General features: G+C 45.1%; 2 protein-coding genes and 5 pseudogenes across 3 annotated transcripts; 1 reads left to right on the top strand and 6 right to left on the bottom strand.

The window, feature by feature from the left end:
• Positions 1–2,270: 2,270 nt before the first annotated feature.
• LOC125507361 (monooxygenase 2-like) lies at positions 2,271–6,419 on the bottom strand (annotated as a pseudogene). Its single transcript, XR_015603518.1, has 4 exons — positions 3,667–6,419; positions 3,505–3,570; positions 3,248–3,430; positions 2,271–3,139 (listed from the first exon to the last, which is right to left on the bottom strand). The product of XR_015603518.1 is annotated as a monooxygenase 2-like (transcript).
• Positions 6,420–11,503: 5,084 nt separating this feature from the next.
• Positions 11,504–13,044, bottom strand: LOC125505961 (BTB/POZ and MATH domain-containing protein 2 pseudogene; annotated as a pseudogene).
• Positions 13,045–30,858: 17,814 nt separating this feature from the next.
• On the bottom strand, positions 30,859–32,191 carry LOC125507362 (BTB/POZ and MATH domain-containing protein 1-like; annotated as a pseudogene).
• Positions 32,192–34,999: 2,808 nt separating this feature from the next.
• On the top strand, positions 35,000–35,551 carry LOC147972883 (uncharacterized). Its single transcript, XM_087524488.1, has one exon. The coding sequence runs from the start codon at positions 35,000–35,002 to the stop codon at positions 35,549–35,551; it is 552 nt and encodes a 183-aa protein (XP_087380614.1).
• Positions 35,552–35,984: 433 nt separating this feature from the next.
• On the bottom strand, positions 35,985–74,112 carry LOC125507363 (BTB/POZ and MATH domain-containing protein 1 pseudogene; annotated as a pseudogene).
• A 2,104-nt stretch (positions 74,113–76,216) lies between these two features.
• On the bottom strand, positions 76,217–77,209 carry LOC125507364 (BTB/POZ and MATH domain-containing protein 1 pseudogene; annotated as a pseudogene).
• A 12,900-nt stretch (positions 77,210–90,109) lies between these two features.
• On the bottom strand, positions 90,110–90,961 carry LOC147972884 (uncharacterized). The gene is made up of 2 exons (XM_087523824.1): positions 90,528–90,961; positions 90,110–90,437 (listed from the first exon to the last, which is right to left on the bottom strand). Exons 1-2 carry the CDS (start codon positions 90,959–90,961, stop codon positions 90,110–90,112), a joined length of 762 nt encoding a protein of 253 aa, XP_087379950.1.
• Positions 90,962–108,750: the final 17,789 nt, after the last annotated feature.

The following is a 108,750-nucleotide window of genomic DNA, read 5'->3' on the forward strand; positions in this document are numbered from 1 at the left end:
AAAACATCAAACCCCTGACAAAAGGATCCAGAGCAAGGCCTAGACCTCGGAGGAAGTGGGAGACGAACACGACATTCTCGTTGGGTTCGGGGGTGGGAACGGCCTGCCCTCGAGGAGGCAGCCGATGCAAAATCTCGGCGGTCAGATATCTGGCCTCCCTCAACTTTTTGATGTCCTCTTCCGTGACGGAGGAAGGCACCCATTGGCATTGAAAGCTAGATCCGAACATGACTGAAGGTTCGGAGCACCTGACCTGAACTTTGGGCGTTTTGAGCTCGAGGTGGGGGAAGGATTTGATTGAGCACGGTAGGGAAAAATAAAAGCCTTGTCCCCTTTATAAAGAGGGTGAATATCAAGCGTCCTCTCCGTGTCCGTTTGGACTTGCCTATAATCTAGGAGTCCTAGAAGCGGTTGGGTTACCCACGCCCGTATTGATGAGAATCCCGGAATAAGGGGACACGATCTCTGCTTTAACAAGACGTGCCAAGGAAACCGCCTCGTATAACGCGCTGAGATGGGACAGTAAAACGGTTCGAATAAAAGCTTGGCCGTGGTGTGATGTCACACTACGGAGTGCGTCAGCAGATTAGATTTGTGTAAATATTATTCTCTCTATGGCAATATGTGGAAACTTATTTTGCAAAGCCGGACACTATCTTTGTGTTCAAAATCTTCTACGAAGTACTTGGAGGAGGAACCCGCCTTGCAATGCCGAAGACAATCTGCGCGCCGGACTCGTCGTCATTGAAGCTTGGTTCAGGGGCTACTGAGGGAGTCCTGGATTAGGAGGTGTTCGGATAGCCGAACTATACCTTCAGCCGGACTCCTGGACTATGAAGATACAAGATTGAAGACTTCGTCCCGTGTCCGGAAGGGACTTTCCTTGGCGTGGAAGGCAAACTTGGCGATACGGATATACAGATCTCCTACCATTGTAACCGACTCTATGTAACTCTAACCCTATTCGGTGTCTATATAAATCGGAGGGTTTTAGTCCGTAGGACAACATACACATCAACAATCATACCATAGGCTAGCTTCTAGGGTTTAGCCTCTCTGATCTCGGGTAGATCAACTCTTGTAATACCCATACCATCAATATTAATCAAGCAGGACGTAGGGTTTTACCTCCATCGAGAGGGCCCGAACCTGGGTAAAATTTCGTGTCCCTTGCCTCCTGTTACCATCCGGCCTAGACTCACAGTTCGAGACCCCCTACCCGAGATCCGCCGGTTTTGACACCGACACATGGAGTCTAGGAGTAGTTGCGGTGCTCATGGCGTATCTCAAGTCCAATGTACATGGAGGTTCGACGCATGGATGAATTCAAGGTGGTGAAAAATATTCGTCAAGATGGAGTTTGTTAGAATTGTGTCGGATATTATTGTACAAGGTAGGTTACAGTTGGACTTGGTTTTGGACTGTGTGTAAATATGGTGGAAGTTATGTCCTAATAAGACACTTGTATCCTAGGCCTCTCATATATATCGGGGGTAGACACGTGATGTAACCTATGCCAACATAATAGCACAGGCACGTAGGGGGAGTCGGCGGCGTGTGCCGGCGCTTGGGCGGCCGGTGTGCGGTATTATAGCGGTGTCATAGGGAGAAGCGCCCATAGTCAGGCCCCGAAATGTAGCCATATCGGTGAATCTCATTAACAAGTCTCGGTGTCGTGCTCATGTGATTGCTTGATCCTCGGATGATCAACGGTGGTCCTCGGATTTATTCTAACATATCTGATTGGTTTCAAGGCCTCATGGAATTCATTCGTTTCCATTTTTCACTCTTTCACGCATCAAACCTCACACACATACACACACAAAACATCACCACCACACCGTGGAATGGAATGTGCAAATGCAGAGGGATAGTACTCCACATGTGGTTACGGGTTACTCCCAATGACTGATTATAGGATCCTCCCAATAATGTTTGGGAGTTTTTATACATAGAAAGTTTTTTGCCTTTTTCACCGACAGTGCATTTTCTGGTATTTTTTCACGAAAACTCACATGGGAGTAGATTGAACATCTAGGTTTGATATTTCAAAATTCCAGAATTTTTTAATTTTCCATTTTTGTTCTTCGAATATAATATTTATATAGGGGTTGGAGCACCCAAGTGGGTCCAATCCTCTTTTATATAGGGATAGTATAAATATAAGACAAGAATTTTGGGACGGAAGGAGTATTTAAGAATGGAGGGAGTAGTAGAAATATTTACTTATATTTTAGGAAGGATGGATAATTTATTTATGAAAACAATAATGAGAATCAAACAGACCGCAGTAACAATCAATTCGAAGGCTGCAGTGGCTTAGCAGATGATTAAACACGATGTCACTCGAAGTGGTTCTTGCCCTTCTCCTTGGACTGCGGTGGCACCAGATCGCCGCAATCATACCACAAGGTATCGGCGAGCTTGGGGAAGATGAACCTGTAAAAGATCAAGTCACGGAACAGCTTGACAAGGTACCCCCGCAGGCCCTCCTGCGCGTTCATCCCGCCCTGCTGGACCCAGCCCGACAGGTAGGCTGCGGCGACCAGCCAGGCGGCCCGGCCTCGGCGCTCCGACACGTAGGCCGCCACGGTGCCACCCCCTCCGCCGGCGTAGCCGCCCGCGACAGGGCGCGCGCGAGCACCACCGCGTCCTCCAGCGCCGAGCATCCGCCCTGCGCCAGGTCCGACGTCATGGGGTGGAACGGGTCGCCGGCCACCGTGGCCGACCCGCGGGCGGCTGGGCCCGTCAAGATGGACCAAGGCGACCGGTAGAGCAACGGAGCCCACGAGACGCTCTTGTGGTCCGAGTGGCGCACCACGTTCAGGTGCTCCGCCGGCATGTGCCTCCCCAGGTTGTCGGTGACCTCCCGCAGGATCTTGGCCGGGTCCGCGCCGGCTTCTTCCTCCGCCGCGGCGACGGTGTTGTTGACGAGGAACCAGTAGACTTCCGTGCCGCTGATGGGCACCATGCTGGCCCTCAGGCCCGCCGAGAGGAACTGCCGGAGCTCTTTCTTCATGCCGTAGCCGTCCGGGTAGACGGCGAGGCCGCGGACGGCGGACCGGCCGCATGTCACCGGCTCCGACAGGCCTAGCCACCGCGCCACCACCGAGTGCACCCCGTCGCACCCGATCAGCACCTGATGGATATGGATTGGACGACGTTTACAAGACAAGACGACTTAGGCTATGAGTAATACGTGCAGATGTGCGCGCGGCTACAATTAATTGTGGCTTTGGTCGATTACCTTGGCTCGGATCACTGTGCCGTCGTCTAGCCGTAGAACGGAGGTCTCCGGCGAACCCGCCTCGGCTGTCTTCTGTCGATGGAGACGAGCGTGGAGGAGAAGCGGATGGTGCCCGGCGGGAGCTCATCCGCGAGCGCTTCTAGCAGCGCCTTTCGATCCGCCGGCCTCGCCTTGATTTCACCGCTTCATTTGTTCATCAGTTTATCAGCCAAATTGATCAGCCTATGCTATCGACTCAACAGGTGTCACCAACAGACCTGTTTTTGCGTCCAGCGAAGCGAAACACCTGAGTCGCTCCATTCTCAATATTGATCAGCTGAAATCTGCATGCAGCAAGAGAATCCATTCCAAGTAATTTTGTTTTTCTCCTGTTGATGTATGCTGTACTACGAACAAGGAAGGCAAAGCTGACGACGCACGTTTCATAGGCGTGGTAGCGGGACATGAGCTTGTGCGCCACGCCCAGCGCGCGTAGCGCGAACCAGCCGCTGGGGAAGATGGTGAGCGCGGCGCCTGTGGTGCGCAGCTCAGCGTGCCGCTTCAGGACCAGAACGCCGCCGCGCACGCCGGCCCGGTGCAGAGCCAGCGCGGTCGCCTGCCCTACGATCCCGGCGCCGACGATGACCACCTCCGCCTCCACCGCCGATGACATCGCCACCTCACCTCGCGTCACTGACTACTACCTCGTGGGCGTTGCTCAATTATATGGTGAGGACGGACGGACACCAAAGGTCTCGTTAGACATCGGTAAAAAGCGTGCCAGATCTAGCACTACTCCATCCGTTCCTTTTTAGTTCGCATATTAGATTTGTTTGAAGTCAAGATTCGTAAAATTTGATCAATTTTATAGAAAAAAATATCAACATTTACAATATGAAATCAGTACTAGTAGATGCATCATGACTTAAAGTTTCATGTTATATAACTTTATCATGATAGATGTTGATATTTTTTCATATAAATATGGTCAAATTTTGTAAAGTTTGACTTCAGACAATTCTTATATGCAGGATAAAAAGGACCGAAGGGAGTATGATCCGACGAAAATTTTTATTTATCCTGCCGGGTGTTGGGGGATTGAACATGAATGCTGGTATGCTCGTCGGGTCCAGAAACTAAACGTAGTGGCCGATCGAGGGGGTGAGTGTCACTGGTGCCGTGCTAAACACTCGCCCTTATGAATGCACGCACATATACCAATACGTCTATGAACATCTTCGAGAGATTGAGCCGGCACATCATTTTAAGATTGACAAAGTTGTCAGAGACGTCTCCGTAGTTGACGGGAACGTCTCTTCCCACTAGACACACATCGCTAAAAGGTCTGAATAAATTCAGAAAATTCAAGCACTGATTTTGAAATCTAGAACTTGAACACATTATGGTGCTATATATATTGTCCACCATTACACCATCTGCTACTGTGCTTCGAATTATTGTTGTTTGTCCTTCTTTTTGTATGGGTGCGCCTGCTTCGAATTATTGTTGTTTGTCCTTCTTCCTGTATGGGTGCGCCTATTAAACACGTAATTTTTGGCAATCACATTATATAATCAATGGAGATGATTAACAGCATGGTGAATAATACAGCCAATGATCGGCTACAAAGAGTTGTCATATCATATCATTTAGAGCCAAGCTCATAGCCGGCATATACAATACTCCCTTCGTTTCACTTTACAAATCCTGCGCGTATACCTAATTTGCCAATTTTATCACCTTAATATAAACTATATAACATAAAAATTATAATATTTTAAAATAGAACATTTGAAGTTTATATTGATATATTTTTTGTAATATATGACTTGTATTAGGTTAATCAAATTGACAACCTAAGAGTACGCGCACGCCTTGGAAACTGAGAGTGAGAGGGAGTAGTAAATTTTAAATGTGTACTACTTTATTAATGGTTGACCCACCGTACATCCTCACAAAGTGTGTTGAGTCTTGTGTTGCAGCTGACTACTAAGGCTGGTCATAGTGGGGAGTAACTTATACTAGTGTCGTGCATATGACACTAGTCTAAGTTACTACCTTCATAATGCAAAGTAATATACTAATAGTGTCATATGTAGCTTCATTTAATGGCTTGTAGACTCATCTTGTGTCAGGAAGCGCTATGTTACAGTAACATATTATATTATCACTTTTCATTAACTACATGCCACGTAAGCAAAAAATTCTCGAAGTGCGCTATGTTACTACTTAAGTTACTCTTACTATAACTAGCCTAACGAAAAGCCCGCTTCTCTTCTCTCTCCTCTTACTAAGTAAAGATATAATATTCCTTATAGCATGCGTATGTCACCTTAGTGTACTTGCTCTAACAGGTTAGTTGGTATATGCATTATGGGAATTGAAGACTACAATAAGCAGGCTATAAGGGCATCTCCAGCCGGCCCCTCAGGATGCCCCCCACGAGCACTTTTGGGACGCCGGCGCTTAATTTTTCTCCCAGCCGGGACCCCAAGAGCTCAAATAGCACCGGATTTGGCCGAAGTTACGCCCGGCTGTCCCCATCCAAACCCAAAAAGTCGGGAGGCACTTGGGGGCGCCGGCGCTCCTTTTTGCATGCAAAACCCCCGCATGTCGGCCTCTCTACTCACTCGCTCTCCTCTTTTTCCTGCTAGGCCCACCCGTGCATGTGGGAATCTTTCCCTCGCCCACCCCCGCCTTCTCCGTCCCGCCCCGCCAAGCTCGCCGCCCCGCCTGCTCCGCCCGCGCGCTCGCCTCCGCCCTCGCAGCCTACCCCGCCGGCTCGCGCTCGCGCCCTCCTCTGCTCCGCCAGGTCGCCTCCCCCGCCTCGCTCTGGCTCGCGCTTGCCCCCTCCACCAGGTCGCCTCCCCCGCCGTGCTCTGGCTCGCGCTCTCGCGACTGTGTTGCTTGCTTCGGGTGGAAGGCTTTGCTTGGACTGTGTGGCGCCGCGGCATGGGCGGGCGCCCGACTCCGCCCCCGCGGCATGCCGGAGCCGCGGCAGCTCGTCCGCCGGCGTGTGGCCGTGGCATGGCCGGGCCGAAGCTCGCTGCGTGTGGCCATGGCGTGTGGGCGGGCGGGCGGGCGGGCACGGCACTGCCTGGGCGGACGGGCGCGGCTGTGGGCTCGATCGTCCTCGCCCTCGTCGTCGGGAGAGCAACAAGGAGGAGGACGACCAGTGGACGCTCTTCATCGATCTGCCGGTGCTGGAGGCCGCCACCGCCGGCTTCGGTCCCGTCTACAAGGCAAGCGACCAGCAACCTCCTCCTCCTCCTTGTTGCTCACGCTGTCGTCCTCGCGCGGTGCCTCGGTGACGCCGTCATCGGGAAGGAGCAGGAGACAGTGGAGAACGCTATGATGAGGTAGGGCGCAGCCGTGGCCTGGACGGCGCGGCGCGGGCGGGACGCGTCTACTACGCCCGCCGGCCACCGTGTCCTGGGCGCCCGCCCCGTCCCCGTGCAGCCCGCTGACGGGGCGCGTCGAGGCGGCAAGCAGCGGGCGCGGCCTGGACGGGCGCGGCCGTGGTCAAGATGCTCGATGAAATGCTGTTGCCTCCGTGGGAGCCCAGCGCTGCTCGTGCTCATGTCCGTGTGGTCTTCCGCCAGGCCTCCGTCGACGCTCGCGCTCCTCCGCTGGCTGGAGGTCGTCGACGCCGCCGCGGTCAAGGTGCTCGATGAAACGACGCTCCGATTGTGGGAGTCCAGCGCTGCTCGTGGGAAGGCAACGAGTGGAAATGGTTTGGCCCCCAAGGTCTAAGTTCTCGCCGGCAGCCCCCTCCTGGGGGCAAACGGCTGAAGATGCCCTAAGGAATTAGGTCACTGATAGGCGCCGGCGGACCGGCCCAATTTTCGGCCGGTCGCCTAGCGGCCGCCCGATAGCCCGTGTGTGAGCCGTTCGATCCCTCGTAACATCTGGCTCACGAAATAGAAAAGGAGAAGGAAAAAAAACCTCGCACGCATAGCGCATCGCTGGCCACTCCTCCCCGTACTCCGCCGCTGTCGTCTCCTCCCGCGCTGGCGTCGTCGCCTCCGCACGAGCAGATCTGGGCCTCCAGGTGTTGTCGCGGCACTTTGCCGGTTCCAGCATCTGTCGTTGTGGTTCCATCATCTTCCAACCACGATTGCAACACCCATCTTTTGGTCACCGCCGGCGGTTGTAACTTCCAACGTATGGCTTGTAGCAAAAATAATTATTGGTTCCAGCAAAAAACAAATGTAGCAAAAACGCATGGCTGCTGCCGTCCGTCGTGGCCTCAACACCATCTTCGCCTGTGCAGCAAAATCAAAATCAGGTTCCAGCAAAAATCAAAATGGTTGCAGCCAAAAAATTAATGTAGCAAAAATCATGGCCGCGGCACACCACCATCCTCCCAATATGCAGCAAACTCCAAAGTTGCTTCCAGCAAAAATCAAAAACGGTTCCAGCAAAAAATAAAATATGCCACGGCCGTTCCTGTGCTTTTGCTCGCACCTTCGTCGGCTCGTCACGCCACCGTCCACAGCATCCCCTGGGCTGGTTCCGGCATCTGTATGAGCCGGTTCTAGCATCGCCCGCGCTGGTTGCAGCTTCGGCCCCCGACGGTCGCAGCCGGCCGCCCATGCCGCCATGCCGGTGGCAGCTCGCCGGCGAGTCGGTTGTAGCAATCCACGCGCCTGTTCCAGCACCCCTCACGCCCCCCTGGTTGCAACTTCTCCTCGCCTGCCAGCCTCATCTCGATCCGATCTAGATGCAAAAAAGGGTGGCGCATGGGGAGCGGAGGTGATCTCTTCGGCTTGATCTGGGCGAGGAGCCGTTCCCGGCCCAAGTACTTGAGCTTGGGGATGAGAAAGCAAGTGATTGAGTGGACGCCCAACTGTTTCTGTATGGAATAAGATCGAGAGGGGTGGGGAGTGGTGGTGGGCCTGCACTTGCCACGTGGCCACGTGGGCACCTACGTGTCGTTTGATCAGGTGAGATCGTGCGAGTCGCACGCGACCGGCCGAGGCGTTCCGCCGGCCTGCCGGTAGTAAACGTTTCCCAAGGAATTATGGGCATTGGAGACATAAAGAATCATCAACAATAATCTGTAAGAGGAAGTACAATTGGAGAAATTGGTACATGCTTCTCTTCTCGCTCTTCCAGCTAATTAAAGATATAATATTTTATTTTTTATAGCCTACTTATGTCATCTTATTGTACTTGTTCTAACAGGTTAGTTAGTATATATGCATTATGGACATTGCAAACATAAAGAATCATCAGCAATAATATGTAAGAGGAAGAAACTACAATACATTCCTCGATTCTAGAATAACAGATGATGGTATGAAATATTTTCTTTAATCATATGTATGTTATTTGTATTTCAGCAAATTCTATCATTAGCACCAACTGTTCTCCTTACTTGCACTACTAGGAAAAGGCTAATTAGTGGTGCATCTATTTTTTCCATTAATGGCGCACTATAGGTGCGCCACTAGTAACAAATAGTTATTATCAAAAAAAATTAAATATTTTTTCAGAATTTTTTTCAAAAAGAATTTTATTTTTTTCTTAATCTCAGGTCACTATGGCTTAATCTCGGGTCAATATGCTTAATCTCAAGTCAAATCACACTTCGTGGTCAAACTTCTCAAAAGGTCACCCATCCTCACACTATTCCAGGCCGAGCATGCTTAACTTCACAATTCTATCCAACCCCAGCACCAGCTCACTTAACAGGCACTTGTTGATATATCAATCATATTAAACCTTGTTGATGTCTAGGACTTTGTTCATGTTCATGAGTGTGATGAAATTTTGAAAAAAAAAATTCAAACTTCCCGGTCATATTACGTATCATATTTGGAAACTCTCTCAAAAAAATCCAATTTTTTTCCTGTTACTAGTGGCGCACCTAGCAAATGGTGAGGTGCGCCACTAGTAAGTTTGATTTTTTTTCCATTTTCCCCCCTCTAGATCTCAAAAGCCCCGTATCTTTCGTTCTGTTAGGTTTTTGGGGATTCTAAAAATCTTGAACGGGGTTCCCTCCTCCTCGGCAACGGGCTCGCCGGCCTCCCCGACAGGTCCCTTACCGGCCTCCTCGGCAGTAGCCTTGCCGGGCTCCCCGGCAGGCCCCTTGGCGGCGTCCTCGGCAGCACCCTTGACGGCCTCTTCAGCGGCGGTCTTCTCGACCTCCGCCGCGGCGGTCTTCTCGACCTCCGCCGCGGCGGTCTTGGCGACATCCTCGATAATGGTGTCCAGGTCCTCCGGGTCTGCCGGGAGAGGATCTAGGTATCGGAAGGGGGATGACTTTTCGAGTAGATGATTTTTCATATAAAAAACTTTTTAATCCGAGTTCGTATGCAAAAGTTATGCCTATTTTACTAAATTCCAGAGAGATTTTGCAAATAAAGTCGAAATTCATATTTGTAAATTTTTCCAACAACTAGACCACATATCACATGGAAAACTTTTTTTCTTTCATTTTTTGACATTTCCATCATTTCCTTTTATTTTTTCTAAAACTGAAAAGGCGCTCCACGGGGGGGGGGGGGGGGGGGGGGGGGAGGGGGGGGAAAGAAAGTGATGGCGCACCACCTAACAATGCGCCATTAGTAACCCTGGTTACTAATGGCGCACCTGTTACATGGTGCGCCATTACTAGTTTTTGCAAAAAAATAAAAAAAATTGTTAGTAGTGGCGCACCGTGGTTGTGGTGCGCCATTACTAGTTTTGAAAAAAAAGTAAAAAAAATTTTGTTAGTAGTGGCCATATTAGCTATAGCCCTTTTCCTAGTAGTGTGGGGTTGTGCCTCAATAGTCGATATTGAAGAGTGCTCTAACTCCTTTGGGCCTTACCTTTAAGATAACAAATGGGGGAACACCCAAGATAATTTTAAAGATGGGAGGTGGTCTTCACCATGATCAGTTGGTAAAATATTCGGGTGTGCTTTTACACTTATTGGAAAATATTTGTCATTTGCTCAAATTTGTATAATGACATGTCTGCCCCCCTTCATGTAATGGTGGCTGTTCACTTACTACTTCTTAGATCATTGGTCTTAGTCTCACCACCAGAAGCGAAGGCGCGTTTTGATGCCCGTTGGCTCAGTGGCGTTTTTAGCTTCAGTATTTTTTTCACCAGCATCTGTTAGCGGAATGTGAGATCTCCTTATTTAAAGTTAAGGTATTTGGCTGGCCAGGACGGGAATTGAACTTATGAACAAAACCAAATGAGATTACGAAGTAAACTTTTATATTTAAAAGAACAATAGTTTATAACAATTGAAAATTAATAAATGGTCCATTCTTCATTTACTTTCCTTTAAGTCCAACAATACAATACACAAAGTATATCGAATTAAAGAATATCACGGTTCGCAAAGATCACCAAGCTTATCACATCGACATTTTTTTCCTCAGAATCATGGTACTCGCATTTTTTGTTACTTGTACAATATAAACAATAAAGCAAATAATTGAGAAGCAAGAGGGCACATGTTGGTCAAAAAATTCGGATGCCCCTGGTGTCTTCAATGGAATACTTTCAGCGGCAGACTTCAGAGCATTATCACGGGTAAAAATACCGATCTCAGAAGAAAAGCTTGATGTGTGAAAGCATTCTCTGATGCACAAAGATGCTTTATAACAAACCAAACAAGATGATTTGGTATGGATGAAAAAGGGGGTATAAATTTGAACCCATTTTCCATCTGAAAGGCAATGAATCATGTCTCCTTGAGGTTATGATGGACAAACTTAACTTCGGTCCTCTTTTATCATCCAGAGCAAGTTGCTTGAATGTTCTGTATACTTGCAATTAACTTTGTAAAAAGATCTAAAAAATAACCATACCTCAATACGGAATTTCTGTTTAGCTTAAGAGGAGAATGCTTAAGGTCGAAACTATTGTTCTTTTGCAGAGCATTAATTTGCTGAAATCAAAGTATTGATTTGAGACAGATAATGAATAATAAGAGACAGAGCACTTCACCATCACAAAACCTTGTGGTTTGCTTCCAAACAAGCAGGTCATTGGCCAGTCTGATCAGCCAATGACCTTCCGACATATATGTACTAAACATACTGGTCATGCACTAATTTTGGCGCTACAGATTCATACCGAATTACAAAGATAACATATATCTTTCCTTCAGACTTTCCTACAGAGTCATAGCGAGTTACTGGTCATGCAAAAAAAAAAAATCTTTCCTTCAGACTTTGATGCTACACAAGCCAGTCATCTTGCTAATGACGGGTGCTCCAAATGATCATATAAGCAAACCTATGCAAGTTTAGTACCGGGAGAAATCAAGCCCATACAAAACCTGGGGGTAAGGTTGAGCATAGTTAAGATGTGAGATTGTCTTGAGTTTACATACAAAACAAAAATGTATAGATCTGCCGTTATATCTAAAACACCGTCCCTTAGTCATGATCTTTTGTTTGGGGTGAGATTCTGCATATAAGGACGATTGGATGCAGCCCCAAGATATCATATCCCTGGCCAGCAAAAAGAAGCCAAGAACCCAAGTACAGAGAGAATTGGGTACAAGACGACGCATCTTTGGGTCAGCAACAGGAACCCAAGTACAAGACTACATATAAAACTACTAATACTAGGTCTTTAGTAACTTTCTGGACGGATCATTGCAAGTGACATGCATGACTGAAACTTAATGTTCATGCCCTAGATTTTCTTTTCCCGAGTGAAGTAGGAGCGACCTGGCACATGAGGAGATCCTTCATTACACCGGGGCAGCTCTTGGTTAAATACTCGAAACCTTCAGACTTCATGGCCGCTTCCAGATTCGTCGTCAAGCTGAGGAAAACCAAGCATGCCGCCTTAAGCTCAGGGCAGTTGTGCTGCTCCGTCAATGCCAAGATAGTCGCCACCGAGTTTGTATCTATACGGTTGCACAACTTATCTTCACAAATCAGCTTCAGCCTCTCCAAATCATACCTGTCTGCTGCAACAAGCAGATGCTGAGCCATGGCAGATTCCTCCTGTTGATCCATAGCAGGCAATGCATCCGTGTAGATGAATGCAAGCAGAGCCTTGAACACCTCTGCCTCAATGTCATCTATACATATGGCATTGGTGGTGGCGCTCTCCTTCATCGGCCCAAACAACTCTGCTCTGAAGACTGGAGACCGTGCCGCGAGCACCAATCTGTGAGCCAAGAATGTCTCCCCTCCGACTCGGAATTCGACATCCACGCCTGCCTTGCTCGACAGCAGATCCCCGAAGTGCCGGTGCATGTCAGACGGTGGCACCACGATGGATGGTGTCTCCTGCGCGTGGAACTCGCTCATGATAGTGACATCGACCTTGACAATGAAGGAATCGTCCTTGAGATGCTCTGATTTCTCCAATTCTCCCCTTTCCATGAAGTCGAGTCCACAAGAATTAGCCACAGAAAAGTCGCTGGTCGCGGTAGTAGCAGTATGCAGCGGCACCGGCTTCCCATATTTGTCCATTAAGCTGAACTTGGCTTGTGCCTTCACGGTCTCGGCGATAGCGTCGTCCAAGCAAAGAAATAAGCATATGAAATCGGTGTACTCGGACTCGTCCCCGTTGGGATAGTAACTCACATGCCATGTGCGGCCTCCCACCTGGAACGGGCAAGAGTCGATCCACTTGCCATTGGGAACTTCCTTGGTGCGCGAGTAGCCGTCGATCTTGAGCAGATGGTAGCCGCACACGACGCCGGCGACGATGGAGGAAGCAGATCCGGAGGGGACGCCTCCGCCGGCAACACGCGAGGAGGTAGACATTGTGTACGGTGGGTGTAGGTTGGGCCGATCGCTGGTGGGAAGCGGCGGCGGTGCCTCGGGGAGGGGGTGGCGGCGAGGGTTTGGGTGGTGTATCGGCGAAGCCAGGGAAAAAGCAAGGCCTGTATTGTCGCTAAAAGCAAGGCCTGTAGCTGATCGCGAGTTTTTTTTCCTGTACTCTTTTTTGAGAATTTCCTGTACTCTTGTTTATCGGTTTTTTTGGCTATAGTATCGGTTTTCCTCAGGTTTTCTTTGGTTTTCCTTTTTCTTTTGGAAAACATTTGACGCCAGGGCGCCGGCCGAACCTTGGGCCGGTCGCGAGCCACGCTGGCGCCCCGTGCCTGCCCAAGCCACGCCCCGCCTATGTTTTGTTGGGACCCATGTGGACCATCCCTCCTTCCTTATCTTTTCCTCAACTGCCGTCTTCATGCCCTACATCCAGACACATCCCTTCCCGCGCGGCCGTATTTCTTCTTCCTTTCCCCCATGCTGCTGCCGGCCGGCGCCCGCTGTTGGCCGTGTGCTTCGCTGAGCCAGGGGGGCTGATCGAGTGCTGCCGGCCGGCGGCCACTGCTAGTTGCGCCATCGATGGGACGCGGTGGTCGCAAATGCTGCATCCGGTGCGGGGAATGCTAGAACCGGGGAAAAAATGCTACAACCCGTGCATACATGAGCTACGAGCGGCATTTTATTTTGCTGGAACTAGTCAAGTGTCGGCTGTGGAAAAAGCTTCAAGCCGGCATGGGAGAAAAGCTTCCACTCGGGAGAAAATTCTTCAACTGTTTTGAAAAAAGCTTCGATCAGCTGTGGAAAAGCTTCATCCAGCTAGAGGAAAAGCTTCAAGTGGCATGAGGAAAAATCGTCCACTATGGGAAAAAAGCTTCAATGATGGAAAAAAGTTTCAACCAGCGGGAGGAAAAGTTTCAAGCGGCAATGACGAAAAAGCTTCCACATGTGAAAAAAGCTTCAACTAGGGGAACGCCAATGGTATGAGCGGACAACGGCGAGAGCTGCGTATGGCAGCACGGTCGTGCTGCGACGGACGCGCTACGGAGACAACAAGGCTAGGTGCTGCAACGTGAGAGGCGTCGGCCGTCTTTGCGTTGTTTTCACTACAAGGAGCGACAACGTCCTGTTGGAGCCGGGCGACAACCGACGATGAGGCGAAGGCAGCCAACTGCGATCTACATGGGGGTGAGCCACGACCTGTTGCGAGGTCTGTAGCCGGCGGGGACAAGCGATGGTGCAGGAACTACTCGCAGAGAGGGAGGATATTTGAGGATCTGGCGATGGTGGAAGACGAAGACAACGAGAGACATTGGCCAGCTGGCAAATCAGGTGGTTGATAACGCGCTAATCATGCGGCTGCCGTGCGACCGGCCCAAGTTTGGCCCGGTGCGCCGGCGCCTATTAGTGCCTTTTTCTTTTTTGTTTTCAGTTTTTCTTTCTTTATTTCATCGGTTCTCTCTTATTTTCTTCGGATTCTTTTAACATATATCTAATTTTTCCATACACATTGTACATTTTGCATATACATCAATAATATTTTATATACTTTTCACATTTTAAAAATATATCAGTGATATTATTTTAAATATATGTATTGATGTACTTTTCTTCAAACATATTGTACATTTCTCGCATACATCTAAGACATTTTTTATCTACATTTAACATTTTCAAATACATGATTAATATTTTTTAAATAATTAGTTTAAATATATATTGATTGCACGTTTAAACATATTGTATGATAAGAAAAATATTTTTAAACTATGTAAATATTTTTGTACATTGAATAAACATTTTGTTTGAAACTCATGAACATTTTTCTAAGTGAAACATATTTTCTGAACGGTACAAAACATTTTATTCAATTGCAATAATGTTTATTTTAAATTATTTTAAAAGCCCTTAAATGTCAGGAACATTTTTTTGTAATGCGTAATCATTTTTAATGTCACATTCATTTTTTCAAATGGTATGGTTTTTTTTAAGTATTTTTATACTGCATTTACATTTTTTTTAATATGCGATGAACACTTTTAAAAATGAACTATTTTTGCATAAGATATGTATCTATAATTGTTTTCAAAATATAAAAAAGTAAAAAAACGCATGATGTCAGCATGATGAGGCCACGTGGTTACTGGGCCGGCCTAGTTCTGGCTCCCTGCAGACGCTTGCATCGCAGTTGCTGCGAACAATAATACATAGATGCGCCCGTATTAGTTGGCCCTAAAAAAAATTGGCCCATGCTATTGGCAATTGTTTGGATAGCTGTCAATAATTTGCATCGACCCGTGTAGTTTCTTCCTCGGGTCCGGAAAACATTAGCCAATTTTTTGGCTTTGCGTAAATATTCTTTCTATGTGGGAAAGTCATGATTGGATGCAAACCAAACAACACTGACTTGGCTCTCTCGAAAAGAAAATGACTTGACAAAAATTTGATCATGCCTTTGCTTTGATCGTACCAAAATTTTAGTGGGGTTTTTCGGGGTTTAAACCAAACTTACCCGACTAGACGAAGAAAACTATTGGGCTCTTCAGTGGCCCAATCATCCACGCCCAATGGAGTTCCATATGAAATCCTTAACATTTTTTTAGGGGGAAAAGAGAGCTTATATATTACTCCCTCCGTTCCAAATTACTCGTCGCAGAAATGGATGTATCTAGAACTAAAATACATCTAGATGCATCCATACCCGCGACAAGTAACTCAGAACGGAGGGAGTACTTGTACCCGGAGTAAATTCTTTCAAGATTACATCAGTTATACTAGGTGGCACATTGCCCATCATACAAAAATTGCCATTAGCTCTAGCATAAACAGCAAGTTTATTTGTCGCCACGTTGCTCTCTCTTCCAATCTTTGTTACTCTTCAGGATGGAGAATTCGATGAAGTCCAATGAATTGTTGTAAGCAGCCCACCATCTTGGTCGGATCATAGAATTTGCATTGAGGGCCTCAACAACAGTCGCGCAGTCTATCTCGAACATTGTAGGGACAATATATACTTTTTCAGTGTTCGCATGCCTAAAGCATCACCGGCCCTTCATTCTCTTCAACATCAGTGCAGTCAACAAGGGTCGAGCCTGCACTAAACAAAACATCGCAGTCGTTATTTCTTGCGATGACTTCAGCCGCTGCCAAACCCGAACCAGCAATAAAAGATGCATCTGAATTTACCTTAAAAAAGCCAATAGGGGCCCAGTCGAAACATTGGGCGCATGGGCACCAGCTTCAGGTTGCGCTTAAGAGGGTGTTTGTTTCGAGGGACTTATTGGTTAAGGATTTAAAAAAGTCCCTATAAGTTCCATCTAAACCAAACAGGGGGGACTTATAGGGACTTAAAGTGGGCATTTGGGACTTATGAAATAAGATTATCAAGGAGGGACTTATAGGGACTTATAGTTGTAATATGGTCTTTTAGTCCATGTTAAGTCATAGGAACCAAACATGTAGAGACTTTTTAGGGACTTACGACTTATAAGTTGGGATTAAAAAAAGTCCTATGACTTATGAACCAAATAGGACCTAAGACATTGCATCCAAAGGACTTTTGCCCTTTCATGTCATCAACAGAACTAATGCCTCCCTTAAGACAGTTCCAGTAATTAGACAAGAAAATGACAGATTCGGCAATGGAGGCTATACCTTTATGATGCACTATGTCGTCGCGTAAATACCAAGCTCTCCATAACATCAACAAGATCTTATCTCTGAAGATGCTGTCACATTGGCTAAGTAACATCAGCAGCCAATCAGGTCCTGAGCGAGAAACATTCTTCTTTCGGCAAAGGCCAGACCTCCCAGATGGCTTCTCTTAGAGGTCTAGCTTTGGTACAGCCATACTAGTATGGTGTACATCCTCAGGCTCCCTACCACAAACATTGCAAATGCTATCATGTTCCAAAGTCCTCTTCAACTTGTTTTCTTTTGTTGGTAAAGAATCAGTAGCAGCTCTCCAATCAAAAATTCTAACCTTGTGGGGGATGCGTGCTTTCCATATGAGGTTCCAAAGAGACTCCTTCCCTTGCCGTGGCCAGATGGCCCTGTCTTCCTTGCCAAGTTGATGACATGTGTGTTGGTTTTCAACTGCTCCGAGAGATGAGAAATCATTTTTACGCTTATCATTTTCTCTAGACGTAGTGCTAATACTGTTGCTCATCTTTGTGCAAGAGAGGCACTCAGTTCTGTCTCCAATGCAACTAGGAGTACATACTAGTACAATACTATCACTAGCTATCTGATTGATGTGGTTTAATCAGATATGCTCCCGCCTTATGAATAAAAGTGCCGTTTGGAGGAAGCTTCAAAAGAAATCAGACGAGGATACATCTTACACACGGTGCCTTCGCAGTCTAATTGTGAGAGAGAATGCATTGGTTCACGCGATTTTTCATTTGAATTTGATCGACCTGCTGCTTTGCTCATGTACGTGTCAGGACAAAGGGATGCTCACTGCTGAAAGTTTTCTTCGCATTGCTGATGTGGTTCCAATATTTTTGACGGAACCTCGTCAGAGGGCGGGGAGCTCCCGCATTGCATATAGAAGAAGAGAGTTGGTCCGGTTAATAAGGGAAACTGGACCCAAAAACCATACATGGCATCGGTTAATTAAGGGAAACCGGCAAAGACCACACACACCGGACTAGCACTCAAGGGACGTCGTCCGAGCCAGATACAAGGGTGCCGAGGCCCAAGACCATCGTCAACACAACATACCCGACCAAGACAACCACTGCAACCTCAAGAACATGCCTGCAACTAGATGAGAACTCGCACCTAATGTTTTGAAAAATGAGATCAACCATTGGCCTCCACCAATGCACGAATTGCCTGGATAGCCGTCGGCGCAAGCGGTTTCTTGTACATCCGAAGATACGAGTTCATCTTCTCTTGCACATCCTCCTCGGAAACTTTCTTAGATGTCATCCCTTTCGGCAGTTCCCCATAAGCCTCCGACAACCTATATTCAGCGCGCTTGGCCGTAGGAATATTGCAGTTTTTGTTCTTCTTATCCAAACGTCCACTGCGCCTCTCGAAGCAAGTAGATGCCCCGTCAATCTGCACATGAATCGGTTCTTCGAGCAAGGATCGCGACGCTGCGCAACTGAAACTGCTTAGGAACTCATCCAACAAGGTGGTTGATGGTGCACAAATATCACCAAGTGGCTCCTCGGACCCAGAAGACATCATATTGCTAGTGCCCCCTGAAGCAAGCGTCACCGAAGAGGAGACAAAGGGAGGCACCTCGCCAACCAAACCATCAGGCAAGGCCACCTCAATATATATGCTCCATATCATTGCTTGATGTGACTATCTCAGCAACCTTAGCTTGCTCCTCCTCACCTTGAATTACCATCTCGTGCAGAACTACATCCACCGCGGGAAGAACATCTGCAGGTAGAACCATAGTTGCCAGAACCTCAGACAAGCACCCGGCCACTCCCGCCTCACTGACATCCTTATCATCCGCAACAACAAAGGGCGCCGTCTCCTCATGCTCGCACCAGGGAGGAGACAAACCCAAAGGCGCCAAGGAAGAAGATCCCCCACCGTTCCCCATATTCCCCTCCTCTCGCGCCTCAAGAGACTGATTGAAGGCCGGCAAATCAACAACTTTGCCACTAATAGCCTCCAGCCGCTCCAAGAGGCCCGAGACCTGGGCCGCCCAATCCTGCAGAGCAACGGCCATGTCGCGGAGGGGTTGAATGACCTCCTCCGCACGAGCAGTAACCAAAGCCTGCAACTCGGCACGCAGCGCCTCGGTCTGAGCTGCAAAGAGGGGTTTCAGCAGCCCCAAATCAGCAGCCAAGGTCAACTCGTCGGGGTCAGACAGACCCGAACAGGGGGCACCGGATTTGATACAAGGGGCCCCTTGAACGAGCCCAGTCAGAGCGGCAACAACAGAGGCCCACGAGCGCTTCTGCAACCGCGATGAAGGAGCTGGGGGCGGGTGCTTGAGGAGGCGAGGAGCAGTCGGCGGCAACAGGGCGTTGCGGGGATGACCATGGCTGACAGGGAGGCGGTCCGGACAGCCACGCTCGCGATGCCCAGAGTGGCCGCAACCTAGGCAGGTGACAGGCCCACGACAGTCGGCGACGAATTGGTCCTCCGCCAAGCAGCGGAAGCAAAGCCCATAAGCTCTCCGCCTGAAAGCGAGGGCGCGGTCGGTCTCCTTCTTGCGGGGCGGGGCTGATAGCTTCTCCAACCTCCGGCGATGCTGGCCCCCGACCTCCACCCACGGCTTCTCCGTATAAGCCAGCGATGTGTCAGTCACGGCCAGCGGCGTGAAATTCGGGGGGAGCCGATCTGGAGGTGGTGGCAGCTTGAGCGGAGGGAGGATCCCAGGGCAACCCTCGGCGAGAGAGTCCCCGACTTCATCCTCAACACCGGCAGTCAGCAGCTCTGGATCTGGATCGGCAGGGGAGCTAGGACAGAGGGGAGGGGTGGGGGGGTTGGTGGTTGGGGAAGGATTAGAGGAGGGGATGTGGTTGGTGGTGGGAGAGGAGGCCATGGTCAGGGGTGGAGGACGGGAGGCGAGCTAAGCCGCAGCCGCAGCCGTGGCGGCGGTGGTGGAGTCGCAGCTAGCGTCGCGGGAGCTAGGTCGCGAGGCGAACTTGTGAAGTGTTCTTTTTTTTCTAGATAGAGGGATGAACCATTCGGCGTTTGCCTTGTTAGACGACTCATATACGTGCCGGAAAAAGGATAAAACCGACAAGGAAATACGCGCTATATGTTGCCTTGCTTGTAGCCAAGGTAAGTTACCTAATAACATTTTCGCAATATTTTTGACCTGAAATAAGTGCTCTTTATTAACATGTGTTCGGGTGAAAACTACGATTTCAGTTTCAATGTCTGAACTAAAAAACATTATCAGACCATGCAACAACCAACAAGTAAATGAGGCAACCATCACGTGTTCCTTTTGAACTTCCATTTTTTCTCTGTTTACTGTTCCTTTTCATCATCCTTAATTCCATACTAATGAATTTGGTACAGGAGATGAATCATCCGCAAAGTTGTTGCTCTAGCTCAAAATTTTCACTTGAGAGAAAAGATGATTGCAGTTATTCCAGACCCTTGTGCCGAGCATAAGCAACGATCGAGACGAAAACCAAGGCACAAAATAGCCCTCATACAAGGACCGCCTGCCATATGAGGAACACAAGTTATAGATAAGTGAGATACTAGTAATTCTAACTCATAATCACCCGCTACTATAGCAGGCATGTTATTTAGAAGTGCTTTCATTTACCCATGTTATCAAGAACAATTCCTTTTGGAATTACTATTGTTTAACTTCATGGTAGTGAAATTGGGAGCTGTTTGAGGTCCTTCATGCAGGGGGAAAGCCTTCAAACACAATATATATAGAAAAAAGCAGCCTCGGGTTACAAAATCTGCCCCCAAAAAAGGGTTCATACCCCTTGTATGGAAGTACTTCAGGCTGAACCTCACAGCCTTCATCAGATCACTATATCACATCAGCCACTATTATATCAGGCTAACCGTAGCCATAAGCAATCTGTAAACCTACGAGGCCATGGCCACAAATGTTCGCAGGATTAAGGAACCAACACAACGCTCGCATTGATCGTTACAGTGCAATGAGAAAAACACAGGGCAAAATGTAAAGGGCTACTAGTTGAAAGGCTTATAAGTACTGAAGTGAAGCCATGCTACGAATGGCGATGCGAAGCGGCAAATTATACCTCTCTCTCAATGACATCATGGCGGAGATCAAGGAAGCGATTCAGGAGACGCCCAAGGCCGAAATCATGCCGGATGTGTGGGTCAAGCTCTGGGGAGTGCCGCCCAAGCACCGTCGTGTGGACCGACTTATGGCAGGGACAGTGATGATCGGGCGCCCGATGGAGGTGGACAAGGCGTCGCTGGCGGGGCTGGGTCCCGTGCGGATGCGCTTTGCGTGCCGCTCCCTGGCTAAGCTCAAAGGGTATGTCCAAGTGTGGTTCAACAGTGAGGGCTTCAACATTCGGCTGGAGGCCGAGGCGGGTGGCAGGCAGGGGGGTGCCCCTCCTCCCCCTCCCCCTGCAAACGTGGACAAGGGGCCTGATGACATGGACAAGGACAAGGACAAGGACAAGGACACGAGCATGGGTGATGACTCCATCGACACCGCGACTTGGGACAAGCTGGGCCTCAAGGACAAGACTTCCGAGGCCATGGCCCCGACTTCGGGGGCCGCAAAGGATCTGGAGGAGCGCCAAGTGATCGTGGGCAGCAACGAGACGGGCTTCAATCAATATGGCTCCAACATGTCCCTCGGCCTCGACCTCGACAAGGGCATTTCGTCTTCGTGCGATTCGGAGGGCCGCTCCATGCTCGTCTCCCCGGTGGCTACGGAGGTGGGTGGGCTACCCATGTCTGCGCGCGGTCTTGGCAGCGGCGGGGTGCGGCTCCACAAGAAGACGGCGGGCCGCAAGACTCCCCCGGTGGCGCCGACGAGCCCTCCCTCGGCTCGTGCGGGAACGCCTGTCTCGCACCTGCCGGTGGTGATGGCGTTGGCCTCCCCTGGGGGTCCGGTTGGTGGGCCCTCGCCGGCGGCCCCCCCTCCTCCCTCCGACGCGCTCCGGGCGAAGGTGACCAAGGCGGTGCCCATCTCCACGGCCAAGCGCTCCAAGGCGGTGGTGTCGACCCCGGTGGTGCAGGAGCGGGCAAGTTCGTGGTCAAAGGGCGCCAAGGGAAACCTCCCTGCTCTCCAGCGCGCTCAACTCTTGGTGGGCCATAAGAACATGGAGACCGAAGGTAACCCCCTACCCCGCTTTACGATTTTTGATGATTATTCAGATGAGCGCCTAGGGGGTATTTTAGCGGATAGTGGGGTTGACCTGTCTGATGAGGGGGATGCTCGAGAGCTTTTATCTCTCATCCGCTCTAAGGAGATCGCGCAGGCCGCGCTTGCCCAGGCAGCGGCGGCCCGCGTTGCGCCAGTCCCAGAAGAAGCAGGGGCTTCTCTGGTGCCAGTTGCGCGGCCCGATCGGGTGGACACAGCAGCAGGGGCTGCGCCGTCCCCCTCAGCCCGTGGTCCTGTCAAGACATGGCGTGTGGCCAAAGCGGTTACCGCTCGCGGTATCCGCCTCCGCAATTGCATAATTTAATGCGTTTCATCTTCTGGAACATCCGAGGCTTCGGCCACGTTGGGAGGTGGACCCAGCTAAAAGAGTTCATTCGCGTCAAGGATATCGATGTAGTTGGCTTGCAGGAAACCATCAAGGCTGAATTCTCTCACCGAGACCTGCTAGCCATCGACCCGCTCGAGCGCTTCGCGTGGCAATGGGTACCTGCGGTGGGCCACTCGGGGGGTCTGCTCCTTGGCATCAGCCATGTTTGCTGCGAAGTGGTGGCGTGGGATGCCGGCCGTTTCTTCGTGTCGGCACACGTCCGCCATCGCGCGACACTCTGCGGATGGGAGGTTATCGTGGTTTATGGCCCGGCCGATCACTCGCACTCGCATGAGTTCTTGGGGGAACTGCAGGAGAAGGTAGCGGCCTTGGGTGTGCGTAACTTACCACTGATAGTCGGTGGGGATTTTAACTTAATCCGTTCGGGAGCGGATAAGAACAACGGGATTATTAACTGGACAAGGGTGTCCATGTTCAATAACGCGATAGCATCAATGGCCCTTAGGGAAGCGACCTGCGTGGGCACACGTTACACTTGGACAAACAAGCAGCTTACACCGGTTCGGTCAGTGCTCGACCGAGTTTTTATGTCCGCGGAGTGGGAAATGCTTTTTTCCCATGTGCTCCCTACACGCAGAAACGAGGATCGGGTTGGACCACGTCCCTTTAATCCTCTCCTCGGGGGAGGATCGGTCAAAACGAAGCCCACGGTTTTTCTTTGAAACTGCGTGGTTTGAGCACCCGGAATTTGAGCAACTCTTCCTCTCCAAATGGGAGACTTGTGTTGCCCAGATCGGCCACACGCGAGGGCCCATGGATTTCTGGATTGCCGCAGGGGCGGGGATGCGGGCGGCTCTCAAAGGCTGGGGGGCCAACCAGGGTCGTGAGGATAAGCTGCTCCGAGCGCGCTTGGTCGCGGACCTCGCCCGTATGGATGCTGCTGCGGACTCACAGGTCTTCTCGGAGCAAGACTGGGCTTAGCGATACGCTGTAGAGGCCCAAGTTGAGTCCCTCCTACGTGCTGAGGAGGAGTACTGGCGTAGGCGGGGTGGAATCAAGTGGACGCTCAAGGGGGATGCAAATACAAAATATTTCCATGCCTATGCTAACGGCCGGTGACGTAAGTGCGCCATCCTGAGACTGCAATCTGAGCAGGGGATCCTTTTGCGCCAACAGGATATTGTACGTCACATTTATGACTTCTACATCCAGTTGATGGGCTCTAGGGAGGAGTCCAGGGCTCGGCTGCGGTCGGATGTTTGGGATCCCGCTCTGCGGGTCTCGGACAAGGAGAATGAAGGCTTGGGCCTCGCCTTCCTTCCCCAGGAGATCGACCAGGCGGCCCTTGGGATGAAATCTGACACAGCCCCGGGTCCGGATGGGTGGCCGGTGGCGATGTTCAAAAGGTTTTGGCAAGTACTCAAAGGCCCTATTTTTGAAGTATGTAACGGGTTCATGCGTGGCACAGTAGACATATCTCGCCTTAACTTTGGGGTTCTTTCGCTTATCCCCAAAGTTCAGGGCGCGAACAACATTAGACTTTTTCTCCCAATAGCGCTTATCAATGTCCCGTTTAAAATTTGTTCCAAGGCTTGTTCTACGCGCTTATCTCTGGTGGCTCATCGTATTATTAGTAGGAATCAATCGGCTTTTATTCGTGGTCGCAACATCTTGGAGGGGCCATTGGCCCTCCAAGAGATCGTTCACTCGCTCAAACGCACTCGCCAGCCGGCAATTCTTTTGAAATTAGATTTTGAGAAGGCGTACGATCGAGTGAACTGGGAGTTCCTTCGACAAATCCTTCTGGATCGAGGATTTTCGTCGGTTTGGGTTCACCGTATGATGCAACTGGTCGCGGGAGGCCAAACGACGATAGCGGTGAACGGAGAAGTAGGGAACTTCTTTCGCAACAAGCGTGGGCTGCGTCAAGGGGACCCAGCCTCACCGTTGCTTTTCAACTTTGTGGCGGACGCCTTGGGCGCCATGCTAGACAAAGCTCGCTCGGCTGGCCACATCAGGGGAGTGGTCAGTAACCTGATCCCAGGAGGTGTGTCACACCTGCAGTATGCGAATGACACTCTACTCCTTTTTGAGCCGGACGCACACAGTATTGCAACGGTTAAGGCCATCTTGCTGTGTTTTGAACTCATGTCCGGACTAAAAATTAACTTCCACAAATGTGAAGTGGTGTCCATAGGGATGGACGCGTCCGAAAGTGAGCGGGTTGCCAACTTGCTCAATTGCAAACTTGGAAAGTTTCCGTTTACCTACCTCGGCCTCCCGATCGCAGAGAAGAAATGCTCGATTGCCGATTGGGAACCTCTCAACACTAAGGTGGCGGACCGGGTGTGTCCGTGGAGAGGTCGATTTATGTCTTCAGAGGCAAGACTAATCCTTACTAACTCCAGCCTCTCGTCCCTACCCATGTTTGCCATGGGTATGTTCTTGTTGGCTGATGGGGTCCACACGAAAATGGACACACCGCGGGCACGTTTCTTTTGGGAAGGAGCGGGTCCAAAATGGAAGTACCACATGGTTAAGTGGCAAGCCGTATGTAGACCTAAAGCCCAGGGGGGCTCGGGATCATCAACTCTAAGCTGATGAACATTGCACTTATGTGCAAGTGGATCTGGAAGCTGTCCCAGGGAGGGACCGGCCTTTGGATTGACCTCCTTCGTGCCAAGTACTTCCCGCATGGGAATTTCTTTGAGGCAACACCTCATGGGTCCCCCTTCTGGACCTCCATCCAATCCCTCAAACCATACTTCGCCAGGGGCGCGAGGTTCACGGTTAATAACGGCCGCTCCATATGGTTTTGGCACGACGTTTGGATCGGCCAGCAGCCTCTTTGGTCTGAGTTCACCCTTCTCTATTCCATCGCGGTTGAGCCCAACCAACTGGTCGCTTCGGCTCTTAGTACCTCTCCGCCTCCCATCTACTTCAGAAGGGAACTTTTGGGGCCGGAGCTGCCAGAGTGGGATCGCCTGCGGGCTCTAATAGCGAATGTGCGTTTGTCGGACTCCGCAGACGAGGTCTCTTGGAGACTTTCGGGCTCTGGCAGGTTCACTATCAAGTCCCTGTATAGAGAGTTGTGTCGCGGCCATGCCCCTATGGCAGCCACGGGGCTTTGGAAGGCGCGAATCCCGCTAAAGATTAAGGTCTTTCTATGGCAATTATGCCAAGATCGCCTTCCTACCTCTATCAACATTGCTAAGCACAATGGCCCTGTTTCCGGCCCTTGCGCTTTGTGTGATAACGCGGAAGATGCGGACCACGTGTTCTTCCGGTGTCCTTTGGCGCGCTTTGCTTGGAGCGCGGTCCGTGAGGCCACTGGGGTGGATTGGGATCCACGCTCACGCTCTGAGCTTGTGTCATACCTATCTTCGATCCCGGGCTCTTTACGCCGGATAATGTGGACGTGTGCCTCGGCCATGCTGTTGGCCTTATGGCATATTCGTAACAAGTTTACTATTGAGGGAGTGTTTCCCTCTCACCCCGCTGATGTTATTTTCAAATGTATCTTATTCTTGCAGCAGTGGGCACCGCTGGGAAGACAACATGACTCTGATCTCCATCGACAAGCTATCGCACGTCTCCGCTCTGTGTACTCGGCGTCCCGAGCCACGTCACCTCCGTTTGCTGCTTCATAGGGATGAGCAGCTCTTTTGGTCTTGGTTACCCTTGAGCCTGCGTGCTCGTTAGTCTGGCTGGCTATGCCATGTAATGCTCTCTATTTCGTCGTCTTCGCCATTTTGGCATGCCTTAGAACATGGTTGACTAGCTTCGGTTTCGTTCGTTTATTTGGTTTGTTCCTTTTGTGCACACTGCCTATGTTGAGGGCTTTATTAATTTAAAGCCGGACGTCTCTGACGTCTATGTTCTAAAAAAACGTACTGAAGTGAGTGTTCAGTTGTAGGGTCTTGCTTTGCACATAGCTTGTCAAACTGAAACCTTTAATAATACTCCATGAAAGATATGTCGACCAAACAAAAAAGGACCAACGTACATCACATCCTTGTGAGAACAAGACTACATATAAAACTACCAATGCCAGTATTAGATAGCATGTAGGGGTCTTTAGTAACTTTCTGGATGGATGATTGCAAATGACATCATGATTGAAACCTCATGTTGATGCCTTTGATTTTCTCTTCCCAAGTAAACTAGGAACAACATGGGAAATGAGGAAATCCTTTATAACACCGGGGCAGCTCTCAGTGGCGAAGGCAGGAATAATTTATTGGTGTGGCGGATTTCACGAGGTAAAGACCAATGTACAATATAACTATGTGCCGCTCGTGCTCTGCCTCGCCCGCCCGCGGCCACTGCCATGCCCGGCCCGGCACTTCCAACCTCACACGGTTGCTCTCTGATCGATGCCTTACTTGATCTTCTGGCACTTAGCCGGCTAGGGACGGCAAGTCGGAACCAGGAAAGAATCACACGAAGCTATGCAGGCTCGCGAGTTTGGAGAGTAGCTGTGCGGAGTGCCACATTTAATGGGTATTCAAAGTCTAGAATGAAAATCGAAAACATAAAGGTTCACAAATCGTTCACTGCAAAACATAAACGTTTGTCGGTGTTGAATTAGTGCTCTTTGAAGCTTTCTTCCATTTTTTTTCTAGAATTGCTTATTAGTCTCTCTAGTTACTACTTCCTCCGTCCCAGTGTGAAAAAACGTCTTACATTATAGGACGGAGGAAGTACATAGTAGATTCCTTTTTTAACACAACTTACTTCATAGATCAGAAAAACAAATTCACTGATGATAGATCACAGAACAACTAATCGAATTCCCCTAAAAAAACAACTAATCAAATTTATAAAAAAGAATTGATGTTTACTAGTGTATGGACTGAAAAAATGGACACAAGAAGTACGAAATTTTAGAACCAATACGGCCAGGATCCTGACCTGACGTCATTGCTCCGGCCTCGCCGTTGTTGGCACATAGAGGCATTAAGCTCGTCGCTTTTGGGTCTGCGCCGCGGCTGTGTCACTCGCCACCTAATTCCCTGCAGTGCCACCCGCCGCCGCCGCGTTCGCCGAGCATGGTCGCCGCCGGAATCCCCGTAACCGAGAGCTAGATTCCGTAATTGTGGTTGTGTCTCTGCGTGATTTCCATCAGCGGGCTCGATTTGTAGCGTAACTGGACTACTAGAGGCTGGAGCTGGGCTTTTTTTTTTGGAAAAGGACTGGAGCTGGGCTAACATGCAGCTAGGTGGGCTGCTGGGAGGATAATTGGGCCATGGGCAATTCAACGCGCCTCTGAGAGTGTTCTCCTCCTCCCAACTAACGAAACTGAACTCAGCTCAAATCTTCAGACAAGTATAGTATATATATGTAGTATTTTTGCCAAATTTTAGGTATGGCACCTGCCAAACCTCGCCATATAGCTGGCTCCGCCCCTGGCAGCTCTTGGTTAAATACTCGAAACCTTCAGACTCCATGGCCGCTTCCAGATTCGTCGTCAAGCTGAGGAACACCAAGCATGCTGCCTTGAGCTCATGGCAGTGGCGCTGCTCCGCCAATGCCAAGATAATCGCCACGGAGTTCGTATCGATACGATTGCACAACTTGTCTTCACAAATCAGCTTCAACCTCTCCAAATCATACCTGTCTACTGCAACAAGCAAATGCTGCACCATGGCAGATTCCTCTCGCTGATCCATATCCGGAAGTGCATCCGTGTACATGAAAATAAGCAGAGCCTTGAACACCTCTGCCTCAATGTCATCTACACATTGGAATTTCTTTTATTTTTTTTTTATTATGGCTTATGTTTCTCTTCACTCTACTTAATCAACTTTCTTGTCAAAAAAATTTGGGGAGGGGGGGAGGGGAGGTCGCGAGCTTCCCAAGATTGTTTCCCTAACTACGCGGTGGCCCTTGGCTCGCTACTGTTCCCGACTGATCCACTCGATTCGTTGAGTCCATGTCTCCTCTTATCCATATTAGAAAACCCGCCCGACCAAGCATCACCTGGCTCGCGCGCCCAGCTCCTCCCCATCGGACGAACTTCAACTAGAGAATGGATAGGAATCTCATTCGTCGAATTTTCCTCTCCAACGCATGCAATGGTAAAAGATTTCATTCTTTCTACGGAGCGTTGTGCCATGACTATAGATAACTAGAAATTGCGCCTCAACAGAGCTAACCAACAGATGAAAACGCAAGTACGAAGCGTGAGATCTCACATTAGGTGAGATCTATGAGATCGTTTTTTTAATACATGTTCAAACATTCTCAAGTTATTTGTAGACACACACCAATGTCTGATGTACAAGCTTTTAGTCCCAAATAAGTTAGGGTAGGCTAGAGGTGAAACTCATAAGATCTCGCAACCAACTCATGGTTCTGGCACATGGATAGCAAGTTTCCACGCATCCCTGTCCATAGCTAGCTCTTTGATGATACTCCAATCCTTCAGGTCTCTCTTAACGGACTCCTCCCATGTCAAATTCGGTCTATCCCGCCCTCTCTTGACATTCTCCGCACGCTTTAACCGTTCGCTATGCACTGAAGCTTCTGGAGACCTGCGCTGAATATGCCCAAACCATCTCAGACGATGTTGGACAAACTTCTCTTCAATTAGTGCTACCCCAACTCTATCTCGTATATCATCATTCCGAACTCGATCCTTCCTCGTGTGGCCACACATCCATCTCAACATACGCATCTCCGCCACACCTAACTGTTGAACATATTGCTTTTTAGTCGGCCAACATTCAGCCACATACAACATTGCGGGTCGAACCGCCGTCCTGTAGAACTTGCCTTTTAGCTTTTGTGGCACTCTCTTGTCATAGAGAATGCCAGAAGCTTGGGGTCACTTTATCCATCCGGCTTTGATTCGATGGTTCACATCTTCATCAATACCCCCATCCTCCGGCAGCATTGACCCCAAATACCGAAAGGTGTCCTTCTGGGGTACCACCTGGACAATATCTGATGTACAACGTCAAAAAAAAATTCAGCTCCTAATTCAACTTATATATTAATAGAAACAAAAAAGATAAAATCCGATGTGAATAGTGTTGAAATACTATTCACCAAAAGTTGTCACAATTCATATTCAAAATAGTCTTTTTTGAATCTCTAAATTTACATCAAGTTTTGAGCTGATTTTTTTTGGAGTTGTAGAGATAATCCACATGAATGTTGTCAAATAATTTTAGTTTTTTTGGGAATATCTAAATATGATTTTTAGGTTTTTTATTGACATCATTTTTTAGGGTTGATCTCATGATCTCGACTAAATGTGAGATCTCATAAAAGTCTCTTCACACACCCCTCTCCTTTGTCCCTCTCCCGCAAGATCATGTGCCCCCCCCCCCTCCCCCACCTCTTCCCCTCAAGGGCCCCACTCCCACCATCTTCTTCTCCACGAAAAAGAAGGCAGGGGGTCCATCCCCAACGTCGGTCCTATATCAAATTGAAAATTGAGCAGATGTCAACCCCGGTTCAAGGCAAAGAAAAGGGAAGAAAAAGAGGAGGGGACTTATCAGGCTTCAAAGGAGGGAGGTTAAAAAGGTGACATTCCTCTGTTTCTTCACCTTAACTGCAGAATTTGCCCTTCCACCAATCACGATAATTCAAAATTACCAATCACTATATAAGGCATGTTATGTAAAGTGCTGTAACTTGCCCATTTAAAGACGTATTCATGGTTGTCGTTCCAAGTGTAAGGTATGTTCATACCAAAGACTCCAGCGACCCAATGAGTAAAGTGACAAGCATGCAGTCCGAGTCCCATAACTAAGAATAGCTCTAGCAGCAGGAGGCAAAGGAAATTAAGTTTGGAACCAATCATATTTAAACGACAATGTGAAGTGACCACTGGTAACTATGAACTAATATTACGCGCTCATCTAAAGCAGACAAGTTGTGGAAATCTTTACTCGACATGGAGTGCCCATTAAGCATGTGTTTATTACAATCAAAATGTTATCTAAAATGAACTTCTGCGCAGGTACCGACATTTGGCATGAAAATAGTTAAACTTTTCTACTTTTAGAACTTCTGTTATTTATAAATTGACTGAAACTGGGAGCTATTTGATCCTTAATTCAAGAAGGAATGGCTTGAGATATAAGATAAAACTATTGTTGTATTGGGGGCTACTATTTCACAAAAGACAGCTGCTCGTTGCAAATCTGCAACAAAGAAAAAATGAGATCATAACCTTGTACGAAAATACCTGAGGCCAAACTCCACAACCTTCATAAGATCACTACCTTAGCAACCACTACTGTGTCAGGAGTCATCACCGCAAACTGCACCCATAATTTTTTTTGTTAAACCCGCCAAGGCCAATGTTTTTTCATTGAAACCCAACCTAGCATTTCAACATGTAATGATCTATCAGAACCTGCCAAATAAACAGTGCCCTGTACAGAACAGGGCTGCATGAACAGAGGAAGCAGTGCAATGCCCGCATCGATTGTTACAGAGCACTCAGGAAGACACTGGGCAAAATGTAAAGGGCAACTAGTTGAAAGGCTTACAAGGTCTGAACTGACTGATCACTAATTAGCACACATGGTTCTTGCTTTGTACATAGCTTGTCAAACCATTAATAGTTCTTCACAAAGGATATGACGAGCAAACAAAAAAGGACGAACGTACATCGCATCCTTGTGAGAACAAGACTACACATAAACCTCTAATACTGGATAGCATGCAGATTTGCAGAGTCTGTAGTTACTTTCTGGACTGATGATTGCAAATGGCATCAACCTCATGTTCATGCCTTTGATTTTCTTTTCCCAAGTAAACTAGGAACAACCTGGGACACGAGGAGATCCTTCATAACACCGGGGCAGCTCTTGGTTAAAAGCTCGAAGCCTACAGACTCCATGGCTGCGTCCAGATTCGTCGGTGAGCTAAGGAACACCAAACATGCTGCCTTAAGCTCCTGGCAGTGGTGCTGCTCCGCCAATCACCGGCGGAGCTATTGCAAGGCTCAAAGGGCCATGGCCCGCCCTGAGATGGAGAAAAAACAAGTTTCACATGAAATTTATCACACAATAATGCATTGATTTGCAATTTGTTAGCATTGCTTGCACTATGCAGCCCGCCCAACCTTTTTTGGGTAGCTCCGCCACTGCCGCCAATGCCAAGATAGTCGCCACGGAGCTCATATCGATATGCTTGCACAACTTATCTGAACATATCAGCTTCAGCCGCTCCAAATCAAACCTATCTGCTGCAACAAGCAAATGTTGAGCCATGGCAGATTCTTCTTGTTGGTTCATATCCGGCAACGCATCCGTGTACATGAAAGTAAGCAGAGCATTAAACAATTGTGCCTCCATGTCGTCTATGCGTATGGCCTCACTGGTGGTTCCCTCCTTCATCGGGCCAAAGAATTCTGCTCTGAAGACCGGAGGCCGCGCCGCGAGCACCGACCGGTGAGCGGAGAATGTCTCCCCGGCAACTCGGAATTCGACATCGACGCCAACCTTGCTCAACAGGAGAACCCCTAAGTGCCGGTGCAAGTCAGATGGTGGCACCAGGATGGATGGTGTCTCCTGCGTGTGGAACTCGCTCATGATAGTGACATCGACCTTGATGGTGAAGGAATCGTCCTTGAGATGCTCCGATTTCTCCAATTCCTCCCTTTTGATGTACTTATCGTAACCCCACGTTTTATCACCAAAGGAAAAGTCTCTGATCTCGGTATTTTTGGTATAGGGCGGCACAGGCTTCCCATGTTGGTCGAGTAAGCTGAACATGGCTTGTGGCTTCACGGCCTCAACCTCGCCGAGGGTATTATCGAAGAAGAGATAGATGCCTATGAAATCGGTGTTCTTGGAGTCGGCCCCGTTGGGATAGTAACGAACACGCCATGTGCGGCTGCCCACCCGGAACGGGCAAGAGTCGATCCACTTGCCGTTGGGAACCTCCTTGGTGCGCGAGTAGCCGACGATCTTGAGCAAGTGATAGCCCGCACACGGCGCCGGCGACGATGGAGGAAGCTGATCCGGAGGGGAGGCCGTCGTTGGCGACCTGCGAGATAGTTTGCATGGTGTGCGGCTTGGCCGGTTGCTGGAGGGGAGCGGCGGCGGTGGCGATGGCGGGGGTGTAGGGGAGGGGACGGCGGCGAGGGTTTTGAGCGGTGGATCGGTGAAGCCACGGCGGAGAAAGCAACTGGACTCTTCAGCTCTAACCGTGGCCGAGTTGGTCGTTGTACCCGATCTTCCCGTCCTATTTAATCAAATCAAACTAAATATTTAAAAATCTTAAATAAATAAACAAGATATTGTCTTATCCTATTTATACCCAAATCATATTAATAAATCTTATCAAAACTTTTCTTGCCTTTCTTTACATATACTCAAATCAAATCTTACCAAATCTAGAATGTGATGGGTGTAAGATTTATATCAAACACCATTGTTGTTGAACCTTTAAAATATGCATGCTTTCGTTGTAACGTACGCGCAATTAACTAGTACATGATTTACTTCCTCCTCCCGTCCTCCTCTCCAAGAAAGACTAGAGTTTCTCTGCCTCCCGCCGGCGTTGCCGTCGGTCTGCTTCGTCTCCTATGGCCTTAGGGCCATGGGGACGTGGTGGATCTCAGCCCTTGCGGACGGGAGGGCACCATTTTTAGATGGTGTTTTGAGTTTTGTTAGGGTTCGTGTCCTGCTTAGGAAGGCGAGACGGTGGCAACTCCTGAAGATGGAACAAGGTCCTCCCCGTCTAGCTCCCATTCCGGTGGTGCGTCTAGCATCGTCGGTGGGCGTGTGTAGGTTTGTCTCCGGCGGATCTATCTTTGATGGATCTGGTCAGATTTGGTTGTCCTTCGTCTACATTTGTCTGTTTTCAGATTGGATTCTTCCGGTCTATGCTACACTTCATCAGCGGCGGTTACTGTTCTGGTGTGTTGGTCCTATGGGGCCTTAGCACGACGACTTCCCGACTATCTACTAAAATAAGTTTTGCCCGACTCGGGCAAGGGAGGGGCGATAACGGCGGCGCGCCTTCGGCTTGCTTCAGTACTTGTAGTCGTCGCTAGGTGGTCTACGAATCTGGATGTATTTTTTATTATTTCAGGTGTTCGTTGTACTGTCATGATTGAAGATGAATAGATCAGAAGTTTTCTTCGTTTCATAATTCTTGTCATCATTTTAGTTCAAAATCAACACGATTATTGAACCAAGCGAGTTGACACAGAAACATCTCAGCCATATATCGACCACTCATGAATTGACCAGATTGTCTTAATGTTGTATCACATCAAATTAACATATTTACTAATTAATTTAATCATCTCCACACACCTTAATTAAAATCATTGCACATTAATTACACCTTCATCAGGAAACAAATCGTCTTAAGAAAACAAATCGTCACAACATATATCACATATCATCTCAGAACACCTTAATTACACCTTCATTAGGGAAAAAATCATCCCACCGTATATCACGACATTTAAAAAATACATTAGATAAAAATCACACGCCACACACCTCCCACCATCGTACCTAGTGTCAAATTGGTAATGGGGAACTAACCTCCTTCAGGTTCGATAAGTGGTCCTTTGCTGAATTATTGCCAACTCTTCTCTTCTCACTTTTGCAGGGGATAAGTGCTGCTCAGTATCATCACAATTTCAGGGCTACTGGGATTTAAAGTTGCATCCAAACCTCTCACGCACTGCCATTAATGAGATGGATGGCTTACGGCGATTGCTTGATAACATGCAGACCCCTACCAAGGCTACTGATGATCTACGGCCGTTGCTCGATTTTTCTTACGGTCTGCTTACTTTCAGGGGCATCATTTTGGAGCCGGCAACAATGGTTTGGGATACGATCATTCCTAAGAAATGGCTACTAATGATCTATGGTTGCATGTGGCAGCCGCTGCTCGAATTTTTTACGGTCTGCTTACTTTCAGATAGGGGTGCGGGATGGCGTCCCTCAAAGTCCCGCAAAAACAGCCAACTAGTACACAGCTAGTACAAATTGGTGTGGCACGGTTTTTGCCTCCGATGATGACTCACAGGCATGGAGAGGAATTGAGTTTGGCTTGGAGCTCCTAAAGAAAGGAATAATTTGGAGAGTGAGTAATGGAAAGAAAATTCAAATCCAAGGGACCAGTGGATCCCAAGGAGAGAGGGATTAAAAGTTGCCAACTTCATCTGTAGATCAAGACTGAGATGGGTAAATCAGCTTATTGACCCGGTCTCAAAAGACTGGAACCATGGACTTATCAATCAGTTATTCAATCCCTTCGACGCGTCTGAAATTGTTAAGATAAGAATACCGAAAGGGGAGACCGAGGATTGTGTGGCTTGGCACTATGAGAACTCTGGCAATTTCTCTGTCAAGAGTGCCTACAAGCTTGCGATGGCGATAAAAGGAAGAGGCCCTCAGACTTCCAGCTCCACGGCAAGTGTGGATGACCGAAGCAGTTGGGACCTTATCTGGAAAGCAAAAATCCCTGGAAAAATCAAATTATTCGGATGGAGGGTGGCCACAAACACCCTAGCTACCAAGTCAAACAAGTGTAGACGAACGACTGTCACAAACAACACCTGTGATATATGCGGCAATGCGGAGGAAGATGAGTATCATGCTGTGGTATCGTGCACAAAAAGCAGAGCTCTAAGGCAAGCAATGAGAAATCATTGGAGGCTCCCGAAAGAAAATGTGTTCTGATACACAGGAGAGGATTGGCTCCAAAACCTCCTGAATACATGCGATCCTGACACCCGGAACAAAATCCTAATCATGCTATGGCAAGCATGGTTTCTCAGGGATAATATAATCCATAGTGATGGAAAGGAGACGATTTCGAGATCAGTGGCTTTCCTGCTTAAGTATGAAGAAGAAGTCGGGTCAGTTCAGGAGAAATCAGAGGCCGAAAGGGGCATGTTCTGCATGAATCTGTTTGAACATCACTGCCCAGATCCTCTCAAGCCTGTAGGGAAGCAATGGCGCCCTCCAGGCGAGGGCATGATCAAATTAAATTCTGACGTTTCTGTTGACCCTGCATCGGGTGTGAGTGCGTGCGGTGTAGTTGCTAGAAACGAGCAAGGAGCCACGGTCTTCTCGATGGGATGCAAACTGGGCAAATGTACGACAGTGGAAGAAGCAGAGGGCCTTGCGCTGCTGAGCGGGCTGCAGACTCTGGCAAGATACTATAACGGACCAATACATGTAGAAATCGATTGCATGACCCTGGTGAAGGCGATCAGCCCAGGCGCAGCAAATCAGTCGCACCTATTTCCGATTGTAGCTGACATCAAGACAGAGCTGTGCAAGTTTCGATCTCACCTGATTGAGTGGGTTCAGAGAGAGAAGAATAAACTTGCCCATGGTCTGGCAGCTTTTGCATCTAGGTTCGGCGATCTCTTCAAGTTGGCTGGCGTGCCAGATGAGCTGAGTGATATATTGTGGAAAGATTGTAACCGGACTGATTGATTAGTTTGTGTGATTCTAAAAAAAATAATTGGTGTGGCACATTTCTAGAACTAACTTTTTTAGCTTTGGATAGGAAGCGGGACAGAAATGAACAGAGGATGCAGTGCAATGCTCACATCAATTGTTACAGAGCACTCAGAAAGACACTGGGCAAAATGTAAAGGGCAACTAGTTGAAAGGCTTACAAGTTCTGAACTGACTGATCACAAATTAGCACACATGGTTCTTGCTTTGTACATAGCTTGTCAAACCATTAGTAGCTCTCCACAAAGGATATGACGAACAAACAAAAAAGGACTAACGTACACCGCATCCTTGTGAGAACAAGACTACACGTAAAACTACTAATACTGGATAGCATGCAGACTTGCAGAGTCTGTAGTTACTTTCTGGACTGATGATTGGAAATGGCATCGTGATTGAAACCTCATGTTCATGCCTTTGATTTTCTTTTTCCAAGTAAACTAGGAACAACCTGGGACACAAGGATATCCTTCATAACACCGGGGCAGTTCTTGGTTAAAAACTCAAAACCTTCAGACTTCATGACTGCATCCAGATTCGTCGGTGAGCGGAGGAATGTTAGAATAAATCTGAGGCATACCGTCGATCATCTGAGGACCAAGCAATCACACGAGTACGACACCGAGATTTGTTAACGAGGTTCACCGATATGGCTACATCCTCGGGGCCTGACTATGGGCGCTCCTCCCCATGACACCGCTACAATACTGCACCCGGTCGCCCTGGGCACCGGCACATGCCGCCGGCTTCCCCTGCGTTCCGGTGCTATTATGTTGGCATAAGTTACATCGTGTGTCTACCCCCGCTATATATGAGAGGCCTAGGATACAAGTGTCCTATTAGGACACAACTCCACATCCTATGTAAACACAATACAACTCCTAGTCCAACTGTAACCTACCTTGTACACGATATTCGACATAACTCTAACAAACTCCACCTTGGCGAATATTCTCCACCACCTTGAATTCGTCAATGCGTCAAACTTCCATGTACATTGGACTTGAGCTTATCCCATGAGTACCGCTGCTACTCCAAAGACTCCATGTGACCCCACCTGCAACTTGTAGTCCCTTCTTTTCTTGACCACAGTCGACGCTCGAGCAAAATTAAGTTCCTTGTTACTCTAGGTGCTCCCAACTTCCAGAGTATCAGTCCAACGTCATCACACACTGATCACTGACCTGCGTGAAAGTGAACAACTCACATATTGGGTGTCACACATAAGAGTTACCTGAACTCAACATCACCGCTCCTTTCTTGACCGTCTATCTGAAACTTGAAGGAATTTCACCGTTGCTTGTAGTCATCCCGAGTCAAATTCGCAGTTGTCTCACCACATGTATGACCACCAAAGCCCTGGCCCATCTCCATGTCTGTGCATACCGCACGCCTCGCCGCTATTACCGCGTCGAGCCTCCGCTGTCCCGGTCGAGTCTCAAGGGTCGCGAAACCACACCACTCAACCCCCACTGCAGAGTACCACCGATCATCACCGACCGATGACGAGTTTCACGCTTCCATCAGACCACTGGGCTCCAGTCCGAACTACGTGTCCCTCGCTTTCACCGCTGAATAGGCTTCGACTCTCTGAGCTCTTATGCCGTAGCCCCTCAATCCAGCTCCACCTTCAACATGACTCCATGGTAAATGATCAGTCCACCCCTACGCCTCATCGACTTCAAGCTTCGTGTATACACCACCTTGAATCAATCATGCGCCATAGTCTAGTCGAAGCCGCACAAGCCTCGGGCATGTGCACCATGTGTTTCCACGCCCAAAAGTCGGTCACCATCAGCATCACACCCCTATGTCTTCGTCGCCGATTCCACCACTGTCTTCTGTACCAACCGACATCCAAGTCCATCCGTCAAACTGTCCAGTCCGACCGAGCCGAACTTGCCCGACTACAACCTTCTGCAACTCCTCATAGTCCTCATCGTCTGTCTGGCTTGACATCCCGCAACGCCTTCAAGCATCCCTGTTGTGCCAACAAATTTTCACCCTTGTCTGCCATAACCCAAGGTTTTCAATTCCGTCGAACTTCTCCACCTCAAACCTGGTACCCGATGGCGCCATGGTTCTTTGTATGGCTGACCCTGCGAAAAAATAACCGAGCAGTCTTCCCGTGATCCCTAAGTGCACAAACAGAACCTCCGTGTACTACTAGCGAAATCCAACTAAACTTGGCCTTCACGTGTAACCACTCCAGGCACAACTCCAATACTAGCAATTGCCTTGTCAATGCCTCTCCCGATGGATGCATATCAATGGATATTCCTCTTGCCGATTTGATTTGCTACATCTCTTCGTATCACGTGAGGACTCGGTCCACTTTTTGTCTAAAACAAATCCGTTTTGATTCGATCGGATCTGCACTACAGCCCTTCCGCGCAGCGTGCCTAACGCACAGCTAGCTTCTCCGTGTCTGGGCCGTGTGCACCAGCCAGCCCCGCATGGGCCAGCCCGCACTGTGTGCGCCTGCTCTCCTCGCATGCGCTGCACCTGCCGATCAAGATTCTTCCACCGCGATGCTTCCGATTCGCCGAGATCCCACAGATAACTCGATCGTGGTACAAGATGACTTGCACGGAAAAAACTTATCCTCGTCTGAGCGGTAGCTTCGGCCATGAAGACTGATTCTTTCACACATCGTCTTCACGACGAACTCAACGGTGACCTTCCTCTAAATCAACAATCCACCTCCGTATAATCTAGCTCTAATACCACTTGTTAGAATAAATCTAAGGCATACCGTCAACCATCCGAGGACTAAGCAATCACACGAGCACGACACCGAGATTTGTTAACGAGGTTCACCGATATGTCTACATCCCCGGGGCCTAACTATGGGCTCCTCCCCATGACACCGCTACAATACCGCACCCGGTCGCCCTGGACACCGGCACATGCCGCCGGCTTCCCCTGCGTTCCGGTGCTATTATGTTGGCATAAGTTACATCGTGTGTCTACCCCCGCTATATATGAGAGGTCTAGGACACAAGTGTCCTATTAGGACACAACTCCACATCCTATGTAAACACAATACAACTCCTAGTCCAACTGTAACCTACCTTGTACACAATATTCGACACAACTCTAACAAGGAACACCAAGCATGCTGCCTTAAGCTCATGGCAGTGGTGCTGCTCCGCCAATGCCAAGATGGTCGCCACGGAGCTTGCATCGATATGCTTGCACAATTTATCTGCACAAATCAGCTTCAGCCTCTCCAAATCATACCTGTCTGCTGCAACAAGCAAATGCTGAGCCATGGCAGATTCTTCTCATTGCTTCATTTCTGGCAATATATCAGTGTACATGAAAGTAAGCAGAGCATTAAACACTTGTGCCTCCATGTCATCTATGCGTATGGCCTCAGTGGTGGTTCCCTCCTTCATCGGTCCAGAGAATTCTGCTCTGAAGACCGGAGACCGCGTCGCGAGCACCAACCGGTGAGCCGAAAATGTTTCCCCTCCAACTCTGAAAGTAAGCAGAGAATTCAACTAGAGAAGAGATGAACATGATGGCACAGATAGCACTGGTACAAGAACCACATGCTACATGAGGAACACAAACTGCTACAGTACAATAGTTTATAATATGCGATTATTATACAAAGTGTGTTACTGTCAAGTGTTGTCATTCACCCATTTAAAGACGTGTCCATGGTCGTCATTACAACATAATCCATAAGGTATGTTCATACCAAAGATTCCAGCAACCAATAAGTAAAGTGACAACATACAGACAGTCCGAGAACTAAGAAATGATCCAGCTGCAGGAAGCAAAGGGAAATTAAGTTCTATTCTACCAGAAAGTTGAGCATGTAATGAGCCAGTGAATATTCAAACTACCAAGCGATGTGTTTATTACAATCGCAAGGTTATCGAAAATGAACTTCTCCACAAGTACTGACATCTTGGCAAGTAAACAGTTGAACCCTTTTTACTTTTGGATGTACACTTAATTATCAATTTAATGAAATTTGCAACTATGTGATCTTTAATCCGAAAACAACAACTTCAGATGTATAAGACAGAACAAAACAGCTTCTGGTTACAATTCTGCAACAACAACAAAATGACATCATAAGCTTGTATAATAATACTCGAGACCAAACTTCAAAACATTCCTCAGATCACTACCTTAGCAGCCACTACCATGTCCAAAATCATCATTACAAAGTACAAACTGCAGCCATAAAAACAATTGAAAACCTGACAAGGCCATTGCTTTTTCACTGGATCCCAACCCAGCATTTCAACAAGTCATGGTCTATCTGAACCTGCTAAATAAGAAGTGCCCTACACTGAACAAGGGGTGCATGAACTCAGGAAGCAGCGCAATGCTCACGGCGATTGTGGCACATTGTACATGGCAAATAATTGAAAGGCTTACAAGTTCTAAACTAAATGTTCACTAATTAGCACATACAGTTTTGCTTCGCACATAGCTTGTCGAACCACCATACATCACATCCTTGTGAGATCAAGACTACACATCAAAAGCACTAATGCTAGTATAAGATAGCCTGCAGGGTCTGTAGTCAGTTTCTGGACGGATGGTTGCAAATGACGATATGCAGGACTGTAACCTCTTGTTCATGCCCTAGATTTTCTTTTCCCAAGTATACTAGCAGCAACCTAGGACTTGAGGAGATCCTTAATAACACAAAGACAGCCATTGGTTAAGAACTCAAAACCTTCAGACTCCATGGCCGCACCTAGATTTTTCGGTGAACTGAGGAACACCAAGCATGCCGCCTTAAGCTCATGGCACTGTCGCTGCTCGGCCAATGCCAAGATAGTCGCCACGGAGCTCGTATCGATACGATTGCACATCTTATCTTCACAAATAAGCTTCAGCCTCTCCAGGTTGTACTTGTTTGCCGCAACAAGCAGATGCTGAGCCATGGCATATTCTTCTTCTTGCTTCATATCCGGTAATGCATTCGTGTACATGAAAGTAAGCAGAGCATTGAACACTGGTGCCTCCATGTCATCTATGCGTATGGCCTCAGTGGTGGTTCCCTCCCTCATCTGGCCAAAGAACTCTGCTCTAAAGACAGGAGACCGTGCCGCAAGCACCAATCGGTGTGCCGAGAATGTCTCCCGCCGACTTGGAATTTGACATCGACGCCTGCCTTGCTTGACAGAAGAACCCCTAAGTGCCGGTGCAAATCAAAAGGTGGCACCAGGATAGATGGCGTCTCCTGCGTATGGAACTCGCTCATGATAGTGACATCGACCTTGACCATGAATGAATCGTCCTTGAGATGCTCGGATTCCTCCAATTGAACCCTTTTCATAAATCCGCCAAACCCATGACCTTTATGCACAGAAAATTCCCTGGTGTCGGAAGTACCGGTATATGATGGCACCGGCTTCCCATGTTGGTCAAGTAAGCTCAACATGAATTTTGCCTTCACACACTACTAGGAAAAGGGCTATAGCTGATATGGACATTAATGGCGCACCATGCATGTGGTGCGCCACTGCTATATAGCAGTGGCGCATCAGATACAGGTGCGCCATTAGTGTCCTCGTTACTAATGGCGCACCAGACACACGGTGCGCCATTACTAGCAATTTTTTTTATTTTTCCAAAACTATTAATGGCGCACCAGGGCACAGTGCGCCACTACTAGTTTTAACTAGTAATGGCGCACCACACGCTCGGTGCGCCACTACTGGCAATTTTTTTCTTTTTTTTTCAAAAGTAGTAATGGCACACCTGGGCGAAGTGTGTCATTACTAGCTCAAACTAGTAATGGCGCACCACACCCACGGTGCCCCACTACTGAGAATTATATATTTTTTGCAAAACTAGTAATGGAGCACCCCTGGCAGGTGCGCCATTAGTAACCAGGGTTACTAATGGCGCATTTTTAGGTGGTGCGCCATTAGTAACCTGAGACCAGCTAGATATTTTGGACAGCCACCTACACACTCACTTTTCCCACTTCATTCTCTCCTCCTCCTCCCCCTCCAAGCTTATCTGGGCTGCCTCCTCCTCCTCACCTCATTTGCACCATCGATTCACCCAAATTAAGTGGTTAAATTACCTTTTTTTTGATACGTAAGTAAGAGGAAAGCTTTCTTTATGTTGTAGATCTACTTTTTTCTCCCTCCAACAACGTGCACATGCACTTTTTATGACCTAGCTAGATCTACGTATGTTTGTGGTGTTGCATATATGTTTGTGTTTGCAGGTACCGGTATTCGAAATGCGATAGTTGCCAATATTTTGCCGGAATGTTGATTCATTTCCGTTTCGGCGAAAATTTGGCACTATGCATTCTTTTTGGTCCTATTTTTAGGCAAAGTCATGCCAATTTTTTTCTTGGTTCTAAAATATTGTTTTGCTCTACCCCGCAGGCGACCATGGTCCGCACGATGACCGAAGGCATCGTGAATAGGTTTTTGAGCTCCGCGAAGGCCGAGATGCTTCAAAAGAACAAGACGGAGATAAGATGTCCGTGTCGAAGATGCAAGCTGAAGAGCCTTATTGCGGACCCGGATTCCGGGCAGGTGCGGGACCACCTGCTCTTGCGTGGTTTCATGGATGGCTATCGGTGGCAAGGTGACTATGAAGTCGTCCATGGGGGCCGGGCAAGAAATTTGGAAGGGCAGCAAGACAACCACCGTGGCGAGGGCGGGCGAGAAGACGAAGAATCTCCAGGACATGATCACGACGGTGATGCCGGACATGATGATGAGGAAGATCAAGACGAAGGGCATGATCATGAAGATGAAGATGCTGGAGCAGACGAGATAAAGCCAAGCTGGATCAACTAGAGATAGACGCGGTTACTCCATTTTATGAAGGATGCAGGCCCGAGGATAATCGCCTGAAACTAACGCTCATGGCTCTGGAGATGAAGGTAAAACACAAAATGACCGACGCATGCTTCGACGAGAACATGTCATTCTAGCACGAACGTCTTCCCCAGGGGAACAAGTGCCCAACCAGTTTCGAGGAGGCAAAGAAAATCGTGTGTCCTCTGGATTTACCGCACGTGAAATACCATGTGTGCATGAACAATTGCATCATTTATCGAGACGAGCACGCGGAGTCTACCATATGTCCGGTGTGCGGCGTTACTCGATACAAGAAGAGGAAGAAAGCTCCTCGAAAAGTGGTGTGCTACTTTCCAATCACTCCTCGTCTGCAGCGGTATTTCGCGGACCCTAAGCTAGCAAAGCTCCTGCGTTGGCACGCGGATAGGGAGGAGAAGAAGCGAGAAGATGACGGAAATGATCCGGAGATAAATAAAAAAGACAAGATGCTGAGTCACCCTAAGGATGCGAGCTAGTGGCAAGCGTTGAACTTCGAACACCCAGAATTTGGAGACGATCCAAGGAACATCGTGCTGGGCGCGAGCACCGATGGAGTCAATCCGTTTGGCAGCCATAGAAGCACACATAGCACCTGGCCTGTGTTTGTGTGGATGTAACGCCCACAATGTGGCTATATCTCCCACGTGTCGAAGCACGACTTAGAGGCATAACCGCATTGTAAGCAATGTCTCAAGTGGGGTAATCTTCACACAACCCATGTAATGAATAAGGAATAGAGGTACATAGTTGGCTTACACTCGCCACGTCACACAATAGCATAAATATCATTTCATTCATCCGGATAAAATCAAGGTCTGACTACGGAACCAAAATGAAGAACAACCCCAAATGCAACAAAGTCCCCGATCGCCCCAACTGGGCACCACTACTGATCGTCTGGAAAGGAAAACGTAGTATCTTCCTGAGTCCTCATCGAACTCCCACTTGAGCTTAGTCGAATCACCTGGAGCGGTATCATCGGTCCCTGCATCTGGTTTTAAGTAATCTGTGAGTCACGAGGACTCAACAATCTCACACCCTCGCTATCAAGACTATTTAAGCTTATAGGTAGGGTAAAAGGTATGAGGTGGAGCTGCAACAAGCACTAGCATATATTGTGGCTAACATACGCAAAAGAGAGCGAGAAGAGAAGGCAAAGGCACGGTCGATAAACTATGATCAAGGAGTGATCCTAGATCAACCTACGTCCAAGCATAACACGAGACCGTGTTCTCTTCCCGGACTCCGCTGAAAAGAGACCATCACGGCCACACACTCTGTTGATTCATTTTAATTAAGTTAAGTTTCAGGTTATCTACAACCAGACATTAACAAATTCCCATCTGCCCATAACCGTGGGCATGGCTTTCGAAAGTTTAAATCCCTGCAGGGGTGTCCCAACTTAGCCCATCACAAGCTCTCACGGTCAACGAAGGATATTCCTGCTCCCAAGACCATCCGATTAGATGCGGAATCCCGGTTACAAGACATCTCGACAATGGTAAAACAAATCTAGAAAAGCCACCCGAATGTGTCGACAAATCCCGATAGGAGCTGCACATATCTCGTTCTCAGGGCACACCGGATAAGCAATCCGTACAACTAAAACCAGCCCTTGAGTTTCCCCGAGGTGGCGCTGCAAGGGGCTCTAGTTTGGACCAACACTCAGAGGAGCACTGGCCCAGGGGGTTTAAATAAAGATGACCCTCGGGCTCCGGAAACCCAAGGGAAAAAGAGGCTAGGTGGCAAATGGTAAAGCCAATGTTGGGCATTGCTGGAAGAGTTTTATTCAAGGCGAACTGTCAAGGGGTTCCCATTATAACCCAACCGTGTAAGGAACGCAAAATCAAGGAACATAACACCGGTATGACGGAAACTAGGACGACAAGAGTGGAACAAAACACCAGGCATAAGGCCGAGCCTTCCACCCTTTACCAAGTGTATAGATGCATTAAAATAGACAAGATGTAATAATGATATCCCAACAATAAACATGTTCCAACAAGGAACAAACTCCAATCTTCACCTGCAACTAGCAACGCTATAAGAGGGGCTGAGCAAAGCGGTAACATAGCCAAACAACGGTTTGCTAGGACAAGGTGGGTTAGAGGTTTGACATAGCAATATGGGAGGCATGATAAGCAAGTGGTAGGTATCGTAGCATAGGCATAGCAAAAGAGTGAGCATCTAGCAAGCAAAGATAGAAGTGATTTCGAGGGTATGGTCATCTTGCCTGCAAAGTTCTTCGAGTTGACGTTAGCTTGATCCTCGTAAGCGTACTCAATGGGTTCCTCGATCACGTACTCGTCTCCTGGCTCTACCCAAAGCAAGAACACAAGCAAATGGAGACACAATCAACCACGTGCAATGCACAAGCAACATGATGCAAAACATGGCATGATATGCGAGATGTGATATGCGATGCATATGCATGTTTCAGAAAGGAAAGATTAAACCTGGCCTCAACTTGGAAAACCAAGAGTGCCACTGGAAAGATGAGTTGATTTCGGTCGAAATCGATATAAAGATCACCGGAATCGGATGCACGGTTTGCAAATGGCAAGCAAAACAAATATGGCACCGATCTGCGATTAACAGCACGAGGACATCTAAATGCATCAAGAACAACAAGCTACTGCACTCTAACATAGCAACAAAATACATGGCAGTGATATACTCAAGATGCTTGACAAAAGATGAACACTGAGCTACGGCTAATTCACTCAATAGCATGTTCAAACAAGCATGGCAAAAGTGCAAAAGATATCAGATTATAGACTTAGTGAAAATAACATCAAGTCAGAAATTTAACATCAGGAAGCAATGTTTAGAGAAAGATAGCAACATGCTACAGGAACATATCATGGCAAAGCAAGACATGGCATGAAGCTACTCAAAGCATACAACAAAAGTCCCTTACTGACCGTAAGCCAAAAGGGACCAGAAAATACAATGGCATCCATGTGAACATAGCAATTATCGTTAACAGATTCAGACTTAGTAGAAAACTGGAACATGGCAAAACAGATATTAAGTAGGCATGTTTACGAGCTCGATGGACTCATCACAAGGCATTGCATGATAAACTAAGCATACACCCAGCAAGTAGACATGGCATAGAAGCTAAACATGGCAATAACAACAACAACCTCGGCAATAATGCTTAACACGTAAACATTCTACTAAGAACATTTTATAGCAAAAGTAGAGCTCGATTAACTCAAGCTAGGGTGCTCCATAATTGCAACAAAGACATGGATGGATAGAGCACCACAATATCTACAAAACATCCTTACTGATCATGCTCAAAAGAGGCATGGATCACTCTGTAGCAACAAGAATACATGGCATAAAAATATTATCAGGACAATGACTTGGAATATTTCCAAGTCCCTGAAATCAGCAACATTACGATGGCTACTTTGCATGCTTGTTCTAGTCAACACAGAGATCCCAAAAATACATGGCATACACCCCTGTAAAGATGGCATGGCATACTTCAAAACTCATGTAGGGCTCAAGTTCATAGGAGGCACGCATCAATCATGGCAAAAATGACAAAAGTCCAATCACTGATAAGACTCTAAAACTAATATAAACTAGCACTCTTGCAACAACATTTAGGGCAACAAGATGAGCTCAAATGAACATGATGCAATGAGATGAAATGAAGTACTCGTCGAGACGAACAATTTGATATGCTACACGCCCAAAATGAAGCCACGGATGCAGAGTTATGGCATGATGAAGTATGCAAATAATTACTGAAATGGGGCAAATTAGGTCAACCGTTAGGTTTTCAGATCCAGATCCGGATCGGCACGGATGAAGAGGCTCGCCGGAACAGTAAAAGAGGACGGCGCCGGCCCTCTTCGGCGAGGTAGCTGCGGCGGCCGGCAGGAGGGAGACGGGCGCGGGCGCGGCGTTCGAACGGCGGCGGTGGACGCGCGGGTCGCTGGCGGGAGGAGAGCTCGGCCGGCGCGGGCAGATTGGCGGGTCGGCGGCGAGAGGAGAGCTCGCCGATGGGAGGCGGGCGGCGTTGACTTGGCGGGGGTGCGAGAACCGGGCGGCGGGGCAGGCACGGTGGGGCGCGGCCCGGATCGGCGGCGTGGGAGGGCCCTCCTCGGGCCCGGGCGGGCCGTGGCGCGGGAGGCGTCCGGCGGGCCACATGGCAGCCCCTCAGTGGCTGCGGGCGGCGACGGCGAAACGTCCGGCACGCGGATGAGGAGCGTGGCTAGGGTTTAGGGGTGGATGGGATCCGGAATTTCGGGGGGGGGGGGGAGAGGGACCTTTTTATAGGTAGGAGGAGCTAGGAGGCTCCAAATTGAGCACGGTTCACGGCCACGCGATCATGATCAAACGGCCTAGATGATGGAAGGGGTTTAGGTGGGTTTTGGGCCACTTTGGAGAGGTGTTGGGCTGCAACACACACGAGGTCTTTTCGGTCCCTCGGTTAACCGTTGGAGTATCAAACGAAGTCCAAATGGCACGAAACTTGACAGGCGATCTACCGGTAGTAAACCAAGGCCGCTTGGAAAGTCTCGGTCCAATCCGAAAATGTTTAACACCCGCACACGAAAAGAGGTAGAAAGGGACACCGGAGGACATAGGAGCGCCGGAATGCAAAACGGACAACGGGGAAAATGCTCGGATGCAAGAGACGAACACGTATGCAAATGCGATGCACATGATGACATGATATGAGATGCATGACAAAGACAAAAGCAACACGAAGACAAAAACCCGACAACGAGGAAATATCATAACTTAGTGCCGGAAATGGCAAGGGTTAGAATACAAATATGACAGGTTACAACCGGGGTTTTACAGTGGATGTACAACCTTCCCCCTAGTTGTGCATGAAGAGGAAGTACATTCACATGAGTATGCTAATTGAAGGGCCGAAACAACCAGGGAACGACATCAATCTGTATTTGGGGCTGCTGAAAGAGGAGCTAGACACGCTGTGGAAAACGCCAGCCAATACATGGGACGTCGCAGAGAAAGAATATTTCCCTATGGGAGCCGCACTGCTCACGATGGTGCACGACTATCTCAGTTACGAATATCTCGCGGGGCAGGTGGTCCATGGATTTTCTGGATGCGTCAGGTGCATGGATGACACAACGTATCGCCAGCTAGATAGAGATCCCGGGTCTTCGAAAACCGTGTTCATGGGACATCGAAGGTGGCTTCGTGACGATGACCCATGGAGAAAACGCAAGGATCTGTTCGATGGTGAAACCGAATCCCGAAGATGCCCGTGTACGAGGAGCGGCGAGGAAATAGACGAGCTGTTGAAAAATTGGAAAGATTGCTCACTACCGGGAAAGAAGCAAAAGGCGCCAGAGCCGAGAAAGAAGCGAAAGGCGCCAGAGCCGCTGCTGAAGGTATGGAAAACGATGTCTGTTTTCTAGGACTTGCCGTACTGGAAGATCCACCGTGTGCCTCGTAGCCTTGATGCCATGCATATCACGAAGAACGTGTGCGAGAGTCTGCTTGGTACCCTGCTCAACATACCAGAGAGGACCAAAGATGGGCTGAAAGCAAGGGCAGACTTGAAATCAATGGGCATCAGGGAGGAGCTTCACGCTGATGATGATGATGATGATGATGATGATGATGAGGCGAAGCAGGACACGGAAAGTCGTCGCAAAGGCAAAAAGGCCAAGAAGACCGAAAATGACTACCCTCCCACGTGCTTCACTCTAAGTCAGGAGGAGATCGAGCAGTTTTTCACCTGCCTCGTAGGAGTAAAACTTCCTTACGGTTACGCGGGGAAGATACCTAGACTCAGCGAAGCAGAAGTTCAGCGGGATGAAGTCTCACGACTGTCATGTGCTGATGACGCAGATACTTCCAGTTGCAATCCATGGGATCATGGACACGCACGTCCGTGAAATGCTATTTGGCCTATGCAACTTTTTCGACGTCATCTCTCAGAAGTCGGTTGGCATGAGGCAACTCAGAAGGCTACATGAAGAGATCGTGGTGATACTATGCGAGCTTGAGATGTACTTCCCGCCCGCATTCTTCAATGTTATGGTGCATCTGCTGGTCCATATCATGGAGGATATCATCCAACTCGGGCCGACGTTATTTCACAGCATGATGCCGTTCGAAAGGATGAATTGGTGTCATCAAAGGATATGCTCGCAACATGTCACGTCCAGAGGGAAGCATAGACAGGGGCTTTCTGGCCGAAGAGTGCATCTCCTACTGCACGAATTATCTAGGCATCGAGAACCCCGTTGGTTTGCTCGTCAACAGGCACCTCGGCAGGCTTGCTGGATGGGGTCACCGCGAGGGTCGCCGCGAAATGCATGTCGACTTTGAGGGTCGACTCGCTGACTTTGAAAGAGCAAACTGTTCGGGAACGTAGTAATTTCAAAATTTTCCTACACACACGCAAGATCATGGTGATGCATAGCAACGAGAGGGGAGAGTGTTGTCTACGTATGCTCGTAGACTGAAGGCGGAAGCGTTATCACAACGCGGTTGATGTAGTCGTACGTCTTCACGGTCCGACTGATCCAAGTACCGAACGCACGGCACCTCCGAGTTTAGCACACGTTCCGCTCGATGACGTCCCGCGAACTCCAATCCAGTAGAGCTTCACGGGAGAGTTCCATCAGCACGACGGCGTGGTGACGATGATGATGTTCTACCGTCGCAGGGCTTCGCCTAAGCACCACTACGATATGATCGAGGTGGATTATGGTGGAAGGGGGCACCGCACACGGCTAAGAGATCAAGAGATCAATTGTTGTGTCTATGGGGTGCCCCCTGGCCACGTATATAAAGGAGTGGAGGAGGAGGGGGCCAGCCAAGAGGAGGAGGCGCGCCCAAGGGGGGCAATCCTACTTCAAGTAGGTTTTGCCCCCCTTTCCTATTCCAACTAGGAGAAGGGGCAAGGAGGAGGTGGAGAGAAGGAAGGAGAAGGGGGGCCGCGCCCCCTTCCCTTTCCCAATTCGGATTGGGGCAAGGGGGGCTGCGCGCCACCTCCTGCTGCCTATCCTCTTCCACTACTATGGGCCCATGAGGCCCAATAACCCCCGGGGGGTTCCGGTAACCCCCCGGTACTCCGGTATATATCCGATAACCCCCGGAACCATTCCGGTGTCCGAATATAGTCGTCCAATATATCAATCCTCATGTCTCGACCATTTCGAGACTCCTCGTCATGTCTGTGATCACATCCGGGACTCCGAACATCCTTCGGTACATCAGAACTCATAATATAACCGGCATCGAAACGTTAAGCGTGCGGACCCTACGGGTTCGAGAACTATATAGACATGACCGAGACATGTCTCCGGTCAATAACCAATAGCGGAACCTGGATGCTCATATTGGCTCCCACATATTCTATGAAGATCTTTATCGGCCAGACCGCATAACAACATACGTTGTTCCCTTTGTCATCGGTATGTTACTTGCCCGAGATTCGATCGTTGGTATCTTCATACCTAGTTCAATCTCGTTACCGGCAAGTCTCTTTACTCGTTCCGTAATACATCATTCCGCAACTAACTCATTAGTTGCAATGCTTGCAAGGCTTTAAGTGATGTGCATTACCGAGAGGGCCCAAAGATACCTCTCCGACAATCGGAGTGACAAATCCTAATCTCGAAATACGCCAACCCAACAAGTACCTTTGGAGACACCTGTAGAGCACCTTTATAATCACCCAGTTACGTTGTGACATTTGGTAGCACACAAAGTGTTCCTCCGGTAAACGGGAGTTGCATAATCTCATAGTCACAGGAACATGTATAAGTTATGAAGAAAGCAATAGCAATAAACTAAACGATCAAGTGCTAAGCTAACGGAATGGGTCAAGTCAATCACATCATTATCCTAATGATGTGATCCCGTTAATCAAATGACAACTCATGCCTATGGTTTGGAAACATAACCATCTTCGATCAATGAGCTAGTCAAGTAGAGGCTTACTAGTGACACTTTGTTTGTCTATGTATTCACACATGTATTATGTTTCTGGTTAATACAATTCTAGCATGAATAATAAACATTTATCATAATATAAGGAAATAAATAATAACTTTATTATTGCCTCTAGGGCATATTTCCTTCACAAACCTAGCCGCGCTACAACACATAGATGTGGTCGATCCTTGGGTGGTAGAGCACAAAACCTTTATTCAGAAGACGTACAATGATCGAGGCCAACAGAGGACGGACGGAGATATAATAAAAGAGCACAACTCATGTTTCACGCGTTGGTTCAAGGAGAAGCTTCTGTCGTACCCTTTACATGAGGATTCTTCCGCGGAAGAAAAACTCATATTCGCCTTGTCACAGGGCGCCGAGCACAACCTGATGACCTATGAGGCGTACGATATCAACGACTACACATTCTACACCGAGGACAAGGACATGAAGAGCGATGGTTATCAGAACTCCGGGGTAACGATGGAATCCTACACCGGTAACGACAAGGACAGATACTACGGAAGGATCGAGGAGATCTGGGAGCTGAGCTACGCTGGAGAGAAGGTCCCGATGTTCCGTGTCAGATGGGCCAAGAGCGTCATAAAAGAAGACCGGTATTTCACCACCATGGTTATACCCGAAGCCAAATCCAAGACCGCGGGCGCAAACGTCACCGCGAAAAATGAGCCATGGGTACTGGCTTCCCAAGTGGACCAATGCTTCTACATTACCGACCCGTCAAAGCCCAGTCGTGTTGTCGTGAGGAGAGGCAAAAGGAAGATCATCGGAATGGATGGAGTCGCCAATGAGCAAGTCTTCAACAAGTACGGTGATACGTCTCCGTCGTATCTACTTTTCCAAGCACTTTTGCCCTTGTTTTGGACTCTAACTTGTATGATTTGAATGGAACTAACCGGGACTGACGCTGTTTTCAGCAGAATTGCCATGGTGTTGTTTTATGTGCAGAAAACAAATATTCTCGGAATGACCTGAAACTCCACGGAACATCTTAGAAAAAATAATAAAAAATCCTCGCCAAAGATGAAGACCAGGGGGCCCACACCCTTCTCACGAGGGTGGCCCCCCCTAGGGCGCGCCCCCTACCTCGTGGCCCCCTGTTGCGTCTCCGACTCCAACTCCACCTCCATATACTGAGTTTCGATGAGAAAAAAAATCAGAGAGAAGAAATCATCGCGTTTTACGATACGAAGCCGCCGCCAAGCCCTAAAACCTCTCGGGAGGGCTCATCTGGAGTCCGTTCGGGGCTCCGGAGAGGGGGATTCGTCACCGTCGTCATCATCAACCATCCTCCATCACCAATTTCATGATGCTCACCGCCGTGCGTGAGTAATTCCATTGTAGGCTTGCTGGACGGTGATGGGTTGGATGAGATTTATCATGTAATCGAGTTAGTTTTGTTAGGGTTTGATCCCTAGTATCCATTATGTTCTGAGATTGATGTTGCTATGACTTTGCTATGCTTAATGCTTGTCACTAGGGCCCGAGTTCCATGATTTCAGATCTGAACCTATTATGTTTTCATGAATATATGTGAGTTCTTGATCCTATCTTGCAAGTCTATAGTCACCTACTATGTGTTATGATCCGGCAACCCCGAAGTGACAATAATCGGGACCACTCCCGGTGATGACCATAGTTTGAGGAGTTCATGTATTCACTATGTGCTAATGCTTTGTTCCAGTTCTCTATTAAAAGGGGGCCTTAATATCCCTTAGTTTCCAATAGGACCCCGCTGCCACGGGAGGGTAGGACAAAAGATGTCATGCAAGTTTTTTTCCATAAGCACGTATGACTATATACGAAATACATGCCTACATTACATTGATGAATTGGAGCTAGTTCTGCGTCACCCTATGTTATGACTGTTACATGATGAACCGCATTTGGCATAATTATCCATCACTGATTCGGTGCCTACGAGTTTTCCATATACTGCTTTACGCTTATTTACTTTCCCGCTGCTACTGTTACAATCACTACAAAATACCAAAAACATTACTTTTGCTGTCTTTACTTTTGATGCCGCTACCACCACTATCATATTACTTTGCTACTAAACACTTTGCTGCAGATACTAAGTTTTCAGGTGTGGTTGAATTGACAACTCAGCTGCTTATACTTGAGAATATTCTTTGGCTCCCCTTGTGTCGAATCAATAAATTTGGGTTGAATACTCTACCCTCGAAAGCTGTTGCGATCCCCTATACTTGTGGGTTATCAAGACTAATTTCTGGCGCCGTTGCCGGGGAGCATAGCTCTATTCTTTGAGTCACTTGGGATTTATATCTGCTGGACACTATGAAGAACTTGAGAGATCCAAAAACCAAGATCTATCCCTCAACTACGAGGGGAGGTAAGGAACTGCCATCTAGCTCTGCACTTGATTCACCTTCTGTTATGAGTAACTTTGCGACACCTACATCTGCTTCTGCTATTCGTTCTGATATGTCGCATGTTATTGATGATGCCACTTCTGCTATGCATGATACTTATGATGAAACTGCTTCTATGCCTGATACTACTGTGCCCCTTAGTGAATTTCTTGATGAACAAATTGCTAGGGCTAGAGAAAAAGAAATTATTGAATCTGAATACGATGATGATAGTGATGATGAAAATATGCTTGTTATTCCTGAGGGTTATCTTTTTGATATGGAATCTTCTGCCGCTATTTCTTCTTGCAAAGATAGATATGAGCTTAAGAGGTTATTAATTAAATGGAACAAAGAATCACTTAGAGATAAAATGAGACCTGACCCTGCTTTTGCTACTTCACCTATATGTGTTCCTGATAAGGATTACGAATTCTCTGTTGATCCTGATATAATTACTTTGGTTGAATCTGATCCATTTTATGGCTATGAATCTGAAACTGTTGTGGCACATCTTACTAAGTTAAATGATATAGCTGCCCTGTTTACTAATGATGAGAGATCGCGTTACTTCTATATACTCAAAATATTTCCGTTCTCATTAAAGGGTGATGCTAAGATATGGTTTAATTCTCTTGAACCTGGTTGTGTGCATAGTCCCCAGGATATGATTTATTACTTCTCTGCTAAATATTTCCCTGCTCATAAGAAACAAGCTGCCTTGAGGGAAATATACAACTTTGTGCAAATTAAAGAAGAGAGTCTCCCACAAGCATGGGGGAGGCTTCTCAAGTTACTTAATGTTTTGCCTGATCATCCTCTTAAGAAACCTGAAATACTTGATATCTTTTATAATGGACTAATCGATGCTTCCAGAGATTACCTGCATAGTTGTGCTGGTTCTCTTTTCAGGGAAAGAACACCGGATGAACCTAAAATTCTATTGAATAATATGTTGACAAATGAAAATAATTGGGCACCTCCTGAGCCAGCTCCTGCTCCAATTACTGAGCCTATTCCTAAACCAACTCCGAAGAAGAGAGGTATTCTATTTCTCAGTCCCGAAGATATGCAAGAGGCAAAGAAATCTATGAAAGAAAAAGGTATTAAAGCTGAAGACGTTAAGAATTTACCTCGTATTGAAGAAATACATGGTCTTAATATACCGCCTGTTGAAGAAACATATGATCTTAATTATTTATTTACTGAAGAACCTCCTGATCCCGATATCCCGACATAGGTAGTAAAGGTAAATTCTATCTATAGATTTGATGAAGGTGATATACCTCACTATAAGCCCACGAGGCAATGCTTTGATGAGTTTGATAATTTTATTGTCAAACAAGAAAATTTCAATGCTTATTTTGGTAGACAATTAAAAGAAAATGCTTATATGATTAGACGCTTGGGTGATTATATGGCTGATATTAAAGGTGAACTTAAACTTGTTAGCAAACATGCTTCTATGGTTAGCACTCAAGTAGAACAAGTACTTAAGGCTCAAAAAGAAGTGCTTAATGAAATGAATAGTAAGAAAAATGATTATGCTGTTAGAGTGGCTACTAGAACTGGTAGAATGACTCAGGAACCTTTGTATCCTGAAGGCCACCCTAAGAGAATTGAGCAAGATTCTCAAAGAAATAATATTGATGTTCCTAGTTCTTCTAAAAAGAAGAAGAAGAAAAATGATAGAACTTTGCAAACTTCTAGTGAACCTATTGCTGAACCACGTGATAATCCAAATGATATATCTATGTCTGATGCTGAAACACAATCTGGTAATGAACATGAACCTAGTAAAAATATTAATGATGATGTTCATGATCATGCTCAACCTAGTAATGATAATGATGTAGAAATTGAACCTGCTGTTGATCTTGATAACCCACAATCAAAGAATCAACGTTATGATAAAAGAGACTTTGTTGCTAGGAAACATGGTAAAGAAAGGGAACCTTGGGTTCAGAAACCCATGCCTTTTCCTCCGAAACCATCCAAGAAAAAGGATGATGAGGATTTTGAGCGCTTTGCTGAAATGATTAGGCCTATCTTTTTGTGTATGAGATTAACTGATGTGCTCAAAACAAATCCTTATGCTAAATATATGAAGGATATCATTCCTAATAAAAGAAAGATACCAGAAGCCGAAATTTCCACCATGCTTGCTAATTATACTTTTAAGGGTGGAATACCAAAGAAACTTGGAGACCCCGTAGTACCTACTATACCTTGCTCCATTAAAAGAAATTATATTAAAACTGCTTTATGTGATCTTGGAGCCGGTGTTAGTGTTATGCCTTTCTCTTTATATCGTAGACTTGACTTGAATAAGCTGACACCTACTGAAATATCTTTGCAAATGGCTGATAAATCAACTGCTATACCTGTCGGTATTTGTGAGGATGTGCCTGTTGTGGTTGCGAACGTTACTATTTTAACGGACTTTGTTATACTTGATATTCCGGAGGATGATAGTATGTCCATTATTCTTGGAAGACCTTTTCTTAATACTGCAGGGGCTGTTATTGATTGCAACAAAGGCAATGTCACTTTTCATGTTAATGGTAATGAGCATACGGTACACTTTCCGAGGAAACAACCTCAAGTTCATAGTATCAATTCTATTGGGAAAATTCCATCGATTATATTTGGAGGTTTTGAATTTCCTCTCCCTACTGCCAAGAAGAAATATGATATTCTTATTATTGGGGATGTGCATATCCCCGTTGAGGTAACTTAGTGTTATTCGAAATTTCTCCGGTTTCATGATTATCGGAATAAGTTTGTTAACAAGACTTGATCAACCTTGTTAGTGGATTCTTTTTGATGAGCATGAGATGGATGAAACTAGAAGCACAACCTTCTGTACCCACTTTTACTTTTTGTTATTTATATTAAATAAAGCAAAAATAGCATTTTCAGTTTGTTTCCTGGCTTATCCGTGCAATATAAAAATATCCTGAAAATAGAAGTCCTCAGAATGCCATGCCAATTTAATATGATTTTTTCGGGAATATTTGAGGATTTACTGTGCAAAAATTACCGCGGGAGGAGCTGCCACCTGGTCACGAGGGTGGTGGGCGCCCCCCCTATAGGGCGCCCCCCCCTATCTCATGGGCCCACGGTGGCCCTCCTCCACTTATCCCAGCACCCATCTTCTTCTTCTATCTCACACAAACCCGAGAAACCAACTCAAGCACGAGTTCCAGCCACTTTTGCTGCGATTTTCGATCTCCTTGCTCAAAGCACCTCTCGCAAAACTGCTTGGGGAGATTGTTCCTTGGTATGTGACTCCTCCATTGGTCCAATTAGTTTTTGTTCTAGTGCTTTATTCTTTGCAAATTTGTGCTGCATAGGTGACCATGTTCTTGAGATTGCATGTCAAATTTATATGGTTCCAAGTAGTTCTAATGCTTGATATAGGCTCTAGGTACTTGTAGGAGTAGTTGCTATCAGTTTTATTGAAGTTGGTTCACTTTTATTTTGAAGTTACTAAAAATTCAGAATTTTCCAGAAAATGATGTGGAGATTATTGAGGGGCTCATCGAGCCAAAGCTCGAAGGAAAAGGCACCGAAGCCTAAGTATAATTTGCCGCGCACCGCGGAGATTCGGGCGTGTGAATGGCCTTCTGATGATTTCTTGAGAGCAGCCGGTATCAATGAAGATTTTCATGAATTGACTCACAATGCAGGCCTCACCGCTTTCCTCCACGACCAATGCGATCAGTATCTCTTACTCACAAATACCTTTGTGCAAAACTTTCATTTTCATTCTAGGAACTCACCACCTACGGTGGAGTTTCATTTATATGATGAGCATAAGGAGATGTCACTTTATGATTTCTGTCAGATTTGTTTAGTCCCTTTTGAGGGCAAGACAGAAGAACCACATCATGATGATGTGGCTGGGTTTATTGATAATATCATTGTAGGAGAAACCAGGAAGGTTTCCGACGCACGAATCACTAGCATACATTTTCCTGTTTTGCGTTACTTTGCATTATTTGCTAGTCGTTGTTTAATTGGACGCAGAAATTCTGGAAACCTTAGTATCCCTGATTTAATTATTCTGCTCCAAGGTTTATACAGTGATAACACTTTTAGTTTGAGCGATATTATTGCTAGACGGTTAAATATGAACCGTACTAAGGGCCCCATCTTTGGAGGCAATCTATGCCACACGCCTAGCCGCACATTTTAACATACCTATTAGGCATGTTGAGAAGGAAGAAAAGGTGCTGCCCCGTGTTTATCTAGATCATAAAAGTATGGTGGCACATGATTTTATTGTTAAAAATAGGGCAGGGGAGCTTAAATATCAATTGTTCTTTAATAAACATCATCCCGAGACTATTACCTTGCCTGCTCCTTCTTTGTTTGATTTGACTGCAGGCACGTACCTTGTTCCGTTGACGGCTATTCACGCCTACCGGAACCCTACACCAATCGAGGAGCCAGAACAGGAACCACAAGATGACCCTCCACGACAATCTGTTTATTCTTGGGATCCAGAGATGACTGTCAGCCAGTGGCAGTCAGAGTCTTCTTCTTCATCACAGTATGATCCCAACTATTCTTCCTCATCACAGTACGACCCCAAAAACTATTATTATGGATATCCGCCAGGCCAGCCGTGGCCATAGACCAACTTAGGCCAAAAGCCTAAGCTTGGGGGAGTACGTATTTCTCACCAACATTACATTTATGCTCACACACACTCAATGCTAGATGTCGGTGCTCATACTTTTTCACTGTAATATCCATGCTAGTTTATTTTCTTTTTTCTGTTTTCTTCTTGTGTGTTTGTTAAACCTTAAGAAAAACCAAAAAAATTAGTAGTAGTTTATTTTTCTGCTGTAGTAGTAATAATTAAAAAGAAAACCCAAAAATATTTCTCGTTCTTCTTTTGTTTGTTGGGAGCTTTCTCGTGTAAATAGTTTTATTTCTTTTCTTTTCTTTGGGGGTCAGTAGGAGAAGACCATAATTAAATTGTTGAAGTGGCTCTTATATGCATTATTGTTGATTTAACCAAGAGCCCATATTGCCTTGTCTTTTCCTGTTTATTGAATGCTCACAGATTCCAGCTTAGTCCAATGCATGTACACTCCTATTATTATTCACACCGTTCGGTCGTGCAAGTGAAAGGCAATTGTGATGATATATGATGGACTGACTGAGATGAGAAAAGCTGGTATGAACTCGACCTCTTTTGTTTTTGTAAATATGATGAGTCCCTCGTTCTTGATTCAGCTTATTATGAATAAACATGTTTGCAATGACAATTAGAGATCATAGTTGCTTGTGCCATGCTTGATTAGCTATGAGTTATAATGATTTACCTTGTATGCCAACATGCTATTGAGATGATTATGATGTGGTATGATGGGGTGGTATCCTCTTTTGAATGATTTAAGTGACTTGACTTGGCACATGTTCACGCATGTAGTTGAAACAAAATCAACATAGCCTTCACGATATTTATGTTCATGGTGGATTATATCCTACTCATGCTTGCATCCAATGTTTATTAATTTTAATGCATGTACATGGCTGTTGTCGCTCTCTAGTTGGTCGCTTCCCAGTATTTTTCTAGCCTTCACTTGTACTAAGCAGGAATACTGCTTGTGTATCCAATCCCTTAAACCCCAAAGTTATTCCAGATGAGTCCACCATACCTTCCTATATGTGGTATCTACCTGTCGTTCCAAGTAAATTTGTATGTGCCAAACTCTAAACCTTCAAATAAACATTCTGTCTTGTATGCTCGAATAGCTCATGTATCAACAAAGGATGTCCTTATCTGCCGTGTTAGGCGGGTTATTCTCAAGAGGAGTGGACTCCGCTCCTCACTCACGGGAAAATGGCTGGTCACCGGGATGCCCAGTCCCATACTTTATGCAAACTAAATCAAAATTAATTGCAAACAAAACTCCCCCTGGGACCTGATGTATGTTGGAGGCACTCGTTGTTTGGAGCAAGCCATAGATTGATGCTTGTTGGTGGAGGGGGAGTATAAACTTTACCATTCTGTTTGGGAACCGCCTATAATGTGTGTTTAGCATGGAAGATATCGCCATCTCTTAGTTGTTATGTTGACAATGAAAGTATACTGCTCAAAATACATTTCATCTCTATTTCAAAACCGAGCTCTGGCACCTCTACAAATCCCTGCTTCCCTCTGCGAAGGGCCTATCCATTTACTTTTATGTTGAGTCATCACCCTCTTATTAAAAAGCACTAGCTGGAGAGCGCAGCCGTCATTTGCATTCATCACTGTTAATATATGTTGGGTATGACTATGATTGGATCTCTTTTACCATGAATTACAATGTCTAGTCAGTCCTTGATCTTTAAAGGTGCTCTGAATTTATGTTTTGTGGTCTCAGAAAGGGCTAGCGAGATACCATCTTGTTATACCATATTATGATTGTCTTGAGAAAGTGTTGTCATCCGAGATTTATTATTATGGCTTTCTAGTTGATTATGCTATTGATATGAGTAATCATGAGACCTGAGAATTATTGCAAATGTGGTTAACTATGATCTATGCTGAAAACTTGAATGCTGGTTTGACATAGTTACAACAACAAGAGCAAACAGAGTTTGTAAAAGTTTTTCTTTCTTTCTTTCAGTTTGTCAACTGAATTGCTTGAGGACAAGCAAGGGTTTAAGCTTGGGGGAGTTGATACGTCTCCGTCGTATCTAATTTTCCAAACACTTTTGCCCTTGTTTTGGACTCTAACTTGTATGATTTGAATGGAACTAACCCGGACTGACGCTGTTTTCAGCAGAATTGCCATGGTGTTGTTTTATGTGCAGAAAACAAATATTCTCAGAATGACCTGAAACTCCACGGAACATCTTAGAAAAAATAATAAAAAATCCTCGCCAAAGATGAAGACCAGGGGGTCCACACCCTTCTCACAAGGGTGTGGGCGCGCCCCCTAGGGCGCGCCCCCTACCTCGTGGGCCCCCTGTTGCGTCTCCTACTCCAACTCCACCTCCATATATTGAGTTTCGATGAGAAAAAAATCAGAGAGAAGAAATCATTGCGTTTTACGATACGGAGCCGCCGCCAAGCCCTAAAACCTCTCGGGAGGGCTGATCTGGAGTCCGTTCGAGGCTCTAGAGAGGGGGATTCATCGCCGTCATCATCATCAACCATCCTCCATCACCAATTTCTTGATGCTCACCGCCGTGCGTGAGTAATTCCATCGTAGGCTTGCTGCATGGTGATGGGTTGGATGAGATTTATCATGTAATCGAGTTAGTTTTGTTAGGGTTTGATCCCTAGTATCCATTATGTTCTGAGATTGATGTTGCTATGACTTTGCTATGCTTAATGCTTGTCACTAGGGCCCGAGTGCCATGATTTCAGATCTGGACCTATTATGTTTTCATGAATATATGTGAGTTCTTGATCCTATCTTGGAAGTCTATAGTCACCTACTATGTGTTATGATCCGGTAACCCCAAAGTGAAAATAATCGGGACCACTCCCGGTGATGACCATAGTTTGAGGAGTTCATGTATTCACTATGTGCTAATGCTTTGTTCCGGTTCTCTATTAAAAGGGGGCCTTAATATCCCTTAGTTTCCAATAGGACCCCGCTACCACGGGAGGGTAGGACAAAAGATGTCATGCAAGTTCTTTTCCATAAGCACGTATGACTATATACGGGATACATGCCTACATTACATTGACGAATTGGAGCTAGTTCTGTGTCACCCTATGTTATGACTGTTACATGATGAACCGCATCCGGCATAATTATCCATCACTGATCCGGTGCCTACGAGTTTTCCATATACTGGTTTGCGCTTATTTACTTTTCTGCTGCTACTGTTACAATCACTACAAAATACCAAAAACATTACTTTTGTTACTATTACCTTTTACTATCGTTACCACTATTATCATATTACTTTGCTAGTAAATACTTTGCTGCAGATATTAAGTTTCCAGGTGTGGTTGAATTGACAACTCAGCTGCTAATACTTGAGAATATTCTTTGGCTCCCCTTGTGTCGAATCAATAAATTTGGGTTGAATACTCTACCCTCGAAAGCTGTTGCGATCCCCTATACTTGTGGGTTATCATACGGCGACCCGAAGATGGAACATGACGACGACGACGAAGTGTCATACACCACAAGAAGAAGCAGGACCACCCTACCTAAAGGACGTCCGTTCAACAAAAAAACTCCATTTGTGAAAAAGAAGGGCAAGAAGATTGTGAACAGATAGCTAGCTAAGATCGATTGTATTTAAATCGTAGTCTTCATTTCTCGATTGTATTTTGACATTTTGAAATGATATTTCTTCTGTTCTAGTCCTCATGAATATTGAATTTGTTAATATTTTTTGAACTCATGAATATTTTTAAATTTCATGGGCACTTTTTGAATTCATGAATATTCTTCAAATTTGATGATATTTTTTCATATTCATAAATGTTTTACCAATTCACAAATGAATGCAACTAAAAATCCAAATAAAATATTGATGATATTTTTAAATAACAAATTTGATGATATTTTCAAATAACAAATTTGATGATATTTTCAATTAAAAATAAAAAACAAATTTGATGATATTTTCAAAAAAACAAATTTGATGATATTGATGATATCTTCTGTTTTAGTCCTCATGAAAATAAAAAATTTGATAAAAAACAAATTATTAGATGCGACAAAAAATAATGAAAAATAGTTACTAATGGCGCACAAAAGGAGGGTGCGCCATTGCTATCAGAAAAAAAGTTACTAATGGCGCACTAGAGGATGGTGCGCCATTGCTGTCAGTGTTTTTATGGTGCACCCCTAGATGGTGTGCCATTACTAACATTCCCCCCTCTAGTTGGATACCCCTTTGCCCGATCCCCCTTCCCTCTCCCTCGCCAGATCCCCCTTCCCTTCCTCGCCACACCCGCTCCGACGACCCCCGCGCCCGCTCCACACCCGCTCCGGCTCCCCTGTTGGATAAGGCCGAGCCAGACCCCTGTGCAAACCCTAGCACCTCCCCACTTCCCCTCCCCTCGTGCTGCTTCACCCGACTAGGTCGTCATCGTCACCGCATCGTCCCCGCGACCACCGTCATCCCCGCACCCCACCAAGGAGTCCAGGAGCTCTGCAATGCTCTTCTACGTCATCTACGGCCACCCGTTCGAGCTCGACGACTCTGCATCGTGCGGATCGTGGTCTTCTTCCACCTCCGGCCACCGCGGCCTCACCGTCGATCCACGTCACCTCGTCAACCCCGGCCCCGCATGAGCTCGCCATCGTCTTCCTCTCGGTGAGCTGCACCGGTTCCCCTCCCCCCCTTTGATTTCGTCGCCGTAGACTGTCGCACCACCGCGCCCCAGCTCCTGGTTGTCGCCCCCCGTGGCCGTGCTCCCCTCGGCCCCTGGCCCCGCCCAGGCGCGCTCACCGCACCGCGACCGCGCCTCCACTACGCTTGGGCCGCGCCCAGCCGTATCGCCCAACCTGATGGTGTATACTTATTATGTTCTTTCCAATTTGTTTCTTTTTACCATGCTTTGCTTGTGTGTTCCTGCTGCTTGATTAATTGAACACCTGCTGTTGCTACTGTGGGACAATGTTCCTTCTTTTCTTCCTGATGTTGCTATTTCCATTGAAGTACTCACATGTGTTCTAGATGAGCTGCTGCTAGTTAGTTCCCCTTAGACTACATTCTGGATTGCATAGCATAACTCCAGAATTTTGTCATTGCACACCTGCGCATATATTTCTGTTGTGAGCATAACTCTAGAATTTATTTATCTGTGATTCGTATTGGGTTAAAAACTGGGCTGACTCTGGCTGTAAACTGCACTTGGTTCGGTGAAAAACTGCACTATCAAATCTGGACAGCAAGCTTATATCTGAAAAATGAGTTAGCTAGGCTCAGAATTTTGAGTTGGCCCCTTTACATAAGTTTTAGATAAAGTTTCAAGGTTTCTTTAGAGTATTTATTTGTGTCGTTTGGATGTATGGTTTGAGAGCAGCTATCAGTTTAGTTTGTTGTCCCGAAATATATGTTCCTGGGTACAGTATTTTGAGGTGGTATTAAAATAAAGTTACAACATGAAAATTTTAGAGGCTGTTTTGTAGATACTTAAAACACATATCACTTGTCAGGTTTCGTTCGGTATATTAAATCCTATGAAATTATCAAAGTGGGTTGTACTATGTTGGACAGAATTTTATGTTTGGACTTGGGTGAATGTAACTAGACTTATACTCTCAGATTTTGTCATAGTTGATGGTGTGAGGACTTATAATGTGATAAAGTATATACGTTGTTGCAACACCTCCATATGAAAGTAGAGGCACATTGTGGTGCTAGTTTGCTGGGTTTTGTCTCTGACCATCGTGTCGTGATGATTTTGCAGGTACGGCGAGAGGCCCTTGAGTTTGCCGGAATGTCGATTAACTTCCGTTCCGGCAAATTCGGGTACTCCATATGTCCTATTTTCAGCAAAGGTCATGCTGAAATTTTCCGTGAATTTTAGCATGACTTTGCTAAAAATAGGACATATGGGGTACTTGCGACTAATGCATGGGTCGGGATATCTTAGTACTTAATTAAGTAGGATCAACTGCCTCTTGTGTTATGCATGGGCCTCGGTGTCGACAAACCTTAAATGATAAAACCTTGGCTTTTAGGGTGCCTCGGTGTCGATAAAAACCTAAATGATGAAAGCTTAGGCTTTTAGGGTGCCTTGGCGTCGACAAACCCTAAATGATAAAAGCTTAGCTTTTAGGATGCCTCGGTGTCGACAAACCCTAAATGATGATACCATGATCTTGTTCTTTGACAATAACCAACTTTTTGACCAATTTTTTTTCCTATTTAGAGCGAAACATGGCCCACAAGGATGAGGCCGGCGGTTCAGGCAAGGCATTCTGGGAGCTGTCCCAGGAGATGGAGGAAGAACCTCACAGCTATGAGGACGCCGCGGAAGACACCGATCCCGACTACACAACCCCTAAGGGCAGAATCGTTCAACCGGGCAGCCGCGTGTTCCACGGTAATCAGATGCCACCCATCGTTTATAGGGTTCAACTGGTTCGGGTGCTGCTGGGCTTCGATGACATGTTACCTCCGTATCGACCCCATGGGGCCGATGAAGATGATGTGATGACCCTCAACGCCTGCATAAGCTGGCCCATGCTTTGGCCGAAGAGCCAGATTCGTTTGGGGCGGGGGACACCACCCCACAGACAACACCGCCAGTCGTGCCGGCGCCAAGCCATGGCAAGACCCCCACAACGCTACCGTACATGGATATGGCACAGGATCCGGACATGCATATGGCACAGGATCCGGATGACGACGACGACAACGGTACATTTACCAACGTCGATAAGTACTTCAACGAACATGGGTACGGTGACGAATTCTTGGGGCCTCCTTCTCAAGAACACAACCCTGCAAAAGACGATCTAGCTGGTACCACGGAGAAACCCAGTTGCAACAGGCGTCGTCTGGCGTTCAGTTCTCAAGAGACGCCTCCAGATGCCGCCTTCACCGAGCCTCAGATAGCCGAGGTGCAAAATATTATCAGCCCCAACACACTCAAGAAGGCTGTCTGTGAGCAGAACTCGATCCCATTACAGCAGAAGAAGAAGGGACGGAAAAGAAAGAGTAACAAGGGTGTGAGCCAGCCAGCACCGAGTACGATCCGTGCTCAGGACGGGCCACCTTCACCTAAGGATATCTCGAGGAGGGTGCATGTGGTGGGTAGGCCGATGCTACCGACTAATCTGCTCAATGCTGCAACCGGTGCTATGCGGAGTCTGCATGACAGTGTCCTTTCTTTGGAGAAGTGGCGTCTCCGAGAGAATGATGTGGCATACCCGGTTTTCATGGCCAAGGTGCCAGAGGGCAAGGGCTTTGTGGATAGCGCCATCAGGGGTATGATCGTCCTGCGGTTTGATGACATCTTCGCTATGTTTAACCTTCATCCGCTGCACTACACCTTCGTTCGGCTATTTTCGCTGAGTATGGAGATGCGGATCATTAGAGACAAGACCCTGGACATGCTGATAGTCGACCCCTTCTACATGTGTGCCAAGATCTTGGGCAGCGCTGGGGACCGGCAAGTCGCGAGTTCATACCTCGAAGGTGTCATTCTGTCAAACCTAGATAAGGATAACTTCCTCGTGCCTTACTTTCCCGAGTAAGTCATCCCCTCACCGCCCCGTAACATATGATTTCTTAGATTTCGATCGTTCTTTTTTTCTTCTAACATTCCGTGTTTTGTGCAGTGACACACATTGCACACTCATCCTCTTAAGCCCGAAATATTCCATGGCCACGTATTTCGACTCGGACCGTCAGTCGAAGAAAGACTACACAAATATCAAGAAAGTTTTTGATGATGTTCTCCCCGGCTACGCCAGATCTGAAGGCACCTTCAGCAGGCCAATTTGTAGGTACGGCAAGCACGTGTTCGCCCACAAAATGACGTTCCCCTTTGTCAAGCAGCCGCCTGGCGGTCAGAAGGATGCCTACTACGCCCTCCATCACATGCGGGTGATCGTACGGGACCATAATCACCTTCTGCTACCAAATAATCTCAAAGATTGGGCCGCAAGATTGTCGACAATCCAGGACGCGGACATCAGACAAGAATTCTTTCGCATCCAGTCGGAGTTTGCGGAAATCATCCATCAAGATGTCCTTCATACCTCGGGGCAGTTCTACCTCAGATATCAACCGTCCAACAGTGAGATAGAAACAACGCTACAAATGCAGGCTGACAACGCCCGCGATTTCATGACCATCACGACAGACGGCGGCTTCATCCACGCTTCGGTCCCTGAGTCGAGTCGAAAGTAGTGATGCTATGTGTAGTTCTGAAATATCGATTAGCTCATGTTGTAATTAAACTTTAATGAACTTGTATGTCTCTTTGGTTTGGACAGTCGCTCAACTTATGTAATCGATGCTATTTATTAGTAGGACCATGAATCGTGCTATTAATGTCTTGCTTTTCTCTTCTGATCCTTTTGTTGCATACTTATATATTGCTTATGTATTGTCTGTGAATTGCTACTAACGTTTTGTTTGGCTAGTGCATAGAGATTCTGTCGTATGTCGTGTACAAGGGTAAGGTTCCCGGAGTCTACGACGACTGGGAGGAGTGTCGGAGACAGGTTCACAGTTTCAGCGTAACAGTTACAAAGGGTACACCACTAGGGCGGAGGCGGAAGCTAGTGATACGTCTCCAACTTATCTATAATTTTTGATTGTTCCATGCTATTATATTATCAACCTTGGATGTTTTATATGCATTTATAAGCTATTTTATATTATTTTTGTGACTAACCTATTACTCCAGAGCCCAGTGCCAGTTCCTGTTTTTTTCCCTTGTTTCAATGTTTCGCAGAAAAGGAAAATCAAACGGAGTCCAATTGACCTGAAACTTCACGGAACTTATTTTTGGAAGGAAAGCAACCCGAGAGACTTGGAGTCCATGTCAAGGAAGCCTCAAGAAAGCCACGAGGTAGGGGGGCGCGCCCACCCCCTGGGCGCGCCCTCCACCCTCGTGGCTCCCCTGACGTACCTCTTCCGCCTATATATATCAATATACCCTAAAATGACCGGGGAGCACAATAGATCGAGAGTTCCGCTGCCAGAAGCCTCCGTAGCCATCGAAAACCAATCTAGAACCGTTCCGGCACCCTGCCGGAGGGGGGAATCCTTCTCCGGTGGCTATCTTCATCATCTCGGTGCTCTCCATGACGAGGAGGGAGTAGTCCACCCTCGGGGCTGAGGGTATGTATCAGTAGCTATGTGTTTGATCTCTCTCTCTCTCATGTTCTTGAGGTGATACGATCTTGATGTATCGCGAGCTTTGCTATTATATTTGGATCCTATGATGTTTCTTCCCCCCTCAACTCTCTTGTAATGGATTAAGTTTCCCCTTTGAAGTTATCTTATCGGATTGAGTCTTTAAAGATTTGAGAACACTTGATGTATGTCTTGCCGTGTGTATCTGTGGTGACAATGGGATACCACATGATTCACTTGATGTATGTTTTGGTGATCAACTTGCAGGTTCCGCCCATGAACCTATGCATAGGGGTTGGCACACCTTTTCGTCGTGATTCTCCGGTAGAAAGTTTGGGCACTGTTTGAGGTTCTATGTGTTGGTTGAATAGATGAATCTGAGATTGTGTGATGCATATCGTATAATCATACCCACGGATACTTGAGGTGACATTGGAGTATCTAGGTGACATTAGGGTTTTGGTTGATTTGTGTCTTAAGGTGTTATTCTAGTACGAACTCTAGGGCTGTTTGTGACACTTATAGGAATAGCCCAACGGATTGATTGGAAATAATAACTTTGAGGTGGTTTCGTACCCTACCATAATCTCTTCGTTTGTTCTCCGCTATTAGTGACTTTGGAGTGACTCTTTGTTGCATGTTGAGGGATAGTTATGTGATCCAATTATGTTATTATTGTTGAGAGGACTTGCACTAGTGAAAGTATGAACCCTAGGCCTTGTTTCCTAGCATTGCAATACCGTTTGAGCTCACTTTTATCATTAGTTACCTTGCTCTTTTTATATTTCAGCTTACAAAAACATTTATCTACTATCCATATACCACTTGTATCACCATCTCTTCGCCGAACAAGTGCACCTATACAATTTACCATTGTATTGGGTGTGTTGGGGACACAAGAGACTCTTTGTTATTTGGTTGCAGGGTTGCTTGAGAGAGACCATCTTCATCCTACGCCTCCTACGGATTGATAAACCTTAGGTCATCCACAATTTTCTACTGTCCTACAAACCTCTGCACTTGGAGGCCCAACAACGTCTACAAGAAGAAGGTTGTGTAGTAGACATCAAGCTCTTTTCTGGCGCCGTTGCCGGGGAGGTGAGTGCTTGAAGGTATATCTTTAGATCTTGCAATCGAGTCTTTTAGTTTCTTGTTTGATCACTAGTTTAGTTTATAAAAGAAAATTACAAAAAAATGGAATTGAGTTTACCTCATACGCTTCATCTTTTTAATATCTTTCGTGAGTATGATGGAAAGGAAAATTGTGCCAAAGTGTTAGAAGAAGAATGCATTAAAAATTTTGGCACTAAATATTTGAATGATGAGCATTATTGCAATGTTGTTAGTATGAATTCCTTGAATATCCATGATGCTAATGATATGCAAAGCCACAAGCTTGGGGAAGCTATGTTTGATGAAGATGATATTTTTTGTTCCCCAAGTTTTGATGAGAAAATTTATTATGATGAAAGCATGCCTCCTATTTATGACGATTATATTGATGAAAGTGGATTTGGAGAGGTCATGACTTTATTTTGTGATGAATCCACTATTTCGGAAGAGGTTCCAATTGATTATGAGAACAAAGTTGCTATCTATGATGATTATTGTGATGACTTGTATGCTATAAAGAATAATGATATCCATGAAACTTGTCATCATGATTTTATTTTTCAATTAGATTATGCCTCACATGATAGTTACTTTGTTGAGTTTGCTCCCACTACTATTCATGAGAAGAATTTTGCTTATGTGGAGAGTAGTAAAATTTCTATGCTTGTAAATCATGAAAAGAATGCTTTAGGTGCTAGTTACATTGTTGAATTCATTCATGATGCTACTGAAAATTATTATGAGGCGGGAATATATGCTTGTAGGAATTGCAATAATATCAAGTTTCCTCTCTATGTGCTTAAAGTTTTGAAGTTATGCTTGTTTTACCTTCCTATGCAAGTTGATTCTTGTTCCCACAAGTTGTTTACTCACAAAATCCCTATGCATAGGAAGTGGGTTAGACTTAAATTTGCTAGTCATATTCTTCATGATGCTCTATTTATGTTACAATTCTTATCTTTTATGTGAACATCATTGAAATCATCATGCCTAACTAGAGGCGTTAAACGATAGCGCTTGTTGGGAGGCAACCCAACTTTATTTTTGTTCCTTGATTTTTGTAACTGTTTAGTAATAAATTAATCATCTATACTCTGTTATTATTGAGTTTTTATGTTTTAATTAGTGTTTGTGTCAAGTAGAACCGTTGGGAAGACTTGGGGGAAGTCTTGTTGATCATGCTGTAAAAAACAGAAACTTTAGCACTCACGAGAATTACTGCCATTTTTTATTGGAGAGTGCTATTTAGTTAATTATTTTTGCAGACGATTAATAGATAAATTCCTCACATCCAGAAATTTATTTTAGAATTTTTGGGGTTCCAGAAGTTTGCGTTAGTTACAGATTACTACAGACTGTTTTGTTTTTGACAGATTCTGTTTTTCGTGTGGTGTTTGCTTATTTTAATGAATCTATGGCTAGTAAAATAGTTTATAAACCATAGATAAGTTGGAATACAGTTGGTTTAACACCAATATAAATAAAGAATTAGTTCATTACAGTACCTTCAAGTGGTGTTTTGTTTTCTTTCGCTAACGGAGCTCACGAGTTTTCTGTTAAGTTTTGTGTTGTGAAGTTTTCAAGTTTTGGGTGAAGATTCGATGGACTATGGAATAAGGAGTGGCAAGAGCCTGAGATTGGGTATGCCCAAGGCACCTCAAGGTAATATTCAAGGACAACCAAGAGCCTAATCTTGGGGATGCCCCGGATGTCATCCCCTCTTTCGTCTTCGTTCATCGATAACTTTACTTGGAGCTATATTTTTATTCGCCACATGATATGTGTTTTGCTTGGAGCGTCATTTTATTTTATTTAGTTTTGCTTGCTGTTTGAATAAAATACCAAGATATGAAATTCTTAAATGTTAGAGAGTCTTCACATAGTTACATAATTATTCAACTACTCATTGATCTTCACTCATACCTTTCGGAGTAGTTTGTAGATGCTCTAAGTGCTTCACTTATATCTTTTTAGAGCACGGTGGTGGTCTTATTTTGTAGAAGTAATTGATCTCCCATGCTTCACTTATATTATTTTGAGAGTCCTAAACAGCATGGTAATTTGCTTTGGTTATGAAACTAGTCCTAATATGATGGGCATCCAAGAGGGGTATAATAAAAACTTTCATATAAGTGCATTGAATACTAAGAGAAGTTTGATACTTGATGATTGTTTTGAGATATGGAGATAGTGGTATCAAAGTTGTGCTAGTTGGGTAGTTGTGAATTTGAGGAATACTTGTGTTGAAGTTTGCAAGTCCCATAGCATGCACGTATGGTAAACGTTGTGTAACAAATTTGAAACATGTGGTGTTATTTGATTGTCTTCCTTATGAGTGGCGGTCGGGGACGAGCGATGGTCTTTTACTACCAATCTATCCCCCTAGGAGCATGCGCGTAATGCTTGGTTTTTGATGACTTGTAGATTTTTGCAATAAGTATGTGAGTTATTTATGACTAATGTTGAGTCCATGGATTATACACACTCTTACTCTTCCATCATTGCTAGCCTCTTCGGTACCGTGCATTGCCCTTTCTCACATTGAGAGTTGGTGCAAACTTCGTCGGTGCATCCAAACCCCATGATATGATATGCTCTTTCACACATAAACCTCCTTATATCTTCCTCAAAACAGCCACCATACCTACCTATTATGGCATTTCCATAGCCATTCTGAGATATATTGCCATGCAACTTTCCACCGTTCCGTTTATTATGACACGCATCATCATTGTCATATTGCTTTGCATGATCATGTAGTTGATATCGTATTTGTGGCAAAGCCACCGTTCATAATTCTTCCATACATGTCACTCTTGATTCATTGCACATCCCGGTACACTGCCGGAGGCATTCATATAGAGTCATACTTTGTTCTAGTATCGAGTTGTAATCTTTGAGTTGTAAATAAATAGAAGTGTGATGATCATCATTAACATTAATAGAGCATTGTCCCCAAAAAAGGCCAAATAAAAAAAGGAAAGGCCAAATAAAAAAAGAAAGGCCAGAAAAAGAAGGCCAAATAAAACAAGAAAATAAAAAGGGGCAATGCTACTATCCTTTTACCACACTTGTGCTTCAAAGTAGCACCATGATCTTCATGATAGTGAGTCTCTTATGTTGTCACTTTCATATACTAGTGGGAATTTTTCATTATAGAACTTGGCTTGTATATTCCAACAATGGGCCTCCTCAAGTGCCCTAGGTCTTCGTAAGCAAGCAAGTTGGATGCACACCCACTTAGTTTCTTTTGTTGAGCTTTCATACATTTATAGCTCTAGTGCATCCGTTGCATGGCAATCCCTACTCCTTGCATTAACATCAATCGATGGGCATCTCCATAGCCCATTGATTAGCCTCGTTGATGTGAGACTTTCTCCTTTTTTGTCTTCTCCACATAACCCCCTCATTATATTCTATTCCACCCATAATGCTATATCCATGGCTGATGCTCATGTATTGCGTGAAAGTTGAAAAAAGTTTGAGATTACTAAAGTACGAAACAATTGCTTGGCTTGTCATCGGGGTTGTGCATGATGAGAGCATTCTTGTGTGACAAAAATGGAGCATCACTAAACTATATGATTTTGTAGGGATGAACTTTCTTTGGCCATGTTATTCTGAGAAGACATGATTGCTTAGTTAGTATGCTTGAAGTATTATTATTTTTATGTCAATATTAAACTTTTGTCTTGAATCTTATGGATCTGAATATTCTTGCTACAATAAAGAGAATTACATGGATAAATATGTTAGGTAGCATTCCACATCAAAAATTCTGTTTTTTATCATTTACCTACTCGAGGACGAGCAGGAATTAAGCTTGGGGATGTTGATACATCTCCAATGTATCTATAATTTTTGATTGTTCCATGCTATTATATTATCAACCTTGGATGTTTTATATGAATTTATATGCTATTTTATATTATTTTTGGGACTAACCTATTAACCTAGAGCCTAGTGCCAGTTCCTGTTTTTCCCTTGTTTCAGTGTTTCGCAAAAAAGGAAAATCAAACGAAGTCCAATTGACCTGAAACTTCACGGAACTTATTTTTGGAAGGAAAGCAACCCGAGAGACTTGGAGTCCATGTCAACGAAGCCTCAAGGAAGCCACGAGGTAGGGGGCGCGCCCACCCCCCTGGGCGCGCCCTCCACCCTCGTGGGCCTCTCGTGGCTCCCCTGAAAACGATCGGGGAGCACAATAGATTGGGAGTTCCACCGCCAGAAGCCTCCGTAGCCACCGAAAACCAATCTAGACCCGTTCCGGCACCCTGCCGGAGGGGGGAATCCTTCTTCGGTGGCTATCTTCATCATCCCGGTACTCTCCATGACGAGGAGGGAGTAGTCCACCCTCGGGGCTGAGGGTATGTACCAGTAGCTATGTGTTTGATCTCTCTCTCTCTCTCTCTCGTGTTCTTGAGGTGATACAATCTTGATGTATCACGAGCATTGCTATTATATTTGGATCCTATGATGTTTCTTCCCCCTCTACTCTCTTGTAATGGATTGAGTTTCCCCTTTGAAGTTATCTTATCAGATTGAGTCTTTAAAGATTTGAGAACACTTGATGTATGTCTTGCCGTGCGTATCTGTGGTGACAATGGGATACCATGTGATTCAATTGATGTATGTCTTGGTGATCAACTTGCGGGTTCCGCCCATGAACCTATGCATAGGGGTTGGCACACCTTTTCGTCGTGATTCTCCGGTAGAAACTTTGGGGCACTCTTTGAGGTTCTATGTGTTGGTTGAATAGATGAATATGAGATTGTGTGATGCATATCGTATAATCATACCCACGGATACTCGAGGTGACATTGGAGTATCTAGGTGACATTAGGGTTTTGGTTGATTTGTGTCTTAAGTTGTTATTCTAGTACGAATTCTAGGGCTATTTGTGACACTTATAGGAATAGCCCAACAGATTGATTGGAAAGAATTACTTTGAGGTGGTTTCGTACCCTACCATAATATCTTCATTTGTTCTCTGCTATTAGTGACTTTGGAGTGACTCTTTGTTGCATGTTGAGGGATAGTTATGTGATCCAATTATGTTATTATTGTTGAGAGGACTTGCACTAGTGAAAGTATGAACCCTAGGCCTTGTTTCCTAGCATTGCAATACCGTTTGAGCTCACTTTTATCATTAGTTACCTTGCTGTTTTTATATTTTCAGATTACAAAAACCTTTATCTACTATCTATATACCACTTGTATCACCATCTCTTCGCCGAACTAGTGCACCTATACAATTTACCATTATATTGGGTGTGTTGGGGACACAAGAGACTCTTTGTTATTTGGTTGCAGGGTTGCTTGAGAGAGACCATCTTCATCCTACGTCTCCTACGGATTGATAAACCTTAGGTCATCCACTTGAGGGAAATTTGCTACTGTCCTACAAACCTCTGCACTTGGAGGCCCAACAACGTCTACAAGAAGAAGGTTGTGTAGTAGACATCAGCTAGATACGCATGCTATCTAGCGGGAGAGAGGAGGGAGCGGAGGAGGAACCGGATGATGACCAGTTTCATCGCGATGATGCTAATCGTGATGGCCGCAGCTCTCTTCTATGTGATGGTAGTTTAGATGATCGATATCGACTTGTAATGTGAATACAAACTCGCTACTCGCGGTCTCGAGACTTGTAGTGTTCTAACTTTGTTCGGTATTTTGAATTCGGAGACTAGCTAATATGATCAATTGTATTCGAAGACTAATCTTCTATTGTATTCGATAAATCTATTGTTGCTGTGTGGTGCTTTCTATATTCTGTGAAGTAATATATTTTGTAACATGTGCAAATATCAGAAAAGAAAAAAAATCTAATATTCATACTAGTGGTGCACCATACAGCACATTAGTGGCGCACTGCTGTAAAAATACTAGTGGCGCATTGTCTGTTAGTGCGCCATTAGTAACCCAGAGCAGAAGGTAAATAGGCCCCCTGGGAGGCATACTAAAGGCGCACCATGGGACATACTAATGGCGCATTGCCTGGTGCGCCACTACTGTCTGATATACTAATGGCGCACCAGGGGGTGAGCCATTAGTATTAGTTACTAATGGTGTGATGATAGTGGCGCACCTGTAGTGCGCCATTAATTGCCAAAACAGGTGCACCACTAACAGGCCTTTTCCTAATAGTGACAGTCTCGGCCTCGCCGGCGACTGTATCATTCAAGAAGAGACAAAGACCTATGTAATCATTGTACTCAGATCTTAATCCGTTGGGATAGTAACGTACATTCCATGTGCAGCCTCCCACCCGGAACGGGCAAGATTCGATCCCCTCGTCATTGGGGATCTCCTTGGTGCCCGAGTAGCCGACGATCTTCAGCAAGTGGTAGCTGCTCACGACCCCGGATATGATGGAGGATGCGGATCCGGAGGGGAGGCCGTCGCCGACGACATGCGAGGAGGTCGGCATGGTGTCTAGTAGTCGGTTTGGGTGGCTCGGGGAGGGGAGGGGGCAGCGGCGGCTAGGGTTTTGGGTGATGTGTCGGTGAAGCCCAGGGAAGGACTAGACTGAGAAAGCAGCTGGACTCTTCGGCTAGTCTGTCCATGGCCCAATCGTAGGATCGAGATCCAACATTACTTATTGGGACGCGTCTAGCGACCACGCATTGTCCTGCTTGCGTTCCCGAGTGGCCGGCCAAAATAGGAAAGCACCTGGTCCCCCTCGGCCAGAAAAGGAAAGTACCCATCCCACGGCACCCACGCTACAAGTCACGCGCCCTCCACCAACCACGCGGTCCCCCGGCTCGGGCAGCTGGCCTTGGGGATCACGTGCACCTCCCCCGAGTCCGTCCTTCCTACAGCTGGTCCAGGACCCTCCCTCCCTCCACCCCAACTGCCCCATGACATCTTCTTCCCCACGAAAGAAACTCCCATCGCCAGGCTGCCATGGCTGCTGAAACAAGCTGAGATTCATGCCCATTCAAAAGAGAAAAAAGAGAGAAGAAGAGTAGGAAGGCGTACCAGGAAACACCAGCAGGAGGGAAAGGTGGGAATTCATTGAATTTCTTCCTCTTTTACTTCCCCTTCACCTCCCCTCCAGACGTTGTTTAACCATGGCTTTGCCATCTTCAAGAAACACATGATTTGTGAGAGAAAAATTCTTCCCCTTTCACTTCCCCTTTACCTCCTCTCATGTGATATAAAGAAGTAGACAAGAAACAGAGGATTTTGTGGGGAGGGGGAGAATCTATTTTTTTGTCTTCGTGCAACTGATCATCCAGAAGCACCAACCAACTTTTGCCACACTGTGTGCAACAGGAAAAATCATGCGCATAGAGTAGAAACAACCATCCAACAACCATATATGAGGTCTTTTTGTTCACACACTACAGCGAGATATGACCAAAAAATCTTTCTTACTTATAAGGGTTTGAGTTGGTGGTGAATTCACTCACCCTCTTTCCCACTCTTACAAGTAGGACACGCAGTAGCTGAAATAAAAATAAATCATACCAGCGACCTCCTTTCCACATGGAGATTTTAAAATAAAAATTTGTATCTCTTCGACACCATTCCATCTGTCGCTATTCTTACCCAATCCTCTAGTTCATGATGGGCGATAGTATACAAAGCATGTCATTGCTAAGTGTTGTCATTCACCCATTTAAAACGTGTCATTACAGTGTAAGGTATGTTCATATCAAAAATTCCATCAATGAGTAAAGTGACAGGCAGATAGTCCCAGAACTAAGAATAGCTCCGGCTGCATGCAAAGGGAAATAAAGTTCTATTCTACCAGAATGTTTAAATGTAATGAGCCAACTAACATGAATAGCTCTGACGCGTTCATCCAAATCAGACAAACTTGTGGAAATTCTATACTAGGCATGGCTACCCATTAAGAATGTATTCATTACAATCACAAGGTAATCTAAAATGAATTTCTGCGCAAGTTCTGGTTGAAAATCTGCAACATAGGGAAATGGGATCCTAATCTTGTATGAAAATACTTGAGGCCAAACTCCACACAACCTTCATAAGATCACTACCTTAGCAGCCACTACTATGTCAGAAATCATGACTACAATTTGTAGCCGTGCAAAAAATTGCAAGCCCGACAAGGCCAATGATTTTTCACTGGATCCAACCCAGCATTTCAACAAGACATGGTATGTCTGAACCTGGTAAATAAGCAGTGCTCTGTACTGAACAAGGGATGCATGAACTCAGGAACCAGCGCAACGCTCACAGCGATTGTTACAGAACAATCAGACAGAACTGGGTGAAATTTAAAGGGCAACTAGTTGAAAGGCTTACAAGTTCAGAACTAACTGTTCACTAATTAGCACATATGGTTATTTTTTCCGCATAGATAGTCAAACCATTAATAATTCTCCATAAAGGATGCAATGACCAAAGAAAATAGGACCAACGTACATCACATCATTGTGAGAACAGGACTACACAGAAAACTACTAGTACTACTGTACTAGCATTAGATAGCATGCAGGGTCTTTATTCAGTTTCTGGACGGATGATTGCAAATGATGATATGCAGGACTGTAACCTCATGTTCATGCTCCAGATTTTCTTTTCCCAAGTATACTAGGAGCAACCTGGGACTTGAGGAGATCCTTAATAACACCAGGGCATCTCTTGGTTAAAAGCTCGAAACCTTCAGACTCAATGGCTGCATCCAGATTGTTCGGCAAGCTGAGGAACACCAAGCATGTCGCCTTAAGCTCATGGCAGTGGTGCTGCTCCGCCAAGGCCAAGATAGTCGCCACGGAGCTCGTATTGATACAATTGCACAACTTCTCTTCACAAATCAGCTTCAGCCTCTCCAAATCATGCTTGTCTGCTGCAACAAGCAAATGCTGAGCCATGGCAGATTCCTCCTGTTTATCCATAGCAGGCAGTGCATCCGTGTACATGAAAGTAAGCAGAGCGTTGAACACTTCTGGCTTAATGTCATGTATGCGTATGGCCCCAGTAGTGGTTCCCTCCTTCATCAGCCCAAAGAGCTCTGCTCTGAAGACCGGAGACCGTGCCGCGAGCACCGACCGGTGAGCAGAAAATGTCTTCCTGCCGACTCGGAATTTGACATCGACACCCACCTTGCTTGACAGGAGAAGCCCTAAGTGTCGGTGCAAGTCTGACGGTGGCACCAGGATGGATGGTGTCTCCTGCGCATGGAACTCACTCATGATAGTGACATTGACCTTGACAGTGAATGAATCGTACTGGAGATGCTCTGATTTCTCCAATTCCTCCCTTTTCATAAACCTCCCGAATCCCCAAGTTTTATTCACGGAAAAGTCTTTGATCGCGGTAGTCAAGGTATACATCGGCACCGGCTTGCCATCTTTGTCGGTGTACTCGGACTCGTCACCGTTGGGATAGTAACGAACACGCCATGTGCGGCCTCCCACCTGGAACGAGCAAGAGTCGATCCACTTGCCATTGGGGACCTCCTTGGTGCGCGAGTAGCCGACGATCTTTAGCATGATGGAGGATGCGGATCCGGAAGGGAGGCCGTCGCCGCCGAGATGCGAGGAGATCGCCATCGTGTGCGACTTGTCGGTTGGACCCGGTCGCTGGTGGGGAGAGGCGGCGGCGGCGGCGGGTGGTGGGGCTAGGAAAGTGGACGGCGGCTAGGGTTTTGGGCGGTGGATGGTCAAGCCAGGAAAAGACTGAACGCAGAATTTTTTCACTGGACGGAGAAGGCAACTTGACTCTTCAGCTGGTCTATCCGTGCTCCGTGGCCTATCTCTTCGCGTTCTCGTTCATGGAATACATTGATTTCCATTTCCACCTGAGTAAAATTCACTGGTGGTCACTGTACTTATCTTGCTGGTTCACTTAGATCCCTGTACTCAAGAACTTAGTCAATACGGTCATTATATACTCATCTTGATAATTATACGGTCACCGCCTAAACGTACAGCTTCGTATTTTCTCTACGTTGACCGGTCAGCTCTCCACCCCCACGCAGGACCCACCTGTCAGTGAATAGAAGAAAGAAAGAAAGAAAGAGAAGGATAAAATATAGCTGAAGTGGGTAATCGAACTGGAGACTTGCAGGTGAGGGATAACACGCACTAACCACCTGTGCGCGCAAAGAATTCTGTCATTAACAAGAGCCTCACTCATTTATATTCGTTTTTGCACAAAAGCCTCACTCATTTTATATAGTGTAAAGAACACACGCGTGCAACAAGATTTGGCACACACACGCACGCAACGCATGGCACACACACGGGTATGTTCTTTTTTAAACGCTAGTGTACGCTCACTATAAAGTACTATACATGATTTTTTTTTGTACAGCTCATAAAAAATATACTATTTCATAATGAAATTTTAACCACATCTACAAATATATGTGTATTTATTTTCAGCCTTTTTTACCTTAAATTTTTATTTTTGAATCTTTTAAAATGTGGAGCCTGAGTGCCAAAAAGCCTCACTCATCTGTTGGCAATTTAGCATACTATAAACATAATCATCTTGATAATAATAATACAAGAGCGATAGATGATGAGGAAAAAAACTAAATATATGAGGGCAGAGAGTATGAACCCATCTTCGAAGAATTTGCAAAGTGATTTGCTGCAAGGAGAAGAAAGAACCATAGAAGAAAAATGTTGTACTAGTCCCGGAAGTGTGGACTTGTGTCATTGTGTGGGATGGATATCCGTTGGTTTGGGAGTTGGAACATTGCACGGGAGGTTAAACCGAATTATTCTCTTGATTAATGCTCCCTCCGTTCCAAATTACTGGTCGCAGAAATGGATGAATCTAGAACTAAAATACATCTAGATACCTCCATATCCGCGACAAGTAATTCAGAATGGAGGGAGTACTATTTATTGCTATTTATTTAAGATAACAAAATGTGCGCTGCGTACCCCTAAAAAAAATGTGCGCTCAGTAGAAAATACAAAAGCGTGTTGTGCTCAGGTGGCGTGGAAGTTGGAACGTTGCACGGGAGATTAAACATTCCCGAATTACTCTCTTGATTAATACTGTTCATTGCAATTTATTTAAGAAAACAAAATGTGCGCTCCGTACCCCTAAAAGAAAGTGCGCTGCGTGCGTGTGTTTGTATTAGGACAAAAGAAATTCGCTCAGTAGAAAACAGCAAGTCTGTTGTGCTTAGGTGGTTAGCGCGAGTGAATCTGGCGGTCAAGCCTCTTGTTCAAATCCTCACTCGCCCAAGAATTTATCCTTCTCTTTATTATTTTCTTCTAATCACTGACAGCTGGGACCCGCATGGGGGTGGGGAGCTGACCGGTCAACATAGTGAAAAATACGAAGCTGTAGGTTTTAGTGGTGACCGTATAATCATCAAGTTGAGTATATAGTGACCGTATTGACTAAGTTCTTAAGTACAGGGACTAAAATGAATCAGCGAGACAAGTACGATGACCATCAGTGAATTTTACTCTTTCCACCTGAGTCAGATCGTCCTACACCGAAATGGAAAATATTCAACAATGCTCTTTCACAATTTCCTCGCTGTATTGATTTGTTTTTTCTTTCAAAAAAAGGAAGAGATTTGGCACGCTTTTTTGCAGAGATTTTTTTCCCCGAAAAGGCATATGGCCATATGCCAAGCTTCACATTAAGCTTACAAAAAACACCTATATAGAAAGTAAAAATTACACTCAAATTCTTGGGATGCCAAAGTCTTCTTCCTCCTCCATCCACCACCAACACGTCGTGAGCATCTTTGCCTTCGCGGAGCAAACTTTTTTAAAACCAGGAGCTTATGAAAGTAGCGGTCGGAAAGTCGTCAATGCAAACCAGGAGACACAGTTGGCCATGTTCTACAAAGCAAATCACCCCTTCAGAGAAAAGAACGCCGATAAGGACCTACAAAAACTCCGATGACCATGATAGTCGGTCGAACGGGATCTACCGAAAACATAAATCAGCAGGGTCCCGAAAGACCCGTCGGAGACACAAGGCAGCACGACCAACGCCGGTGATAAGCACACCGACGAACGGGGATAGGGCGAGGAAGACATATTATTCCTAAATTGGGAAAGTGTCGCCGCCACAACGTCTCAAACCAAACACGAAGACTCACTAACGAAAACTAAGTCAAATTTCCCACACCATTGCACGCCAAGTCCACACCTAAGATCAAGTTCGTCGTCGTCCAATGCCATGCGTCGAGGCCATCTTCTCCGATGGCCTAGCCAGGCTAGGCCGCCATAGAAGCACACTTGCTGGATTCGTCTGGCCGCTAACGCGGACCCTAGCATCTCAGACTTTCTTTAGTTCCTTATGGCATCTCCAACGCGGACCCTAAAACGGACACACTATCATCCACGGACACGCCCGGACGTGCCAATAGATAGTGATACAAGAACCAGCATCCAACGCTTCCCGCAAACCTTCATCTGGAATTCGAACTAATCCGGACACAATTCATGCAAACACAACGGAACTCATTCAATCGGACTTGAGTTTGATATATTTTTAGATAAACTGGATGATATTTCGTATGTTCAACTAATAAAACCTAAAAATAAACTAGCTTGTAGTGGATGGTGACCTCGTATGCGCGGTCAAGCTGGCCGATGGCACCTCCATCGCCGTACGTATCATTGTCATTGTTATCGAAGTGGTCCCTCCAGCGGCGGAAGACGGGGGAGCACGACAGCCATGCCCGGCCGCTGCTTGGCGCTCGCGAAGGAGTTGTTCCACTTCCTCCTGTGTCGTGCGGGGGACCGATGCGGTCAATGCCCACCCTGGCTAGGGAGCCTTGCTCTTGCCCCTGCAATCGCCGCCGACTGCTGTCTCACTGAGAGAGCATTCCTCGTGCGATCTTCGTGAGCTCCCTGTCGAGGCGGCATAGGCACCACAAGGTCATCTCCGCAATAGTCAACGACCGGTAGTGGGACCAGAACTCTGCGAGGTTGGGTTCCGCGTGGACCCAGGCTGACACCTTGTCGGACTTCGCGAACACATAGCGGCGCGCCACCTACCTAGTTGCCCTCTCCTAGGGCGCCACGATGCTCTGCAGCGACGAGGAGTCATCGTGGCCACCGAGGGGGTAGAGGAGGTGTCCACATGCCTTTGTGATCGTCGACGGCAGCTCCTCCTTCAAGGCCTTGCCACGCCAGACATGGCGCGGCGGCGATGTCGGCTGGTAGATGCGGCCATACCAACTATGTTGTGTCGGTTCCTCCTTCACGCGACCTCCGATTTGGACACCGCGGTTGCGTGGGGGGGCGTCGGATCCTCCTTTAGGCGGGCTGATACGTCTCCGTCGTATCTACTTTTCCAAACTTTTTTGCCCTTGTTTTGGACTCTAACTTGCATAATTTGAATAGAACTAACCCGGACTGATGCGGTTTTCAGCAGAATTGCCATGGTGTTATTTTTGTGCAGAATAAAAAGTCCTCAGAATGACCTGAAACTTCACGGAGCCAAGTTTTGGAATTAATAAAAAAATATTGGTGAAAGAATCAGCAGCAGGGGGCCCACACCATAGCCACAAGGGTGGGGACGCGCCCACCCCCTGGGGCGCGCCCTCCGACCTTGTGGGCCCCCTGGACCTCCACTGACCTCAACTCCAAATCCATATATTTACTTTTGGGGAGAAAAAAATTAGAGAGAAGGATTCATCGCGTTTTACGATACGAAGCCGCCGCCAAGCCATGTTCTTCCTCGGGAGGGCAGATCTGGAGTCCGTTCGGGGCTCCGGAGAGGGGAATCCGTCGTCATCGTCATCATCAACCATCCTCCATCACCAATTTTATGATGCTCACCACCGTTCGTGAGTAATTCCATCGTAGGCTCGCTGGACCGTGATGGGTTGGATGAGATTTACCATGTAATTGAGTTAGTTTTGTTAGGGTTTGATCCCTAGTATCCACTATGTTCTAAGATTGATGTTGCTATGACTTTGCCGTGCCTAATGCTTGTCACTAGGGCCCGAGTGCCATGATTTCAGATCTGAACCTATTATGTTTTCATGAATATATTTGTGTTCTTGATCATATCTTGCAAGTTATAGTCACCTACTATGTATTATGATCCGGCAACCTCGGAGTGACAATAGTCGGGACCACTCCCGGTGATGACCGTAGTTTGAGGAGTTCATGTATTCACTAAGTGCTAATGCTTTGGTCCGATACTCTAGTAAAAGGAGGCCTTAATATCCCTTAGTTTCCAATAGGGGCCCGCTGCCACGGGTAGGTAGGACAAAAGATGGCATGAAAGTTCTTTTTCATAAGCACGTATGACTATATTTGGAATACATGTCTACATTATATTGGTGAATTGGAGCTAGTTTTGTGTCACCCTATGTTATACCTGTTGCACGATGAATGCCATCCAACAGAATTATCCATCATTGATCCATTGCCTACGAGATTTTCACATATTGATCTTTGCTAAGTTACTTTTCAGTTGTCACTGTTACGATTGCTACAATACTACTACTGTTACTTTTGCCATTGTTACCGTTACTTTCATACTACTTTGCTACTAAATACTTTGATGCAGATATTAAGTCTTTCAGGTGTGGTTGAATTGACAACTCAGCTGCTAATGCTCAAGAATATTCTTTGGCCCCCCTTGTGTCGAATCAATAAATTTGGGTTGAATAGTCTACTCTTGAAAACTGTTGCGATCCCCTATACTTGTGGATTATCAAGACATTTTTCTGGCGCCGTTGCCAGGGAGCATAGCTCTATTCTCTGAGTCACTTGGGATTTATATCTGTTGATCACTATGATGAACTTGAAAGATCAAAGAACTAAGATTTTTCCCTCAACTACGAGGGGAGGTAAGGAACTGCCATCTAGCTCTACACTTGATTCTCCTTCTGTTCTGAGTAAACTTGCGACACCAACACCTGCTATTGATTCTGAGATGTCGCATGTTATTGATGATGCCACTGATGCTTATGATGAAACTACTTATCTGCTTGATAATACTATGCCACTAGGTGAATTTCTTGATGAACAACTTGCTAGGGTTAGAGAGAATGAAATTACTGAAACTGATGATATTGTTGAAACTGAAGATTATGATTCTCCCCCTAGATATGAATTGCATGTTGTTCCTGAGGGTTATGTTATGGATGAACAAACTGCTAGAGACTTCTTTGCTTGCAATGATAGAGAAGATCTTAAGAAATTGTTAGCTAAGCTGAAAGAAAAATCCTTGAATGTTATAATGAAATATCATCTCGCTTTTGCTACCTCACATATCTTTGTTACTGATAAGGATTATGAATTCGCTGTCGATCCTAAGTTAATTACTTTGGTTGAATCTGATCCTTTCTATGGTTACGAATCTGAAACTGGTGTGGCACATCTTACTAAATTGAATGATATAGCCACCCTATTTGCTCATGAGGAAAAAATCCGCTATTACTATATTCTCAAGTTGTTTCCTTTCTCATTAAAGGGTGATGCTAAGTTATGGTTTAATTCTCTTGCTCCTGGTTGTGTGTGTAGTCCCCAGGATAGGATTTATTACTTCTCTCAAAAATATTTCCCTGCTCATAAGAAACAAGCTTATTTAAAGGAAATATTTAATTTTGTGCAAATTGAAGAAGAGAGTCTCCCACAAGCTTGGGGAAGGCTTCTCCAATTACTTAATGCTTTGCATGATCATCCTCTCAAGAAAAATGAAATACGTGATATCTTTCATAATGGACTAACCGATGCTTCCAGAGACCACCTGGATAGTTGTACTGGTTGTGTTTTTTAGGGAAAGAACGGTTGAGCAAGCTGAATTGCTATTGAATAATATATTGAGTAATGGAATGATTGGACACTTCCTGAACCAACTCCGAATCCAACTCCGAAGAAAAGGGGTATTCTATTTCTTAGTCCTGAAGATATGCAAGAGGCAAAGAAATCTATGAAAGAAAAAGGTATTAAAGCTAAAGATATTAAGAATCTACCACCTATTGAAGAAATACATGGTCTTCATAACCCGACACAGGTAGTAGAGGTAAACTCTCTCCGCAGATTTGATGAAGGTGATATTCCTCATAATAAGTCTGCTAAACAATGCTTAGATGAGTTTGATAATTTTATTGTTAAACAAGAAAACTTCAGTGCTTATGTTAGTAGACAATTGAAACGTAATGCTTACATGCTTGACCACTTGGGTGATTATATGAACAAAACTGTTAATGATCTTAAGCTTATTAGTAACCATGCTTCCATGGTTACAACTCAAGTAGAACAAGTACTTAAGGCTCAAGATGATTTGCTTAATGAGCTGAAAAGTAAGAATAATGATAATGATGTTAGGGTTATGACTAGAGGTGGTAAAATGACCCAGGAACCTTTGTATCCTGAGGGCCATCCTAAGAGAGTTGAGTAGGATTCTCAGAGAACAAACACTGATGCACCTAGTCCTCGTATTAAAAAGAAAAAGAAAACTGATAGGACTTTGCATGCTAGTGAACCTGCTATAGACACACCTGAGAATTCCAATGATATTTCTATTTCTGATGCTGAGACACAATCTGGTGACGAACATGAACCTAGTGATAATGTTAATAATGATGTTCATGTTGATGCTCAACCTAGTAATTATAATGATGTAGAGATTGAACCTGCTGTTGATCTTGATAACCCACAATCAAAGAATCAATGTTATGATAAGGGAGACTTTGTTGCTAGGAAACATGGTAAAGAAAAAGAACCATGGGTTCAGAAACCCATCCCCTTTCCTCCTAAGCCATCCAAGAAAAAGGATGAAGAGGATTTTGAGCGCTTTGCTGAAATGATTAGACCTATATTTTTGCGTATGCGTTTGACTGATATGCTTAAAATGCCTCCTTATGCTAAGTATATGAAAGATATTGTTACTAATAAAAGAAAGATGCCGAAAGCTGAAATTTCCACCATGCTTGCTAATTATACTTTTAAGGGTGGAATACCAAAGAAACTTGGAGTTCCACGAGTACCAACTATACCATGCTCCATTAAAAGAAACTATGTTAAAACTGCTTTATGTGATCTTGGAGCCAGTGTTAGTGTTATGTCTTTCTCTTTGTATCGTAGACTTGATTTAAATAAGTTGACACCTACTGAAATTTCATTGCAAATGGCTCACAAATCAACTGCTATACCCATCGATATTTGTGAGGATGTGCCTGTTGTGGTTGCAAACGTTACTATCTTAACGGACTTTGTTATTCTTGGTATTCCCGAGGACGATAGTATGTTGATTATCCTTGGAAGACCCTTTTTGAATACTGCAAGGGCTGTTATTGATTGAAACAAAGGCAATGTCACTTTTCATGTTAATGGTAATGAGCATACGGTACACTTTCCAAAGAAACAACCTCAAGTTCATAGTGTCAATTCTATTGGAAAATTTTCAACTATTACTATTGGAGGTTTTGAATTCCCTCTTCCTACTGCCAAAAATAAATATGATATTCTTCTTGTTGGGGAAATGCATATCCCCGTTGAGGTAACCTAGTGTTATTTGAAAATTCTCCGGTTTCATGTCACTCGGAAGAAGTTTATTAATAAGAGTTGATCAACCTTGTTAATGAATTCCTTTTGATGAGCATGAGATGGATGAATTTAGAAGGCACAACTCTCTGTACCCATCTTTTACTTTTTGTTATTTAGTTTAAATAAAGCAAAAGTAGTATTTTCTGTCTGTTTTCTGAATTATCCATGCAATAAAAAATGTCCCGAAAATAAAAGTTCTCCAAACGCCCTGAAAATTTAGTATGATTTTTATGCAATATTGTAGAATTTCTGGTGCAAAGAACACACCAGGGGGCCTCACCAGCTGGCCACAAGGGTGGAGGGCACGCCCCCTGACCTTGTGGGTCCCATGTGGCCCCCCTCCACTTATTCCAACACCCATCCTCTCCTTCTTGCTCTAGAAAAAATCACTCCATAGCTCAAATTCGTGTTCTTTCTCATCTTGCTGCCATTTCGATCTCCTTGCTCAAAGCTCCATTCACAAAACTCTTTGGGGGATTGTTCTTCGGTATGTGACTCCTCCAATGGTCCAATTAGTTTTTGTTCTAGTGTCTTATTTATTGAAATTTTTTGTTGTTGTGGTGACCCTGTTCTTGAGCTTGCATGTCAAATTTATGGGCTTATTCCATCTGTGCCCCCAATTCCTTAGTTGTGCTCAGTTTTCCCCACGCTTCAAACTTTTGCTCACTTTTCCCCATTCCCTTAGCTGAAACTCTCACAAATGTTCATAACAGACGTTTGCCGTCTTGGCCGTTAACTGACTTGTGGGGCCACGTTGGACTCTGTTGACTGTGGTTGTGGCTTCGCTGGTTGGGCCGTGTTTGTGTTCATAGGACGGTCCCGTTAGTTTGTTGGTAATAAATTAAAAAAGCCTGCTACCGATGGATGCAGCCTGCTATGCATGCCCGGCTTTGGCATCGATGTAGCCTGCTATGCATGCGAACACCGCCACGCACGCATCTAGTGACCTAGACCTAATCGCATGCATGCACACCGACACGCACGCATCGATCCGTGCCGCACGGTTGCCGGCGGATTCAGTCGCTCCGCAGCGTCGTTTCATGTGTCGCAGGCATACGTGCCGGTGGCAGAAGGGGAAGGCTGCATGCATGGTCGCGTCCATATGTCGAGGCATTGGTTCACGCCACAGGCTGCACGCACGCTCGTGAATGGGAGGCAGGCAGCCGCCAACGCAGAGCACGCAGAAGGGGAGGCAGGCAGCCGCTAACGCAGAGCACGCAAAGCACGCTCGCATCGATTCACGTTCACACATTGATGATCGCATCGGTTCACGCACGCACTGAGTCACGATCTACGCCGGCCATTTGCGCGTGTACCCACTTCGTCTCCCCCGGCTATTTAAACTGCCCTCCATTGCCTCTTCTTCTACAGATCCATCTGCGCCTCCAACTTCTTCTCTTCTTCCCCCAAAACTCAAAGCCGTTCCACTCAGCGAAGCGAGCAAGATGCAGTACAATGGGCCGACGTTCCAAGCGCCGCCCACCGTGCCGGAACGGCGATACCCCGCCAACGTCGTCGTCGAGGAATCCCTCCGCGTGTGGGCGTTCTCCCGCTGGAGGGGAAGCACTGAGCTTGCACGTGGGTTCCTCCGTGCGGGCTTCCACCACCTCCCGGCGGGCTCGCCGCCCATGTTCAACCTCGTGGAGCAGCGTCCCCACACCAACGCTCCAGTGGTAGGGCTCGTCGTCCACTTCACCAATAGGTTTGATGCCTACTACCTGCTCGGCAAGGTGTATTGGTGTGGGTGCGAGTTCATCGCATTCACGACCTATAACATCTTCACCGACTTCGAGAGCGTCTTCCCTGCTCGCAACCGCATGCACAGCCTCCCGTACTACCTCGGCGACAACGGCCTTGAGGAGGAGGAGTACTGAAGCCGGCGGCGAAGAAGACGGTGTTGCCCTAGCTACCCTATCTATCTACTATGTAGTGTGAGTTTGGTGTGTGTGTTGCCCGAGCTATCTATGTAAGGTTAAACTATTATCTATCGGTGTCTATGTAAGAACTTATGTTGCCCTAGCAACCCTATCTAAGTTAAGTTATGTGTGTTATATTAATGTTTTGTTATGTTTGTATTTTGTTTGTCCCAAGTTTAGACACGGCTAATTGGCGTGGGAAAAATTAACCAAACAAACTAAATGATGTGTTTATAGATGCCTTCTAAAAATAAGAACATATTGTACATTTGTACACGGCTTTGGTTTGAGAGCTCTATATTTTTTAGGTATTCAAAGAATACTTTGGTTTTCAGAAATATTGAAGTATCAAATACTTTGAGATATTTGGCTTTAGTCAAAAGTGTAGTTTTAACTACACTATGTTTGAAGTATATAAAAAAGAGGGTTAGACCTCTTTTTCTAATCATGAAGTATTGGTTCGCTAGGCATAATAATACTGCGGTTTGCAAATACTTTGATTCTAAAAAATGAAGGGACCCATAAAGGAAAGCCAAAAAAAATCCTCAATGAGATAGAAGAGATTGGGCAATCAAATTAATGAAAAAATCAATCAGAAACAAAAAAGAACAAAGCAATCCTTCCTAAACAAAAAAAGAAACATCGCTTGTTTCTGAGCTTCTTTTTGGGCCAGCGAACTAGGTTTTTTTTAGCAGAACTGACGAACTCGAGGACAAAAGTTTGGCAAGTGCGAGAGAGAAGAGATGAACTTGATGTATATTCCTTGTGCTGCTCAAGTAATACTTACTGTCATCTGACGAGCTATGGTATGATCCAATACTCGAGGTTATTAGCTAACAAAATAATCCTATCACTGAACTGGTAGTTGTTTTTTGCCGAAACTGAAAGTGTCGAAACTTAACAGTAAACTGCATACATTCAGTGATCGACAGTTGCACTAAACAGAGTTGCATTTGAGATAAATAGACTTGGATTCCTAAACAGTGGCAACAACAGTAGACAAACATCTCTAACGAGAGATGGCCATCAAGTAAAAAATTCCTAGAGCAAGTATTCCTAAAGCTATCAGATTGGATTGCTTCTTCAACTCAATCAGCTGCTTGAAGTTCTTGTTCATCTTCTTCAATTACGTCTTCAGTTCGACATCTACCACCGTCGGGTATTCCGGACGCGCTGCTGCTGCCGGAGCGGCACTGTCATGGGGCAGATTGGACTCGCGGATTGCATTCCCCCTCGAATCTAGCAAGCTCGACCCTTGAAGCCTCTGGATGTAATCATCCATCCACTCGAAATGGTGGCATTTCTTCACAATCTGAAAACAAAATCATGTAACCTAAATCCAAATCTGACAGATTTTTTGAGAAATTAGAGATAAAGGATGCGAGGAAAACTTAGATCTAACCTGCCCCTCCGGCTTGCTCTCGCATTTGACGAACTCGCGCCCAAAGTTCCCATTCTTCTCCTCCTTCGAAGTCAATCGCTTCAGTGGCGCAGTCCGTGGGCAGTCAGGGCATCGAGTCATCAGCACTGGACCATACACCGGCCACGTGGAACGGGGGGGCTGACGAGGAGGTCGACATATCGCCCGAGAGGAAGAAACAGAGGAATTTCTCGAGAGGAAGAAGAACGAGAAGATGGGGAAAGAAACAGAGGAATTGCTCGATCTGCTCGATGCCTTTGTCTGTCAGATGGAGAAGAGGAGAAGGGTAAGCTATATTGACAATTTGCCACATTGTATTTTGCATTTTCAATTTTTGAACCAACTCTTAACACTGACATGTGGTGGTCATGTGCGAAAAATACAATTTCATATGTAAAGTGGGGCAGATCGTAAAAAACCCAAGAAGGACAGTGCAGTAGCCAATCAGGATGCATCACGTGGGTCGCGCATGCCTGCCCCACATCTGACAGGTGGTGTTTGGCGCTTGGTAGGATCCGACGGCGCACGTTCGACGCTAGGGTTTGGAGCATTTCTGCGGGGTTATGAGCGAGTCAACGGGGTTATTAGGGTTTGACCAGATTTCAAATGGCCATAACTAAATTAGAAAAAATCGCAAAAATATAAAACAAACGTAGTTCGTCCGTTTATGAGACCTAGTTACCATAAAAAAATATAAACTCGGTATAGGGGCGTTTTTTTTTTTGAAAAATCATTTTTTGAAGTGATCTCTCGAAATGAAGTTCAAATGTTTTTAAAAAATTCAAAAAAAAATCAAAATGTTGTAATTCTTGCGCACATAGCCGTCATATGTGACAAGGTTATGAGAAAAAAATATAAACTTGGTGTAGGTCATTTTCATGAAAAAAGTCTTCACACAAATGAGCTATCACCTATGAACATTTTCAGAGTTCGTAGAATAGGGAGAGAGGATTTAGGGTTTGAAAAAAAATCAAAATAATTAAAAAAATCAGAAAAATCTCCATAGCTTCATTTTGGAGTGAGTAAGAAGGATCTGAACTTACTTTTTCATTTTCATATCTAAAATGTGTTATTTGACGGTTTTGAATTAAAAGCATATTTTTTCAAAAAAAATGTAGTAATATGAATATTAATCAATAAATAGTGAGACTTCGTTTTTACCCTATATATATGGAACAAGTGTTAATAAAAATATATATGCCTCATTTAGGCAAGGTCAAAAAAACTTGATTTCAAATAGGGCTGTTTACCCTAGTTTTCGAGCTCGTTTCTAGCACATTTCTCATCTGGACTGTTCACCTACGAATATTGGACTTCAAATGCTCGATCAAATACACCGCACAGAGTAATGAACCTTCAATGTTCAACTTCAACTTTGACTCGAATCCAAATTTTGGCCCAAATTGAAATATTGATTTAAATTCAAATTTTGATGGAAATTTGAATTCTGACTCAAATAAGAAACCAAAGTAGAAGCAACATTATTACAACTGATAAGTTATCACAGTAGCTCAAATCTACCAAGTTTTAAGATGCCAACATCTTAATACAAATCTACCAAGTTTTAAGCGATCCACTCGCCCTCAAATTGACAACACAAACATTTCCCAACAACTTAATTCAAATTTTCGACTTGCTCCTTGTGTTTGCAGCTGGCTTCACCATCTTGCTCCTGGTTTCCCTAGTTGAGATGCTCTTTTCTTTCAGACTCTTGTTCCTTTTGATCTTGGGCTTTACTTGGGGTTTTCCTCGTAGAGGTGCTGATGGAGTAGTTGCACTCGCCGAGCACTTGACGACCATTTGACGGTCATCTATGGGTTCAGTAATCTTTAAAGGCACAATTAGAAAAATTAAGCCCTCCTCTTCCTCTCTTATAGATTCAAAACCATCAAAGGCCATGGTTTCAAAATCTTCTGCTTGTTCATCTCTTGGCCTTTTCTCCCTAGAGCTGGTAAATAAAATTATAAGCCATAGGCAAAAAAGAGAACAAATGCAAACAAAAGGGTAGCTGCATTCTACAAAGGGTGCAAACACATACCAAGATGCTTCATTTGCTGCTGCATTCTCCACTGCTTCATTTGCTGCTGCATTCTCCACTGCATCTTCAGTCTCCATTGCTGCTGCATTCTCCTCGGCATTGGCTGCTGTCCATCTTTCCTCCTCTTCAAATGATGCATCCACTGCATTGGTACAAAGCCTAGCAATATGCCCCAGAACTCCACATTTTTTGCAAGCACGCTTCTTTGGTAGACGACCCTCCTCACCTGCTCTAATCCTCTGGTTCCTTGGTCTTCCTGGTGGTCTAGTAATGACAGGAGCGTGGAGTTTGAACCCTGGATCTACTATGTTCCATTGATCTTTCCCCAATAGTGCAGGCACATTGTCAGCATAAGCAGCCATAAATTTGGCAACAGAGAAATACTCAGAGCAATATTGATCAACTTCACCATCTGCACCCCCGATAATGGTCATCAGATGTAGGGCATGTATGCATGGCTTCCCACGGATCTGCCATTGCCTACAAGTACATTCTCTAGTACTTAGGTTCACAGGATACCTCCATACCCTATTTTTAGTGTCAGTATAGGTAACCTCTCCCTCATATGTACCAGATCGAATACATTTCATCTTCAGTCCTCTTGCCTTCAAGTGCAATGCCTTAATCAGTGATGGGAGCATTTGATGACCAAGATATTGTGTTTCTGCAATTCTTTTGCGAAGAGCCATCTTTATCATGATCATTTGCCTCATCTTGTCAAATGCTTGCCACAACAAGAGCCCTTTCACTGACTTGAACTTTGAATTGAAGCATTCTGCAAGGTTACTGGTCACATAATCTACTTTGCAGATTTCGTTGAATTTGCTTCTTGACCACACCTTGCCATGATGTGCATCCATGTACTCCTTCACAAGAGGATTTTGAGCATACAACACTCTCAAATGGTGTTCATGCTTCCTTTTGCTGCATGTGTATGATGCTGGCCATAAGTTCTCATCATAAACTTTACCTTTGAACTTCTTTTTGAAATTATGCGCTAGGTGTCGCATACATTCCCTATGCTCCACTCCAGGGAATACAATTTCCACTGCACTCTCTAAACCCTTGCAAGCATCTGTGCATATAGCTAAACCTGGGGGTGTGCCTATAATGTTGCGCAACTGCTGCAGAAATCAGACCCAACTTTCCTCAGACTCTGCCTCCACCACACCAAATGCAACTCGGAATAGCCAGTTGTGTCCATCAACTGCAGAAGCTGCTACTAGCTGTCCTCTCCATCTTCCAGTCAAATGTGTAGCATCTACAGCCAAATAGGGCCTGCAACCATCTAGAAACCCCTGCCAGCAAGCCTTGAAACAAACAAAAGCCCTTCTGAAGCACTCCTTCTGAAATGACTTCCCTTTTATTTTGAATGGAACTGTATGCTTGTCAATCTCTACAACACTCCCTGGACTTGCCATCTCCACTTCAGCTTTGAAAGTGTAAAGCAGCTGAAAATTGTCATTCCATTGACCATTAATTCTGTCAAGAGCCTTTTCCCTAGCATTGAAAATTCTCATGTAAGGAATTTCTATCTTGTACTTCTCAAAAAGCTTCCCATGGAGTGCTGTTGGACCAAGTCCAGGTTCTTCTCTCAGCCAATCCAATATAGCATCTGCCACCCACCTAGTTTTTGCTAGCTTGGTTTTGGCCTTCCCCCCTCCCCCTCCAGGTGGACAGGTGTGCTTGTGTGGGTTTTTCTTTATCTGAAACAAAATAAAAGGGTAAAGAACAGTTAAGAAACCTTACTCAACGATCTGAAACTAAATTACTAACTGAACTTGGATTACCTGAATATATTTGCTCTTTCTCATACGAGATGCATGCAACTTCCACCTACACCTAGGATATGGACAAAAAACTGTGAACCTTGCTGGCTCACTCCTTTTAATCTTATAGGTGTTTTCAGATATAATGCACCATGTTGTCACTGCATTCCGACAATCCACCATTGATTGGAAAATGGTACCTACACTAAGCTCAGGTTTTTCCCCGTTCCACTCAATTGTTGGCATGTCATCACCATCGTATTCATCCTCGATTAAGCTGTCCATGTTCTCCACCTTCTCTTCATTGTCAGTGTCATCAAACCTAGCTTGGCTGATGGGCTCCTCCATATATTCGTCATCCACTGCTTGCTGACTGGCTACATCGACCAGTTCAGGAAACATCATCTCGTCTTCATCATCATTTGTAGGCACTGCCTCGTCAGGTTCTGCATCTTCTTCTACACCAACTGCAGAAGGTACACGAGAAGCAGTAGCTGAATCGGAACCAGAATTGGCAGCAGGCATGTTGTGGCTCCATGAACCACTTGCTTTACTTGGTGTCGACCTACAAGGAGTGCCGGGGTGCTGGCTATTAGCACAGACAGATGATGTCTGAACTCCCTTCCCCTTCGCCCGTTCTGCACGTGGCTGAAGCACATCGATTTGGAGTTTACCGAATCGGCAGCCAGCAATCCCAGTAAAAAGCAACGGCATATGATCGTCGCAAGTTAGTGGGAGAAATCTTTGCTCGTCACTGCTGAAGTAATTCAGTTCAACAGCATCGGCATCACTCCAGGGATAGGTGTTTCGGAGCTCAGCTCGCAAATCTTTGAAAGACATACTGGTTTCTACCACTTTGGGATAGAAAAATGATGAAATCAAATGCGGTTTAGTACCACGCAGCACACTAGTTTCCATTCTAATCGCCAGCCGGAAAGCCAGCGCGGGATCAATCCTATTTCGTTGGGGAAGGAAACAAAGGCTTCAGTTAGCTGGGTAAAATCAAGCACAAACTCGAACGATTCAAGCAAACAGAAGTCAAATACGACCTACAATACGACGGAGAACGTCAATTTGAGAGGAAACAATGCTTACCCAGGTTTAATCCATGAATTATCTCCCGCGGATTCGACCCAATCCTCTCCATGATCGACTGCATTCCGGGCGTCCTCACTCAACATCGCTATGTAATCCCAGATGGGGGGTGGGCTATATCTGGCGGATACGCGGTGTCGCCGACGAACGGACGAGGGCATAGGGTGGAGGAAACAACTGCGATGGATGTGGCAAGACGCCGGCGGAGGGGGCGGGGCGGCGCTGTGCAGTGCGGCCTGTCTAGATCTATTTTAGATTCAGACAAGCTGCCCAATACGTGTCTCCTTGTGGTCCCACCCGTCAGCAAGCAACAGTCAAACGAAGACTCGGCCCCACTCGTCAGCAACTAACGGTCAATGGACGGTCAAGACGGCAAACGCCCGCTATGAGCATTTGTGAGAGTTTCAGCTAAGGAAGAGGGGGAAAGTGAGCAAATGTTTGGAGCGTGGGGAAAAGTGAGCACAACTAAGGAACCAGGGGCACTAATTTAAATATCCCCAAATTTATATGGTCCAAAGTAGTTTTGATGCATGATATAGCTTCTAGGCACTTGTAGGAGTAGTTGCTATCAATCTTGTTGAGTTTAGTTCACTTTTATTTTGAGTCACTAAAAATTTCAGAAATTTTCAGAGGAATAAAATGTTGAGGAGATTGTTGAGAGGTTCCTCGAGTTGTGGCTCGAAGGAAAAAAGAAAATGAGGAGAAGGAAAAGCCCAAGTATAATCTTCCTCGCGCCATGGAAATTTGGCCGTGTGAATGGCCATGTGATGCATTCTTACAAGCAGCCATGATTTATGATGATTTCTATTATTTGGCTGGGAATGCTGGCATCACCAACTTCCTCCTCTGCCGGTGTAATCAGTATCTCCTACTCACCAATACTTTTGTGCAAAATTTTCATTTTCATGCTAGGAGATCACCACCCACGATACACTTTCACTTATATGATGAATACAAAGAAATGACGCTTTATGACTTTTGTGAGGTTTGTAAATTACCTTATGAAGGTAGCATTGAGGAACCACGTCCTAGTGATGTGGAAGGCCTTTTTCATGAAATTACAGTAGGGGAAGGCAGAGGAGTGTTGGGGGCGAGAGTGGCCAGTATTCATTTTCATGTTTTACGCTATTACTCATTATTTGTTGGGAGATGTTTAATAGGTCATGGAGAGATTAGAGGCCTTAGTGCCCCTGACCTCGCCATTTTGCGCCACGCTTTACATAGAGATAGAACTTACGGTTTGGGCACTATGGTTGCTAGACGGTTGAGTATGAACCGTGCTAAGGGTCCTAATTTCGGAGGTATCTTCGCCTCCCGTCTTGCTAAACACTTTGAGATACCCATTAGGCACCATGAAAAAGAGGAGAAATTGCTACCCACTATACATTTGGATTATGACAGCATGGTAGCACATAAGTTTATTCGCCATGATGAGGAAAAGAGACTTATTTATAACATGGTATTTAGCGAGGTCACCTTTCATATTATTACCTTGCCTGCACCTGTTTTGTTTGATATTCATTCAGGCAGGTACTTTATTCTGCCCGTGGACATTCATGCATACTGGGAGGGGACACGATCCCCGCCTCCTGAGCCGAGCCATCACCTGATCCATACCAGGAGTCTATTTATCAATGGGAGCCACAGGAGCTCGCTAACCAGTGGAACCCCCAGGATCCTCCGCAGAACATCGGAGAGGGCTACTTTGATCCATGGGCGTAGACCAACTTAGGCCAAAAGCCTAAGCTTGGGGGAGTACGTATTTCTCACCGACATTACATTTATGTTCACACACTCATTTTAGTTGTCGGTGTTCATACTTTTTCATTGTACTATCCATGCTAGTTTATTTCTTTTTCCCGCTTTCTTCCTGTGTGTTTGAAAACCTTAAAAACCAAAAATTAGTTGTAGTTAGTTTACTTTCTATGCATGCTTAGTAGTAGTAAAATTAAAAGAAAACCCAGAAAGATTCCTCGTTCTTCTTTTACTTGTTGGGATCTTTCCCGTGTAAATAGTTTTTCTCGTTCTTGTTTTACTTTTTTCAGAAAAACAAAAACTCCAAAAATATTTCAGTGTGTTTCTTTGAAATTCTTTTCTTTTCTTTAGGGTCGAGAGGAGAAGACCACGATGAAAATGTTGAGTGGCTCTCATATGCATTATTGTTGATCTAACAAAGAGCCCATATTACCTTGTCTTCTCCTTTGAATAAATGTTTGCAGATTCCAGCTTAGTCCAAAGCACGTGCACTCTTATTATTATCCACACCGTTCGGTCGTGCAAGTAAAAGGCAATAATGATGATATATGATGAAATGATTGAGATGAGGAAAAGCTGGTATGAACTAGACCTATCTTGTTTTTGTAAATATGATTAGTTCATCGTTCCTGATTCAGCCTATTATGAATGAAATATGTTTGCAATGACAATTAGAGATTATAGTTACTCATGACATGCTTAATTAACTAGAAGTTTATAATGGTTTACCTTGCGTGCCAACATGGAAATTTAAATGGTTGTGATGTAGTATGATAGGATGGTATCCTCCTTTGAATGATTTGAGTGGCTTGACTTGGCACATGTTCACACATGTGGTTGAAACAAAATCAACATAGCCTCTACGATATTTATGTTCATGGTGATTTATATCCTACTCATACTTGCACTCAATGTCGGTTAATCTCAATGCATGTTTATGACTGTTGTCGCTCTCTGGTTGGTCGCTTCTCAGTCTCTTTCTAGCCTTCACTTGTACTAAGCGGGAATACTGCTTGTGCATCCACTTCCATAAACCCCAAAGTTGTTCCATGTGAGTCCACCATACCTTCCTATATGCGGTATCTACCTGCCATTTCAAGTAAATTTGCATGTGCCAAACTCTAAACCTTCAAATGATAATCTGTTTTGTATGTTCGAATAGATCATGTACCAACTAGGGATGTCAATATCTTCCATGCTAGGTGGGTTATTCTCATGATGAGTGGACTCTGCTCATCATTCACGAGAAAATGGCTGGTAACCGGCATGCCCAGTCCCATGCTCAAAGCAAATCAAATCAAAATAATTGCAAACAAAACTCCCCCAGGACTGTTGTTAGTTGGACGGTACCCGTTGTTTCGGACCAGCCGTGGAGTGTGCTTGTTGGTGGTGGGGGAGTATAAAATTTACCATTCTGTTTGGGAACCGCCTATAATGTATGTAGCATGGAAGATGCCGAGATCTCTTGGTTGTTATGTTGACAATGAAAGCATACCGCTCAAAATATTATTCAATCTCCATTTCAAAACCTGAGCTCTGGCACCTCTGCAAATCCCTGCTTCCCTCTGCGAAGGGCCTATATATTTACTTTTATTGTTGAGTCATCATCCTCTTATAAAAATCACCTGTTAGAGAGCACCACTGTCATTTGTATGCATTGTTATTAATTTATATTGAGTATGATTGTGACTGGATCTCTTTTACCATGAATTACAATGTTTAGACAGTCCTTGATCTTCAGGGGTGCTCTGCATTTATGTTTTGCGGTCTCAAAAAGGGCTAGAGAGATACCATCTTGTTATATTATATCATGATTGTTTTGAGAAAAGTGTTGTCATCCGAGATTTATTATTATTGCTCGCTAGTTGATTATGCCATTGATGTGGGTAAGTGTGAGACATAAAAGTTTTGTGAATATGTTTAGTTCATAATCTTTGCTAAAAACTTGAATGCTGGTTTTACATATTTGCAACAAAAAGATCAAACGGAGTTTGTAAAAGTTTGTCTTTATCACTTTCAGTTTGTCAACTGAATTGCTTGAGGGCAAGCAAACGTTTAAGATTGGGGGAGTTGATACGTCTCCGTCGTATCTACTTTTCCAAACTCTTTTGCCCTTGTTTTGGACTCTAACTTGCATGATTTGAATGGAATTAACCCGGACTGACGCAGTTTTCAGCATAATTGTCATGGTGTTATTTTTGTTCAGAATAAAGAGTTCTCGGAATGACCTAAAACTTCACGGAGCCAAGTTTTGGAATTAATAAAAAATATTGGTGAAAGAATCATCAGAAGGGGGCCCACACCCTAGGCACAAGGGTGGGGGCGCGCCCACCCCCTGGGGCGTGCCCTCCCACCTTGTGGGCCCCCTGGACCTCCATCGACCTCAACTCCAACTCCATATATTCACTTTCAAGGAGAAAAAATCAAAGAGAAGGATTAATCGTGTTTTACGATACGGAGCCACTGCCAAGCCCTGTTTTTCCTCGGGAGGGAGATCTGGAGTCCGTTCGGGTCTCTGGAGAGAGGAATCCGTCGCCATCGTCATCATCAACCATCCTCCATCACCAATTTCATGATGCTCACCACCGTTCATGAGTAATTCTATCATAGGCTTGTTGGACTGTGATGGGTTGGATGATATATACCATGTAATTGCGTTAGTTTTGTTAGGGTTTGATCCCTAGTATCCACTATGTTATAAGATTGATGTTGCTATGACTTTGCCATGCCTAATGCTTGTCACTAGGGCCCGAGTGCCATGATTTCAGATCTGAACCTATTATGTTTTCATGAATATATTTGTGTTCTTGATCATATCTTGCAAGTTATAGTCACCTACTACGTGTTATGATCCGGCAACCCCGGAGTGACAATAGTCGGGACCACTCCCGGTGATGACCGTAGTTTGAGGAGTTCATGTATTCACTAAGTGATAATGCTTTGGTCTGGCACTCTATTGAAAGGAGGCCTTAATATCCCTTAGTTTCCAATAGGGCCCTGCTGCCACAGGAGGGTAGGACAAAAAATTTCATGCAAGTTCTTTTTCATAAGCATGTATGACTATATTCGGAATACATGCCTACATTATATTGATGAATTGGAGCCAGTTCTGTGTCACCCTATGTTATAATTGTTGCATGATGAATGCCATCCGACATAATTATCCATCATTGATCCATTGTCTACGAGCTTTTCACATATTGATCTTTGCTAAGTTACTTTTCTGTTGCCATTGTTACGATTGCTACAATACTGCTACTATTACTTTTGCCACTATTACCGTTACTTCCATACTACTTTGCTTCTAAATACTTTGCTGCAGATATTAAGTCTTTCAGGTTTGGTTGAATTGAGAACTCAGCTGCTAATACTCAGGAATATTCTTTGGTTCCCCTTGTGTTGAATCAATAAATTTGGGTTGAATACTCTGATACGTCTCCGTCGTATCTACTTTTCCAAACACGTTTGCCCTTGTTTTGGACTCTAACTTGCATGATTTGAATGGAACTAACCCGAACTGACGCTGTTTTCAGCAGAATTACCATGGTGTTATTTATGTGCAGAAACAAAAGTTCTCGGAATGACCTGAAACTTCACGGAACACCTTTTCAGAAAATATAAAAAATCCTTGCAAAAGATGAATGCCAGGGGGCCCACCACCTGTCCACGATGGTGGGGGGCGCGCCTGTCCCCCTAGGGCGCGCCCCCTACCTCGTGGGCCCCCTGGAGCTCCTCCGACCTCAACTCCAACTCTATATATTTGGTTTCGGGGAGAAAAAAATCAGAGAGAAGGATTCATTGCGTTTTACGATACGGAGCCGCCGCCAAGCCCTAAAACCTCTCGGGAGGGCTGATCTGGAGTCCGTTCGGGGCTCCGGAGAGGGGAATCCGTCGCCATCGTCATCATCAACCATCCTCCATCACCAATTTAATGATGCTCGCCGCCGTGCGTGAGTAATTCCATCGTAGGCTTGCTGGACGGTGATGGGTTGGATGGGATCTATCATGTAATCGAGTTAGTTTTGTTAGGGTTTGATCCCTAGTATCCACTATGTTCTGAGATTGATGTTGCTATGACTTTGCTATGCTTAATGCTTGTCACTAGGGCCCGAGTGCCATGATTTCAAATCTGAACCTATTATGTTTTCATCAATATATGAGAGTTCTTGATCCTATCTTGCAAGTCTATAGTCACCTATTATGTGTTATGATCCGTTAACCCCAAAGTGACAATAATCGGGATACTTGCTGGTGATGACCATAGTTTGAGGAGTTCATGTATTCACTATGTGTTAATGCTTTGTTCCGGTACTCTATTAAAAGGAGGCCTTAATATCCCTTAGTTTCTGTAAGGACCCCGCTGCCACGGGAGGGTAGGACAAAAGATGTCATGCAAGTTCTTTTCCATAAGCATGTATGACTATATTCGGAATACATGCCTACATTATATCAATGAACTGGAGCTAGTTCTGTGTAACCCTAGGTTATGAATTGATCCATTGCCTACGAGCTTTCCATATATTGTTCTTCGCTTATTTACTTTTCCGTTGCTATTGCTATCATCACTACAAAATACCAAAAACATTACTTTTGTTACTATTACCTTTTACTACCGTTACCACTAGTATCATATTACTTTGCTAGTAAATACTTTGCTGCAGATATTAAGTTTCCAGGTGTGGTTGAATTGACAACTCAGCTGCTAATACTTGAGAATATTCTTTGGCTCCCCTTGTGTCGAATCAATAAATTTGGGTTGAATACTCTACCCTCGAAAACTGTTGTGATCCCCTATACTTGTGGGTTATCAAGACTATTTTCTGGCGCTATTGCCGAGGAGCATAGCTCTATTCTTTGAGTCACTTGGGATTTATATCTGCTTATCATTATGAAGAACTTGAGAGATCCAAAAACCAAGATTTATCCCTCAACTACGAGGGGAGGTAAGGAACTGCCATCTAGCTCTGCACTTGATTCACCTTCTGTTTTGAGTAAGCTTGCGACACCTAAACCTGCTTCTGCTATTCGTTTTGATATGTCGCATGTTATCGATGATGCCACTTCTGCTATGCATGATACTTATGATGAAACTACTTCTATGCTTGATACTACTGTGCCACTTGGTGAATTTCTTGATGAACAACTTGCTAGGGCTAGAGAGAATGAAAATATTGAATCTGATAATACTGATGAAATTGATGATGAAGACTTACCTGTTATTCCTGAGGGTTATGTTTTTGATAAAGAAGTTTCTTTAGCTATTTTAGCTTGCAAAGATAGATACGAACTCAAGAGGTTATTAGCTAAATGGAATCAGCAATCTCTAAATGCTAGAATGAAACCTGACCCTGCTTTTGCTACTTCACCTATCTGTGTTACCGATAAGGATTATGAATTCTCTGTTGATCCTGATATAATTACCTTGGTTGAATGTGATCCTTTTCATGGCTATGAATCTGAAACTATTGTGGCACATCTTACTAAATTAAATGATATAGCTACCCTGTTTACTAATGATGAGAGAACTCGTTACTTTTATATCCTTAAAATATTTCCGTTCTCATTAAAGGGTGATGCTAAGATATGGTTTAATTCTCTGGATCCTGGTTGTATGCGTAGTCCCCAGGATATGATTTATTACTTCTCTGCTAAATATTTTCCTGCTCATAAGAAACAAGATGCTTTAAGGGATATATATAACTTTGTGCAAATTGAAGAAAAGATTCTCCCACAAGCTTGGGGGAGGCTTCTCCAATTACTTAATGCTTTGCCTGATCATCCTCTTAAGAAAAATGAAATACTTGATATCTTTTATAATGGACTAACTGATGCTTCCAGAGATTACCTGGATAGTTGTGCTGGTTCTGTTTTCAGGGAAAGAACGCCAGATGAAGCTGGAATTATATTGAATAATATGTTGGCAAATGATAATAATTGGACACTTCCTTGACCAGTTCCTGAACCAACTCCTGAGCCTATTCCTGAACCAACTCCGAAGAAGAGGGGTATTCTATTTCTCAGTCCTGAAGATATGCAAGAGGCAAAGAAATCTATGAAATAAAAAGGTATTAAAGCTGAAGATTTTAAGAATTTACCTCCTATTGAAGAAATGCATGGTCTTAATTTACCGCGTGTTGAAGAAACCCATGGTCTTGATAACCCGACACAGGTAGTAAAGGTAAATTCTCTCTATAGATATGATAAAGCTGAAATCCCATTTACTAAGTTTGCTAGCCCATGCTTAGATGAGTTTGATAAATTTATGGCTAAGCAAGAAGATTTTAATGCTTATTTTGGTAGACAATTGAAATACAATTCAAATATGCTTGAACACTTGGGTGATTATATGGCTAATGTCAAAGGTGAACTTAAACTTATTAGTAAACATGCTTCTATGGTTACCACTCAAGTAGAACAAGTACTTAAAGCTCAAAATGATTTGCTCAATGAATTGAATAGTAAGAATAATGATAACGTTGTTAGCTTTATGACTAGAGGTGGTAGAATGACTCAGGAACCTTTGTATCCTGAAGGCCACCCTAAGAGAATTGAGCAAGATTCTCAGAGAAATAATGTAGATGCACCTAGTCCATCTAATAGGAAGAGAAAGAAAAATGATAGGACTTTGCATGCTTCTAGTAAACCTATCGCTGAACCACCTGAGAATCCAAATGATATTTCTATCTCTCATGTTGAAACACAATCTGGTAATGAACCTGAAACTAGTGATAATGTTAATAAAAATGTTCATGATGATGCTCAACCTAGCAATGATAATGATATAGAAATTGAACTTGTTGTTGATCTTGATAACCCACAATCAAAGAATCAACGTTATGATAAGAAAGACTTTGTTGCTAGGAAACATGGAAAAGAAAGAGAGCCTTGGGTTCAAAAACCCATGCCTTTTCCTCCCAAGCCATCCAAGAAAAAGGATGATGAGGATTTTGAGCGCTTTGCTGAAATGATTAGACCTATCTTTTTGCGTATGCGATTAACTGATATGCTCAAAATGAATCCTTATGCTAAGTATATGAAAGATATTGTTACAAATAAAAGGAAGATACCGGAAGCTGAAATTTCCACCATGCTTGCTAATTATAATTTTAAGGGTGGAATACCTAAGAAACTAGGAGATCCTGGTGTACCAACTATACCATGCTCCATTAAAAGAAACTATGTTAAAACTGCTTTATGTGATCTTGGAGTCGGTATTAGTGTTATGCCTCTCTCTTTATATCGTAGACTTGATTTGAATAAGTTGACACCTACTGAAATATCTTTGCAAATGGCCGATAAATCAACTGATATGCCTGTCAGTATTTGTGAGGATGTGCCTGTTGTAGTTGCAAACGTTACTATTTTAACGGACTTTGTTATTCTTGATATTCCCGAGGACGATAGTATGTCTATTATTCTTGGAAGACCCTTTTTGAATACTGCAGGGGTTGTTATTGATTGCACTAAAGGCAATGTCACTTTTCATGTTAAAGGTAATGAGCATACGGTACACTTTCCGAGGAAACAACCTCAAGTCCACAATATCAATTCTATTGGAAAAATTCCATCGATTATATTTGGAGGTTTTGAATTTCCCCTTCCTACTGTCAAGAAGAAATATGATATTCTTATTATTGGGGATGTGCATATCCCCGTTGAGGTAACATAGTGTTATTCGAAATTTCTCCGGTTCCATGTTATTCGGAATGAGTTTGTTAACAAGACCTAATCAACCTTGTTAGTGGATTCCTTTTGATGAGTATGAGATGGATGAAACTAGAAGGCACAACCTTCTCTACCCCACTTTTACTTTCTGTTATTTATATTAAATAAAATAAAAATAAGTATTTTTCTGTCTGTTATCTCATTATCCGTGCAATATAAAAATACCCCGAAAATAAAAGTTCTCCAAATGCCCTGAAATTTAAATATGATTTTTTCTGGAATATTTGAGAATATTTGGCACTGAGAACACAGCAGGAGGAGCTGGCACCTAGCCACGAGGGTCAGGGGCGCGCCCTACCCCCCTGGGTGCGCCCTCCTGCCTCGTGGGCCCACGGTGGCCCTCCTCCACTTATCCTTTCACCCACACACTCCTTCTTCCTCCCACAAACACGAATATCCTGCTCAAACCCGAGTCCAAGCTCATTTTGCTGCCATTTTCGATCTCCTTGCTCAAAGCACCTCTCACAAAACTGCTTGGGGAGATTGTTCCTTGGTATGTGACTCCTCCATTGGTCCAATTAGTTTTTGTTCTAGTGCTTTATTCATTGCAAATTTGTGCCGCCTAGGTGACCATCTTCTTGAGCTTGCATGTCAAATTTATATGGTTCCAAGTAGTTTTGATGCATGATATAGGCTCTAGGCACTTGTAGGAGTATTTGCTATCAATATTACTAAGTTTGGTTTACTTTTGTTTTGAAGTTACTAAAAATTTCAGAATTTTTCAGAAAATGATGAAGAGATTTTTGAGGGGCTCATCGAGCCGAAGCTCAAGGGAAAAGCAAAATGAAGAGGCACAGAAGCCCAAATATAATTTGCCTCGCACCGCGGAGGTCAGGCCGTGTGAATGGCCCTCCGATGATTTCTTGAGAGCCACCGGGATTTATGAGGATTTTTATGAACTGGCTAATAATGCAGGCTTCACCGACTTCCTCCACGACCAACGCGAACAGTATCTCTTACTCACCAATACTTTTGTGCAAAACTTCTACTATTATCCTAGGGAATCACCTCCTTCGGTAGAGTTTCATTTATATGATGTGGTTAAGAAGATGTCACTTTATGATTTTTGTCGGGTTTGTTTGATCCCTTTCAAGGGCAAAATAGAGGAACCACATCGTGGCGATGTGGATGGGTTTATTGATACCATCACCGTAGGGGAAACGAGGAAGGTTTCTGATGCACGAATCACTAGCATACATTTTCCTGTTTTACGCTACTTTGCAATATTTGCTAGTCGTTGCTTAATTGGTCGCGGAAACTGTGGAAACCTTAGTGTTCCTGATATTATTATTTTGTTCCATGGTCTATTCTGTGATAACTCTGTGAGTATGGGCAGTATTATTGCTAAACGGTTGAGTCTTAACCGTACAAAGGGCCCCATCTTTGGTGGTATCTATGCTTCACGCCTAGCTGCACATTTTAACATGCATGTTAGGCATTATGAGAAGGAAGAAAAATTGCTGCCTCGTGTTTATTTAAATTATAAGAGTATGGTAGCACATGATTTCATTATAAAGAATAGGGAAGGGGAGTTTAAATACAAATTGTTCTTTCATAAAATCATCCCGAGACTATTACCTTGCCTGCTCCTTCCTTGTTTGATTTATTTGCAGGCCAGTACCTCGTCTCGCCGGAGGACATTCACGCCTACCGGAACCCTGCACCAGCCGCAGAGCCAGAGCCGGAACAACAAGTTGATCCTCCACGACAGTCTAATTACCAGTGGGATCCGGAGATGATTGCCAACCAGTGGCAGTCAGAGTCTTCTTCATCGCAGTACGACCCCAACTATTATTATGGATATCCGCCAAGCCAGCCGTGGCCATAGACCAACTTAGGCCAAAAGCCTGAGCTTGGGGGAGTACGTATTTCCCACCGACATTACATTTATGTTCACACACTCATTGCTAGATGTCGGTGCTCATACTTTTTCACTGTATTATCCATGCTAGTTTATTTTCCTTTTTATGCTTTCTTCTTGTGTGTTTAATAAACCTTAAGAAAAACAAAAAAAATAGTTGTAGCTTTTAGCTAGTTTTAATTTCCATGCTTGTAGTAGTAATTAAAAAGAAAACCCAAAAAGATTTCTTGTTCTTTTTGTGCTTGTTGGGAGCTTTCCCGTGTAAATAGTTTTATTTATTTTCTTTTCTTTGGGGGTCGATAGGAGAAGACCATGATTAAATTGTTGAAGTGGCTCTTATATGCATTATTGTTTATCTGACAAAAGAGACCATATTGCCTTGTCTTCTCCTGTTTATTGAATGCTTGCAGATTCCAGCTTAGTCCAATGCACGCGCACTATTATTATTATTCACATCGTTTGGTCGTGCAAGTGAAAGGCAATTATGACGATATATGATGGACTGACTGAGATGAGAAAAGCTGGTATGAACTCGACCTCTTTTGTTTTTGTAAATATGATTAGTTCGTCGTTCCTGATTCAGCCTATTATGAATAAACATGTTTGCAATGACAACTAGAGATCATAGTTTCTTGTGCCATACTTGATTAGCTATGAGTTATAATGGTTTACCTTGTGTGCCAACATGCTATTAAAATGGTTATGATGTGGTATGATAGGGTGGTATCCTCCTCTGAATGATTTAAGTGACTTGACTTGGCGCATGTTCACGCATGTAGTTGAAACAAAATCAACATAGCCTTCACGATATTTATGTTCATGGTGGATTATATCCTACTCATGCTTGCATTCAGTGTTGATTAAGTTTAATGCATGTTCATGACTGTTGTCGCTCTCTAGCTGGTCGCTTCCTAGTCTTTTGCTAGCCTTCACCTGTACTAAGTGGGAATACTGCTTGTGCATCCAATTCCTTCAACCCCAAAGTTATTCCATATGAGTCCACCATACCTACCTATATACGGTATCTACCTGCCGTTCCAAGTAAATTTGTATGTGCCAAACTCTAAACCTTCAAATAAATATCCTTTTTTGTATGCTCGAATAGCTCATGTATCAACTAGGGATGTCCGTATCTTCCATGTTAGGCGGGTTATTCTCAAGAGGAGTGGACTCCGCTCCTCACTCACGAGAAAATGGCTGGTCACTGGGATGCCCAGTCCCATGCTTTATGCAAACTAAATCAAATTAATTACAAACAAAACTCCCCCTGGGACTCTTGTTAGTTGGAGGCACTCGTTGTTTCGAGCAAGCCATGGATTGATGCTTGTTGGTGGAAGGGGGAGTATAAACTTTACCATTCTGTTTGGGAACCGCCTATAATGTGTGTAGCATGGAAGATATCGTCATCTCTTGGTTGTTATGTTGACAATGAAAGTATACCGCTCAAAATATTATTCATCTCTATTTCAAAACCGAGCTCTGGCACCTCTACAAATCCCTGATTCCCCCTGCGAAGGGCCTATCTATTTACTTTTATGCTGAGTCATCATCCTCTTATTAAAAAGCACCAGTTGGAGAGCACCGCTGTCATTTGCATTCATTACTGTTAGTTTACATTGAGTATGACTTGACTGGATCTCTTTTACATTGAATTACAATGTCTAGTCAGTCCTTGATCTTTAAATGTGCTCTGCATTTATGTTTTGCGGTCTCAGAAAGGGCTAGCGAGATACCATCTTGTTATATCATATTATGATTGTTTTGAGAAAGTGTTGTCCTCCGAGATTTATTATTACTGCTCGCTAGTTGATTATGTCATTGATATGAGTAAACTTGAGGCCTAAGCGTTATTGTGAATGTGATTAGTTATAATCTTTGCTGAAAACTTGAATACTGGCTTTACATATTTACAACAACAAGAGCAAACAGAGTTTGTAAAAGTTTTTCTTTATCACTTTCAGTTTATCAACTGAATTGCTTGAGGACAAGCGAAGGTTTAAGCTTGGGGGAGTTGATACGTCTCCGTCGTATCAACTTTTCCAAACACTTTTGCCCTTGTTTTGGACTCTAACTTGCATGATTTGAATGGAACTAACCCGGACTGACGTTGTTTTCAGCAGAATTACCATGGTGTTATTTATGTGCATAAACAAAAGTTCTCGGAATGACCTGAAACTTCACGGAACACCTTTTCGGAAAATATAAAAAATCCTTGCAAAAGATGAAGGCCAGGGGGCCCACCACCTGTCCACGAGGGTGGGGGGGGCGCCCCCCTACCTCGTGGGCCCCTTGGAGCTCCTCCGACCTCAACTCCAACTCTATATATTTAGTTTCGGCGAGAAAAAATCAGAGAGAAGGATTTATCGCATTTTACGATACGGAGCCGTCGCCAAGCCCTAAAACCTCTCGGGAGGGCTGATCTGGAGTCCGTTCGGGGCTCCGGAGAGGGGAATCCGTTGCCATCATCATCATCAACCATCCTCCATCACCAATTTCATGATGCTCACCGCCGTGCGTGAGTAATTCCATCGTAGGCTTGCTGGACGGTGATGGGTTGGATGAGATTTATCACGTAATCGAGTTAGTTTTGTTAGGGTTTGATCCCTAGTATCCACTATGTTCTGAGATTGATGTTTCTATGACTTTGCTATGCTTAATGCTTTTCACTAGGGCCCGAGTGCCATGATTTCAAATCTGAACCTATTATGTTTTCATCAATATATGAGAGTTCTTGATCCTATCTTGCAAGTCTATAGTCACCTATTATGTGTTATGATCCGTTAACCCCGAAGTGACAATAATCGGGATACTTACCGGTGATGACCGTAGTTTGAGGAGTTCATGCATTCACTATGTGTTAATGCTTTGTTCCGGTACTCTATTAAAAGAAGGCCTTAATATCCCTTAGTTTCTGTAAGGACCCCGCTGCCACGGGAGGGTAGGACAAAAGATGTCATGCAAGTTCTTTTCCATAAGCACGTATGACTACATTCAGAATACATGCCTACATTATATCAATGAACTGGAGCTAGTTCTGTGTCACCCTAGGTTATGACTGTTACATGATGAACCGCATCCGGCATAATTCTCCATCACTGATCCATTGCCTACGAGCTTTCCATATATTGTTCTTCGCTTATTTACTTTTCCGTTGCTATTGCTATCATCACTACAAAATACCAAAAACATTACTTTTGTTACTGTTACCTTTTGCTACCGTTACCACTATTATCATATTACTTTGCTACTAAATACTTTGCTGCAGATATTTAGTTTCCAGGTGTGGTTGAATTGACAACTCAGCTGCTAATACTTGAGAATATTCTTTGGCTCCCCTTGTGTCGAATCAATAAATTTGGGTTGAATACTCTACCCTGGAAAACTGTTGTGATCCCCTATACTTGTGGGGCCCGGAGAGGGACAGCAGCGGCGCCAAGATCCGGATCCGGAGTTGCTGACGGCTAGCATGGAGAACCATGACTTTGGCATGGTGTGGATGGTGCCGGACCGGAGGGGGCCGATGAGGTTGTGATCGGAGAGAGTGTTTTGGTGTGGTGGACAGCACCGGAGTTGGGCTTAAATAGGTGCGGCTAGGTGAAGGGCCGGGAAGCAGGCCAGAGTGCGGAGTAGGCTTCTCGGTCGTCGCGCCGGCATTGAGGCGCCACCCCTACACCCCTCTCCCCTCCTAGTGCTCGTCTGGTCGCGTCGCTCTGACAAGCATCGATGCTGTGGAGTCATATCCGCTCTGGAGTGATGCTTTCTGGCATGAATGCACAGCAACCACTTCATGTGGAGAGGGTTTTTCGGCGGTTGGGTGACCGGGGTGTTGGACGCGTACACGGCGGCGGTCCGGACACCTTCAAAGCCCTCTGGTTTGTGTGTCCGGTTCGTGGGATTATGAACAACCAGACTTGTTCGCAGATCAATGAGGTGCCGCGTTGGATGACAAACTACGTCTGGGTGGCTACGTCTGAACGTATGGTCAAGGGTCCACGTTGGAGATGCCTTATGGCTTCGA

Source organism: Triticum urartu, chromosome 5A (assembly GCF_056163025.1).
Source record: "Triticum urartu cultivar PI428250 chromosome 5A, HENAU_Tu73, whole genome shotgun sequence".
Taxonomy (NCBI): Eukaryota; Viridiplantae; Streptophyta; class Magnoliopsida; order Poales; family Poaceae; genus Triticum; species Triticum urartu.

Coding starts and splice junctions, on each gene's coding strand:
- LOC147972883 (XM_087524488.1), top strand. CDS start 35,000: ATGTTCTGCATGAATCTGTTTGAACATCACTGCCCAGATCCTCTCAAG.
- LOC147972884 (XM_087523824.1), bottom strand. CDS start 90,961: ATGACCATTATCGGGGGTGCAGATGGTGAAGTTGATCAATATTGCTCT. Junction 90,438..90,527: donor GCAGCAAATGAAGCATCTTG/GTATGTGTTTGC, acceptor TTTATTTACCAG/CTCTAGGGAGAAAAGGCCAA.